This window comes from Dreissena polymorpha, chromosome 4 (assembly GCF_020536995.1).
Source record: "Dreissena polymorpha isolate Duluth1 chromosome 4, UMN_Dpol_1.0, whole genome shotgun sequence".
Classification (NCBI taxonomy): Eukaryota; Metazoa; Mollusca; class Bivalvia; order Myida; family Dreissenidae; genus Dreissena; species Dreissena polymorpha.
Genome location: NC_068358.1, coordinates 47,223,448 through 47,367,626, shown reverse-complemented (window position 1 = coordinate 47,367,626; position 144,179 = coordinate 47,223,448). Strand labels below are relative to the sequence as shown.

The 144,179-nt window shown below is 34.6% G+C and overlaps 5 protein-coding genes across 9 annotated transcripts; 4 read left to right on the top strand and 1 right to left on the bottom strand.

Annotated features, from left to right (window-relative positions):
- Positions 1-43,105: 43,105 nt before the first annotated feature.
- LOC127880244 (uncharacterized) lies at positions 43,106-54,866 on the bottom strand. Of its 3 annotated transcripts, XR_008049485.1 has the most exons (4): positions 54,753-54,866; positions 52,684-52,765; positions 47,489-52,267; positions 43,106-43,955 (listed from the first exon to the last, which is right to left on the bottom strand). XR_008049485.1 is itself a non-coding variant. In XM_052427554.1 (2 exons), the coding sequence occupies exons 1-2, from the start codon at positions 52,759-52,761 to the stop codon at positions 50,921-50,923; spliced, it is 1,425 nt and encodes a 474-aa protein (XP_052283514.1). In that variant the 5' UTR covers positions 52,762-53,869; the 3' UTR covers positions 47,205-50,920. The 3 variants fall into 3 exon arrangements, 1 of the variants encoding a protein (XP_052283514.1); XR_008049484.1 differs by lacking the exon at positions 54,753-54,866 and having other exon boundaries at positions 52,684-53,869; XM_052427554.1 differs by lacking the exons at positions 43,106-43,955; positions 54,753-54,866 and having other exon boundaries at positions 47,205-52,267; positions 52,684-53,869.
- Positions 54,867-85,567: 30,701 nt separating this feature from the next.
- Positions 85,568-87,974, top strand: LOC127879495 (uncharacterized). The gene is made up of 2 exons (XM_052426349.1): positions 85,568-85,706; positions 86,184-87,974. The coding sequence occupies exon 2, from the start codon at positions 86,458-86,460 to the stop codon at positions 87,115-87,117; it is 660 nt and encodes a 219-aa protein (XP_052282309.1). The 5' UTR covers positions 85,568-85,706; positions 86,184-86,457; the 3' UTR covers positions 87,118-87,974.
- Positions 87,975-90,356: 2,382 nt separating this feature from the next.
- LOC127878982 (heme-binding protein 2-like) lies at positions 90,357-108,523 on the top strand. 3 transcript variants are annotated; one of them, XM_052425565.1, is made up of 5 exons: positions 90,357-90,578; positions 105,242-105,399; positions 105,592-105,724; positions 106,558-106,738; positions 107,678-108,523. In XM_052425565.1, exons 1-5 carry the CDS (start codon positions 90,500-90,502, stop codon positions 107,850-107,852), a joined length of 726 nt encoding a protein of 241 aa, XP_052281525.1. In that variant the 5' UTR covers positions 90,357-90,499; the 3' UTR covers positions 107,853-108,523. The 3 variants fall into 3 exon arrangements, with proteins under 3 accessions (XP_052281525.1, XP_052281523.1, XP_052281524.1); XM_052425563.1 differs by lacking the exons at positions 105,242-105,399; positions 105,592-105,724; positions 106,558-106,738; positions 107,678-108,523 and adding exons at positions 91,135-91,292; positions 91,487-91,619; positions 93,400-93,580; positions 94,710-95,530 and having other exon boundaries at positions 90,391-90,578; XM_052425564.1 differs by lacking the exon at positions 90,357-90,578 and adding an exon at positions 104,458-104,674.
- Positions 108,524-113,927: 5,404 nt separating this feature from the next.
- LOC127878410 (stabilizer of axonemal microtubules 2-like) lies at positions 113,928-121,932 on the top strand. The gene is made up of 7 exons (XM_052424937.1): positions 113,928-113,932; positions 114,726-114,899; positions 116,058-116,200; positions 116,979-117,065; positions 117,286-117,969; positions 118,996-119,154; positions 121,889-121,932. The coding sequence occupies exons 1-7, from the start codon at positions 113,928-113,930 to the stop codon at positions 121,930-121,932; spliced, it is 1,296 nt and encodes a 431-aa protein (XP_052280897.1).
- Positions 121,933-124,421: 2,489 nt separating this feature from the next.
- On the top strand, positions 124,422-138,909 carry LOC127877557 (stabilizer of axonemal microtubules 2-like). Its single transcript, XM_052423528.1, has 6 exons — positions 124,422-124,586; positions 125,867-126,040; positions 130,697-130,809; positions 133,347-133,433; positions 133,645-134,328; positions 135,358-138,909. The coding sequence occupies exons 1-6, from the start codon at positions 124,546-124,548 to the stop codon at positions 135,666-135,668; spliced, it is 1,410 nt and encodes a 469-aa protein (XP_052279488.1). The 5' UTR covers positions 124,422-124,545; the 3' UTR covers positions 135,669-138,909.
- Positions 138,910-144,179: the final 5,270 nt, after the last annotated feature.

Here is a 144,179-nt window from a genome sequence, read left to right as displayed (position 1 = left end):
TGGAGGTGGACATATTGGTAGCTAGCTTTGGATAAATATTCTCAGCACATGATTTTTTTTCAATCTCCCCCTGTACTTCAAAACTAACCCTGCACAGTGGTTCTTAAGTATAATTTTGCTGAACCTCTATTTCTCGGGTTAGCATTCACAAGTATCAATAAGAAACATATTTTATCTATTCCAATTAGAATATATATGGTGGTTACAAGGTAGAAATCCGTCTTTTTTTGCGCTTTAAAACATAAAAATAATTGCGTGTGTCGAAATGGACGTTTACGTCTAGATATCCTACTTTCGGTTTTAAAAGCGTTACAGTTTGTAAAATAATAAATAACTTGCTTACTAGAGTTGCGACACCTTAAGGGTTTCGCGGGATGGAATGAGTGGGAACTAAAAAAATGTGGGTTCGAAAATTTTGGGTAAGAAAATGTGGGAACACAAATTTTGGGTACTCAGCAAATGTGGGTACGAAAATTTTGGTTACGAAAAAAAATGTGGGTACGAAAATTGTGGGTACAATGGGTCAATGTTAAGGTTTTAGCATGGCGTACGTCGGACGGCGAAAAGACACGACACGACACGATGAGCTGGCTATGACCTCAGGTATTCTCCGAAAACAGCCGAGCGCATATGCATAAGTCAGTGAGTAATACTCAACAAGACTATTGTCAAGCAAATTTGTCCCCTACCGGCTCCACCATTGTCAGATTTTTTTTTATTGTTTTTATTTATTGCCAGAGAAACCAGAATTTTTGACGTAGGAACAAAATGAAATCACGTGCATAATGTCCTTATTGCCATCTATCCATGTTTCAAGTTTCATGAAAAAATATTAAGAACTTTTAAAGTTATCGCATGATTCAGAAAAGTGTGACAGACTGACTGACTGACTGACTGACGGACACACAGAGCACAAACCATAAGTCCCCTCCGGTGAAACCGGTAGTGGACTAATAAAAACTAGGCACGGCGTATAAAATCAGAACCACTGGGCCGAATCTGCTGAAACTTGGCATTATTATAGATTATAGTCCAAACAAGCTACAGAATGAGCGTTTTTGGACCTGACAGCGTAAAACATTAACCAATAATGGACAGCACAAAATGGGTCATTTTGTACAAAAAATGTAAACTTTAAGTGGCATTTAATGACCTTTAGACATCAGAAAGTTGCAAATTTTTAATATTCTGCACACTTCGACTTGTTTTTTTTACAAATTTGGAAGCATTTATGCTTGGGATGTATATAAACCCTGTTATTCAGTGTCAAATTGGCCAAAAATCACAGTATAATCCCAAAAATGGCTAAGCAGCAATGCCCCTTTAACATTATTCCTTATATTTAATTGTATTGTTTAAAAAGATAACTGTGTATATTTAATCATAATGGCTCTGTATATCACAAATGATAGGCCACTGCTGGGGCTTGAACCCAGAACTCATCTCACATTGTAAGATGTGTTTTTCAATTAAACTACAATGACTGTATCTTGTGAAGTAGAGCCAACATACACCCAAATACCGGTAATTGAAAAAATCATTCTGTCCATATATTTGTACTGGTCGTTTCTGACACATGTCACATAACTGTTTACAACAAAAGATGTATACATATATATATATACATAAATAGGGGAAAAATTAACCGTCTATTTTTTAATTTTTGTTTCATATATACACATTTGCTAGCAATGATTTATAATTATATCATGTTGAAATCATTTATAGACAGAATATTACTGAAACTGCAATACACTATAAGATGGATAGATATAATGTTTCATTCCATCTAGTACAATGAACAAATGTTCTTCCGATGCCATTTTCACTAAGGTATCATATAGGTATTGAATCCTGATATACGACTTACGAAAAATGTATGTTGGTTAGCATGAAATATTCAACAAATCCTCATATTCAAGCTGGGTCATCACTTAGTGAAATAATTTGTGGACATATCGTAATAGAAAAATGCATTTCATGCCTCTAGATTGCTTTATTACAGGGTTCCCAGCTTTTTGTATGAACAAAATTCCCTGATTTTTCCCTGATGGAAAATAAAACGTCCAGGATCATAATGTCGACCTATTTCTTGTTTTAGACACCCTGAATAAATAGCAGTTGCAGACATAACTTATTTTTAAAGCTACATGTATACTACAAAGTCACCATAGCCACGCAGAGGAAATAATTTGCTGTTTTAATTGTATGGACTTCTCGAGACATGTTGGGAAAGTCTGCCCAAACAAATTTCCCTGATTTTTCCCTGATTTCAGGAACTTTTCCCAAATTCCCAGACTTTTCCCTGACTGGAAAAAGTGAAAGTCTTTTTCCAGGTTTTCCCTGATTTCCAGGTTGGCTGGGAACCATGTTAAACTATGATAAAATGTTCTTTAGATGCCATGTGTATTAATATATAGGTCGATTTTTCTGAGATATTAATATAAATGCCTTTGGGTATGTGGAGAATATTTAAAAAATCTGCAACTTGATATATGGTGCTAACACGGTAAAATTGTATGAGCCCAAATTATAATAGATGAATGCGTATTATGCTTCTCTGCTTATACTATGACGACATGTTCATACAATGCCATTTTTATTAATATACATGTATATGCCAAATTTAATGAAAAAGACTTGAAAATGTGTGTCGCAAGATACCAAGTAAGAAAAAAATCAGCATTTTTATGTAGGGTCTTCACACAGTAAAATTATTTGTGCCCAAAATAATAATAGATGAATGCATATTAGGCTTCAATGTTGCTTATACTATGACTACTGGTCCATACGATGCAAATTTTATAAATATCTATGCCAAATTTAATGAAATAGACTTGAAAATGTGTGTCGCTAGGTACCAAGTAAGAAAAAAATCATCATTTTTATCTAGGGTCTTCACACGGTTAAATTATTTGTGCACAAATAATAATAGATGAATGCATATTAGGCTTCAATGTTGCTTATACTAGGACTACTGGTTCATACGATGCCATTTTTATAAATATCTATGCCAAATTTAATGAAATAGACTTGAAAATGTGTGTCGCCAGGTACCAAATAAGAAAAAAATCAGCATTTTTATGTAGGATCTTTACACGGTAAAATTGTTTGTGCCCAAATAATAATACATGTAGATGAATGCATACTAGGCTTCAATGTTGCTTATACTATGACTACTGGTTCATACGATGCCATTTAAAAAAAATATCTATGCCAAATTTAATGAAAAAGGCTTGAAAATGTGTGTCGCCAGGTACCAAGTAAGAAAAAAATCAGCATTTTTATGTAGGGTCTTCACACAGTAAAATTATTTGTGCCCAAGTAATAATAGATGAATGCATATTAGGCTTCAATGTTGCTTATACTATGACTACTGGTTCATACGATGCCAATTTTATAAATATCTATGCCAAATTTAATGAAATAGACTTGAAAATGTGTGTCGCCAGGTACCAAGTAAGAAAAAAATCAGCATTTTTATGTAGGGTCTACACACAGTAAAATTATTTGTGCCCAAATAATAATAGATGAATGCATATGAGGCTTCAATGTTGGTTATACTATGACTAATGATTCATACGATACCATTTTTTTTAAATATCTATGCCAAATTTAATGAAATAGACTTGAAAATGTGTGTCGCCAGGTACAAAGTAAGAAAAAAATCAGCATTTTTATGTAGGGTCTTCACACGGTAAAATTATTTGTTCCCAAATACATGTAATAATAGATGAATGCATATTAGGCTTCAATGTTGCTTTTACTATGACGACATGTTCATACAATGCCATTTTTATTAATATTTATGCCAAATTTAATGAAATAGAATGGAAAATGTGTGTCGCCAGGTACCAAGTAAGAAAAAAATCAGCATTTTTATGTAGGGTCTTCACATGGTAAAATTATTTGTGCCCAAATAATAATAGATGAATGCATATTAGGCTTCATTGTTGCTTATACTATGACTACTGGTTCATACGATGCCATTTTTTAAAATATCTATGCAAAATCTAATGAAATAGACTTGAAAAAGTGTGTCGCCAGGTACCAAGTAAGAAAAAAATCAGCAGTTTTATGTAGGGTCTTCACACAGTAAAATTATTTGTGCCCAAATAATAATAGATGAATGCATATTAGGCTTCAATGTTGCTTATACTATGACTAATGGTTCATACAATACCATTTTTTTTAAATATCTATGCCAAATTTAATGAAATAGACTTGAAAATGTGTCGCCAGGTACCAAGTAAGAAAAAAATCAGCATTTTTATGTAGGGTCTTCACACAGTAAAATTATTTGTGCCCAAATAATAATAGATGAATGCATATTAGGCTTCAATGTTGCTTTTACTATGACGACATGTTCATACAATGCCATTTTTATTAATATATATGCCAAATTTAATGAAATAGAATTGAAAATGTGTGTCGCCAGGTACCAAGTAAGAAAAAAATCAGCATTTTTATGTAGGGTCTTCAAATGGTAAAATAATTTGTGCCAAAAATAATAATAGATGAATGCATATTAGGCTTCAATGTTGCTTATACTATGACTACTGGTTCAAACGATGCCATTTTTAAAAATATCTATGCCAAATTTAATGAAATAAGACTTGAAAATGTGTGTTGCCAGGTACCAAGTAAGAAAAAAATCCACATTTTTATGTAAGGTTTTCACACGGTAAAATTATTTGTGCCCAAATAATAATAGATGAATGCATATTAGGCTTCAATGTTTCTTATACTATGACTACTGGTTCATGCGATGCAATTTTTATATAATAATAAAATATTACAAATAATCCAACATGAGACAAAATGTCAAAATAAAGATTATTATAATAACATCTAATTTCTTTATAGCACAACTTGAACAAATTACAAATTAGACAGGCACACAATATCATTATAAAAAATATGAAAGTGATATGAAATGGCCGTAAACAACTTTAAATAAAAAATAATTACGAATTTCTTTAAACTGAAAACTTTTTTAAAATAGACTTTTTTTCTCCTCAATTATTAATAGTGATAGCTGTTTTTGCACAAATTATAGGAATTCGCGATGCAAATGGTCAATGTTTTAAAAAGCGTGCAACTTATTTTTTCACATTTCACAACAGTTAGCGACTAATGCTGATGTTGTTACGCTGAGTGGCATATGGTTGCTGATGTCGTTACTGAGACTCATATTTTCACAAATTTGAACAATGCTCAATTAATTATTTTCACAATGTTCAACAGTCACAACTCATTTGTTCACAATTTTGAAAAGTGTGCAATTTATTTTTCCATAATTGTCAAGATTGCGAGGCTCATTTTTTAAAATCTTTAACATTGCACGACTCATATTTCACAATTTTCAACATTGCGAGACACTTGTTTTCACAATTTTTAAAAGTTTGCTACTGATATTTTAGGAATTTTAAACAATGTGCGACATTTTTTTTCACAATGTTGAATAGTCACCACCAATTTTTCTCACTTTGATCATTGCGCGACTCCTTTTACCACAATATGAACAGTGTGCGCCTAATGTTTTCACAAAATGAGGCGGCAGAGGTTGCTGCACAAAGATAAAAAAGCCCACTGCCATAAATTTTATCCATAAATAGCAACATGGCTTATTGGAGCTAAACAACCCTTTCTACATGTACTTTCAAAAAGCACACAGACCAATGCCAGTAGGACTACTGGCACTGACCGTTGGTTCATCAGCATGAAAAATGGGTGTCAAAAATAGCACAAATAATGTAAAATGTGTAATATGCATGTATAACGATGAAACTTACCAACCACTCGACCAGGAAACATCTGTTGCTATGTCACTTAGTATGTGGGATTCGGGATGCTCTCCCACTGGTATCATATGCAGATCAGTGGTCACAAGAACGTACACAACATCATTAATGTCAGCAATATATATCTCCGACTTCAAACACACAGCTTGCAAAATCGCTGAATATTGCTCAAAAGCAGCTTCGTTACAAACTCCCAGCAACTCGAAATCCACAAGCAGTCTCGTTCCCCACCCACTTTGACTTCGCAGCGAAGGCATGTTTTTTGGGGGGAAACCGTTAACATCTCACAACTAAACGTATACTACGGAGATTGACAAGTTGAAAAATAAATTACTCTAATCACTTCCAATTTGCGCACTACGTTAAACTCCAGTTCTATTTTGTCTTTATTGTTTGAAATGTTACTCTACACATTCGCTTTGAAAATAGCGGTTGGCGTGTTGTATGAAGTACATGTACATGTCGAATGTGTTATTGTAAAAACTATTGGTATTGTGTGTTTATTGCAGAAATTGTATTTAAGTTTCGATTTCTAGCTTAAATTTATATATTTTGTTAAATAATTTGCGTTTAAATTTGATTGTGTGTTGCTTACTTGCGAACTATTTTTTATGTGTAAATATGCATAGACGCTAGTGGATATGTAATCAGGTTACCGTATTTACATCAATAAAATTTAACGGTTGTTTGTTTTTGTTTGTTTTGTTAATATTTTCTAAAACGTATGTTAAACGCAAAATGAAATTATTAATTATTTTGGGAATAAAATCGCAATATGTATTATTTAAAATCAAATTTGAATTGCCTAGCGCGTGAATTGTCTCCTGGGGGTGAATTGTGTTTGGGTTGCTATTAACGCTATTAACGCTTCCGGCGAGAACTCATTTTATAGCGATTGCGCAATAAAAAACACCACTTTTTCGTCATTTTATCAAAAACTGGACTTTTCCCAGACATGACGAATACGCCATCGTGTAGATCGCGTTCTGGTCCATATACAGGTCAAATTTCAGGCACAGTGTTGGGCCAGTTTTCATGGCCCACAAATCGCGGCTATACCCTGGAGCTTAACAAAACTTAGCCCCCTTTATCATTCGTTCGATTGAACGTCATCAATGATGACGTCCAATACATCACTCATTCCATACTAGGCTATAAAAATCCTACTTTCTGTTTTAAAAGCGGTATCGTTTAAAAAATCATAAATCGCTTGCTAAATAGGATATATATTTAATTGTTTCCATGCCTATTAGAATATATTTGGTGGTTACAAGGTAGAAATCCGTCTTTTATTTTTGCTTTAAATCTTCAAAATAATCGCGTTTGTCGAAATGGACGTATACGTATAGAAATCCTACTTTCGGTTTTAACAGCGGTACCGTTTGAAATATAATAAAATACTTGCTAAATAGGCTATAGATTTAATGACAATTTTGCAGACTTCCAAATTGCATCTATATATATTGATTAACATGTATTTCATTTCAAGGTTTGTGGCTTAAATGCTTTCACTGCAAGATCGTTTATGCAAAGTCATCCGGCTGTCTCGTGTGCATGTCGTGCTGATCTGTTAATCGCTAAATATTGGCGATTTGTGATATGTTTCTGTCAACTAATGTTGATTATAGTATTATTTTCAACAGCTTTTTTTTTGTTTTTTAATGGCATACTAAATTGAATATATCGTTGATGTTTTTATCTCATATGATATCAGACTCTTCGATTCTATGCGACAATATTCATCCGGTGCTGTAAAATACAAACACCGTTTCAATTTTGTTAATGAGGTTCATTGTTCAAACGATGTCAATAATATTTAAAATGTTTAAAAACACGCAATTGCATTGATATTGATGGAAGCAAATTAGGTAGACACAATAAAACAATCATAAAACGTTTAAAAACAAAACATCCTGTATCGTGACAATACACATTGGCCGCGTTTCATAAACAATTATTAAGTTTTTCGTAAGAATTCTGCGATTCTTACGTACGATCGTTCTTACGCCAATTCTTACGAACGTTTCATAAACACGTTCGAAAACTTAAGAATTCTTACGAATCTTACGAACGTTAAACCAGTCTACGTTCTTCTATTGAAGGTTTGAAAAGACGTTACACTATACTTTGGCGCCATCTGTCAGATTAAGTCTACGAAAGTCAATAAGCGTAATGATTACGCATCGTCATATTTTATTTTCGCTTTTTTAAGTTTCTTTGTTGATATTCAAATACACTAATATGATTATAGGTGCTACCTAATTTACGGGCAAAAGCTTTTTAAGTTTTTTTGATAACCATGTATTTCTAATAAATATATGGACATGATTGTGTTCAAAATATTATAATTGTTGCAATAATTAAGTAATGCATCTGTAGCGCGAGCCGCCGACTTCCTGAGCACGCCACCGAGCGCTGTGTGCACGACCTCAAACACAAGCACGATGTGCCTTCCGAAGTCCTCGGAAGGCAAACTATTTCTTTGAGTACACTTTAATTAATAATTTTTCCTCAGGCTGCCTGCCTTTTGATTTTGATCTCAAAATAATCGAGTCGCTACGCATATTAACAATGCGACCACAGAGGGAACCGATGCTATCCACAAACCCTCCGGCTTCCGTGAAGCTACTGGCTACCGCCTCCGTGCGGCTACTGGATTCCGCGAAGCCACTGGCTCTTCGTCACCCCAAGGCCTTAGGTGAAGCTTCCGTCACTGCCGTGTACGACGTCCGTATACTCCAAATCTCTGAAAACCCTCAACAAGAAACAGGAACTCTGCAGCCCGGGCAGCACCGTTAAAAGCTTGCAGCCAACGTAAATACCCAACTGCTCCAGAATACTGTTCATGCGAGTACTGTACCTTTCTCTTTAGATTTGATCCCGCTAGCATCCGCAAGAGAACTGTCCGTCTCCGTGAAGCTACTGGCTACCGCTTCCGTGAAGCTACTGGCTTCCGCGAAGCCACTGGCTCTTCGTCACCCCAAGGCCTTAGGTGAAGCTTCCGTCACTGCCTCGTACGACGTCCGTAGACTCCAACCCTCTGAAAACCCTCTAACCATACAACAGGAACTCTGAAGCCCGGGCAGCACCGTTCGAAGTCAACGTAAACACCCAAAATGCTTCAGAGCACTGTTTTTTTTTTTAGAGTAACGTCCCTTTTCTTCAGATGTTGACCCGCTCGCATACACAGGAGAACTCACCAACTTGCCTATTTGCAAGCCTTTTATATACTGGCGAACAGAGCGCCACCTAGCCAACGGAAAGACACGATCCGGAAACTACCGACGTTTCCGAATTCCATCCGCACTCTACGGAGATTACCGAGCAGCATATCTCCTTCACTTACACGGAAACAAGCCGAATATATACGCAGGATTTTACTAGAAACATTCCGTAAATACCAAATACTCTTTAAATGCTTAATACATTATTTTTAGCCATACAATTAACTTACTTTATGAATTACAAGTTACAATTTCATATTGTTTACGTGGCAAATTTAGAACCAAGGGAGGTAATTAAACTGTTGCAGTGAAGAAACGCAAAGCATCTATTTCGACATGAATCCTTTCGTTATACATCCAAAAATATCAATCTTAAAACGAGTTACATGTTCCTAGCTTAAAGATCTAGCATCTTATAATTTTTTTGTTTTCTACCCACAGGAATTTAAAACTGGTTCGGTGGCTGTGGTATAGTGGATGGGGTGTCTGCTAACTGGCTTAGTCACTGGGAGGTCTCTGTATTGATCCCTTAAGTGGGAGCATTCTTTAGATAACCCTAAAGACATACTATGGCGTACCATTTGGGTTGAAAGTCAAGAAGACCTACAAGGTAAAACGAGAAATGTACGTCGAAGTACAATAATTGTTAGTCGACATACAAATAAAAAATACACTTTGTACTTCGACATACATGTTTGTACTTCGACGTACACATTTTCTAAACAGCCAATCAAAACACTTGTCTCTTGAGCCGCTTTTCCTTCAGATTTATTCATAATAAATGTTTAAACTCTTTTTTTTAATTGAGGACAAAATGAATAAAAATATCAGAATGGCAAACAAAAAAACACATAGAAGTTTCAAGTATTTAATGCATTAAAATAGATTATATACAAATTTGAAGAAGATTCAATCGTTACCTTTTTAAAATTAAAATTATTCAGCATATTGTGAGTATTTATTGATCATGCGGGGCGGAGTATCACGACCGCCCAGCGCATTACTGTGTAGGAAATTCCCAACGGTAACCAAATAGTTACCAAACATTAACGGGATAAATAATGTATAATAACCTCCCCGTTGGTCGTATTTTGTGATAACCATAACTTGCATAAGTCAGAGGTTAATTCCGCCACGCCAGGTCAATAAATACGCACAATATCTATGAGTTAGCGGTCAATAGTCGCATAATTTGGTATAAATTATAATAATGTTTAATAAAATACGCACAATACCTATAAGTAAGCGGTCGATAGTCGTATAATTTGGTATAAATAATAATAGTAATAATGTTCAATGTCAAATATCTCTAAAAGCAACAGATGTAAGGTGTCTTCTGATTGGCTAACACTCAAGGGTCGGTGAAAATTGTACGTCGAAGTACATTTCTCGTTCTACCTAGTAGATCCTGTAGACTTTCGACGTCATGTCACGAAATATAGACACTAAGTACTGGTCCTACCCAGGAAACAGTTTGTTTCATCAAATGTCTCAATTCAACTTGACAGCTTGCTAAAGCAGTTGCATTTAGCATACAGAACACTGATTTAACATAATCAAAATCATGTGATGTGTAAAATCAATTTTGATTGACAAATTTGACAGGATTTTATTTAATCCAATAGGTTTTAGACTGTCAAAACACACACTACGTATTGAAAGCCATACCTGGAGCTTTCGTCTGTATACCACTGACTTCATCAGAAGAATTATTTCTACTGTTGGGAAACGTTAAAACCGCTAATTGTCTTCTTATTTATTATCTATGGATAATTATGTGTAACAGCATAACAACATACTTGTTTCGCAATTAAAATATTTAATAAATACAGGTATCTTGCAGGTTTCTAATTTTCTTTCGCAAACTATTGTTGAATAGTTTAAATTTTGTCGCCACTAAAAAACTAGCCATTTTGTAGCAATTCTTAAATCACATGTCTAAACTGCATACACTTAGCTCTATAATAACAATTTGAATGCAAATATTAGAATGCATCATGTTTTATCATCTATATTGTTTATGTCCCCGGTAGGGTGGCATATAGCAGTTGAACTGTCCGTCAGTCAGTGTGTCTGTCCGTCCGTCCGAAAAAAAACTTTAACATTGGCCATAACTTTTTAAATATTGAAGATAACACCTTGATATTTGGCATGCATGTGTATCTCATGGAGCTACACATTTTGAATGGTAGAATTTCAAGGTGAACATCATCCTTCAAGGTCTAGGGTCCAAAAAACAAAGTCAAGGGAAGTAATAAGCTTTAAATGGACATAGTTATCTGACCTGTCCACGTATATTTTTTTGCTAAATAAATCAAAGCGGCGCAGTAGGCGGCATTGTGTTTCTGACAAACACATTGTGGTAAAAGGTCAAGGTCATCCTTTACGGTCTACGGTAAAAAATACAGATTTAAGGGATAAGCTTTAAAAAGGGAGAAAATTATTCAATATTGAACATAGCCACTTTATATATTTGGCATGCATGTGTATCTCATGGAGCTGCACATTGTGAGTGGTGAATCTACAGTCACGGTAGTGGCTTTTAATTATTTGCTTCTAAAAATAGACATTTGTTACAGACAATTATTTTCAAGGGAGTAATTTATATAATTATAAATCTTATATTATATATTTCCTTACCAAGAATTGAAGTTCTTTTCACAGTTACTGTACAGATTTATTATTTTGATTATTTATAACTCAAATGATTGATTTGTCAAAGTTTTTTTTAAATGATATAATTATAATTTTTTTGATGTTCATTACATGCCTGTGGACTTAAGTCCATAGATACATGATCAACTCTGGCTATGATCTCTTTTAAACCACAACCCTTGGTTGTCAGTGATGTCTGACATGGTCATAATTGACTGTGAGACCCTCCCCACCCCCCACCCCCGGTTGGATTGGACAAAATTTAAGGGAAGTAATAACCTTTAAAGGGAGAGGATTTCTATACCTGCCAAATGATAAATAAAAATTTTATTTCAATGCGGCGCACTAGGGGGCATTGTGTTTCTGTCAAACGCATCTCTTGTTTATTTAAACATTCAAATAACACATAACACAGTTCATATATAAAAAGGTATGTGGTATTGTGTGGAGATACAAAACACTTCACATCATTTATTTGAACATAAAATAAAAGTTACAAAATAAGTAATACTAAAACACTGTCATCAACCTACAGTACAAGAATATTTACGTATATGAAATTACAAAGTGGTGATATTTTATTACCTTTTACAAAATTAACAATGCTGGTTTTGTACTTGCCATAAAACATTTATCATTGATTAACAAGTAACAACCAATTTATTAATTACACAATAGAACGGAAATCATATTAATTGCATAATGCATTTACTAGACAAGCTATTTGCTACTGTTTAGAATTACACTATCTTACTAAAAATGATCACAACAGGTACTTAGCGCTTTTTCATACTTGTAGTAAGTTTTGTATTACTAGTTTGACATTTATTGGCAGACACTTGCCGATATACAGACTAAATTTGCAAGGGAACTTTCATATTTTTTCAGCATAATTGCCTTCAAATTGTTAATTTAACAACCCTTTGACAGTGTTTGCACATCTGATCTTATTATACCATTGCTGATTTTTGTTTATAGATAGACAGATATAGACTTGTCAAAGTTCTATAAAAGTTCACACATGTTCAATACAAGTAAACCAACAGAACCAATAAAGATCATCACAGATAATAACTGTGTGTATAGCTTGGAAATTTTGATAGTTCAGGAATCCCTCCTTTGTTGATTTCTGTAAACCAAAACTGTCAGTTTTGCTGGATAGAATGGCTTGTGTGAAGCCCAGCTCCTGCCTTGGCAGAACAGCTTCTAAAAACGGAAAAACAACAAATATCTTAAAATTTGATCAATAATGCAGACAATTTATAAATCTCTTGTTTTTTGTTGATTTCGAATCTGGAAGATTTTTTACGTAAGATTGTGGTACGGAAGTCCAACGATATCGGATTTTGTGGTTTTAGGCCTAAACTTATTATAGTGATATGTAACCTTTCGGGATATCGAAAAAGTGCGAGCAGACGAGGTGTAAATACGTTAAAAAATAAAGCTAAAAGACTAAAAAATTAGATCGGAATATCTTTAAATTTTGTGAATAAATGTGTTTCTGATGAATAACAACGACAACTTACCAGAATATTGCTCATGATCACACGTAAAACTTCTTTCTGAGAGCGAAAGGAAAATGCGTCACAAATTCTGACAAATTAACAGTAGGTTGTCGTTATTGAAATACCGCGAGAATACTGGAAGAATAGAGATGCCAACTATAATGTTTAAAACAAATAATTTTTTAACAAGCGTTTGTGATTTGTCAGGATAATAATAACAATAAGATATCGAAAAGATCAAAGCATATAAATTCGACAGAAATCTGAGATTCGGCAATATATTTAAGACGAGTTATGTTCACGTGAATTGTGTTTGGTAAAGACTGTCACTATATGTAATGAACCAGTCTTCGGCTTATACCCACTGAAGATGAGTATTAAGGGGAGATAATTGAGTAATGACTTAATTCTGGAACGATTGCGAAAAAAACAAATAATGCGAGAATATTTAGTGCGATTCGCTACACAATTATGATGTGATTGATATAATTTTTCCTGAGGTATGTATGTACATGTGATTTAGCATATATCAAAGTGTTTTTGATTTGTTCAAGGTCATAAATAGCATCGCGAAAATATATGTCGCGTGGCATATTCTTTTGAGACGCATCCCTATGTGGTATTCTTATTTAATTTTATGTCTAAATTTCCATATGTATGAACGGTCAACGCCCTCTTCGCGGGCTTTTGCCCGTATTATTGGGGTTAAAATGGCATAGAGTAAAATGCTGAAAGTTGTTGTCAGCGTTCGATATATTTACCCGGATTTACAACGGAGCGTAGATTATATTATATAATCTAGATCGAGATGTAGAATATCTTCATTAAAGAGATGGTATTCCACATCTGGTAAGATTATGAATCTGCATGATATCGTGATAGATTTTTCGCAATTTTAAACATTGACATCTAATTTTTTATTTTGGAAGGTAAATGAATGTTAAAACTGGCTAAATTGTAATTTTCTTATAATTTTAAAATGAAATTCTATGGCATTTGAGTTGTAATACTATCTTTGTTTATATGTTAGATGGTAATATTAGTAAAGATATTTGTATGTGTTAGCTATTTTGTCAAAACTTTACATATCAATACATTTTGTATTGAATTAAATCAATAACAGCTGCTTTAAGTACATTAATGTTTACATTTGTGTTTATTATTTTACAGTCACTTCTGTTAAGATAACTAAGAAAAAATAAATAAACAAAACCTTCTTTAGATAGGCTGTTACTTACAATCCATTGGTCATTGTCGGCTCAGGTACAACTTAGATGTACCTGGGTACTTTTAAGTATACTTAAATGTACCCCGGGTACAAAAAGATGCTTACATGGACCCGGCCAATTTAGACTGTACCCGAGTTTTATTCCCGCCCAAAATCCGATATCGTAAAGCGTGCAAAAGAAAACAAAACAATATTCTCTTTGAACAAAACTTTCCTAAACATGCTTTTTTTGAGTACGAGTTTCGATAATATAGAGGCAATTTTACAGAATATTGTCATTAATATGAAGAAATGTAAAAGAAACAAGATATGTGTTTGTAAGAAACACTATGTCCCTTCTGCGCCGCTTTGAAGCTATATTTGACCTTGAAGGATGACCTTGACATTTCACCACTCAAAATGTGCAGCTCCATGAGATACACATGCATGCCAAATATGAAGTTGCTATCTTCAATATTGCATAAGTTATGGCAAAATGTTAAAGTTGGAGCAAACAAACACACAAACCAACCAACCAACAGACAGGGCAAAAACAATATGTCCCCCACTATAGTGGTGGGGGCCAAAAAAAAAAGCCGATAACGACCGATTTATTGTTAGATTTTGCGGGTACGTTTCAGTATATTTTTCGTACCCGGGGTACATTTAATTATACTGAAGGGTAGCCTCGGTACATTTAAGTAGTACCTAGCCAATCAGCGTTACTCACTTGTGTGTGTGTGTGTTGCAAAGTGGACACTACTATATTAAATTCAATAATAATTTAATTATGCTTTGTTAAGACATATTTTCTGATTTATAAAATATTTTGTAAAAAGTAAGATTTTTATATGATGTCTTATGTCAGGAAATTTTACTTAAATTCTGCAATAAAAGTGAAATTTTATCTATTTATTTTCTTTATAAAATCATGTATTCATCAAGTCAGCAACAGTCAATCTTGTTTTTTAATAACAGTGTTTTAATTATGGAAGTGTGATAGTAATGAACCTTTTTGTTTGTTTTTCAGTATAGAACAGATATCGGTATTTCACGAAGTGTACAAAGGCGATTTATTAACTACCTGCGCAGATACATCCTGGGTGAAACACGTTATATTGACTTACTTTGGCAACAGATTAGTCAACTGCATGTAATAACTTATGTTTTGTATATGCCGGTAGTGACTGTTATCATTATAAGAGTTCATGCCCATTTACAATACCGTACTTTGTAACTTCAATTTTGTTAATACATAGCCATCTGAACAATATAAAAGTACAAATAAAAACAATATGTATAGTTTGAATGTTTTGATACTTTTAATAGGAAGTTTTCATTAAGAATTTGCATGTGTAGGGTTTTCATTAAAGACAAAGATTTCATTACATATCTAAATTAATATAGTAACTGGTACATGCTCAAGTTTGGTGCATCCTGATGATTAACAGCCATAAGGGTTTCAATCATGACTGACAGTTTTGTTTCATTCCAAAATTGATTACATTACATTTTTGCGCTGGTACTTTTTATGTTCATTTTTTTATTTTAATAAATGTTGTTATGGAATCAATTAAGGGAGTTTCTGTGTCTCTTCTCTATGAGCTTGTTGGAGATTAAGAATACCATGTACTTTTTTAAATGAGAAAATCTGTAAATATTTATTCTAACAATAGAAATTAAAACCCAAAATATAAATGTAGAGAAAATGTTCATGTATCGAACAGCACCTATAATCGGACGTTTTGTTTTTGTTCTGTATGTACATGCGCATGACGTCAGATTGATAAACAAATGATCACACATGAAGTCCATGACCTACATGCCTACTTAGCTTGCAACAAATGCGCCAAAAACAGGTTAAAGGAATGCATTTATTGTTATTTACACGTTTTTATGTGTTTTTGCTATTACTTTTAAATGCATTTATCAAAACGTGCATTTAAACACCAAAAAGCATATTTCCGTTTGCAATTTTGATTGCAGCACACGCAAATTTTTTTGCCGAGGCCGGGTCACGTGATAGTCATGTGACTTTGTATATACTGGAGTAGTGTCGGGTAATAGGTCATGTTTACATCGGCCGCCATTTTGTTTTGTCTGCTAGAGGTGACAATAACTAGGGCATCATTGTTATGAATTCTTGAAGGATTTTTGCCCGAAAACTTTACAGATAAGTTATTCAATGATTGTACTGTTAGTCATTTGTTAAAACAAAATGTTTTTGTCATTTTAAGTGTTTCAATTTTAACGTAATTTAACGTAATTTCTAAGGTGTTCGATAACTGGTTCGTCCACCATACAGGCTGGAATTTCATTCCAACAGTAAAAACTGAAATGATTGAGCATTATTTTTTCTTTTTGTATTAACTTATATTTTTAAATAACAACACAATATAAACCTTAAATATAAGATTCGTATGGCTATGTCTTACTATGAGTAACCAAAATGTGCTAATAAGATTAATCAATGCCATAAAATATCGCATATTTTTTACTTCAAATAAGTGATGTATAAAATTGAGTGGACCCATTTAATGTTTGGTTCTGTTGTCATAGTAATCAAAATAATAATATCAATAAATAAGACCGCTATGCTCATATCTTTAGGGTTTCAATATTTAAAGGACGAGTTCACAGGTTGATTAATTTTGACTTATGACAGTAAAAGCCTTACATTGCTTGATTTTAACCACATAATAGAATTTTAGAAGTAAAAACAATAGAAAAATGTAATTCCCCATGGTGGTCCTTAACATAACATTTCATTTGTCTTTACCACTCAGCCATCCTGAATATTATATTAAACATTCATTTTATAATTCATATATCTGATCCATGTTATTTGACAGAATTTAATGGAAACAACAGCATAATTTAGATTTATTCAATCATAACTCTTTATAATTGTATTGATAACAAATGATGATAACTCATAAGAAAAACTGTATTTTCAGTTTGCGTCTATATTATTACTGACATTCTTCTCCTTGATTTACAGTTTTCTTTTATATTTTGTTTCTGTGACTAACATTTGGAAAATGGTCCTTTTGACAATCTGTGTACAATTCCCCTTGAAGTTTATTCTTAGTTTTGTAAATGGAATGCATATCACCATTATTATCTCAAATTGTGAAAAGCAATTCTGTGATTTTTATCTTTTTTTTATAAAATTGAATTCCTTTTTTTCAGGAAATATTCTTATGGGTTATAATGCATTACTAATTATCAGTACATGTAGTGTGTTCAAGTTTTTAATACATTTTCTTGCACACATAAATAAACAAGAGATGTGATTGTCAGAAACACAATGCCCCCTAATACGCTGCTTTTTTTTGGACCTTTAACCTTGAAGGATGACCTTGACATTGACCTTTCACCACTCAAAATGTGCAGCTCCATGAGATACACATGCATGCCAAATATCAAGTTGCTATGTTCAATATTTCAAAAGTTATTGCAAAACTTTACTATATTAAAGTTTTAAATTGTTTACCTTTAACCTTGAAGGATGACTTTGACCTTGACCTTTCAGCACTCAAAATGTGAAGCTCCATGAGATACACATGCATGCCAAATATCAAGTTGCTATGTTCAATATTTAAAAAGTTATTGCAAAACTTTACTATATTAAAGTTTTAAATTGTTTACCTTTAACCTTGAAGGATGACTTTGACCATGACCTTTCACCACTCAAAATGTGCAGCTCCATGAGATACACATGCATGCCGAATATAAAGTTGCTATGTTCAAGATTTCAAAAGTTGTTGCAAAACTTCACTGTATTAAAGTTTTAAATTGACCTTTAACTTTGAAGGATGACCTTGACCTTTCACCACTCAAAATGTGCAGCTCCATGAGATACACATTCATGCCAAATATTAAGTTGCTATGTTCAATATTTCAAAAGTTTTTGCAAAACTTTACTGTAAGGTTAAAGTTTTGGGACAGAATGACAGACTGAAAGAAAGAAAGAAAGACAGGCCAAAAACAATAGTCCCCCGCTCTATCGATCCGGGCGCATAAAAACATATGAACATATACTTTTGTGTGTTGTGTTGTACATTTGCTAGCATGGAAATCAAATTATATAAATAATTCCATTGTTTTCTTTCAACATTTTGCTACGGAAGTGCTTTGCATATGAACTCAAAATATTGAAATAAATGTACTTTTCAATTACATGGTATGTCATAAATTATAAACCAGTATAAATACACAAATCTAATATAGTTATTCAATACAGTGTATGTGTTTAAACATCAACTAATGAAAATTAAACTATTAAAGATTTGAACATAATTATTGAGATTCTCAAATTTATCTTTAAAAATAAGCAAAACATTGAAATGTTTTTTAATACCATGCACTGATTTCTGAGACCCATATAACAAAAATTTAATATTTGACTTATACCAAAAGTTTAAAAATATTAAATTTGATATTTGAAATTTCATTGTTTGCGGACATGAATATTGTAAAGGATAAATATAAGGAAACATACAGGAATAAATTGAATATGTGCCGCCTTTAGTTTTGTTCATAATTATGAAAATTTAGCAAGATGTGAAGAACTTTTCAATGAATTAAATTATATTTATTTATTTTCTGTGAAGATCCATATATACATTGTATTTGTTTGTTATTAGCAACTGAGCATTTCCAAAAATATTTCAGTCATGTTATGTTGTTTATAAAGCAATCTATGCAGGTTAGCTGAAAGTCTGTTTTTTAAGAGAACAAAGTATATTTAGTATTTTGTATACTAAAAAAAATTACAGAATATGGTAATTGCTTTTGGCAAAAATGATCTAAGTCAAAACCAATTTTCAACTAGATCATTGAAAATTATCACAGAAAAAATAAATATAGTTTGTTTCTGCATACATATCAACTAGCTATCATTGATAGTATCAACTTAAAATCTGTAGTTTTTTATTTGAAACATGATAATTTTTAAGCCTTTATAAATAAAGAAAAAACATGTATAGCTGTGATAATAATGTAGATCTCGAACTACAACCACTGAATAAAAGCTACTAAAGGCTATTTAGAGAACTTGTTCCATGTATTAAATACTTCTCAAACCATACTGTACTGCTATCATCTGTAAATTTAATTATCGAAAAAAGCTACCTTATTAAAAGTTATTTACAAACGGAAAGTTACATGTTGTACCTTTTGTTGTTCTTCTCCTGTTTTGAACATTCCATTTATTATAAATAAAATCACTGACGCATTGAACATAATCAAAGATAACCTTCCAGTTCATTCAATCCTAGAAGGAAACTTTTATATTCTTGCATTGTAGAGTCGTAATTAAATGCCACAATAAATATGTCCGTGTCTTCTGTATCAATTATCCATTTATTCCAGTTTGCTCCATACATTCCAGTTTGACATAGATCTAACTAACCTTTTCAGTTTTATATAAGAGTCGCTTTTGTAATCATCCTCTCTTCTGTATTTAGACAATGTCTATCCAGTACTACAACGCATGGTTAAAGTGGTAATTCAAAAAAAAACGTTACAATAAACTTTGTTTACATTTTACCTTGTTTTCTCATCGCGATTTTGCAAACAAGGGAAACAACTTTGCTCTCTATAAAGATAAATCATTAAAATGTAGAACAATTTACCGATTTTTTCATTTTTAAACGAAAAGCCAGGCTTCTTTTTAAGAAAAAAACGCATTTTAGATCTTTTTTTTAATTTGGTAAAATTTGTAAATACGTTCACTCGCTAAGGCGGCCATATTTGCGAACGCTACGACAGCCCTTGACCATTCGTAACTTTTACATTGGAACTTACGCATTCGTAGCAGGTGGTTGCGTAAGAATTATTTTATGAAACGCTTGGATTTTCTTAAGTATACTTACGTAAAAAACCGTGCGTACGAACGTTTATGAAACGGGGCCATACTCCTTAAAAAAATTAAAGTGTTCGGACTCGGACGTTCGATATTTAGAATAGTATGATGCGCATTATACCACTTTACAAATTGCCTTCCAATGTTCTGTTGGTACTAAATACGAATGCATTGAAAATCCTGATCACAGATCACTTTTTGCAATACTTGTTTTCGTATCGATGCTCGAAGTACATTATAAATAAATAAATAAATAAATAAATAAGGCTTATTAATAAATAAATTACTCTTCTTAACACCATGGAATTTACGCTTTTACAAAACACATACTCAAGTACCACTTTATGATTTGCTGTCGACAAATACCTTTTGAAAACATGTGAAATGTGAATGTAGTATACATAGCACTTAGTGATCATTAGTAAAGTATATTAAGGTAGTTTTTTATAACACACATTATATAACAGGTACATTTTGCGTGGTATCATAATTTTAATACACTGTCGGCGCATATAAAGAACGAAACGTTGAAAACTCAACCCTGAAATAGTTGATATTATCATAAAATAATGGTTATAAACAATGTTTACAATATTGGGAAGCGATTGGAAACCAGTTTGCATGATTTTATAAAAATAAATAGTTTGTTGGTTACTGCGGTAATAACCAATGGGTTGTAAATCCGATGGGAAAGAATTACACCACGAGGGCGATAACAGTTTAAGAATATTATTCTTTAGTTCGACAAAGCATGAAATTGACAACTTTCTATGGAATATGTTAAGTAAAGCATAAATCGCGCAGATAAAGATATGTGTTTGATTATCTCTCCTGCCAAACGATATTGAAAGGAGTGAAACATAGGAGATAACTTGGGCTCGATTGGTCATTGACGGCTCGGGTACTTCTTACATTTACCCCGGGTACTCTTAAGTATGCTTACATGTACCCCGGGTACGGTAAATATACTAAAACGTACTAAAATTTAACGCTAAATCGGTCGTTGTCGGCTTTTTTTTGTAATATAATTATATTCACATGTGTGTCTATTTTCTGTAAAATGGCCTGTATATTATCGAAACTCATACTCAAAAAGCATGTTAATGCAGTTTTTTTAAGAGAAGTTTGTTTAAGATTTTAAGATAAACAAAATCGTTTTACGGTAATCGGTACCGCGTTTGACGATATCGGATTTTGGGCGGGAATACAACTCGGGTACAGTCTGATATCGACCGGGTACGATAAAGTATATTTACCCGAGCCGACAATGACCAATCGAGTGTAACTGGGATATTGTTACCTCATAGTCATAATTTTGCGGTAAGAAAGTCTCTGGCTATTGCCGCAATGTAAGAAACGTGTATTCGTCTGGTGCAAACTAATGCAAGCGCAAGATAACATTGGACACACCAAACATGGTATTGCATGCGTTTGAACATTTAATCTTAATATATTTTATCTATATTAACATTAGTATAAACGTGGATATAGTTTCTCATGTTGATTCAATTATATTGGCATATAGGAGTTAAGCAGTATTGCTTATAATTTGTTTAACAATCACCATTAATTTAAATTAATCGCACTCAGGTTAACGTTCATATTAAACATTTGAATCTTAAAAAAACAACACATTTATAATCAAAGTTTCATATCACTTGTATGCACATATAACGGAATGTGTAAATTTTCAAAATTCTTACATAAACAATCTGTTCATTATACGGAAACACTCAAATACACTATATGTGTGCGTAATATCTTACCAGCACATGTTAAGATATCATCCAATATCTCATGAAAACGCCACATCAAGCCATGTCGATGCGCATGATCGCACCAGCTTACGATAAGTTTCCATTTAAGCCTGGGTAATTTTTTATTGATTCTAATAAAATAATCTCCAGTTCGATTCTCCTCGTATTGTACCAGATGAAAGGATCCGGGTGGGAGATAATGGCTTGTCGTATATTTGGCAGCCCCCGAATTATGTCCGTAAGTGTTGCGATCCATCTTCGATTCTGCGTATCGGTCACTCAAGTGGCTGCCATTAGGTTCCTCTCCGGAATCATATAGTATGGAAGTTGTTTTTTTGGACAGTGCAGTTCTTAGCTCCAGTAGCGATTCACGCATCCAGAAAAACAAGCTCTTCTTATGCAACATTGACTGTGGGTTTTTCTCAGCGAGCCATAAAACTACATTTTTTAACATGTAAGATGTTATCTCTTTATTTCGCGGTTAAAGTACATCTTTCCCAATCATTTTCAACAAAACATATAATTTAATTTGTGCGTCGTTAAGATTAATCATCAATTGTGACTCACCTGTGTTGAAGCAAATCCTCCATTTAATATTCTTATTCTCGCTTCCTGGCGACCCATCTCTGAAGTATGCTAGGACAATCACAGCGAAATGCTAATACTCGGTCAACGTGAGCGTCTCCAATAATGAGCGGCAGTGAGGGCCCCGCTCTTTCATTTGGAATGGGTTCTCTAAAAAAGTGTAAATCCTCTTTAATATTATTGAATCAAGGGTCACTACTAATAAGAATTTTCCCAAGTCCATTATTGCACATGGCAAACAAAAGTAGTCAAGGAAATCCCCGCTCGAGCAGCAGTAAGCAATGTCCTGGATAACATATCGTAGTATCCATTCTGAACACGGATGTGTTCTCTGAAATTGAGTCAACGTCACAACCGGCGTTTCTGTCTAACCTCATGACCATACCCAAGCATGGTTAACAAATTGCTCATTTCTACAGATTCATCTTCATCGCTTATCTGGAAAGAAAATCGTCTAACGTAAATTACGTATATATAGAGTATTCTTGAGTAATGCAAAATAATTTCAAATATCAACGTTGTAATTGTTATAAATTGAGCGTTATAAAGTTTGGACTCAGTAATCATACATATTCCAAATGTTGTTATTTTACTTGTTTTGCTAAATAATTTAGGATATTTTACAAAATATGTTTGAAACAAGAACACCTTAAACGATTTCATAAATGTTATTGTTTGTTTTACAAATTCTATAATATCGTTAATGTGGGAACATAATAGCCTCACACTGTATGTTTAAAAGATGACAATTACAAGTAACATGTTTAATTTAACTTTAGCAAATAATGAGCGTCGAAAAAAAACCTGAGTGAAATGGTTCTTGATGTCATGTCCCATTCATTAACGAAATTCTCACCCGAATGCGACTGCTTCTTGAGATGTTGCAACATGACGCACCTTCTGGCCCATGCGGCTGATAAGCGCCTTCTGCAATCTGTATAAAATAAATTGTATTCGCATGTTTGAATGAAGATTATTATTTGCCGTTAGATAAGTTTTCATTGATATTCTCAGTTTGCTGTATACGTGTTTCAAATTTATTTAAGATAATTTAATGGTCGAATGGTCAGTGCATACGTTTTATCTTTACGTTACACGCACCTGGTGATTGTTCAAAAACTATTGAAGCATTGCAATACTTTTCATTATTCGGCGAATTTTATAAACTGTTAACAAGTTGTTAACTTCGTCGAACCATTTAATTACCATTATCTTGAATCAGGTGAAATTAAGAGCTAGATATACCAGTACATCAATAATTAACAACCATCGATAAGAGAACAGTTTAATAATAACATCATATCATATCTGTTTATAACGCAAATGACCTGAAAGAAAACACAATGTGACCACCTCATGTAGCAATTTCATATTTCTATACATTCAGCAGTGGTATTAAAAAAGGAAATAGGAGTTATCTTATGTATTAAAAATTTTACACGTTATTTCCCTTTGAAAACCACTGATACGAATATACCAATGGTAGATATGCTTCCAAAACATGTAGTAGTTAAAGGTTTAACTGATTGTTTTTATGTTTTATCTTCAACAATAATACATTACAGATTGACAAATTACCATGAGCTATAAATATATAATTTTAAGACCAGGTCGGAAATAACTCTGAATGCAATTAGTGCAGGATGCTTTATCAACATGGTTAACCATTGTTTTAACGACATGCGAATTGCTAGCGATATCACAATTAAGGTAAAGTTCCAACCAACAACTTTAAGTTTGACAGTGGTATAAAATATGTTTGATAATATGTTTCCTAGTTGCTTAGTAATACGTGCTAACTCATCTGTGCGTCTTTTGAAATGATGTCAAAGTTTCCTGACAATAGTATGTCATTCATACAACAACACATACAACAAATAACATATTAATTAAAAGCACTATACTAACCTCCAATTCACCCATGTATTCTCCTCCTCCTCCTCCTCCTCCCCCTTCTTCTACTACTACTACTACTACTACTACTACTACTACTACTACTACTACTACTACTTCTACTATTTCTACTACTACTACTACTACTACTACTACTACTACTACTACTACTACTACTACTACTACTACTACTACTACTACTACTGCTACTACTACATATATTCAATTAAGCGTTATTGCAGAAAGGCTTGAACGTTTATTGCCCAAAAGTCAGTGTCCTAGAATCCTTAATAAGCGTGTTGCTATATTTTTTATTAAAACATGCTCTTTGAGAACAAAAGTAACTACCAAGCTAGAATAGTCCCATTCCAATCCTACGTATAAGTGCACGAGATCTTTCATCCAATTGTACATGTGTTTGTACTCTTGCCAGCGTTGCAGCAGACGAACGATAGTAAACAAAAAATAATTATTTTTCCGCTTTACCACTTACGTCTACAACAAGTCGAACAAATCAATGTCGTTTAAATTGATGTTGAACGACATCGATTTTAACTAGCTTCGTGAACACGAACTTTGTTATCGATGTCACTTGACAACGATTTTTATTGTCATGCAAAATTGATTTTCGATGTCAGTAAAAAGTTTTGTGAACACAGGGCCAGTACTTATAACCTCTAGATGCACAACACATACGCCAGTAATTACAACCTCTGACTTAACTTCACATGTAGTTGTACTCACTACGTCTACTTGAACTGCACAAACACCAGTACTTAAAACGTCTAACTTCACTTACATGTAACATACACCAGGACTTATAACGTCTACGCGAACTCCAAATACGCCCGTATTTAGAACGTCTGCGTGTCATCTATTTAAACCAGAACTTACAACGTCTACGTGAACTCCACATATAGCAGTACTTACAATTACAAAGCGAACTCCACATAACAAGTTCTTACAAGCTATACATTAACTGCACATACAGCAATTCTAACAACGTCTACGTGAACAACTTTTTCACCAGTACTTACAACTTCTACGTCACATGCACTTACACTACTACTTACGACGTCTCAGTCATTCGTGTTTTTTATGTACTTTTAAGTTATTTCATGTCGCCAATGACTTTGATGCTGAAATGTTCTAGATTTCTTATCAATATTATTGTTTTCATTTTGGGCGAACATAGATCATCAATAAAAAACATAAGTTTTATGGGAATTTGTCTTACTTATATTTCAACTTTGACCTATTACGTGTGAAAAAAACGTAAAAAATCGATGTCTCCAGTTGAGGTGGAGAAAAAACGTAATTAATTTTGCTTTAAGTAAAGCTGGCTTTCGCCAGATAAGAGGTTTATGCTTGAGAATGTACCTTACTTTTAATCATTTTGTAGCAGAACTATGATTTTCCATCGCTTTGGAAAATAATCGTGTGAATCTTCATGTCGCCGATTTTCATTTAACATCCGTTATAAATGTTTAAGGCTGTTTATAAGTGATACGAATTTAGGAAAACTTACGGATAAACACCATTTATATTTACTCCACCATCATGTTAAATGTTTTGAACTGACTTGTGTTGGTACAACTGACGATAGCGATGATATTAGTTTTGTTTTTCCCTGAATTCAATAGGGGATAAAAATGCGATTAACCTCTGTTACTAAGCTCCTGACAATCGCGGAGGCACTTGAGTCTAATGAAGATTAAAATCTTTCAACTTCTGGATCCTTCCTTTTTAATCAAACATAGTTTTGTCTTTTGGCTGCTTAAATGTTTGTCTGCCCAAACAAAAACTAACAAATTTTTTAACATTCATGATCTTTAACGTCCGTTATAAAATAGTGGTGTGTGGCCTATTGCGATTGTCACGGCTTGGTTATTCACATGTCACCGCGTTCAAAACAGAGAGTTGACACGCGCTAACAGTTGAATACATGAAGGCGTACTTTTGTCTGAAAATTTCATCATACTTTCCTCATCATACGAAGGTAAGTGTGTTCAGAAGACAAATTTGATACAAAAACTGCTATGCCATTTCCATATTGGATCACCTTGTGCATTTTGCAATCAATCTCATTTGACTTGTTGTAAACAAACACTTTACCACGTTGATGTTGATTTGATTACAATGCTGTCCACATTGTTCATTTTGTAACGGATGTAAGGGTTTTTTATGTTTAAATATTTCATGTTGCTTTATTTTTTATTTTCGTCTTTATAATAATTAATGATACTGTCTAAATTTCTGGTTTTCTTACTTGATTAAAACAGGTGTTTTTTGTTATAAATTAGTAAAAGTAGTATATGCTAGATTACAAAACATATGGTAACGGATGTTAAAAGAATTGTAACGGATGTTAAAAGTATGGAAACAGTATTTTAGGCATGACTGATATCTATCTAAAGAAAAATGTAATATTTTTAAGGCATACCCATATCTAAAGTAAACATTTTATCATAGTATGATATAATTTTATAAATTAACAAAAGGTATTAATATACACTTACATGTTTTAGTGATACCCATACAATATATATGTTAAATAATATAAATAAAATCAATAAAATACCATGCACTCACCTGATCATATATGTTCTTTGCAGAATGCCTCTCTCCCGTGCTGAAATACAAAGAAGGTACCGAGAAAGAAAGAAAAAGGAGTCGGGATCATTTCTCAAGAAAGACAGGGAGAGAAAAAGAAAAAACTATGTTCCAGTATCGATGTTGTCTGAACCCGAAGCAAAGAAAAGAAGGCAAGAAACGAATAAGAGAGTGAAGAAAAATTACAAAAAGAAGAAAAATGCTAATGTTGACAATACAGTTCACATGGAAAATGAACCAGTGACAAGACAATCCACATCTAAGAAAGGGACAAAACTTACAGTTAGTGTAAAATTTGAAAAGACAAGAAAGTCAAAAAAGGCTTCTAATCTGAATAAAATGAAATCACTGTACAAATCAATTTCTTCGCTAAAAGAAAGAAATGAAAAGCTGATACGCACCAAGAAGTCACTCCAAAAAAAGCTACAGAGAATCGAATATAGAGCTCAACAGGGAACCCAATCATTGAATGATGAATAAGGGATTAACACCGAGATCTAAAACAGACAAAGAAATGAGAAGCAATGGAGTGTCCCCACGACAGAAGAAAACCATAAGAAGAAAGCTTTTGTTTTTAAATGTGTTGCAGAATGAAATAAAAAGAAAAAGTATAAAGGTCACAGTAAGCACAATAGAGATTGTGAAGAAGTACTGGCAGATGAAATCATTGGGAAAGCTGCTACAAAAAGACCGAAGAACCCTGAATGTAAAGCCGAAGAAGATCATTCTCACAAGCGAGTTGAAAATGAAAGTACAGAGTTTTCTAGAACGAGAAGATAATTCTGTAACCATGCCAGGGAAAAAGGACACAGTAAGCAAAGACAAGAAACAGAAGAAGATGCTAACAGACTACTTACACAATTTGCATGCAAAGAGTTGCCTTGAAAACCCTGGAGTAAAGATTTCGAGATCAAGATTCTCTCATATGAGACCACAGCATGTACTTCCTGTGAACTTCTGCAACAGAAACACGTATTTGTGTTCTAAGCACCAGAACGTTGCGTTAAACTTGAAAACTATCTATGATGTAGCAGGCACCAAAAATCCGGATGACTTTATAGCAAAGTATTACGACACACAGATATTAGAAAAGCTAAATGAAATCAGCAAGGCAAACATTACCTACACAGAATGGAAGAAACAGGAAGAAAACGGAAAATTACGATGGAAGCAAGTTCAGACCAAAGTTATGAAGAATGACTTTGTTGCGATGATAACTAAAGAACCAGTATGCACAGATGAAAATTCTGAGAGATAACCTGGAAGATGGCAATACCCTTGTTTGGATGGATTTCGCTGAGAATTTCACCTGTGCATCTCTTGATGATGTACAATCGGCGTACTGGACTTGTGAGCAAGTGACGCTTCACACAACTGTTGCATACTTCCCTGAAACTCACAGTAAGACTCACAGAAGTATTGTAGGCATATCGGACTTGAATATTCATAATGCCACAATGGTTGAAGCTATGATCACGAAGCTCATTCCAATCCTGAAAAATGAGTATCCAGAACTGAAGTGTATACACTACCTCACGGACTCGCCGACCTCTCAGTATCGGAACAAAACAATATTCCAGTTTCTTAGAATGCACAAACAACTCTTTGATGTTGAAGCACGTTGGGGATATCTTGAAGCTGGGCACGGGAAAGGCCCTTGCGATGGGTTAGGGGCTAGTGTAAAGAGGTCGGCAGATATGGCAATCAAACAGGGTAAGTGGGTAATTCAGAATGCTAGGGACTTTTATGCTTGGACACAGGGTCTAAACGAAACCCTGACCAGTGTCACCTACTACTATGTAAGACAAGATGATTATGACAAGTCTTCAGATGAGGTAAAACATGCAGAGAAAGGATTAAAGGCAATAACAGGTACTTTCAAAGTTCATTATGTTGTCCCAATTAGCTTGAACAAGAAAGTTACCCGGGATTTGAGCTGTAATTGCAAGAGATGCTTAGAAGACCCGCTGACATCTGCATGCAAGGGATGGAACATTCATGATCTGAAAACTCATACAAAACCGCCTACCAGTAGTGACAGAGTAAATGTCAATGAAGATAACATTTTATCCATCCAACAAGATTCTAACAAAGATGAAACAGGAGTAGATATTAAGCTTGAGTTGGGTGAATTCTGTGCAGCTGTCTTCGAAGGCGAATGGTATATTGGTGCTCTTACAGAAGCTAAAGAAGATGGGTACAGAATAAATTTAATGCAGGAGGCTGGGACATTCGGAGATACATTCAGATGGCCTACAAACCGCGATGAAGTGTGGATTCCAAAGGCAAATGTTCTTACCAAAATCCTTAATCCTTATCCCTCTGGAAAAAGGCAACGCTTGTTTAAACTAGGGGATGAGATGATTGACATGATTGAACATATCTTTGAAAGATTAGAAAAGTGATGTGTTCTTGGTTTAAAAAGTGTTGTTAGTGTATTACACACTTTCTGAAAATAGTGCTAAAGCTTTAACAGACAAACTATAGTTTTATTAGCAATTGCCCTGTTTGCTTTTAACATCCGTTACATTTGTCATATCTGTTTCAATGATTTTATTTTGAAGTCTGTTGAGTATTCAATGAAGTTGACTTTTAAAATAATACAAAAAAAGCTAAATGTGGTCTGCATATTAAGAAAAATTGTCAGTTACTCAACTGTTCATCAGTGAAAGTTACTTATTGCTATTTTGAGCTTGCTGAAATGGAACTTTTCTTGAAAAAAACAACAACATGTATATTGATGTACAATAAAACATGTTTAAAATATCATTTAAATTTCTTACTAGTATTTGCTGTAAAGATTGAGCCAAGGGAAGTGTTGTTTCTGGTTAATTATGTTTAACATTCATAATGATTTGTTGTTGGTAACTTCCGTTACCACTTGTATGTGTTGTTTTTGAAGTCTGTTACTCTGCATACATGGTTTGATTCGTTTGCAAAACAGTATGATGACGTAAGATGATGTTATTCGTTCAACTGGTGACATTGTTACCGTTTTCAAATGTTGTTTTTAAGTTTATTGATAGTTTAAGATGTTAAATGTTCAGACGTTTGATTCAGAATATTAAAAGTTCTTTGAAAACCTTAGTTATTGTGTTATTATGGTGTAATTATTACTATTTGATACTAGTCTTACATGTTATAATATGTTTTAAATACATTTGATGCTCAAATTATTTATATTTGCACATTTGATTTAGATTAAGTTTATGACCATTCGAACATGAAAACTCATAACATCCGTTACAATTGCCCATCATCGCGTAATGGTCTCAAAAATGCTTATTTTTAATTAGTACTGCCCTTGGAATTTGTTCACGTCATTATGTCATTATGGATTTTTGTGACGTCATACGACCGACTTTCCCAGTTGTAATCTACATGCATAGGTCATTGGGTTTAGTACTGCCCTTGGAATTTGTTCACGTCATTATGTCATTATGGATTTTTGTGACGTCATACGACCGACTTTCCCAGTTGTAATCTACATGCATAGGTCATTGGGTTTATAACGTTCCATTTTACTTATATTTTCTCTCTGATAGGCGTTTCTTGTTTGATTTAATTATTTTTAATTTGTTTAGCAGTCACATAAACAACCAAGCTATGTAGTATGGAATTTTTACACCCATTATTGCTGCTTCTTCCTGTATTTGCGCGATGATTATCTGAGATATTAACTATATGATTCTATATTCTCAAATCTTTTCTATAAAGAAGGAATGTAGTTGACAATTGTTAATAGTTTTATTTGATCGTTCGTCAAAAAGTTGTAATTCTGTTACTCTTGTATCTTCAATGCAATTGAGTAATTAAATAGTAATTAAATTGAATGCGTTTTAATTCCCTTTTATTATTGTTTAATTTTAGTTACAATGCTATGACGTTAAATTTTATTTACACTTAAATGTATTATGAATATTGCTGGGCCAAGTGTGAGGTTGAGCGCTCTATAACCAGGTTTAAACCCCCAATGCTTTGCATTGACCGTTCCAAGGCGGTGACCCCAGTTTTATTCATATTTTGTGTTTATGTTGGTTTGTATTGTGCTGTATTGTGCTGTATTGTGCTGTTTTGTACTGTTTGGGCAATCGGTCACTTGCCTTAAATAAAGGACCAACTAATTGTTTTTAATGAAAATTCAATACTGCTCCAGCAGCTGGAGTTTCACTTCTTTATATTGCAACAAAGTTGTATATTAATATGTTATAAAATGTTCAAACTTAATATATTTACCTATTAATAAATGCCAATTAAGAGTTAACTTAGCAAGATATGTTTATCAAAACATCAAACAACAAACAAAGTTCTAAAATGTTCAATCTTTTCCAAAACTATGTCAAAGTTATGTGTACATTATGTCAAAAACAAGTGCCCATTCAGTAGAAGTTCTTACATAAGAATAAGCACTATATTGCCTTTAAAGATAAACATACAATTCACATCTTACAGTATTAGTATATTTCATTTCTGGTTATATTTAAAAAAGCACACCACATTTTAACCTCCGTTACGAGGATTTTTATGCATTATCTTTGGGCAGCTACATCTAAAGAACGCTCGACAGCTTAATATTCAAATTTGAAACTCGTGTTTGAAATAGTTCATTCTAACTCCTAGTAACGATTTTTAAGACATCCTACGACACTGATATTTTAGTGTTTGTTTGTCTCCTAAAGTACATAAAAAACAGGATTGACTGGTCTATATGAACTGCACATTTACATACACTAGTAAATATAACTTCTACTTTACAGCTTATATATCAGTATTTATAACCTCTACTTGAAATACACATATAGAAGTGCTAACTACTTCTACGTGAACTACACATACGCCATTACTTACATCTTCTACATGAACTGCACAAACAACAGTATTCATAACGTATACATGCACTTCATATACACGAGTGTTTATAACTTCTACTTAAACTATAAATTCACCAGTAATTTCAACATCTACATGGGCTGCATATTCACCAATAATAACACATTATACTTCGATAGCACAAACAACAATAGTAGTTACAAATTCTACATGCATTTCACAAACATTTAAACTTGAAACGTATAAGTAAACTGCACATAAACCAGTACTCACTAGACACTGATGGCTGTTAAGGCCGCTGTTACGTGGACTACGTTCATCATCCGACTTATCATGCCATGGACCACCTTTCGCAATCTGAACAATTACGTATGTTTAATTGATTACACTTAGCTAAATGGTGTATTTCTTTAGCAAATAATGACTAAAATTCGTACGAGCATACTGCATTGTCTTTATTTTTGGTTCACTTACTTTTTTTACGAACGGCACTTAATGGAATATAATTTTTTGTATCGATGTCCAATTACAATTATTAAATAAAACCTGTAAGTGTTCGTATGTAAAGGTAATATATACGTTTGCGAAAACATTGTGCTAAAGGACATCTCTCTTAACTGTACTAAATATACAACTCGTTATAATACATTTCAGTGCATGCTCATTTTGATACAAATACATATTACGCACTAGTCAAATACATATATACCCATGTTCAACTAGCCTAAAATATTCAATATCATTTAAGTGTGTAATTATTTGGATGGTGGAGCAGTCCGCTTCGTCTAATTACAGGTACTTACTTATTAACAAAATAGTGACGCAAAATGTGTGTTCGATAACATACTCAAATAACATGCAAACCAAAATCAGTATTGATCGCATACTTCAATTTGAACGTGCAACGTCAGAAAACAACACAAGCACGTGGTCGAAAAGAGTCAGAGAGCCATTAATGTATGTATTTAAGCAACTTTAAAAAAAAAGAATAATAGAGCTATTAAGTTTTTAGCACCCTTGAGTGCATCAATCATCGGCATCTTTCTTTTTCTTGCGCGTTGACCCCTCGTGATATTTAATGTACTAACGTACATGAAATTCGAATGATAACACAACAGCATTTCATGCGGCGAATTTTTGTCAATTTAACATGTTTTTTAAATTTAATGTGCCTGAACGTTATTACATTTAATATTGCTGTTTTCTTATCCGGTGTTTTTGGCGTATTATCCAAGTTCCCAACGCAAATGACACATTAAGTGATTGATATAATGTATACTAAAACAGTTGTATTTCTCGTGTCACATGAACATGCCCCTTACGTCAACTGAGTACTGTCCCCAATATGATTCACTGACATAGCAATTATAGGTTTGTGTGTGGCTTGGTGATTAATCAGCTAAATGCTCGTGTATGATAATAGTGTTTACTTTAAATATGTCAACTTACCTGGTGATATGCGTTGTGTCACGAGTTACACTTTTAATAAGAGTACATGTATATTCTCTGTATAGAGCATGAACACGAAACACTTATGAAAAATGCACGCCATATTGTAAAGAATTGATGACATCTGATGCATCTATATATGTTATGAAATGATATATAATTGTCCATATCCCAAACATTCTCATTACTCTATATAATTCAATTAACTTTCCATTTAAACACAAACAATAAACACATACGTGTGCACTCGCGGAAGGGCTATACTTATTATGTATTCTTATCTTAAATAAAGGTCGCCTTGAGAAGTTTGAAATTGAAATAATATCCACAAAAGTACAATAAATGCTAATAAGAACATATTCGAGGTGTTTTTATGCAAATGTTATATAGTCCTCTTGTAATTTACAACTGCTTTAACGTTTTAGCCAAGAAATATGCTTTTGTTGGTGGTGTGATCATAAATCGACTATACACAATATGCTTAAAAAAAGCTAAAACGTTCATGAATAAATAACGATAAAGATATTTCATGGAGTATTTGTGCCAGACCATAAGCGAAATAAGAGTTAACCCTTTTTAATATTTTTCGTTTGCACATTCCAAAACGCGATATTTTAAAAAGACATGAAGTTTATTGGGATATATCTGTAAGCCAGTGTACACAATAAAGTTGGGTCACCGTCTGAAATGGTTAAAACGAAGCATAGCGTACCTGTAACTACCCCAGAATAAATCACAGCACTCACACACCTTCATATACATTTAGCATCTACAATTAGAATTACAATTCAAAATAAAATGATTTAACACGAATAACAATTCAATTATTTGCAGTTGAATAACTAAAATGTTTTATATTCCCCATAACAATAGAACGGAAAATGAATCACATTCAGAAACTCTATCATCAAGTACGACTGCTTGCAAAGTATAAAAAAAATATGTGTCTGTGTTCCATTCGGCAAAAGCGTATGCTCAGTACGACACAATGAGTTTACAATCAAATCGTCACCGCGATACTTTGTAGTCAGATATTAATATCATTCACGACTTTTAAGGGTCTATCTACAGACTGAGTTCAAGTCTTAAAACTGTGACATATAATTCTGTCCAACATCGTAAACAGATGTGTATAAAAATTGTCGATTCATTTACCATATTCACGTCAATGAATTTAAAGCATGTTGGTTCATTTCACTACTAAACCTACGCCGAATTAGTGATACATTTACTATTATATTCAAACAAACATATATGCCATAATCAATACTATATTTACCTGAATTATAAAATATTGAATGACCTGCAGATATTCGCCTTAATGTAAATTTCTGGCGATTGCAAAAGTTAAAATGTTAAATTAACACCAAATATATGTATATGTGTATATATCTCGAACAGATCATCGGCCCGACTTCCTTTCCTTTTCATGCACTGACGGAACTCTAATACTCATTTTGACACTTCTCACAAGAGCCTATAACATATGATCCGAATTATTTACAACACCATACTCGTATTTATTATATACCTGTTTAATGCTTTTGACAAAATACAGGTATCAATCGTTGAAATAAAAAATCCCGTATTGCGCTACTCGCTGTTTCCAGTTCCGTATTACCATACTAGCCGGACTACTGCGACCCATTTAATGGCGTCACATTACGCGCACCGAAAATATAAATATTTAATATTACGAAATATATTACGTAGTACATCGTGTGACGTCATTTTTGTGACGAAACACAATGGTTTTATCTAAACTCTGGAATATAAGGACATGTCGGACTTTGTGTTTTTTAACAGTAACCTATTTGTTTAAAACATAGAACGAATTCAAAACGTATTTTGGAGTGTGTGTTTATCATGCATAAATGTATATTTCGATAGGAATACAATACAATAGTGTGGTTTAAACTAAGTTTCGATAAAGACATGGAAGATAGAAGTGGAAGTGCATATCGTTTCAACGGTTTTTGTTTTAAACATCGGATTAAATTTTCAAGTTGTCAACTTAATTGTTATAAACATTGGATTAACGATGGCATTAAGGTAAGCGTTTCGGAAACATGTGTTTTCCCGGTTCGAATGTTTACACGTTAATTTACATAAACTTTATTCATACGCGTCTTAAATAAACAATGGCGTACCGTTTTAGCCATTGTTTTGTCAGTTTTGTTAAAGTAAAAAATACAATTGTTAACTGTTTTCGTTAGTTGTTGTATATAATAAAAGGAATATTACGCTAGTCAATTGTTCCAAGAGTTTGTATCACTCTCGTGGTTTGTGCTATTTCGCATCACACTCGAGGCTCCGGCTCTCGTGTGATACGTCATCACACAAGCCACTCGAGTGATACAAACTCTTGACATAAGTTTTAATGTTTCACTCTTTCACTGGTGTTTTTTCGTCTGTTTTATCACCTATATAACTGTATATTATTAGTTGACATTAATTCAATTATTTTACTCCGTTACTGGTATATTTCCGATTGTAATATAAACTATATAACTGTATATTGTACATGTATTATGAAGTATTGTCCTATATAATCTATATGCGCATCAAAACTTTGCTTTTCAAGAACTCTGGAGCCATTATGCGCCTTGGAACGGACCTAGACCATAAAATCCAAAAATACAGATCATAACAATTAAATGAAAAACAAAGGAACAAGAGCTGTCTCCCTAGAAAGACATATGCCCCGAAAAACGCTATTTCGAAATCTAAACGCAGATTTCGAAACCTAAGCGCGGACCCTAATTTCAAGGTCAAGGTCAAAGGGGTCAAAGTTAAAGTGCGAATGGAAAGGCCTTGTTCATATACACATGCAAAGCAAATATGAAGGTTACATCTGAAGCGACAAAGAGGTTAAGAGCATTTTTCGAAACCTAAGCGCAAAAGTGTGACGGACAGACAGACAGACGGACGGACAGACGGAAATGCAATCACTATATGCCCACCTTCGGGGCATAACAAAAACGCTATAAATTCATTTCAGCTAAAAGCAAGTTAGCAGTCAACTGTACATAAGGGAAGCTCCAAGTAAAACAGTCGTCAACTCAACAGTAATTGACATCATGTGAAATGACCGAAATATGTCAGACAATTTAGCATATATTGTATTGTATTATTTAGGAAAAATTGACAGGAAAGAGAAAGTTGTTTGTTTTTTGTTTGTTTTTGCAAGTCATCGATAAAGACGACTTAATTAGCAACCGTAAAAATAACAAATCATACCTATCATGATTCTTGCAATAATTATATAATTATAATTATATAAGAATTACAATACACTATGTAAATATAAAAATCATTGTCATAGTTCCTTTGTCTTAATTTTTGGATCCCTAATAATAAAAATATAATTACGAACATATATGAGACAATTTGAATGTTGAAACTACAGAATTTAATGCAAATGTTTGTAAATTTAAGATGTTTCAATATTATTTTGTTTGGGCATCCCAATAAATGTATTTGTGTGATGAATAAATTGATACACAGTTAAATACGTATTGCCTAATGAACATGTAACATATGTCATCTAATTATGGTAAGCAGTGAACGGAGTTGGCCATGAAAAACCATAAGCTCGTTAATGTTTACAGTGTTTACATATGGCAACGGTCCTGGTTGTACACGTTTGTTCACAAGTGAAACATTTAGATAAGTTTAAATATGTATTCCCTTGATCGATTATTCCAACGAAATACAAATGTATACAATATCTTTATTGCAATTAATTGTTTTATTTCTGATGTAATTATTAATATAATAAAACGATTAGAAATATAATTATTTTTGGAAGAATATATTTTAACTTACACAAAAACACCTCAATATCCACATGCGCACGCGATATAGTTATTTTGTATTTATAATAAATTACACATGTCGTCATTAGAAGTTTGTAGTGGAACTTATGTCGATCTGTGTTTTGAATGTTCCTCATGATGTTAACACTTGCCGAAACGTGTCAGCCAGCAATACGCTTGTATCGATGTTCAGGTATAAAAGCGAGTATATACGATCTATATTTTCAAAACAGATCCTTAGAACAAAAAATTAATAGAATAACCGGCCAGGGTAAGTTGTTACCGATCATCAACAAAAATAGAGTTTTATTCAATTTTAAATATTGTTTTCGTTTCAATATTTGAAACTCATTTATTGACACAATACGTTTATACTGTTTGAATAGCTCAATCAGCATGTGAACATTAATGAATTTGATAAATTGATAAATTAACACAATGTTTAGTTCTGCAACAAATAGGAAGTAAACTTCTCGGCGTAAAAGCTTTTGTTATAAAGTTAAGTAAATTTAACAACATTTGATTTATTCCACCATTGAACGGTACAACAACACTATATTTAAGAATCCCCGTTCATAATCATGTGTTGTTGAATAACTGCGGATATGTAATATTGACATTAGATTCGTATCGTTAATCGAAAAAAAAACTTAAACTAAATTTAAATTGATGTATTATTATAAACCTGAAACTAAAGATTATTTAATCGTTTTAGGATGTATACTTGTGAATACAATTGAAAAACTTGCAATAATATCCCATATAAATACGTTCATTTCGATGCATACATTCATCGTATTGTATTTTCAAATATTAATCTAGTTTGAATAGTCTGTTGCGCATTTGACCATATTACTCTACCAATTGTAATTTACCGCGACCAACATTTCTTATTATTCTGGAGTCTGAAGGACGATTTGTGTTCATGGTAATACATTCCAACACTGATCCACAAGATATGAACTACAACATACACAATACTTCACAAGATAATTAAGACCAAAACACATACACTGACAGTATTATGAAAGTACAAATTTGTTTCATTGTACCACATAATAAATTCATGTTTAAGTTGCGAAAAGAAATATTTTCATTTTAAAGATGAGTATACATTAACCAATTTAAATTTAATGGGTAACGGTGATAGCTTTGCGTGAATTTTAATTGTTAGGTTCATTAAACATAGTGTACAGTGTAACATATATATATATATAGGAATGATTATAGCAAGAACGCGTATTTAACTACATTGAGATAAATTCCAATAAATATATTTGCTTAATTTGTTTTTTATTGTGTTCTGCAAATTAATTTTTAACAAATCGCATTCCCAAAGGCGTTGAAATAAATACGTTAAAATATAACTCGTTCTTGACGTTTGTACTACAAGATGGGGTGGGCGTAGGCAAATGATGAACTATAAAGAAGTAAAACTCCAGCTGCTGGAGCAGTATTGCATTCACATTATAAACAATTAGTTGGTCCTTTATTTAAGGCAAGTGACCATTTTCCACAACAGTACGAAACAGCACAATATGAAACAACATACACACATAATTGAAGAATAAATCTGGGGTCACCGTCTTGGAAGGGTAAATGCAAAGCATTGGGGGTTTAAACCGGTCTTAGAGCGCTGAACCGCACACTTGGCCCAGCAATATTCACGATACATATAAGTGTAAATAAAATTTAACCTCATAGCATTGTAACTCAAATTAAACAATAATGATGCAAAGCTTATTTTATAACAATAAAGAAGAATCATCGATAGACTCATAGAGATCTAGATTTCCAGAATAGAGTAAGAACATTTATTGGACAGTTTTACTTAAATAAGAATGTTTAATTAATATAATACTATTATTTATTAAACCATGTACATTTGTAGTAATTTAAATTAGTGCGAATACATTGTCACAAATTGCCCAGTCCACGGTATGTGTCAATTTCAGGTTTCATTTACATCGAACCGCTTACCATTGACGTTCGCGCCAAATAATGTCGCTTATGGCGAATTAAAAGCAACGGCGTTGAGATTCGGGTTAACAATGACGTAATTTTGCAACGTTTTGACGAACACTTTAGTCCTGAATGTGCATGCTTAGTGAGTTTTGTAAATAGATCATATGTCACTTTTACGGATTATCCTATCAGGGTGCTGTCTCTTAAGAGGTAAATCAATTCAAACGTGAGGCATTACATACTTATGTGTTGTCTTACGTTAGTTTGTGTTCTATTGTATAAACAATTTACAAATTAAAATACGGGAAACACGTATGTAAATAACAAACAACGCCGTCAGAATAAATCATATATTAGACATATTTCCAACAATATATACCTCGAATTGATCTTCAGACAAAAAGTATCTTTATTACCTGTTCAAGATGTATCCAGTCAGTGTCGTCCTGCTAGTTTAGGGGCGTACTTAAGGACCTCGTACATCACATGAACGTTACCAATGAATCACGTGATTAGGCTGATGCATACACTCGAATATATAACGATCTTGCACAGGTTGAATATATTTGAGAATCATGTATGACTGGCAGTAGAGCATAAAGAGTAGAGCATATAGAGATGATTTAACGTAGATAATACCTGTCTTTATCGCTTACCTATATCCAGCTATTACGATTAGAACATTAAAAAGATACGCTGCTGTAGATAACACAGAACTGCATAATTGGCCATATTTGCAGATTTGTTGTGAGAAAAAAAATCGTGTCCATCACTTTCGTTGCCCATTCCATCGTTTGCAATCAATGACCCTAAAAATCTTTTCGCCAACATGTATTATTTATATATGGCTATTATTTAGTAATTGCTAACACATTGTTCTTCCCACGAATAGTCATACAAAGCTGACATGCATCGCGAGTTTTGGCATATTTTACGAATGGTTTAACATGACCCGCATGTTTATTTCGCTGAAATCTTCATATGAATGTAGCCGCTTCTAAATTCACATAATACCTATTGTTCATGATTGACTACCCTCGTATATATTTCGTTGAAATCCGTGGATAATCGTTGTCGAATCTAATTCCATGATAGATATCATGCATTATCATATATCTGAAGGGTCTTGTATATATTCACAGGGTTTTGTATACTGTAAAGTGCAAAATACTAATTTTAAACGTTTTCTGCACCTCTAAAATAAACCAAACTTATTTGTATACGTGTAGCAATACACAAATTCGAGTAAAAAGATTGTGCTCAGTGTTTTTTCATGCTTTGTGGAGCCCTATTTCATACTCTATTAAATTCAGGTCATGTCTTAATTTAACAGTTGCAGCTTATACAGATTAATAAGATAAAGTTACCATTTAGCGATGTTATAGATGCCATTTATCAATTATGTTCAGATCACAAACTAGTGTCATATGTTGCAACATGTTGGCAGCATGATAACGTACATTTGAGTTCAATGAGTAGCCCACGTTTATTCCCGTCCATTAAAAACATACGTAAAATCACGTTGTGAAAGTATGGTTAACAGTATTTGAAGAAAGGGCCTCAGCACGGAAACAGCGTGGTTCTTTTAATATAAAATAATACGCTTGTAAAGTAATGGAACTGAACTTTTAAAAGTTATATTTCGATCCAAGGAAATGATAGATAACCTGAACTGCATCTTATATTGTCATGTTATTTTTTTTTCCTAACATATTACGATTTCCTGATTATGCAAAGTGCTCATTTATTTTGGAAAAAAAACAGGAATGCCACTATGAAAACAGATAACATAATTAATGGTTCAGTATTGAAGTTTTAAAACTGTAAAAAAAACGTCTGGTATCCTTGTTTCTTATATGATCGCCAATCCGCCTGCGATTAACAACGAAAATTCGCTCAAAGCGAAACGAGATAGCGATCACACACGTGACGTTCTAACTTAAACGTACCCGTGGTGAAGATATAGAATACTAGTTTAATAAATAGAGGTAATGGGGGTGAATAAGAGATAGACCGCTGCTGCGATAAATAGAAGTCATATGTTTGAATCCCGCACTAGCCATTTTTTTTTATTCCATATGTTGTTTTTTGTAAAGATATAGACCTTATTTGTAAGTTTCGGTAGATCAACGATCTTTATTCACGAGTGTTCAGAGAAACTATGTATTTTAATTATCACGAGTGAATTGAAATACATAATCTTCCGCAAACAAACATAATTTCTTTTTAGATATTTTTATCGTTTATTTACCATTTTAACGAGTAAACTGCAGAATTTCGCTGGTATTATGACGCCATGGCGTCACTAAAACAACGACATTTCACGGTTAAACAGTCAATATTATCGATAATTTTCACTGTTATTGTTCACTGTTTGAAACAGTGAATTATCGCTTTTTAACCACTGATATTTCCCTACAAACCACGGAAATTTGTAAAATAAAGACGCAGATTATCATATATCAGTGTTTGTACAAATAGACGAACAGCCCTTGCATGATTGACTTTGAATGTCGGGACGATGTCTGCACGAGCAAACACCCCAGGTAATTCCATTGTCAAGCCGACATCGGTCGATATGGGCTCGTTTGGCATCGAAATTCTTTGTTGGAAAGTGATGGCATAACAACAACGCATTACCACAAAATTGTCTCTGTCCAAATATTAAGTTGTTGTTTATATTGATAGAAGCTCATAACTTACAGTAAATTAATGTACCTAATTCTCCACACAACTTTTATTGAAATAAACAGCGTAATTGAAAAACAGTCGAACCTGTGACAATTTAGAAGAGGGGGATGGGGCGTACGCCGTTTTCTCTCACTCTAAAACCGCCTATGATAGTGTTACTTCGTTTAATGAGTTTGTATTTCACTATTGTTGTCGGACTTGACCGTAAGAATATTTATCAATTTCTGGAACGGCGCGTTTATAGAAATATGATTTATTGTTTGAGTTAATGAATTAGAAGATGCTTTATTCCATAATGCAATGTAATTAAACGTATGGGTACACTGAAAGTGTCTTCGGGGAATCAGCTTTGGACAGTCGAACTGAAAAGACATAGTTCAAATTTGAATTTAATTGTGTTGGACTTACTTTATCATTTAGGAATTGGTCAACTTAGAGATGAAAAAGCAAAATAGGCGTGATATTGTTTGTGTGCATGAATGAAAAGTGTTTCATGTAGATAACATTACATTTGGTAAATATGTATTTTTTTAATTATCATATCATTTTTAAGTTTGTCATGTTTGATGCAAACAGTAGACTGCCCAAATGCTTTGTGCAGTATACTGTTTAGATTCTTTTAAATATGATAGTTTTCGTATACGTTACACGAATTCATGACATTAACGTTTCCAAGATAATGTCTACAGCTAGCATTCCTTGAAATTAATTCGGGTATTTCCGGTAAACAGTAGCATGCAAATCATGGTAAAACAATGAAAAAAATATTATTTGCAATTTCAAATTATATATAAAAGGTCAAATTATAACTCTTATAGAACATATAGAAGGTACATGTTACGAATACTTCTAAAAAGATCGATACAATGCGAAGGAATGAGCTATTTTTACCGTCCGCTTCTTGATTTGTTTTTATATATATTATTATTTCTTTCCTGTGTTTATATTGCTTTCCGATTACAAACACGTCATGCTAATTATGTTAAATAAATACTTCGCAAGGGACAAATATTAATCGACATAGATGACCGATGTTACAACCTATTTGATTTATGTACATTTATAAATTATTTAAACTTCGTTTATGTGGAATCATGAGTTGTTTTTCATATTTTGTAATACTTTTCCTTGTCGCTTATTGTGTTTTTGTTTAAGTACTAAGCCTCCTTTAATATATACAACACTGATAAATGTCATGAAGATTTTGCAACATCTTATTCCATTAGTATGCACGCGTACAACTAATGTCACACCAATCAAAAGTTTAAAGAAAACAGTTTATAGCGTCATTCAAATGCTTGAGTTTGAACTTGCATTAATAAAACATGTATTCGTCAATTAAGAAGAAACACACAATTTATCACACCATTGGCTTAGTTCTCCACGCACCTTTTAAATGTCAATAATAACAGTTATCTGTGTTTACTACGGAACTGTTTTATATACAGGGCTGGAATACGCACTAGGCTAACAAGGCTGCAGCCTTGAGCCCCCGATTTTTAACGGCAAGGCCACTTTCCCTATGTTTGATCTTTCTGTATTACTCCATATCACGACTCTATCAGGATTGCACTTTCCCGATGTACATATATCCAATTGTAACCGTTTAGTTCGCTTTTATATACTATGCTATCAATTTTTGTTCTGTGTTGTATATACATTCAGATCCATTATTGTCTCTGTTAAATGTACAACTTGCCCGTAAGGTCATGACAACATCTGGATAGTTAAGTTCGGTTTGATTTGCTATGCTATCTGGAAGCGGTCCAAGACAGAACCATCACCCACATGAGTGAACTGCTAAAGTTAGATGGAGTTACTACAGACCACCTTTCCAAACGTTGCCATCGCTGTACGAATACGTAAACTTAACAATTCCAGTTAATAAATGTCAAGGGTGAGAGGTCATTTTCAACATTATATCGCGTGAAAAACTATCTGCGGAACACCATGAGTCAGGAAAGCTTGACAGCACTGCCAAACTGTCTATTGAATGTAAAGTCCTCCTAGAACTAGACTTCACACAGCTGATCGTTGACTTTGGCCAGCTTAACTGCCGTAGAAGATACGTATAGGCTGGAATGTCGTACCTGAAACATGTGCGCTAAGTTCAGTTAATAAATAGATAAACACTGTTTTAATTGTTTGGCTACATATAACATGTTACTGTCAACTGTGTATGTGTACACATGGATGTTTTCTAATTTTTGTAGTTGTAGTATCAAGGATTCTTTTCAATATACAGAAAGGGACTAGAGGAAAGGGGGTCCCTTTTATATAAACCGCAATTAATTCATTCACATGAACCGAATATACAATACAGTATTGCATTCCTGGTTACAACATTACATCATCTCGAAAAGGAAAATCATGTTGATGTGACACAACATTTAACACATTCGGTCTCTTGTTAAATTAACAACAGTGCAAAAAGTGTTTCAATTTGTATACCCACAAGTGGATATAACATTATCCTTAGATTCGCACCATGTAGAAGAGACATGTATATAGTCTTGATATCCGCTCAAAATCAGCTGTTTGGATTCTTTTAATACTCCGATATTATCAAGACAGAGCCATCACTGTAGGCCCAATTTATCCAGTACTCCATAAGCATTCAAATCGGGGAGTGCAGAACATCTCCCGATTAGCACATTATGCATACTTGTAGCACACAAAGCATTTATAAAACATAACTTTATTTGGGAATTATTGGGGTATTATTACACAATCGCAACATTCGGAATAGTTTGTGCAGTGCCGAATTGCATAAATTGTTACGTGTGTACTGAGAATATCGACAGATGCAATTAATCAAATAATAACATGATTTAGCTTACATTTCTTAATTTCATGAAACAAAAGTATTCTTGTAATATTTGCATTTAGTTACGTTCGTTATCCAAATAAGAAGGTGAGCACAATTAACAAACACAATTACAAATAATACATACTATAATGTTGGTATACATGATAAAGCAATTATAATCACACATTAGGATTTCCAAATTGTACATTTATTAATTATTAAATAGTTTATACATATTTTATATTACCGGCTTAACTTTAAGTCTGATTTATATGTTAACTACACTGGGAAATACTTATAGGCATTCTCATTTAAAGCATTGTTTTCACTTTAAATGACGCCACAATATTACCTCGAGACATTCATAATTACTTTATTGCACCGACCAAACGTTCTAAAACGACATCACAATGTGACCGTTGCCGAAGTAGTTCATATGTACGACACTAGTTGAATGACTTGCGAACTTTTAACATACTTTAATGACCGTGACCTAGTTGTTAGGAGGTTAGCGTACGGAGCATGAGTTTGAGCCCCAGACGGAGAACGTTCTAACATGGCCGGTTGCAGATCGAGCAGCCAGTTGACACGAAGGCGTACCGATTTCTTTCCTAACAAGCGCCCCACACTGAGAATATGAATTTAGAGTAAAGGTGCTAAACCATTTGCGTGGCTCATTAGTCAACATCGCCTGGCCCTTTATCGAGTAGGTGACATTAGCTGTCGGAAGAGTTTTTGACATGACAGTCGTGATAACACTCGACCTGTGTATCTAAATTTACCTTAGTCGATATAACACACGTCTGGGTTAGTAATTAAGCCTAATTGGGTAAGCACTCGACTTATTTAAGTTATAGTAGATAGTTTCGGGATAGTCTTCGACCAGTGTCAATCAAAAACTTTATCAGTTTAAGTCAGTAAAGATTTTTCAATATCTCGCCCTGTATAATTCAGGAGTCACTCGTTTTAAAATCTTTATTGCTTCACAATTTACTTAGATATAGTTATGTATCATATCGTTTGATAATGTTTCACTTTGGTTCGCGTTGTGTCATTTTTCTTAATTGGTAATTGTTTATTGTTCTACGCTCATTTATTTCCCTTCTAAGATAATCGGCGAGTACCATGTTATAATTAAGACTCTAATACATAGGTGCATTCAACGCACGCGGACTTCTGCAATTGATAAGACGCTCACTTTAAATGTACAAATACCGGACATTTCACATAGAGTACGCAAACAGTAAAATGTTGTTTGAAAACGAAGTTGTCTGTTCGTGATCATTCGTGTGACAGCGTCGATATAAATTTACGCAATAACACACCAAACAATTATATAGGAGTTGTTATTGTTATTGTTCAAATGGTATAAAACGTGTTTGGATGATTAAACATGCATACCGTATACATTTAAGTAGATACATCGAGCGAACTAAATGACGTAATGAGTGTGAACTCGAGTGAAAAATATATATCGAATTAAGCGAAAATGATTTTAACTGGTTACGAGCTCACATATAATTTGTTATCCTAAAGGGAAGTAAATCTGTTGACAATGTCTACACTTCTCCTCGCAGTTGTCTACCCTTATGATGATTTACTCGTGCAGCAAGTTCTTCCCCCAAATATTGAATTAAACTTATCAGATACAATCTAGTCGTACTTATTTGTGCATAAGTGCAATGAAACAAAAATAAAGTGTTGTCTTGTTATATTCAATGTATATTTTGAGCATTTTACAAGCTTTATTTATAAATTTTAAATACATAGTAGTTCCGTTTTTCAGATGTCTGGCGTAGGCATTATTATAAAAGATCAGTGTTAAATTCTCACATCGCCTTCGCAAGTGAAAATAAATGCGGGGATTTGAAGAGGATGTAAACGCTGCGCTAAGTTTTAACAGATAACGGATATGAAAAATAATTCGTGCGTTTTTTTTACAAATCGTCAAAGCACAGGAGGTTTTGATCTGTGCTTGCTTATTGTTAGTGTATTGTTATGGTAAACATGAACGATTTTATGAAAAAAAAGTCAAGCGTAGTATCGATCGCGGGTTTAATTGTACTGTTAATGGTTGGATAAAAATCATAAAATACTCCAGCGCTAGTCCGCAAGGGGGTTTGTTATTATAAATCAGGCTGATATTGTTTAAACATATATGACACTTCTCATCGGTGTTTCGGTAATTTCGTACAAATCTAATACTTTGAATAAAAATGTGTATGCTTTTAAATTTGAGGTATTTGACGGATTCTATTCAACTACATTTACAACTGCGAATACTCATGTCAGTTCGTCGGTCTATCGCTTGTTTATGTTGTACCATTGCCAGTAGCATTGATAACTTAATTATTTTACAGTTAAACAGGAAACTCGTCTAGATTGTTGACGTGCGTAATTATAATTAATATATTTATAAAAAATGTAATATATGGCTTTAATGTATTGCTGAACAAAACATAACATAGTGTGTTTTTTTACTAGAGCATATAAAGCTCATTAACAGATATATACAATACAATTACAGTAATCGTTTAACGTAGATACAAAACATACATCATTTCAGAGAAAGATCAAATCACATAAACAATAAATAAACATGTTTTGTGATAATGGCACATGAGTGAAGTACATACATAGTGACTAGATAATGTCAAACGTAGTTAAACAATTGCAATATTTAATACAATATTATGTAACTAATTTATTATGTTGAAATATATAATCATTTTAAACTACATATGTCCCATATATCCTATACACTGCTATTTTCTTAACACTATTTCATTATAGCTATTAAGAAGTTCAGTATACCTCACATTTGCGTTGATCTCTGACAATGGTATGGTGTATTTCCATTTCGATCGATAACTTAAGAGACGACAAACGTTTAGCTGTAATGTTCCTATGCGTTGAAATATCACAAATATCAATAGACGATGATCTTTCAAATACAGGATTTAGTCCCTTATATAAAATTATTGATGAAGACCATGTAACACTGACATTCCAATTAATGATACACTGGTATAGTGCTCTGTGTTTTTTATAACCGGTTTACATTCGTAACTCGAACAGTTTTCACAGATAGAGGAAAAAGCCATTCATCGGTAAAACCGGTGTGGTTAAGAATGTCCCGTACTTTGGATTTGTTTTGTAGTCAATTTCTTATCTCTGTAATCAAGTTACGCTTTTACGAGTAAATTATCCCTGGTTAACAGTATTTAGTTTAAAAAACCCATAATATATATGTTAGTACAAATTAAATCAACACTTTCGGCATATAGCGATACTGAAATGGTTAACATTTACTAGTCTTTTTCATAAGTTAAAGTTTTAAATTAATAATACTTATGCGTTTAATTTGTTTAACATGCTGTTTTTCAACAACAAAAAAATAACTCGTGAAAACAGATTAATTTTGTGTTTCCCCGAGTTATTTTTTTTTGGAAACGGAACAACAGAACTTGTGTTTTCCCGACTTCTTTTTTTTTTGAGCGGTGATCTCACCTTAGTGCCACCGTAATTTTGTCAGTCTGTCATTTCTGGGCATTTTAGAAGTTGAAATATTCAATAACACGAATTCTCCCATCGTCGAAACGGAAGGTGTACATTCACTGTCAGTATATTATTAAACCGTGGGAAAACGTGCTGACAACATTTTGTTATGCTGTAATGATGGTTAAAATAATGACCCATGATATTACATAACCTTTAAATACACTTGAGATCAGCCAGCATTTACACGGATAAAGCTTAAAGAGGGATGAATGCCTATGTATCCTTTAAATGGTCTATGGTAACATAACATGTGATTATTAATGTTCTTTATAAGACAACATTTCTAGAATAAAGGGATCAGTTTCGCAATAAATACGCATTCATTAAAGAATGAATATATACATGTGTGTATACTTTTCGACAATGTTAACAATTGCATACCCCTTATTTACGACCAGTGTTGCAAAATAAGACCATTAAATCATCATCTTGTCATATATATCATCCAGATCATCAACCTGACTTCCTTCCCAATACATCTTCTGATAGACCTCTCTCACTATCTCATCCTTACGTCTCTTAATCGCCTGCAGCATAGGATCCGATATCGCCGACTCATGTGCAACACAATTCTCAAACCTGCACTGGAAGTATCTATTCAAGTGCTTAAGGTGCAGCAGTTCAACCTCCACTTTCTTTTTACTGTACCACACAAGTGGCTCCGGGTGAGAGATTATAGCTTTCCTTATCTTCGGCAATGTTTTGTGCTGTTTTGTACTGTTTTGGCAATTGGTCACTTGCCTTAAATAAAGGACCAACTAATTGTATATAATAAGAATTCAATACTGCCCCAGCAGTCGGAGTTTCACTTCTTTATATTAATAATATCTTCTGACCCTCGTTCATCATATCTGTTATTGTTACTACCCAGGTATGTGTTTGCTCTTCATTCAGTCTGCAAGCTGCCATTATATTTCGTTCGGGTATCATACACTATGGCAGATGGATCTTTAATATGCGACACTGATATAAACAGTTTTCTAACAAAGTTTGTTGTCGACTTACATGTGGTCAGGATTATAGATACGAGCTCTCATATCAGTCGTGCTTCGCAATGCATACGCATATATACTTCTGACAGTGGGTTATGTGACAACAATCAACGATATAAAACATTATTTTCATAAACAAAAACATTGGCAAACAAGCAAAAACATGTACTAACAGATAAACAACAACATATTAAGGTATAATAGCTCATAAATAATCCAAAATATATTTATGAAATAATCGACGGGTAACCGTTGGTTATTGCGGTAATAACCAACGGTATGGAGTTCCGATGCGTAGGAATTAAACCATGAGGGCGTAGCCCGAGTGGTTTGACAACAAGAATCGGAACGACATACCGTTGGTTATTACCGCAATAAACAACGGTTATCCGTCGATTATTTCGATTCTAACACGATTTCATTAATAGGTTACACGCGATTTAAAGTTTATAAAGAAGAATTATATCAACCAAATGTCCTCCACTTTTCCGCGAAAACGTGACGTCACCACAACAAATAAAATCAAATGACGTCGTCTTCATTCATAAATAGTGCGCGGACAATCAAAGTGACGTCACTTTAAACAATCGTTGGTATATCGGGGTAATAACCAACAGTTTTCATTCTTTGTATATAGAAAACAAGTCACGTGCCGTGGTAGAATTAAATATATACGATATTTGTCACGTTAAATAAACTAAATTATACAAATACTCCTTTAAAAACAATGGAAGTGGTTGGGACTTGAAATTTGGAATAGTATGACGCGCATTATACCACTATATTTATTACCTTCCAATGTTCTGTTGGTACGAAATACTGATGTATTGAAAACCCTCATCACAGATCAATTATTGCAATAGTAATTTTCTTATCTATGCGCGAAGTACATCGTCAAAATATAAATGCAGCTTCTAGATGATACAAATAACTCCATCCACCGTGACATTCATGTTTTGATTGTTACAAAACACATACTTATGTACCTCATTAATATGTGAAATGTTAATGTAGTATTCATAGCATAAGTGAACATGAGTACAGTATATAAATATCATTATTAAAAACATGACTGATATCAAAGCTATATTTTACGTGGCATGATATTTTAATACGCTGTACATAGGCGCTTATGAAGAACAAAACGTTGAACGCTTAACCCTGAAATAGTTAATATTCTCATAAGATAATGATTATACACAATGTTTACAATTTTGAGAAGTGATTGGTAACAAGTTAACATGATTTTAAGAAAAATAAATAGTGTACGTCTAAGTGTTGGCGACTGCAATAATAACCAATTGTTTGTAAAACCGATGGATAGGAATTACACCACGAGGGCGATAACAGTTGTAATCTAATGCAAGCGCATGCGCACATTATACGCATCAAACACGTTATTGCATGCGTTTGAACAAAAAATCAAAAACTTGTTTACTCATAATTATATAAGAATTAATTAATGTGGATATACATGCAGTTTTTGATATTGATTATATTATATCGGCATATACGAAGTAAACAGTATTGCTTATCAATATTTTGACAATCGCCGGACATACGATTTAATACATCCTGCTCAGGTCAACGCACATACTTCAATTGAAAATCGTACACAACAATTTCTAATAAAAGTCTCCTATCATAAAAACAGGTATGTACATATAACGGAATGTGTATAGTTTTTAATGTTTTACATTAAAAATCTGCTAAATATATGGAAAAGCTCAAAAACACTATATGTGTCCATAATTTCTTTCCCGGATAAGTTTGTAAAAACTTCATTCACTATCACTACAAAACGCCACATCAGACTATTTCGAAGCAAATAATCGAACATGTTTACCAAGTAGTTTCCATTCGAGTATAGACCACTTTTTATTGATTCTAATAAAATAATCTCCAGTTCGATTCTTCTCGTATTGTACCAGATGAAAGGATCCGGGTGGGAGATAATGGCTTGTCGTATCAGCGGCAGCCTCCGAATTATCGCCGGACCTTCATCCAACATGTCCGTAAGTGTTGCGATCCATCTTCGATTCTGCGTATCGGTCACTCCAGTGGCTGCCATTAGGTTCCTCTCCGGAATCATATAGTATGGAAGTTGTTTTTTGGACAGTGCAGTTCTTAGCTCCAGTAGCGATTCACGAATCCAGAAAAACAAGCTCTTCTCATGAAACATTGACTGTGGGTTTTTCTCAGCGAGCCATAGAACTATATTTTTTAACATGTAAGATGTTATTTCCTTATGTCGTGGTTTCAGTACATCTTTCCCAATCATTTTCAACAACACATATAATTTAATTTGTGCGTCGTTCAGATTAATCATCAATTCTGCCTCACCTGTGTTGAAACAAATCCTCCACTCAATATGATTATTTTCGCTTCCTTTAAACCCAACAGGAGTTAGAAAAGCTCCCATTGATACGACCTTTTCCACAATATTAAATGGCGGCCAATGTCGAGATCGGGATGCCCATCTATGAAGTATGCTAGGACAATGACAGCGAAATGCATAAACAAGGTCAGCGTTAGAGTATCCAATAGTGAATGGCAGTGACGGCCCCGCTCTTTCATTTGGAAAGGGTCCTCTTAAAAAGTGTGAACTCATTTGAAGAATATTTACACAAGCGTCACTACTAAGAAGAATTTGCCCATGTCCATTATCGCACATTGCTAACAAAAGTAGTAATGGGAATCCTCGCTCGAGCAGCAGTAAGCAATGTCCTGGATAACATATCGTAGTATCCATTCTGCAAACTGATGTGTTCTCTGGAATTGAGTTTATGTCACAACCCGCTTCTATGCATTTTACAAAGTTGTTAACACATAAGATGTCCATATCACTTTCAAGATAACGAGAAATCCCCTCTGCCTTACTTCCGACTGTGATAAAATCACAGTTACCAAACCCCCACTGTGCAGTTTCTATTCTGTCTAAGTCCTTATAGCATTCCCGGCGTTTCTGTCTAAGCTCATGCCCATATCCCAGCATGTTTAAAACATTGCTCAGTTCCACAGATTCATCTTCATCGCTTATCTGAAAAGAAGAGCATACAACTTAAATTACGTGTAAATTGTGTATTCTTGAGTTATGAAAACTAACTTCAAATATCAGCGTTGTAATTGAAATAAATTGAAGGTAAACATGTTAAGGACTCAGTAATCATCCATATTCAAAATGTTGTTATTTTACTTTTTTGCTAAATAATATATGATAATTTACAAAATATAATTGAAACAAGAACACACTAAACGATTAAATATATTGTGTAATTCTATTTGTTGTTAAAAAAAAATATAATATATCGCATTTCGGAACATATAGCCTCACAGTGCCGGTTTTAACGATGACGACGACATTCACAAATAAACTGCTCATTTAACTTTCACAAAATAACGAGCGTCGATAAAGCCAAGTAAAATTATTATTTAATTCAATTATGCGATTCTCACCCGAGTGCGACTATTGCTAGAGGTGTTGCAACATGGCGCACTTTCTGACCCATGCGGCTGATTAGTGCCTTCTGCCATCTGTCTAAAAAAAGTGTATGTACATGTTTGAATAAAGATTATTGTTCGGTGTTCGATCAGTTTTATTTGATTTTCTCAGGGTACTGTAAACGTGTGAACGAATGGATTTAAGATAATTAAATGTTCGAATGTTCAATACATAAGCTCTATTTTTACGTTTCCCGCGCGTGGTGTAATGAAACATTACAATAAGGCAAATTGTAAAATACTTTCAAATACTAGTTGTTAAAACTTCACTGAACCATTTATTTTCAATTATCGTTAACAAGGTGGAATAAAGAGCTATATTTACCTGCACAACAATGATGAACATAACTCGATAAGAGAAGTGTTTAATAAACTAATATCATTAATGCATATCTGTTAATAACGCAAATCACCTGAAAACGCAAAAACAATGTTAGCACATCATGTTACTACTACTACTACTACTACTACTACTACTACTACTACTACTACTACTACTACTATTACTACTACCACTACTACTACTACTACTACTACTACTACTACTACTACTACTACTACTACTACTACTACTACTACTACTACTTCTACTACTACTACTACTACTACTACTACTACTACTACTTCTACTACTACTACTACTACTACTACTACTACTACTACTACTACTACTACTACTACTACTACTACTACAACTACTACTACGCAGTATTTTGTAGAGCGAGTACTCTTTTTGTATTTGTTAAGCTAGCTTGTTTTGGTTGCCTTATGTTTTCTTATTGCATGAGTAGACTAAAATACTAGTGTCGATCATCGAATAAATGCTCAATGGAATGATCATTTTGTTCATGTCTACACACCTGTAGAATATATCGCAATAAGTAACAGTATGATAAGGCGAAGACACTTTCTTTTAAAGTGTTGCATTCTTATGTTCACCAGTGCATCGATTTTAACAATAACTGTCTTCTCGCCAATATCTTGTTTAAATGTCAATATTTGCTGTAGTCACAACTATGCTTAACGTCGTATTGTAGCTAAGACTAATGAATGTAAATACATGTAGTTACATATGTATTCGATTGTTACAATATGTCTACCGTATGTCCAATTTTGAGTTTAATTTATCATTATTCTCAACACTATTGTCAAATAGAGTTATGCATTAACAAAGTAAATGTAAATATCAAGTTGATGAATAACAATACATGATTATCCTTTATATTGAAACATGTGTTGAGATAAACTGTGTTTAAATTAAAGGTAAAAGTCCATAAGTAAATAACTATGTCACAATGGCTTAATAATACAGAAGCACATGTTGAAATAAGTGTCTGGTTATATTGCAAATCCAATAACATAAATAAATAAATAAACATAATACATAAATGAATTTATATTTGTTATCTCATCAATACCATGCATGCAGTTATCAATACTAACTAATTGTACTATTTCGGACTGTTCTCAAATTCAGATGTGTTTGATTTTTTTAAATTCTATAAAAAGCAAAGAATAAACGCTTACAAATTTTATCTGTGTGTAATAAGTGCCTGTGCGTAGACTGAATCATCGAATGCGACAATGTGAACTTAAGCACCAGTCATCCTGTTATTCGAAGCCAATAACATTAAGACTTGCGCTTTGGAATGCCTATGCCGAGGCTTGTTTTACATTTAAACATTCGCTATCAAAGCAATGTTGTATATTCATTGGATATTATTTCAGGCTTATATACATTTGATTAACATGTGTGGTAGCGACACTTTCTTGCTTTGTATGAAAAAGTTTATGAGATCTAATCGCGCCTGACTCTGAAATGTTTGAGGACACTGGGTGTTTCAGCATGTCGACCTAACTAACTTGCCGAAAGTTGGGACGAATAGGAACTGTCTTCTTTCAGCTATGTCGGTTTTTTACATAAAAAAATATTTTAGTGTGGTAACGTGCTGTGTGGGTGGCTGGGGGAGGAGGGAAATTAATTCATGGAGGAACCACACCATTCATGTATTGTTGCCACTAACCAAACTGCCATGCTTCTGGAGAGGATATTTAGCCCGGGCGCCTTGAAGAGAAGCGCGTGTACGGACCACTGCGCTTACCGTACAGCCAATGCTGTTCCGCGAGATTAAGTTTCCTGCAAAAATATAAACTCGACTCGTACAACAACGATCACACATACTTGATAATGAGATTCTTGATAAGCTGATGCCATGCCCAATAGACGCGGTCTAGTGACTACAAAATTTATTTTACATAATAATAATAATAATAATAATAATAATACACTTAGATTACTAAATGGGTAATACATTGTAAATACCAGTATTAAGCTGCAATTACTTAACGGACGAAGCACGTCTTGTTAGTTTTAAATAAATTTCCAAGCGCTATACGCGAGCACAGATTCAATAATTATTTAATTGGCAAATTAAGTCATTCTGTTAAGATAGATCATTTTACATATACAAACATTACTAATTGCCCGTTATAAAATTAGTTACTGTACATAACGTGATGATACTAAGGTTTACATGTGAATGTTTTCAAGTCAGAACTGGGAGTACAAGAGTAAAACCTTGATCTCTATATAAGCTATGATAACATATGATATCTGTAGGTTTCGATAAGTGTACTTTAGATTGTAAGTAATAAAAAAAATTTATGTGTTATCTAATTATCATTCACAACGGAACGCATATAATACAATCCATTTAATCGTTTCTGGTGTTTTCATAACAAACCATCGCATAAAATGATCATGTTGCCAGATCATACTAAACAAACTATAGACGATGTTGGTGTCATACAAATCGCGAAACTCGTAGTTCAACGCGGTTTGGGAAAATAAAAGATATCATTCAACGGCAAAATAAAATGCGACTGTTCATTTAGCATATTAACTCGATGAGAAATCATTTCGGAGTGGCGTTGTTTGCAAGTACCGAAAAGGTGTACTGCAAATCCTATCTGTTTGCAGGAGTTTTCTTGCATGGCGCCTCACAGATTTATGATTGTATGCTCTTATGAGTATTTTTTAGATTTTGTCTTAGTTGCACAATTAAGCTTTCGATTTTTGCTTGAGTCTGCATGAAACCAAAAGTGCGCTCGTATGATAAAACCGCATTAATATATACGTGTAGTATAATACGACTACTAATACGTCTAAATAGAGACGTTATCAAAATGTACACTGCACCAAATATACACATAATGTTCTGAAATATGGTCAACATCAGTGCTGAAAAAGTGGACACAAATCCAATATTAAACATACAATTATGAGGAATTCGTCCAAAAATATATCGATCACGTTTAAATTACGAAAAATAAGTACGATGGTACAATACTTTGTGAAGTTATGTTAACTTATTAGAGCAGTATTACACATTATTATAAATCCATTAACTAATTTAACTTCATATCGTTTTATGTCATTACATTAACGATAAGCTTTCTCTTTAAAGCCACACACCTTGAAATGACGTACATGTTAATCAATACATATAGATGCGATTTGAAAGTGTGCAAAATTGTCATTAAATCTATAACCTAGTTAGAAAGTAATTTATTATTGTTTAAATTTTAAAACCGATAGTAGGATTTCTATACGTATACGTACATTTCGACTTCGACAAACGCGATTCTTTTTATTTCATTTCAAGGTGTGTGGCTTTAAATTGAACTGTTTTATATTCAAATAAATAAAAACCGTTTAAAAAAAGTAGCTTACCCGTACGAGGTATTTCCACTAAAACTATGATACCAAGTCTTCCCGATGTAATTAACTCTTTCAAACGTGGTGTTGAAGACGCGTCTGGTAGTTTAAAATTACAGTAAATATACACTACACAGGTTAAAGCGAATGTGTGTGTATCGATTCAAAACCGGTTGATTGAACATAAATGACACCCATCAAATAAAGACGGTTATACAATACAACTTATATAGGATAACGTTATTCAAAAAGTTTAACAAACGCTCGGTTTTGATCAATTCACTGTTTAATAAAGTTTGTCTCCCGCTGACATTCTTAAACATTGACGCGTTTATTTAATCGATGGGAATATATCTGGTTTCTTATTAAAGTGATACGAAAGCTAGGTACATCCATACTTCTGAATCGAAATTTATAATGAGACATTTCAAAGTAAATTGCATGGTATTTTCTATTTACTATAAATACATGCTACAGATTTTGCCAACAAGATCCATCACCATTGACAACGCTTTCTTCGTCATCACATATCTGATAGATACGAACGTTTTACGTTTGTATTCATGAAGTTGTATCTATGATCCGTATATCAGTAATGATCTCAATTTATTGATTGATTCACATTTTAGGTGATTAAGCATCCAATACACATGAGGATATATTTCAATTGCACCAGCAGGACAAACACCTTGTTATACATTGCGATATATGCCATTAAAACGCTTACCAAACCTTGTGACTATCAACAAATATACTGTGTAGACACACGTACACACATGCACAAAATTGTTATCACCACCTTGGACGGTCAATGCAAAATAGCTTGGGGTATAAACCTTTAAATGATCTCCATGTGTCGCAGGTTGCCCATAATGATTCATTTGACATGTACGGGAACATATAAATTAGCCCATAATATAAAGATAAACCTTAAATAGTAAAACAAGAGACAACATTTTAATGTAATTACCACGTTATTACTGAATGGCAATATACAGTTAAGATCATCGGATCAGTAACATGTGATGCACGATATAATGAAACCAAAACGAGTACCAACTTTATGTCGCCTCGAGTTAAAAGCTTTAGAGAATACCATTATTTAGTTTAAAATTCAGATTATCGTGGGGAAAATTCTGAGAGACTCCGAAATAATGCTGCAAAAGTCCAAATTCCAATTATGTGTTGAGTAAGTCCATCTTGAGCTTGATCATCATGGTACACGCTAACAAGTTTAAATTGTGTTTAATTGTTATACAAAATGTTAAAGAAAGTTTGAATTAAAGAATTTTCATTTGATAAAAAAAACTATATGTTTAATATGAAACGCATTTAAACTACATTGTACTAGCAATATTAGCTATATGACCTACCAAAACATATTGAAACAAGATATTTGAAATAAATAACACGCACTTAAGACATTGTCATGTTGACTTACATACTATTTGAACTAGTTTATACGACTTTGCAAATAAAATGCAACGCGCCAATTCATCATGCATTATTAATCATTTTTTTGTTTAAGTTTTTTTTTGCCGTTGTCGTTGTATGTATTCATAAACGTAAAATCAAACATATTTGTAAATGGCATGCATATTAAAAAAGTATGTCCTTACCATGTATGTATTCCTCTTTATCATGAGTGTCTTATTAAACTTCAACCTCATGCAAAGGTTTTCATACGTTGTAACTTTAAATTACTTTGTTTCACATTATAGATCAAATTTCTTCATGTACGAATAATAAATACAGATACGCGGGCCAATGCCGTGTATTCAAATAAAATTGAAACGAAACGGTTATCGTATGCTCGCCAATCTACAACGAGATCAAACGCATGACAATTTACTTCAGGTCAAGTTTAAGTAAGTGAATATGATTTAACATACTACAGTGATACCATTAAACAATTTGATAAATAACATGTAATAGTGATATTGATATAACTACAAATTGACATATATTTATTTCATTTAAATTATATTTTAACATGTTTGGTCCTATTTACAAACCAACACCGACACTACTATTCCAGTCACAAAAATAAGATCCCGTTCATGAAAACTGCATGGGATTTTTAAGCATCAAACAGGATACTGTGGAAATATAGAATCAGTATTGTACAAATATTATATTTTTCGACTAAATGCTTAAATATTGCATTTTATTCATAATTAAACTATGCAATATGTGCTTATCTGAAATCGTATTACATCGTGATGATCAGTGTCATTATGCATGTTTTTATTATGAATTTCTTCTGTATATTATGAAATATACTTTTATTATATGTTTTAAACTATTAATGTATACATCAAACTTACAAGTATGCGAATATGTTATTTCAGAGTAAATTCCAAGAAAGCCAACAATAGAAAGGTGGTGGCAACAATGACAATTGCCTTTAATAGACCATTTTCAAAATATTACCAATGTTGCTATTTTCAGATATAACGTTACGCGTCGAATTTCAGAACGAGGCTGAACGTGTAACTTTCTTTAGCGATGATTTTATATCTGTTAATTGTTATTGTTAGCATTTGGAATTTCATGAGTACTGGCACTGCTTACAATGACTTCAAATGTATGCATACAAACATGTGTTTATTTAATACATTTATAAGTAATTATAATATAATATAAAGAAGTGAAACTCCAGCTGCTGGAGCAGTATTGATTTCTTATTATATAAAATTAGTTGGTCCTTTATTTAAGGCAAGTGACCGATTGCCCAAACAGTACAAGACAGCACAAAACAGCACACTACAAAACAACATGAACACATATAAGAATAAAGCTGGGGTCACCGCCTTGGAACGGTCAATGCAAAGCATTGGGGGTTTAAACCGGTGTTAGAGCGCCCAACCTCACACTTGGCCCAGCAATATTCATGATACATTTAAGTGTAAATAAAATTTAACCTCATAGCATTGTAACTCAAATTAAACAATAATAAAAGGGAATTAAAACGCATTCTATTTAATTGTCATTTAATTACTCAATGGTAGGAAAGATACCAGAGCAGAAGAGTTTAAACTTTTTGAGGAACGATGAAATGAAATGAAACTACGAACAAGTGTCAACTTCATTCCTTTTTGATATAAAAAGATTTAAGAATATAGCGTCATGAAGTTAATATTTCAGATCATCATCGCACAAATACAGGAAGAAGCAGCAATAATGGGTGTTCAAGATCCATATTGCATTGCTTGGTTGTTTATGTGACTGCTAAAAAATAAATCAAACAACAAACGCCTGTCGGAGAGAAATTATAATAAAATTGAACGCTTTAAACCCAATGACCTATGCAAGTAGATTAAAACAGTGAAAGTAAATCGTATGAAGTAATATAGAAGCAATGACGTCACAAAAATCAATGCAGCCAGGAACAGACAAAAAGTATCGTATAACGTAATTGACAAGCGAAGATACGATGACGTAAACAAAATCCAGGGGGAGTACTGTAACATAAAAATAAAAATATTAAAGGGGTGGTACTTTAAAATTGAATTACCAATAAAACCAGCTTTGTTGATTAAATATTTAAGAATTAAACGTATACAATGGTAATTCCATTAATGATTCAAAATTTTAAGAGCAGAAAGATATATTAAATCGAAAACCAACATGCGCGTGTTTTAGCTCCACTGGCCAAAGGCCAGCGGGGCTTATGTCATGGTCCTGTGTCCGTCGTGCGTGCGTGCGTGCGTCTGCCGTCCGTGCGGGCGTTAACTTTTCCTTTAAACATCTTCTTACTCCTAAACTACTGGTCCAATTCTGATGAAATTTCTCAGTCCTGGGGTGAACCTCTTTCAAATTTGTTCAAATTATGCCCCTGGGGTCAAATTTGACCCTGCCCCGGGAGTCACAACATTGAAAATTTGCTTATATAAGGCCTATTTTGTGAAAAAATTTGAAAATCTTCTTGTCCATAACTGTATGGCATAGGACTACCAAATTTGGTATGTAGTGACATGTAATAGTTTTCTTCTTAGTTTGTTCAAATTATGCCCCTGGGGTCAAATTTGAAACTGCCCAGGGGGTCACAAAATTTAATATATGCTTATAAAGGGCTTATTTTGTGAAAACTTTAAAATTATTCTTGTCCATAACAATTGGGCCTAGGGCTACCAAATTTGGTATGTAGTGACATCTTATAGTTCTCTACCAAGTATGTTCAAATTATGCCCCTGGGGTCAAATTTGACCCTGCCCTGGGGGTCTCAAAATTGAACATACGCTTATATGGAGCCTATTTTGTGAAAAGTTTAAAAACTTCTTGTCCATAAACATTGGGCCTAAGGCTAACAAATTTGGTATGTAGTGACATCTTATAGTCCTCTTACAAGTTTGTTAAAAAATGCTCCTGGAGTCAAATTTGACCCTGCCCCGAGGGTCACAAAATTGAACATATGCTTATATAGGGCCTATTTTATGAAAACTTTAAAAACTTCTTGTCCATAACTGTATGGCATAGGGCTACCAAATTTGGTATGTAGTGACATGTAATAGTTTTCTTCTTAGTTTGTTCAAATTATGCCCCTGGGGTCAAATTTGAACCTGCCCCGGGGGTCACAATATTGAATATATGCTTATAAAGCGCTTATTTTGTGAAAACTTTACAAAAAAAATCTGCTTGTCCATATCCATTGGGCCTAGGGCTACCAAATTTGGTATGTAGTGACATCTTATAGTCCTCTACCAAGTTTGTTCAAATAATGCCCCTGGGGTCAAGTTTGACCCTGCCCCGAGGGTCACAAAATTGAACATATGCTTATATAAGGCTTATTTTGTGAAAACTTTAAAAACTTCTTGTCCATAACTGTATGGCATAGGTCTACCAAATTTGGTATGTGGTGACATGTAATAGTTCTCTTCTTAGTTTGTTCAAATTATGCCCCTGGAGTCAAAATTGAAACTGCCCCGGGGGTCACAAAATTGAATATATGCTTATAAAGGGCTTATTTTGTGAAAACTTTAAAATCTTCTTGTCCATTACCATTGAGCCTAGGGCTACCAAATTTGGTATGTAGTGACATCTTATAGTTCTCTACCAAGTTTGTTCAAATTATGCCCCTGGGGTCAAATTTGACCCTGCCCTGGGGGTTACAAAATTGAACATACACTTATATGGAGCCTATTTTGTGAAAAGTTTAAAAACTTCTTGTCCATAAACATTGGGCCTAGGGCTACCAAATTTGGTATGTAGTGACATCTTATAGTCCTCTAATAAGTTTGTTCAAATAATGATCCTGGAGTCAAATTTGACCCTGCCCCGAGGGTCACAAAATTGAACATATGCTTATGTAAGGCCTATTTTATGAAAACTTTAAAAACTTCTTGTCCATAACTGTATGGCATAGGACTACCAAATTTGGTATGTAGTGACATGTAATAGTTTTCTTCTTAGTTTGTTCAAATTATGCCCCTGGGGTCAAATTTGAAACTGCCCAGGGGGTCACAAAATTTAATATATGCTTATAAAGGGCTTATTTTGTGAAAACTTTAAAATTATTCTTGTCCATAACAATTGGGCCTAGGGCTACCAAATTTGGTATGTAGTGACATCTTATAGTTCTCTACCAAGTACAATGTATGTTCAAATTATGCCCCTGGGGTCAAATTTGACCCTGCCCTGGGGGTCTCAAAATTGAACATACGCTTATATGGAGCCTATTTTGTGAAAAGTTTAAAAACTTCTTGTCCATAAACATTGGGCCTAAGGCTAACAAATTTGGTATGTAGTGACATCTTATAGTCCTCTTACAAGTTTGTTAAAAAAATGCTCCTTGAGTCAAATTTGACCCTGCCCCGAGGGTCACAAAATTGAACATATGCTTATATAGGGCCTATTTTATGAAAACTTTAAAAACTTCTTGTCCATAACTGTATGGCATAGGGCTACCAAATTTGGTATGTAGTGACATGTAATAGTTTTCTTCTTAGTTTGTTCAAATTATGCCCCTGGGGTCAAATTTGAACCTGCCCCGGGGGTCACAATATTAAATATATGCTTATAAAGCGCTTATTTTGTAAAAACTTTAAAAAATATTCTTGTCCATAACCATTGGGCCTAGGGCAACCAAATTTTGTAGGAAGTGACATCTTATAGTCCTCTACCAAGTTTGTTCAAATTATGCCCCTAGGGTCAAGTTTGACCCTGCCCCGAGGGTCACAAAATTGAACATATGCTAATAAAAGGCCTATTGTGGGAAAAAATTAAAAATCTACTTGTCCATAACCGTATGGCATATGGCTACCAAATTTGGTATGTAGTGACATGTAATAGCCTATTTTTGTGAAAACTTTAAAAACTTCTTGTCCATAACCATCGGGCCTAGGACTATCAAATTTGGTATGCAGTGATATCTAATAGTCCTCTACAAAATTTGTTCAAATTTTATCCCTGGGTCAAATTTTACCCTGCCCCGGGGGGTCACAAAATTGAACATATGCTTATATAAGTCCTATTTTGTTAAAACTTCAAAAATAATCTTGTCCATAACAATCTTGCCTAGGGCTATCAAATTTGGTATGTATTGACATCTTATAGTCCTCTACGAAATGTGTTCAAATTTTACTCCTGGGGTCAAAATTGACCCTGCAACGGGGGTCACAAAATTGAACAAATGCTCATATTATGCCTATTTTGTGAAAACTTTAAAAACTTCTTGTCCATAACCATCCGGCCTAGGGCTATCAAATTTGGGATGTAGTGACATCTAATAGTCCTCTACCAAATTTGTTCAAATTGTATCCCTGGGGTCAAATTTGACCCTGCCCCGAGGGTCACAAAATTGAACATATGCTTATATAATGCCTATTCTGTGAAAATTTAAAAAAAAATCTTATCCATAACCATTAGGCCTAGGGCTACACAATTTAGTATGTAGTGACATTGTATAGTCCTCTACTTATATTGTAGAAATTTTGCCCCAAGGGTCAAATTTGACCCTGCCCTGGGGTTCACAAAATCGATTATATGCTTATATAGTGCCTATTTCGTGAAAACTTTAAAACCTTCTTGTCCTTAACAACAAGGCATAGGGCTGCCAAATTTGGTATGTAGTGACATCTAATAGTTCTCTACAAAATTTGTTCAAATTATGCCCCTTTGGTCAAATTTGACCCTGCCCGGGGGGTAACAAAACTGAACATACGCTCATATGTGGCCTATTTTGTGAAAACTTTAAACATCTTCGTGTCCATAACCATTGGGCCTATCGCTACCAAATTTGGTATGAAGTGACATCTAATTAACCTCTACCACAATTTTTTCAAATAATGCAATGTGGTCAACTATGACCCTGCCCCGGGGGGGAGGTCACAAAATTGAAAAAACGCTTATAAAGCGCCTATTTTGTGAAAACTTTAAAAATCTTCTTGTCGAAAATCATTCGGACTATGGCTACCAAATTTGGTATGCAGTAACATCTTGCTCATTTTGTGTAAACTTTTAAAATATTCTCCACTTAACTCTAGGACCTAGGGCTACCACATTTTGTATGTAGTGAGATATAGTAGTCCTCTACAAAGTTTGCTAAAATTATGTCCCTGGGGTAATATTTGGCCCTGCCCAGGGGGTCACAAATGTGTACATGTGCTTAAATAGGGCCTATATTTAAGTATTTGCACATGCCGATAATATTTTGTTCAGCCTTTTTTCAGCAGTGGAGCGATACAGGGCAATCATGGCCCTCTTGTTAAGTACATTAACATCATATCCTTTTGATAAAAATGAGTTTATTAAATTGAAAAGTTTAATATAAACATTTTCTTTAAGATATTTTAATTTGCGAACACGCTTCAAAACATCTCCATAAAATTATGGGTGGGAAATTCCATTAGTTAAATGCCATTTTAAAGAAACATTAAATTTAGAAATTAAATCACCATACTTTGAGTAAAATTTGGCGAATTTACTTCTAAGATTATGATACAAAATCCATGCTTTAGCAATTTCTTCGTTAATATACGATTACGATCATTTAAATATGTAATACATGAACATGCTCTGGCATAACGTACCAACTGCAAAATGTAAATACCATAGGATAGACCTTTACGGATGTTTCCATCTAGGAATGGAAAATTTCAAAGTTAAAGTCGTCCCGTTTGTCGTATAAACTAGTTTTAATCATATTAATATTAATATTAAGATGTAAGTCTAAATACGCAGCGTCTGTATTGGATTGACACGATCTATTTAAGACTAGTTCGTTCGGGTAGATGTTGTGAATATATTGTTCAAAGAATGGGTTATCTAAATTAAGTATGTCATCAATGTACCTACTAGTAAGGTTAAAACATTGACTTAAATCTAGTTGTTTGGTTTTAGATCATTCTAACATAAAATCGCTTTCATAACAATAAAAACAAGATGTGTTTGTTAAACACTATGTCCCCGTATATGACGTTTGACCTTGGAGGATGACCTTGACCTTGACCCTTCACCACTCAAAATGTGCAGCTCCATGAGATACACATGCATGTCAAATATAAAATTGCTAGCTTCAATATTGCAGAAGTGACATTACATGAGCAATTTTGACCCATATATTTGACCTTGAAGGATGACATTGACTTTGACCTTTCACCACTCAAAATGTGCAGCTCCATGAGATACACATGCATGCCAAATATCAAGTTGCTATCTTCAATATTGCAAAAGTACTCATCAAATGAGCGATTTTGCCACATATATTTGACCTCTGACCTTGAAGGATGACCTTGACCTTGACCTTTCACCCACTCAAAATGTGCAGCTCCATGAGATACAAATGCATACCAAATATCAAGTTGCTATCTTGAATATTGAAATATTGCAAAAGTGTACATTAAATGAGCGATTTTGACCCATATATTTGACCTTTGACCTTAAAGGATGACCTTGACCTTTCACCACTCAAAATGTGCAGCTCCATGAGCATGCCAAATATCAAGTTGCTATCTTAAATATTGATATATTGCAAAAGTGTACATTAAATTAGCGATTTAGACCCATATATTTGACCTTTGACCTTGAATGATGACCTTGACCTTAACCTTTAACCACTCAAAATGTGCAGCTCCATGAGATACATATGCATGCCAAATATCAAGTTGCTATCTTCAATATTGCAAAAGTTATTGCAAATGTTAAAGATGGCTCAAACCAACCAACAGACCTACCAACAGACCAACCAACAGACAGGGCAAAAACAATATGTCCCCCACTACTATAGTGGGGGACATAAAAAGATCAGCTATAAGTGGCGCACAATTAGTACCCATAGGAACGCCGATAATTTGTTTAAATATTTTACCATTAAATTCAACGAACAAGTTATCCAGAATTATGTAATTATCTAAAATGTCCAAATGATGTAATTATCTAATATCTGATGAGTAAAAAAAGTTTTTTTAGTGTTTAAAGCTAGATACGAACACTTCTCTCTAGCAAAAATTTGTTCAATCAAAGAAACAAATTTGGATTTTATTAAAGCGTGAGGAAGTGTTGTATATAGTGTAGAAAAATCAAAAGTGCTGACTTGTGACACCTTATATTTTTTATTTTCAATGTCATCAATTACTTCTTAGGAGTTTTGTATTGACCAAAATAGGTTAATATTACTATTTTCATAAACTTTATTACAATATTTAGCTATATGATATTTAATAGCACTCAACGCAGATTTAAGATACAATGATAAATGCTTGGTGGTACAAGACACTGAATTAGCGATAAAACGACTTTTATATGGCGTCTTATGTAATTTAGGTATCCAGTTAAGGGATGGCAATTTCTTGTCAGTAATATTAACTATTACATTTAATTGTTTTGCATTCGGCAATATGGTCGGCAATAATTTCATTAGGTTGCTTATTGTAATCACAATATGATGTAGTTTGTGAAAGTTCTTGTGAAATAGTTTGAACATAAAACACTCGTCATATTAGTATAACATTATTAGCAGCCTTATCTGTAGGAACTATGACGGATTTAGTTTTTTAAGTCTTTAAGCAATTCACTGAGATTTTGTTTATTAAATGTAGGTGAATGTGGTAAGGCCAAATGATTAGTATTATAAAAATGTATTTTATTCATGGCCATACTTAATACATTTGTTTTCCATTCATTGAGTGCAGTAATTTCAGCATTTTCCTTCCTGCACCATTTAGTGCAATAATCCTGTAAGGATTTTTCGATTTTCTTAATGCAGTGACACTCAACAGGAATAGGCAGTCTATACTTAGGGCCTCTGCGTAGTAAAATTCTTAGGTTTTTATTTTGAGTGAAATTAAGGTCCCTAGTAATAACATGTAAACTGGACAATATATATATTTTGAACTAAAACAGTCACATGATGTAGGACAATTTCGTATTACATGAATATATGTGGAAATATAATTATAATTAAAAACGATACTTCTAACAGGATTACTACATCTGTAGCAAATAAGTGGTGATTCAGTATTGCGGAAATAAAGGGGTATCAACCGACGTACATTTTCATCATTGAACATTTTTTGGAAGGTCAATTAAATCAAGACCTTTGTTACAAAACTCAATTTTGATACGATTTCTAGTTTTGTTATGCGCACTTTCAATAAAAGTTTAAGATAATAGTCAGTGAAAGATTCAATAATACAAGCACGTTCATACAGTGGGTCAGATTGAAGTAAAATAAGTTTACATGTTTAAGCATTAAACATTCTTAATAATTATTAACTACATAGATATTTAGTAATAATAGTGAATCCATATAAATTTTATTTCATCTTTTAAAAATACGAGTTACCCTCTACAATCAGAGTAATGGTGGACTGAAGACTCATCGTCGATGATTAAACAAACAAAGATATACACTATCTGTCTAATACAATACATAGCATTATATAACTATACTTTTCAAAGGTATGAGGTATGGGTGTGTTGATGTGTGATATTGTTTATGAACGATCGAACGTGTAAGAGGTGTGTTAAATAATCATAAGACAATGCACTATAAAAGGCGAAGTACATGAAACTATTTAAGTATAATGTTACTTGTGTTTTTTAACAGAATACATTTTGTTTACAGAATGACAATATTGAAGAAGTATGCAGACAAGTGAAAAAAACACGGACGTGGTGCAGACTAAACTGCCCGTGCATGCATATAAATAACTCTTTATACAGGATTATAAGTGACAAATATATATAATAAATCTCTAACCTTTGTATTTTTCGGAAACATTATTTAACCCCGTTGTGGTCAACGAGAATGCATGTTTTGATAATGTTGTTCCGAACACTAACGTACACTATATAGGACTACGCCCTACTAAATGACAGAGTTTTCTTTTACCACCGCCCGCTAAATACGCAAAATGTTTCACATTACATTTTTTTAAATATTTAAAACGCATAGCTATTAAGCGCTTTTATAGGTATTCGAACTTTTGTTCCCACGGACAATCGTTCTTTCCAGGTACCTATACAAACAATTGTGTTTGTTTGTTTGTTTTTATAGGGACCTGTTCTAACGCTATTTTTGACAAAGTAGACATTCGTTCCAACGTTGTTTTGACCACCAGGGGGCCGTTTCTTAGAACAACGTACGTTCAAAGAGCATACGTAAGTGCAAAACTTAAAGCTAGTAGCGTTTCTATAAACTTCGTAAAGTTACGTTTACCGTAAGTTTGCACGTAAAGTTACGGTTGCTCAAAGGCTCGCGTAACTCAGTTATTTTACGTAAATATGGCGGCGTATGCAACGATTTTTCGGAGAACCGCACGTTTGCATCGAATTTATAGGGAATACTAGTGCCAATAAATATTTTAGCCTACGAAATCTACGAGCGCAACATCATTGTAGTTAATTTAAAGGGATCTTTTCACGCTTTGGTAAATTGACAAAATTGAAAAAAGTTGTTTCAGATTCGCAAATTTTCGTTTTAGTTATGATATTTGTGAGGAAACAGTAATACTGAACATTTACCATGGTCTAATATAGCCATTATATGCATCTTTTGACGATTTTAAAACCTAAAAATTATAAAGCGTTGCAACGCGGAACGATTGAATAATTTGGAGAGTTCTGTTTTTGTCGTTAAATTTTGTGAAACTACGAAGATTGCTTATATAAGGTATAAAATACGTCAATGAAGTGTACTCGGCGGAATAGCTCAGTTGGCTAAAGCGTTTTTACTTCAGGACTCTGGCAGGACTCCAGGGGTCACTGGTTCGAAACCTGGTCCGGGCAATGTTCTTTACCATTTTTTAATTTTATTCTTGATTTTTTACTGGAGCTTTTACGATCCCATGTTTACATTTATCGATATAAAGCATTTAATGAATAAGTTAAAAAATGCCAAAATCTGTGAAAAGGCACCTTTAAACCTTATCTATATTTAGATCTTACTATATGGCAGGGCATGGGAAGATACTGTAACGGAAATCCTGCGTTGATTGTGCAGGATATATTGTGTACGATTGTTGATTGGAGTTTTGCTTAAAGAGGAATTTTTACATGTTCGAATCGATTGTTGTTATGATTTGTTCGATTTTCCTTTTGACAATTCATTCAACTTTCGTTTTGGACAAGGCTTTTACCCATCACAAGACAAGTTGAACTCAACGAATGTGACGTTTGCTGAGTGATAGAATTGATTCATTGTAAACATGGGTAAAAGTTTACTTTTCTGTAAAGAATTATGTATTAGCATTGTATAATCTACGTGTTTGTTAACAGTTGCATTGATATAATACTGCTGTGTCCATGAATGACAATTATACAGTAATCTGTGCTACTATTGATTGATATGCCAACATCGCTTCTAATACATGTGTATATGGTTGTCACTTTATTGTTGCTTGGCACATTTACAGTTTAAGCAGAAGGTCAGCGTCAAGATCCATTTCTTTGGAAAGAATATCATGCATTTTTCATTTTGTCAAAACTGCGTAAAATATACTTTACTGTAGAGACTGTTGGATACAACCAGTCGACAGATTCTCTCAGTCGAGTTAGATTGGTCTTTGACGGCTCTGATACTTATTTGGTTAGATTGGTCTTTGTCGGCTCTGATACTACTTAAAAGTTCCCCCTGGGTACTCTTTAGTATACTACAATATACCCTGGGTACAGAAAATATACTAAAACGACCCAGGAATACTTTGGCTAAATCTGCCGTTGTTGACTCTATTTTCAAATAAATTATTTTTATGTTTATATTCTGTGAAAGGGCCTCAGCGATGATATTAATTATTATCAAAACTCATACTCAAAAAAGCATACCGAGTTAGGTTTTGTTCAAAGAGGATTTTGTTTGGTATTCAGAAGTGCGTTTTATGACAGATTTCAGGCGGAATAAATCTCTGGTACAGTCTTAATATAGGCCAAGTGCATTTTAGTGCACATGTATTTAGTATTTTTCGTACCCAGGGTACATTGTAGTGTACTTAAGAGTGCCTCAGGTACTTTAAAGAAGTACCGGGCCAACAATGACCAGTCGAGCCCCAGTTGTTTAGGCGCTGCAATTATTATCTGGAAGTAAAGGTCAAGGCTCACACTTGGTTCAATTCATAGAAAACTATAAATCTTAACATAAATAAAAATATTTTGCAAACAACGTTTAACCTATCTGTTACTCACTAAAATCCGCTTTACACCAATCGACTGTAATTAAAATAGCACAGACACGTTTCTCCCGCGAACGCCGGTACGTCAGCATTATCAGACGATTGACTGTATAAGCGCCTTTCAGAAAGGTTCAATTTGCGGCTAGATAAGACTTGACGTAAAGCTGAAGCGCAATCGAACCACTCCAATAGCTTTTAAATGCTTATCACTGCGCAGACAAATTTAATTAAAAATAATATCATTTGTAAAAAAGAACAGCGATATCTCGAAAATATTTATTCATAATACTACATAAACGGAAACTATATATTTTATATAGTTATTTTAAAAGTAGCACTAAACTGAATTCTCGTCAAAGGTATCAAATTGTGCTTAAATCGTGTAATCTGCTATAATTTATTGAAACCCAACATCCAGAGTTCATATTCGTTCGAGCATTTTAAAGGCAGGAAATACAACCAGCGGTAGGAAAGGCATCTTTTATTATAAGTAGTAGTAGTCTAAAAAGTCTAATAAGTTTCTACTAGTAGTAGCTAATAAAACAGGTAGTAGTAGTAGTCTAAAAAGTCTAATAAGTTTCTACTAGTAGTAGCTAATAAAACAGGTAGTAGTAGTAGTCTAAAAAGTCTAATAAGTTTCCACTAGTAGTAGCTAATAAAACAGGATCGGGTGAATGATGAGGTAAACTTGAAGTAACATAGGTTTGAAAATACATGATAATTAGCCGATTTAGTATATTTAGCAGCCTTTTCAGCCTATTTTGAAAAAAAAATCCAAAAAGCATATGTACCAGTATTTTCCGCCTATTAAGCGAATTTAGCATGTTTAGTACATGTCTATTATAAAATGTATCCTATTTAACATATCAAGCTTATTAAGCAGCCTTCCAACAGTGTATTAAATAGGTTGAAACAAACATCCTATTTAGGCTATTTAGAAACCTATTTAGCCTATGCAGTCTATTTAGCCTTTCAGCAATCTTATTGAATATGTTGAACCATTAATCATGTTATTAAGTTTTAGCCTATTTAGCAAGTCATTTGAATTATTTACACAACGAGTTTGTATGCACCGTTAAGTCCCCCTTTCGAACAAACAAGAGTTATCCCAAGGAAGTGACATAGCGCACGCTGATCTACCGTCGGCTGCCTGTCGGGCTGACCTAGTTTCGGCCCAGGGTTTCAGTTAGGGTTGGCGTCAGAAGGACGTTCATCAAGCCTACTAAGCGTAGTATTAATACGATATGCAACTTTAAGAGCCCATTTAAGAAAAACAAGAGGAAGCTACCTAGTGGACGCTGATTTTCCGGCGGCTGCCTATCGTGATTACCTACTTTCGGCTCGAGGTTTTAATTATGGTCGGCATCAGAGGGACGTACACGAAGCCTTTTAAGCGTATCCTGCGATATATCGACGACGAGTGGGTATGCACCTTTAAGGACCCTCTTCGAAAAAACAAGAGTTATCCCCCGCAGCAACCTATTGCAAGCATATCTCCCGTCGGCTGCGTGTCGGGCTGACATAGTTTCGGCCCGAGGTTTTAATTAGGGTCGGCGTCAGGGACACGTTGATACAGCCTATTTAGCGTAGTATGCGATATATTGAAGACGAGTGGGTATGCACCTTTAAGGACCCCTTTCGGACAAACAATAGTTATCCCGCGGAATCGACCTAGTGCGCGCTGATCTCCCGTCGTTTGCCTGTCGGACTGACCTACTTTCGGCTCGGTAGTTTAATTAGGGTCGGAGTCAGAGGGACGTTTATGCAGCCTATTTATTGCATTATGCGCTTTATTCAAGGCGAGTGGGTATGCACTTTTAAGGGCCCCCTTCGAACACACAAGAGTTATCCCCCGGCAGAGACCTATTGCAAGCATACCCCCCGTCGGCTGGATGTCGGGCTGACCTAGTTTCGGCTCGGGTTTTTAAAAGTTCGGCGTCAGGGGAACGTAGGTACAGCCTATTTAGCGTACTATGCGATATATCGACGACGAGTATGTATCTTTAAGTGTCCCTTTCGGACAAACAAGAGTTTTCCCCCGGTAGCGACCTAGTGTAGGCAGATCTTCGGTCAGCTGCCTGTCGGGCTGATCTTATTTCGATCCGGGTTTTAATTAGGGTCGGTGTCAGGGGGACGTATACACAGCCTATTTAGCATATTATGCGCTATATCTACGGCGAGTGGGTATGCACCTTTAAAGGACCCTTTCGGACAAAAAAGAGTTATCCCCTGAAAGCGACCTAGTGCACGCTGATCTCCCGTCGGCTGCTTGTATGGCTGACATAGTTTATTCCCTGGATTTTAATGAGGGTCGGCGTAACGGGAGTGGGGCGTACGTACAGCCTATTAAGCATATTGTGCGCTATATCCACGGCGAGTGGGTGTGAACTTTTTAGAAACCCTCTCGGATAATAAAAAGTTTTCCCCCGGAAGCGACCTATTGCAGGCTGATCTCCCGTTGATCATTACAAACACCATCATCACCACCACAACCATCACTTTCACCACCACCTTCACCACCAACATTATCACCAACACCATAACCACCAACACCAGCAACATCATCATTTCCACAACCACTGCCACCATCGCCACCACCATCAACATCATTATGACTAACACCACCACCATCAGCATCACCATCACAACCACAGTCACCAAACCACCACAATCACCACCACCATCACCACCACCATCATCACCACCACCATCACAACCCTAACCACCACCACCATCACCACCATCACCTCCAGCACAACCACCACCGGCTAAATTGAAGAATCTTCGTGGCATCCGTAAACGTTACGCCATCCTTCTCCAGCAGTGGAACCGGATCGTGATAGAGTCCCATCTGACACGAACTAGTAACTGAAATGAAAATAAATTTAACACTTCTTTATTGAAAATATACACTTTATTATCATTTTAACCAACGGAAATATTAAATGGCGATAACAGATCAACAAAATAAACACGTATTAGCATAGATACGGGTAGGTAAATTAGAATACCGGTACGTCCATTTGCAAGAAAATGTCAGAGTTAACGTTAAACAGCTGCACTGAAAAAAGGGAAAAGATGATGTAAGATCTTAGTTACTGCCTTTAGTTAACCGTTTTGCTGTTGGAAAACAGAACGAAAACGCTATCGAGTAAACTTGATTTTAAGAGCTAAGGCGTTTTAACGCTGCTTACGCTAACTCGGACGACTCGGACTCGCTGTACCAGCACCGTCGACCCGCGTCAGTGTTTACGCTAGCGGGCAAAAAAAGTGTGTCCCTCGCAGTAAAACTGAGGAGCCTTGCCAGAGTTTGAGCAGACAGACACACAGACAGAGCGTCAACAACATTAAAACGTCTTAGCTCTAGAAATCAAGTCGAATGGACAGTGTTGTCTGTCTGCGTACCAACAGCAGTACTGCTTACCATAGGAACTCAACGACAATCGCACATCAAAATTATATCTTAAATCATACATGTCTAACGTCAATTTCAAAAGATATATTATCACATGTATCACTTATCTTTGTATTTACAGCAGTGGCAGGGATGACATTTCAACGATCCATACTTCGGTCTTTTTACTGTGACCTCCAGCAGTTGGTCATGGTGTATCCGATCCCGTCGCGAGTTACCGTCTGTATCAAAATAAACTGACAGCTGTTCGAAAAAAAGATATGTTAGAGATAGCACCCACTACGTATATTAAATACAGACAAAGGACATGTCGCCAATGTGTTTTGCCGATATCTATTGATTTAAGTTTTAAAGTTTTCCAAATCACAATGTGATTTAATTTTTCCAAATTAGTTGCAGCGCGACAACCTTTTATTTACGAAAAAAAATTGTCAGTTTTGAAAGTTCAAAAGGAGTGGATTCCGAAAAAGTATTCATACACATTTGGGCACACAAGTGCAATTTTTAAATGTCTATCGCTTTCATGTTAAAAACAACAAACATATAAATGTGTGTTTATGTTCTGCTTGATTCGGTAATATACTCGTTGTTTTCAATAGTTTTAGCGGTATTTAAGTCAAAAAAATGTTTTTTCGTTCTTTTTCGTTTTACGTGATACATGTGCATTTATTTTGTTCATTTTCCTCAACCAAACTTATAAACACTAATCACACTTTGAAGCACTGTCTCAATTGCAAAGCATACGCAAATAAGTAATAAGCAATAAACATTTATATTTACCTGATCAGTTGAACTGCAGATCCATTTATTTCAATATCCCAACAACCAATGATCAACCCGATCAAGTTTCACACCTTGATAAACCACCTGATCACATCTCAGAAAGGTGTAACGTGCCACTAGCTCAAAAAAAGTGGTGCAAAGATGGGCACTGTCAATTGTATTTAATAAAGCAATTATCAGCTTATTCACACAACTAAAGCATTGTGTCTAACTGATAATGAATGATTAAAAAAAGAATATTTTACACATTTTGTGATTTTAAGTCTGCATTAACTGTAGTCCTATGAGCTTACACTAGGCTTGAAAGCGTATGTAACGTATAATTATTAAAAAATCGCTGAATGATATTTGGATGGCACCAGTCAAAGTTTACTGAATCCTTTAAGCGTTAACACACGCCTAGTGATAAATATTTTTTAGTTTGACCCCACACTATCAGATCGTCGATGGTATTTTTTTTTACTTGATCGGACGTAGGTTTTATGCTGTTAAAACATCGTCCAATTTTGATTAAGGTCGTGGCGACAAATTATGCAACGAAAGGCGCCGAGCAATGTTCAATAAACTGATACCTGAAAAGCAAGAGTTAAGAAAACCCCACTAATCACCCCGGTTCAAACAACGCTGGTCCATTACATCAACCAATTAAACGAAGAAAACTTACTTTAAATAGTAACGATTCATACGGTGAGTGACTTAGAAAGGATTATAAATGGGTCAGCTTTATTTGTAACTGCAGATTAGTGGGTTTTTCCAAAAAGTTCCTTTTCCGGGATACATATATTATTGTCAAGGTATCGGACGGCAACCGGTACAGTCATCAAAAGGTTATTATTTTAAGGGCGGCGGCCTAAACTCGATTCATCTTTTAGTAAATTTCCTTTGCAATAATCCTGCATGCGCGACGACCCTCACAATCACATCGGTACATTTATACTGTTATAAAGATTGAACGGCATGCCCCATTAGTAGTTCATTACATGTATACATGTAAGCGTAAAATATACATAAATATACAAGTAAACGTGACATTGACATACCGGTCGCGATCCATTTTGGCACAACCCACTTATCAGACCCGCAGACAAGACGCATGCAAGAACGCACGACAAAAACATACGAGTCGCGTTCTGAGAAAACTGGGCTTAATGCATGTACGTTAAGTGTCGTCCCAGATAAGCCTGTGCAGTCCACACAGGCTAATCAGGGACGACACATTCCGCTTTAATGGTAATTTTAGTTTCAAAAAAATATCTGCTTTCCGAAAATCAAGTTTAGGCGGAAAGTGTCTTCCCTGATTAGCCTGTGCCGCACAAGCTAATCTGGGATGACACTTTACTCACATTCATTAAGCCCATTTTTCTCAGAACACGACTCAAACATTTGATGAAACTTTGTGAAGTCAGCTCGGACACCGTTAGGCTGACGTAAGGTAAGCTCACAATTAACGTACGTTTATTAATTTTAATAACGACTGTAGTGGATCTGCTAATGATGCGGTTGACATGCTGCACCGTACGTCAGTCGGTTGTTGTGAATGATGTAATTAACTGTAAACAAACCCGAATATACTACCAGAAAAGAAAACAAGAAATATCTTTAAAAAAAAAGATATTTGGCGTATATCCTGACTTTGAAATAAAGGTAGAAAATTGACGTTTCTAAGTATTAAATTAAAAACAAAGGTTTTAGTATTGCTGTGTTCTTTTTTCACTGAATAGTCGCATATCCACCGCATGAAATGTATGTTATGAAGTGCACGGATATTAAACCACAGATACAAACAAATTTTACTACGTGAGATCACATCGCATGGTTTATTATGAATTTATTTCTTTGTCATCGAACCATATGGTATGTTGATATTGAAGTAAGACGCGGTTTTCTTTCCACATATTCAAATAACACGGTTACATCCGCGTCATGCGAAAATAGGTCTTATGACATATTCGGAAAGCGTAGCTTAAGCCAAGCCTGCGCACTTACGCAGTCTGGTCAGGGGCTACGTTTTCCAATATAAAAAGCACGCAATGTATCTCGGTATCTCCATAGTAGCCTATGCAGTATGCATATTCTGACAAGACAACGCGGATGCACCGGCTGTGCTGGAGCCATTCTTGCAGCATATTGCATAAGACTCATTTTCGCATGACGCGGATCTTTAAAAAAAATCATTGCGTCTTGTTAAAGGAACATTAAACCACGATACATTCCGATAAATAATTGAAGTCACGCTGGTGTGGCTATATAATAAAACGATTTCCCTTTTATCATGGATTACTAATAGTTCGGTTGTTTTGTCTCACAATACAAGACACATGTCATTAATCGATAGGTTTTCACAATATAAAAGAACATGATACTACTTTTCATAATAAAATACTATTTAAACAAAAACATAAAATAAAATCCTTTCAGATCATGAAGGATTTTCTTGTGATGGCAGATATTGTATGTGAGAGCATGGAACGACAACTTCGTGGGGATTGTGCACCAGCATAAAGTAAACTGTAACGGGGAAACCCTTACATAAATTTTAATAAACAAAGATACAATTTTAAATGCATTTGAAACAATTAAAGGACATTACATGATAAACATAAATATGTATACATTGTAAAGTATTATGATTTTATGTGTCCAAAAAGCAAACCACGCACATTGTTTTACTCGGACGCTTTTTCCAGTATTGAATTTACGTATTTAAAACATATAATGCTGTACATGTATAGTGTCTTTTTAATACTGTAAAAGTACACACAAAACAATGAAGACTTAAAAACAGTGCACTGACACTATATGCGGAAGATGGGCGGCCATTTAATTTAAATCCATCAAATGCGCATGCGTCGAGTCTGTTTTCACTTCTGGTGCACGTGACGTTGGTCATCGAATAAGAGTCCATCAGCGTTTCGTCCTTTTCAGAACGCGCAGCGCCCTCTCGGAAACCGAGCTGCTTGCAAACGGATTCCGTTTCTACGCGACCCAATTTTTGAAGCAGACTGGTAGCCAGTTGTTTTTTCGATAGATTTTCAGACTACCAGACTGCCGGGACAGTTCCGTTTCGTCCTCTTCATTGCATTTCGTAAGCCGAATCATGTGATCTGTAAGAGGAAACATTCATATTATGTGTTAACTTTTTTTGCGAATAGTTTTTGTTAAACATGAAAAAACATTATAAAATTATTGTCATGGTATCGTACATAACTTAGTTCTTACCACACATAACTTACACCGAAATATCCCAATTTCCGGAAGATGTACGATGCTTCGATATGGTCAATATTCCGAGGAATGGTCCCCCATTCGCCTTTGTGGTAGATTTCGACGCGTCCCTCTTTGTCCGTGTTTCCGTCCACTAGAGGCAATGTACGGCTTTGAAAAGGGCAACGCATACGGTGTAACGGTCAAAACGGTCAAAGCAATGGCTTAATACGGTATATCAAACATGCGAAATACTATTTGATCCTACACAATTAAACAAAATCATTCCAAAATGAAAGTTATGAATGACGTTAATGAAATACATTAAACTAGGAAATTAGCGAAGTAATACAAGTATGTTTTTATCACACTTAACAGTGTATAGCGGACCAGACACGTCTATGGCACGTAATTTTTGGTGCTTTTGTTCTGATTTACAAAGAATCAGAGACGGGAAAATTGGATTACGCGAATGTTTTGATCGACTTTTAATTGGGTAGAAGCTTCTGCGCATCTGACATTTCTTAAACGTGTCCGTGTTATGCCGCGTTGCGGCCTTTCTTACTTGCTGCATGTTAAGCTCTGTACGAGAGACGCGCTCTGGGAAAACGGGGTTTAATGTATGTGCGTAAACTATCGTCCCAGATTAGCCTGTGCAGTCCGCACAGACTAATATGGGACGATACTTTCCGCCTGAATTTGATTTTCGCTAAGAAGAGACTTCCTTTAAACGGAAAATACCATAACAGCGGAAAGTGTCGTTCCTGATTTGCCTGATTTTATCTGGGACGACACATTGCGCACATTCATTAAGCCTCGTTTTCCCATAGCGCGGCTCAAATGTTTTGTATTTAGTCTGTGAGAACGGATTATTCTGGAGGCTGATATTCTGTTGGTGGCGGGTTTGAAGTACGCCACCACGACAACAAATAACGCGCAATACCGTTAGTGCGATCGTGGTTACACATTAAACTCCAGAGGGCGACAATGCGATAATGCGATAGTACGATGGCGACAATGCGATAGTACGATGGCGACAATGCCGATAGTACGATGGCGATAATGGGACAACGCGATAGTTCGATGGCGACAATGCGATAGTACGATGGCGACAATGCGACAACGCGATAGTACGATGGCGACAATGTGATAGTACGATGGCGACATTGTGACAACGCGATAGTACGATGGCGACAATGCGATAGTCATATCTTACTGTCGCCATCGTATCACCGCATTGTCGCCATCGTACTATCGCGTTATCGTACTGTCGTCATCGTATTATCGCATTGTCGCCATCGTACTATTACACTGTCGCGATCGTATTGTCGCACTGCTGTCATCGTATTATCGCACTATCGCATTGTCGCATTGTCGCCATCGTACAATCGCACAGTCGCCATCGTATTTTCGCACTGTCGTCATCGTATTATCGCCCTATCGCACTATATAACTGCGCAAAATCTTCATGTAAGACTTAGAGTGTTTCAATATAAAATATAAACATTATTTTACTAATTGCATAAGAAGATGGTTAATTAAAACTTATATGTTATGCTACATTTGTGTATTCCAGACATGAAAACACTATCAGTGTTCCGATTCCGAGTGTTACCATATTACACTGTGTTAATTGAAAGTTGCATAGTGGTACGTCATTGTTCGATTATAAATAACTTGTTTCTCTATACATATGATTGGATTTCGACGAAATAAATATATCAGGAATATATTATCGATTTACGATTACACTTTTGATGTTGCCATTTGTATTTATTAATATAATTAAATATGTTATGCTTATTTTTTTCATTTCAGAAAGAATTATATTGTGTAGCCATTTTTTTGTTAACTGATTTTAGCAAAAGATTTTAACCTGCATATATATAAATACAGTATATTTCCGTTCTAAGTAATTCTATAATTAAGAGTAACAAACAAATACACTTTGTGTTATGTTAATATCTAGTTTCAAAATCTACGAAAGTGATATTCTGACGTAATTCTCACACTTTTAAAGGGTAATCGTGGTCATTTGTGCCTAACTTATGATAATTTATTGTTTTAGCAAAGATTAAACAAGGAAAAACTGAAATATAATTTTTAATCAATTTGCTACAGGAAAACGACGTTCACTGTTTTTTTTATTATTTGGACTATAACCCTATGTTGCCATGGAACTTCGGATATACAGATAGAATACGAATAGCACTTTTTTGTTTTCAAAATTTGATTTAGTCGATGCTTTTTAAATGTCAAGACATTGATATACTTACTCAACTGCGAAGAACGAATCGATATGAAACTAAATATTTAAATCACGTACCGCTGCTGCAAGATGCCGCCATTTTTTACTTGTAGCTGAAAAGTTACTAGAACACCGTGCTTGCAGTTGAAAAAAATACTCCCACACCGGTCGACATGCGACACTTGCGCGATATTTGCTCGATATAGTGTTGAGTGTCATATCGTGCGTCGCGCGTCGTATCGTGCGTCGAGCGAATGTCGCGTGTCGACCTAGGGAATTTTAGGTCGACATACCACATTTGCGCGACATTTGCTCGATATAGTGTCGAGTGTCATATCGCATGTCGCGCGTCGTATCGTGTGTCGCTCAAATTGTCGCATGTCGACCTTAATTGTCGTGTGTCGACCTTCGAGCGTGACACTCGACAATTGAAGTCGACATGCGACAATTGAAGTCGACATGCAAAGTGACACGCGACATTCATCGCGACGCACGATATGACAGTCGACAATTCAGTCGACAGTCAAAATCTTCAGCATTTTTTTTCTAAAACCCAGCGCGATATGCGACACTCAAATCTTGATTGTCGCATGTCGACTTCAAATGTCGAGTGTCATGTCGTGCGTGGACCTCGAAGGTCGACAAGCGACAATCAACTTGGCCCTATCCGGACTCCGTACAGAAATGTGTCAGTAGAAAGTGTATATACTTCATTTCTAGATGATATTTACTAGCATATATAGATAAAAGGGTAATCTGTGAAAAAATCCCTTAAAGTACAAGCTAAGATTCTTTAGTTTTGGACTGCATTTAATTTACCCTTAAAGTAGTGTATTATGTGATTATAATGCTATTTTACATTTACATAATTTTATGTTAAGTCACATAGTTCACGTGCGCGCGCAATGCCATGTAAGTGACGGTTTAGTTGTTATGAAACTACAGGCTCCAAAACTTTGTATGCCATTAGCTGTTGATGTGTCAAACTACAGGCTCCAAAACTTTGTATGCCATTAGCTGTTGATGTGTCAAGTACAACAGACATAATTAAGATATGCTTACATCCGCAAAAATGATCACGAACTAGAGCACATGCCTTTAACACCATTCGTCAAAAAGTCAACATCTATGAATGTGACGAGTGCGCCAATGATATGTGTCGCGTTCTGAGAAAACTGGGCATAATGCGTGTGCGTAAAGTGTCGTCCCACAGGCTAATCAGGGACGACACTTTCCGCTTTTATGATATTTTTCGTTTGAAGGAAGTCTCTTCTACACGAAAATCCAGTTAAGGCGGAAAGTGTCGTCCCAGATTAGTCTGTGCGGACTGCACAGGCTAATCTGGGACGACACTTTACGCACATGCAATAAGCCCAGTTTTCTCAGAACGCATCTCATATATGAGTTTACAAAATTTATAAAAACATGACCTATTTTGCGCTGTTCGAGTCTGCGTGAATGCCATTGAAATGCTAAAACACGCATGACATGTATTTTATCGTCACACCAATGAGTTTCTGAAGCTATGCTGAACAGGACAACACTGTGAAGTAGAATATATACAGTAAAAACTAGAAAAAAAACTAAAATGTCAGACCTTCGTCTAAACGAGCATGTGTAAGTGATAGACATGTAGCTTCTACAGTTCTGTGTTTAAATGGGTACATTAAAAGCTTTAATCTATAACGGTTAAGTTAAAACTTAGTTTTTTTTTCAGTTGTTCGCGCTAGCGGACAACTAAATGCTAAGAGCAAGTTTTGAAAGACAGTCTGCTCTTAACTACGCTAAGAACGATAACCACCGCATCTGCCTGTTTATACTTCACCACTGGTACACTGCAGACAGCGAGTGTGAGTATGTTATCAATAGTGTTTAACAGCTTGTGCGACGACATTGGCCAGTTTAGACGTCCGTATTGGGTGGCATGACTATTCATTAACTAACACTGCCTAGAGTGAAAATTCTTGTAAATTTATAGTTTTGTGTAAATCTTGAGCATTTGTTATCCGCTTGACTTATCTGGTCTTATTTTTATCTCTCTGTCTTTATAGCTGCAATGAATTAACATCCATGTTTGTTAAATTGACTGCGAAACTACAATTATCTACGACATACGAAACGAAACATTTAAACATGTTGCTTGAATTAGCCATGCGAAAATGGGTCTTATGTCTAATGAGGTCAGCGTCTCTCCAGACAAACGCGCGAAATCACGCATTCTGACCAGGAGCTACGCCGTCCGCTATAAAGCAAGGTTGTGTGGTCTCATAAATGGACAGCGTTAAATTAACAATTGCCTTAGGTTTCGCAAGTTTTGCGTGGGTTTTCGGTGTCAAATGTGTGTGTATTTGTATTTTACTGAAAGATATTTTAAATGTTGGTGTGGTCTTATGCTGTGGTGGGGTTGGGTGGAGCCGGAATGCCCGAAGGTAACACCACCTGTCCCGTATGTTGACCACAAACCGAACTCACATGCATCCGGTGTTAAATGTGTGTGTGTATTTCGAACTTCATGGAGGCCATTCTGAGCCAGAGGCTACATTATGTGTGGAGCCGGAGTGTGCCCTAGTACTCCTACCTAATTAACTTACTAAACTCACGAAAGTTTGGACTGACTTTGGAGTTTAGCTGCAATTTACAGCTATTTCGTTGTAACTGAAAGATTTTTTGTTCAATGTTGATGTGGTCATTTGTTGTATGGGAAACTCAAGTACCCGGAGGAGAAACCGCACCTGTCCGACATGGCGACCACCAATCAAACTCACATGCTGCCGGGAAAGGGAATGGAACCCGGGTTTCTAGGTAAGAAGCGAGTGATCCAACCACTGCGTTAGCCGGACATCCGGTGTTGTATATGCGTACAGAATATTAGCACATGTTATTTGATTCGCTGACTAATTCGTTCCCTCGAGAAATTCTATTCTCTTTTGTATAATGCACCCCTACTTTATTTAATGCACTGCTCTTTTTCATTGCATTCTCTTTTATTCATTTGTACACTTCTCTTCTTCTATTTCGTTCCCGCGACTGAGTAAGTCATTCCCCCGAGTTAGTATGTCGTGGGAACGAGATAGAAAAAATAGTAGTGCATTTAAAAAAAGACGAGTGTATGTCGGCTACCGTATATAACCTCCACTTTCCACTACGACAGTTAAACATGTTATAGTTTATTGTGGGAGCTGATTTCTGCCATGTAATTATGGCGTGTTGGTGGGTTCAGATATCGCAAACACGTGAACACGCGAAAATGACAAAAATGGTGACAAATGTCATGCCTGTGGAATTAGCGCCCTTATAATCGTTCTGAAGGGTATATTTGTTGTTTTTTTGGTGTTGACGCTTGGGCGGGTTTAAAGGTCGCCAACACGACACGCGCCAGAAAGACGAAGATGCCCGCCATAACGACAACGAACGAAAATTTCATTATTGTCGTATTGGCTCCTTTTTGTCGTTATGGCAGGTATATTTGTTGTTCTTTCGCGTTGGCGAGTTTTAGACTTTCTTCAAGCTGCCTACGCTCAAAAGCTGTCATATTTATCTAATATTTAATCTAAATTAGTTTCTTGTTTCATGTGGTTTTGCGTTGTCTGGGTAGCCAGCGTAAATAAATCCTACCTCACTGTTTCACACTTACTGCGAAAAGTCACGGCCTCGACTTGCTTTCAAACAGTTGCCACATGCAAGTCGGCCTGATATACGTTTAAGGGTCAAAAGACTCAATAACGCGCATTACAGTTCATATATCGTTTAATCATTCTTCATCATTCAACATCAATTCAAACAACGTTTGCGTTTACGATTACGATTAAGATTGCGGTTATCTGAAATAAACAATATTATACAAAAAAATAACAAAAGGAAAAGAAACACATACCATGCTTGATCTTGACACATGTAAATGAACAATTAATATCAATTACGCATTCTGAAAATAAACTTAACTTCCATTCATACAAAATAAGGTTTACTTATAAATATGAATACACCTCTAGGAGACTTCAACAAAATGACCAATAATCCATAAAAAAAAAGTACATTGTAACTTATTTGTAAAATAAGCTCAATACAATACTGAAAACAAGACACACACACACACAAATACAAATTAAATTTACTGAACAATGCCAAGTTCCCCAAAAACGTACACAAATTCAAACAATACGACCCACCTGTTTCAGTGCCTTTTCCAAACTGATGCTTTGGGCGATTTCTAAAAGAACGTTCAGCAAAAATTTACATACATTAATTAATATTCATAATGGTAAACCAATAAAAATATAGAATATAGCCATATCAACCGGTCTAAATATATATATTATCAAATTTGGAGTTCCGGAAATGCAATGACCATATTCGGAGTGTCGAAACTTCAAAGAATTGATAAGTATTAGATGTGACATAACAATTAAAGTATATGGGTGGTCGACCCTCCCAGTCCCGCAACACTGTTATTGTTTAATCATCATTCTGCTATTTTGAACAATGGTGCTAGTCTGCAACACTCACTGGTACGGTGACCACACACTCAACACGCATGCTCCAGACGATCACATTGATCTGTTCACCGGAGAACATATGAGTCGCGTTCTGATAAAACTGGGCATAATGCATGTGAGTAAAGTATCGTCCCAGATTAGCCTGTGCAGTACGCACAGGCTTATCAGGGACGACACTTTCCGCTTTTCTGACATTTTTCGTTTAAATGAAGTATATTCTTAGCAAAAATCCAGTTTAGGCGGAGAGTGTCGACCCTGATTAGCCTGTGCGGACGGCACAGGCTAATCTGGGACGACACTTTACGCACATGCATTATGCCCAGTTTTCTCAGAACGCGACTCATATGTTTAGTGTGAGTTTATGGGATTGCTTTGTGACGTTTTCAACAGCATTTCAGTAATTTAATTGCGGTCGGTTAACCAACCCACACTTTTCCTGGGCAGTCTGGTTTACTACAACTATTCGCACATACTTTGCAACTGCACTACTTGCATAAGAGTTTGGAATGGGGATAATGGCCGGTAAAAGGATTTAAAGTAGACGTAGACATAATCGTCACACGAGTAATGTGCCGGTCCGGCAATTGAACCCGCGATCTCCGGATTCGTGGTCCAGCGCTCTACATACGTTCCTGTAGAAAGATAATCTAAAAAACGAAAGTGCCCACGCATTTCTTTTCAACTGCTAATGTATTTAATTTACAATACATGCTTATTATGTATTGATTCATACGTTGATGTTAATTCATGACATTTAGGTAAATACTCTTTGACGGACATGCGTATTAAAAAGTACAACGTTATGAAGCTTTGAGGGGAGATAAGCACAGTTTCAACGGTTGATAATTTTATTAAACAGTTTTAATTTTAATGAATCCTCCCTCCTGTACTTTCTCTTATATATGTAGAAACATAAACACAAACTTAACAACAATACATTGCTAAATAACAAGTTATTAAAATTTTGGGATTCCCCTTCTATTATAAAAATACAAAGGTAATATAAGTAGTTAAAGAAGTGGCAGAACTATGAGCGTTTTAATCATGTGAAATGTGCATTACTAGAAGAAAAGTACTATTTCCCTGTACATTTTGTATTGTTCACATTATAAACAGTGAATATAATACATTTTTTTTTAAATTAATAACACAAAGAAGCGTTCCTATCAAAATTCTTAACTGCTTGCACATTCGACTGGATAAAACAATCAAGTTTTGTGTTTGTTTCCTGTGAACAATTAACACATCATGTGTACTTGAGCGTTACTTTCCGTTTCCGTTGATCACTTCCTGAGAACGGATATCGAGGGTCGCCCAAACTGTAACTATAAAATTATCATATGACACTGATAATTGCGTGTTTTGCCAATTTCAATTATCTATTGAATACTAGCATATTAACTACTGAACGGCCCATTCTTGTTCAGTTGAAAGTAAACCGTTTATGAAATATTTTCCGTATCAAATATGCAAAAAATTTAAGATGGATACGAGTTTAACATTAATGGTAAGGGAATATGTAATACTATTTATTTGAGTAGTTGCGTTACTATTATTTTGCTCTTTTACAATGTGTTGATGGAGCATTTGTTCAACTCGTTTAAATAAATGAATTTGTTCGTATTGAATATAGGTCTCCAATCTCAACGTTTTTTTGGCATAATTTTATAAATAATGTAATGTTATGAAATAAATAAGTCAACGCCTGTCAGCAATAAATAGTATCATTGATCTAATATTTTGTATTAATATGGGAGGATACGTTGATGCTTATGCTGACAAATGATGATGGTGATCAGTATAATCATCGTCGTTAACAGCATATTATAATATATAGCAATTACATAGTTCTCACTGTTGCTGTTGCTGCTATTGTTGTCGTCATTAATACACATAAAAGCATCATTAAATAATATTTTATTCAGATTCTTAACATACACAAAATACAACTGCTAGTATTGATTTATTACAACGTTAATTTCAGCAAAACACGTGCCATTCTACTCGGGGTAAAAAATGGCAGAAAGAACGAATGACCGGAAAAGAAGTTGGGGCATACAAGATTGGGAGAACGTCTGGCGAAGGGTGGTACCTCAATAGTGTATGCCGCATTGTGTGACAAAACTGCTGTCACTTGTAAATTCACAGACGGAAAGTTCTGCCCGGCACTCATTAAAGAATACGAAATACTTCGGGAGTTGGAACACAAAAACATTGTGAAGGTCTTTGATAGCATATCCTGCAACCGGGTGGTTGCTATGGCGATGGAACACGTGTCACGTGACGATCTCCATGACTACATATCTCACAACTGGCCCGTGCACACTGATACGCGCCGCAGATACGCCGGAGACATCCTGTCAGCCGTCAGCTATATCCACGATATGGGAATCGCTCACTGTGACCTTAAATTGGAGAACATGCTTATTGACTCTAATGGCACGCTGAAAATCATTGACTTCGGATCGTCTCTTAGGGTTGCCCAAGCCACCTACGAAGATTTCGCTTACATCGCGACTACTCCGGAATACCTTCCACCGGAAATCGTCTGCGCAACCGCCGGTGAGGGTTACGACATCCGGGCAATCGACGAATGGAGCGTCGGTGTTGTTCTGTTCATTCTGCTAACCGGAAGGTTCCCGTTTGGCGAGGTAGATCCCCATAGGATCGCCAAATATATACAAAAGATCCGCGGCGCCAAGTCGCTCCAGTTACGACAGAGCGAAGAGATGTATTTGTACTTTGAAAAGGACTATCTCGAGGCGACGCGGGGTCTCCTCTGCTTCGACCCCGAAGCTCGCTTTCCCGTGAGCAAGGCTCTCCAAATTGGTTTCACGAAAAATTCCAGCGCTTTCAGTTTGGAGGACATTGAGAATGAAATCGACAAGGAATTCGGATCCATTTTTGACGACTTGTAGATGCGCGAAAATACGAAGACAGAAAAAATAATAAATACAAGCAGTGGGTGGAGTTCGTTGTGGTCAATCTGCAAGTTTGATGTACTTCATGTGATATTAAATTCTATGGTGCCTGATGGATGTTTAATCAGATATAAAATAATTTATGTTACTTGTATATTTATATATAAACCTTTTGGAAAGTTTTAATATTTCGTTATATGACATGCCTGTCTTTTTGTGTTTCTAGTCGTGCGAAGTATTTTTTTAATTATTATTTGAATGTTAACGAAACATTAAACGCAATATGTTTTACATCACGTAAATATTTGAATGCGGTGCATGTGTTGCTTTTGAAATGTGACTCAAGGCTACATCATGATCAGACATTGTTTTGATAGCGTTACTGAAATGTATATGTGCCGCGTTATGGGAAAACTAGGCATAATGCATGTGCGCTAAGTGTCGTCCCAGATTAGCCTGTGCAGTCCACACAGGCTAATCAGGGACGACACTTTCCGCTTTTATTGTAATTTTTGTTTAAAGGAATGTCCCATTCTTTTCGAAAATCTTGTTGAGATGGAAAGTGTCATCCCTGATTAGCCTGTGCGAACTGCACTGGCTAATCTGGGACGACACTTTACGCACATCCATTATGACCAGTTTTCTCAGAGCACGACTCATAAACATAACGCTTATGTGGTATTTGTTATATTGTTGTAATGGGTCAAACTTTGTAAATCTAAATATTTTTAAGTACATGGTAAAAAAACGACAAAATTCAACTTGTTTGAAATGTCGGTGTTACGTTTGTTGATGAACCCATACCGCTTAAATATATATTGCAAATGTTATAACGTAAATATATTTTAAGTAAACGATGTATTTGCTTATCATTACTCGAGTTTATTACGTACTTTTTTAAGTCATCGGCTCACTAGATTATTCAGATAACGCATATGAGTGACTAATTAATAATTGCGGAAATGACAACATCAACGGCATTTCACTTAGTAATACTATGATAACAACAAAGCCATGCCAAAGTTGCTTATATTGCACATGGCAAACAGAACTAAAATCATTACAGAATTTCAAATACTAGTTCGCGATATAATGCTACGCTGAGTTGCTTACATATCGTTAACATAAGATTCTGCCTAAAATTCGCTTTACGTTCATTCTTCTTCGCGATAATTATACGACTTATATATGACACCGTCAGTCATTTTAACCCATTTATGCCTAATGGAATCTCACATCCTTCTAAATTGGATCAATGTATCTCCAAAATTAGGGATGTCTAGTATATTTATTTCCATATTTAGAATATGTCTTACAAAAATTCCTCATCATGCGGCGTCTAATCAGGGTCTGCGCTGTTTGCCAAGGCCTTTTTTCTAGACGCTAGGCATAAATGGGTTAACACAGTTTGTTTATATAGTCATAGGAAGCACTATAACAACGAATGCAAACTTGTAAACTAAAAATGTTAGTAAACAACAATTGCAAACATGAACATACATCTCCTTATCCCTTTGTCTACACATGGTTCGTTGGAGATTTGTTTTTGATAAGAAATGTCTTTACATATAAGCCGTGCTCTGTTAAAACGGGGTTTAATGCATGTGCGTAAAGTGTCGTCCCAGATAAGCCTGTGCAGTCCTCACATGCTAATCAGGGACAACACTTTCCGCCTAAACTGGATCTTTGCTTAGAAGAAAGTATCATAAACACGGAAATTGTCGTCCCTGATTAGTCTGTGAAGACTGCTCAGGCTAATCTGGGACGACACTTCACGCACATGCATTTAACCCCCTTTTCATAGAGAACGGCTCATATATATACAGCCTGCCTAATATGCGTTAACAAGGCTCGTGTACGAGGTTCTAGAGATTTAACAAGACGTTAAAGCCACACAACTTATTTGGCATAGTAAATTTAAGTATAAACAAGAAACATATTTTATATATGCCAATTAGAATATATATCTGGTGGTTAAAAGGTAGAAATCCGTCTTTTTGCGCTTTAAAACTTAAAAATAATGAAATTCGTTTGTCGAAATGGACATGTACGTCTAGAAGTCCTACTTTCGGTTTTAAAAGCGGTACCGTTTGAAAAATAATAAATTACTTTCTAACTAGGCTATAGATTTAATTTTATCTATGCCAATTAGAATATATCTGGTGGTTACAAGGTAGAAATCCGTTTTTTTGCGCTTTAAAACTTTAAAATAATCGCGTTTGTCGAAATGGACGTATACGTATAGAAATCCTACTTTCGGTTTTAAAAGCGTTACCGTTTGAAAAATAATAAATAACTTGCTTACTAGGCTATAGATTTAATGACAATTTTGCACACTTTTCAAATTGCATCTTTATGTATTGATTAACATGTATTTCATTTCAAGATCAGAGGCAAAGCGTGTGGCTTTAATATAATTATAAACAATTACCGAGTTAAATCATTTGCTTGAAAACCTGCAAGTAGCAGAATTCAATTCGCCTACGTTTGCAATCCTCACACCGAACCATCGTTACTTTTTTGTCTTGGACTTCCAGTCACAAGATGCAATACCATTATTTCAAACGAAAAGTGATTGAACCGCATGCGTTTTACATAATTATACATTTTAGGCCTTAATTAATAAATTTCCCCACTGACAGGTCATTACGTAATGGAGTAGCGTTCAATATGATAACGATAGAGGTCATGTGTATTTAGAGATAAAAACACATTTAAAGGGATCTTTTCACGGTTTGGTGAATTGACAAAATTGAAAAAAGTTGTTTCAGATTTGCAAATTTTCGTTTTAGTTATGATATTTGTGAGGAAACAGTATTACTGAACATTTACATGGTCCAATATAGCCATTATATGTATCTTTTGACGATTTGAAAACCTAAAAAATATAAAGCGTTGCAACGCGAAACGATTGAATAATTTGGAGAGTTTTGTTGTTGTCGTTTAAATTTACGAAACTACGAAGAATGCTTATATACTGTATACAATTCTTTCTGTGTGTATACACGGCGGAATAGCCGAGTGGGCTTTGCGTTTTTACTTCAGACTAGCTCCAGGATTCCGGGGGTCACTGGTTCAAGCCCTGGAACCGGCTACCATTCTTTCCTTTTTTAAATTTTATTCTTGATTTTTTTACTGGAGCTTTAAAGATCTCATGTTTAAATTTATCAATATAAAGCATTTAATGACAAACTTCAAAATATGCCAAAATCTGTGAAAAGGCTCCTTTAAAATTCAACTGGCATGTTGAAAAACGTGATGGTTATGTATGGGAAGGATATAACACGCGGGGCCATTTCGTAACCCACTGATAACTATTCCGTTACGTAAATAAATATCACGGGGACAAACACGTTCCCTAACGTGTCATCGGCTATATATGACCCCAGCAGCTTTGTGGAGTCTAACAAATTCCGACGGAACGTTAAATCTAACATTCTTACGAGTCATAAATCAAGGTAAGACATTTTAATTGTTTAAGAATCTCACTTTCAGCCTAGTTATCTTTTATGTAGGTAGGTTTTAATACTACATGTATACTGAAACGAAACATTGCATAATTGTTAAATGCAATAAATAGTAATAAATTGTAAAACACATTTTCACGCTGCCATTTTCTTTGAGATGAGTTTATCGAATGCAAAACATTATGCTTAAGTATTGTATTAAATTTTATTCACCATTGTCCAATAAAATATATAATACAAAAACAAGACATGTATTTTGCGTTCTGTTTTCAACTTAATATTTATTATTGTGCCTATATATTACATTCAAATACTATTGTTTTAAAGTAGTGTTTCCTTGGGTTCTTTAGTACGATCATCCACTTGAAACGTAAACACCCAATATATCTGCTCCTTAAACGTGTATTTTATATTGAATATCGTAATTCCCAGGTGGCGAGTAATCGGTTTCAAAAAGTATCCTTCTGTTAATAATTAAGAGTAAATGTAAAACAATCCAACAAATCCTAAAGTTTGCACATACCTCAGTATTTTATATTATTTCTAGTAAACCCAATCATGCTTGCCCTTGGAGCATTTTTCGCTGTTATCGGGGTAGCGCAATCAGCCGGAGGAATCCTGTTAGATGCATCCATTCCTCGTGTTACTCCGTGGTTTTGTCACGACCAAGGGTGCCCCAGATATACCGTGAAGTCTTCGAACGACGTAAGTAATATATACCGTGATTACCCCCCCCCCTTTTTGCGTTGTTAGTGGTAACGCAATTCAAGTTGTTTAATAGTATACATGTCATTATATCAAAGTTTTGTCTCTAAAGACTTTGCATTGTAAATATGACCTAATTATTTATTTATTTGTTTATTAACGTATACAAAATTTGCTGAAAATGTGTGTTTCAGAAATTTGAAATTCGCAACTACGAGCCGTCTGTCTGGGTGGCCACAAATTTGACAGTCATGACATACACGAGAGCTGAAAGCACCATGATGTTTTACAAACTGTTTGGTTACATTGCAGGCAACAATTCATTACGTAAGTGTTCTTAAATGCCGGAATTAAAATGCAATCATATATATCAGTTATTTTCTTTACACTGCACATAAAAAATAGCGTTACATTAAGAATTAAAAGTTAAAAACTACATGCACCAGCATTACTGGTGTGTGCATTTTTCATCATGTGTTTTAACTAAGATGGAAGAACCATGCGTATTAGGGGTATTCCACTAGGACCCGATTCCCCACGATTTGTCCCGATTTCCAATATTTTGAGGTCGGGGACATTCGTAACTCAATCGGCGAAGGTCCTAACTCATTCGTAGCTAGTCGCGGGCGAGTCGTGAGCTCCCAAAAATCGCGGACAGTTTTTAAACGTGTTTAAAATTTGTCCAAGACCTCCAAGACTGAATTTAATCGCAGTTGACTCGTAACGGTGTCGTAGTGCGTTCTTGGGCGTCGTTATGGAATCTTAGGTAATTCGTGACTCAATCGGGGCATCGGTGATCACGTGATCTGTCTACGAATCATTAACGACTTTGTCAAGACTCTCAAGAGTTCACCCCGATTGAGTTGCGAGCCCGCTAAGATTATCGCGATTTAGTTACGAAACAGTTACGATTTTGTAAAGATGGATAAAGAAATAATATATTTCCATCATGTTTTGTTGTCGGATAACCCACAGTAACGAGTATAGATGCGTAGGAATTAAATCACGAATGCGGAGCACGAGTGATTTGATAACACGAATCTATACTCCTTACTGTGGGTTTTTCGACAACAAGCCATCATAGAAAAATATTATTTCTATTCTTACACGATTCTGATTGATTTGCTTCAAGCTTTTGGACGTGAACTATATTTTTCAATTCTCCGCCCTTCTTAGTACAAAGTTCCCTATTTAGTGACGTCATTGAATTGTACAAACATAAAAAATTTGACGTCGTTTTCATTCATAAATATTTTGCAAATTACATCACTTTCATTGAGAAATACACTCATATAAACTAAATGACGTCACATGTGTTAATTCTTCTGAAAAGCTGTTATGCTTTATATGTTTTCTTAATTACGTTTCTTAACAAACAAATTCTTAGCAGGCGTGGTCATGCCACTTATCACCAAATATACAATTTGTTGTTTCATTACATTTATATACGTGCTACATTTTTTACATTTCTTTAAGAGCGGGATTTAAGCACGTGCATTTTACTGCAATATTTTCTTTATTTATTCGGAACTATTTTCGAAACATTAAGCTTCGCCCATAATTTATTGCAGAATAACCCACACTTTATTTCCTTCTTTGTCTATAGAAAACAAGTCGCGTGCCGTGTTAGAATCAATATCAGTAGATATTGGCGCCGAATTCATGGGTGCGTTCGGTGAGGTCCTAGCTTAGTCGTGACCGATCTGCATCGTTCGTAGTACAGTCGCAGTAGATTCTTACACATCGTAGTGAAGTCGCGACCCTATTCGCAAGACTTCAACCGAGCCCAACGATTCGTCGTAACTCAATTGTACCACTGTCGTAACTGAATCGCAGACTGTCATGAGTCTTCCCGATTCAATAAAAGTGAGAAATCGTAGCGAATCGTGGGCTTGTTTTCGTAGTGAAATAGGGTCATATAATAAGCATAAGCACACGTGTATGCTAGAATTTAGAATTATATATACATTTTAAATTGTATATGAAAACACGATTTTCATGTACATCTTGATAAAATAAACGTGTGTATTTGAAAATAGAAGTGTTAAGCCGTTTAAACCAAATAAATGTCACACAACTTATATTTTAATAGTTCAATCGTTTGCAGATATGAAAATCGCAATGACGGCACCAGTTCTTACGGAAGTGTATCACGGTCAAGGTCCGGACTGTGAAAGCAACTTCACTATGCGCTTTATGGTGCCCTTTGAACTTCAAGCCAACCCACCCGCCCCCTTGGACCCGACGGTGTTCATTGATAGACAGCCCGCCATAACAATGGCAGTCAGGTAGGAGGTGATTGATTGGACATCAATTGTAGCGTACTTAATAATCATATGTGAATGCATGCGTGTTTTTTATGTGGATCAGGCTTTGTCCGCTCCATTTTGGAATTACGCCACACTGAAATTTTGGGAATTTCGCGTCGTGAAAACCCCCATTTTGGGAAACAAATTATTCGCAAAATTTGCTCAATTGGGAAAAATTATCGCATGTAAATAGTGTTTCTTATATTTCAAAGAAGCCGTTAACTGGTAAATAATGACTATTTTGATTATTAAAATTTTACAAAGTATTATGAACATGTGAGATAAGTGCAGGTTTTTTAATCTGAATTTGGGGAAAAGGCCTGGCCTTTTTTGAGGTGAAAAAAATCGTGCGAAGCGCCGGATTTTGAGGAAAATATGGAAAGTCTTAAATAATCATTAACATATTTTACAGTTTTTAAAACAAATTCAAGAAATAAATTATTATTATTATTTTTTTTTTGGAATTGGGATTTTTTTTTTTTCAATTGGGAAAAAACCAACCAGATTTGCATTGGGAATGGGGTCGAATTTCGGACCCATGGCATAGGGCGGAAAAAGCCTGTGAATGCATTCGTGGTTTATATTTTAGATGAGTAAAAATGGACATCTATTTAAAATGCCTAAAACAATATAAAAAAACAAAATGAAATAAAACAATTGCTCACAAAAGCATGAAATATATATAATTATATATTATGCCAATACAATAATATGCTTAAGAGGATCGTTATCTGTCGAATCTGATTGCACCGTCGTTTGTTAATTTCACAAACAATGGATATAATCTCAGTAACTGAACAATTTAGTCATCCCATTCGAACACAAACTCTCCACATAAATAACATAATAAACACGATAACAATAATGAAAAGATCACATAGAGTACATGATTGCTTACAAATGTGAATAGTTAAGTTTCATCTGACAAAGTTGTACGAAAACACAATTATAGTGAAAACGCATCAATTAATCTGACTGCAATCAAAAACAAAAATGAAAGAGTACGACTTTATCTCTTTGCTTGTCGGTGAATGCTCATGAAATAACTTGTAAGTCAATTGCTGTTATCAAAAATGCTATTGAGGTAATGTTTTATGTATACTCACAGGCAATACGGCGGCTTCAGCACAGACGAATTGAAAATGGAAAATCTCGTAGAACTCACGGAGGCACTTGACAATGCGACTATACCTTATCTTGGCAACATGTTCTTTACCGCGGGATACGATGGCCCGTACGCCTTCAAGAACCGACACAACGAAATCTGGGTTGTACCAATGTGAACGGGAAATATTTTGAGGCGCATATGAAGGGAGTATGTGTGTGACATATTTAGAGCATCGGCTTGCTGTATAGAGCGCTGCAAAATATTACGTGCCAGTGGAACTTATTTGCGTTAAGTTAGTAAAACAACGAAACTTACCTTTGACAGTCGTTTAACATACGCAACATTTTATCTGGTTGTTTTATTTACGACCGGACGATAACGTAAATATAAATATCTATATGAACGTCTGTTCAAAATATATCAGCCAAGGGAGACTACTGATACACTGTTTTGTTTTCAAGTTGTTTGTAACATTTAATTCATGCGACGTGTCATTTGATTCCATCGAGATTTAGGTTCGAAAAAGACTAAAAAACAATGTATCTTTAATATAAAGTTGAGATCTGCTTTCATTTATATGTGTTCCTCAGATGTGTTTGCACAATCACAAATACGTTATCGGTGGCTAACGGTCGGGATTTTTTGTTACATTTACTTCTTTTGAAAATGTTCTATGCTTGTACTGGTGTTTTGCATTAAACTGGAAGTAATTGAATCGTTTTGCTATTTACAATTCTTGTTGAAGCATTTTCATCTCGTTACATACTGTGTATATTTATGTAAATAGCTGCAAATATTGTTAAATAAATGAATATTTTTAATCTTGCGATTGTAGTTATTTATAGACATACATGTATTTGAAAACGTTCTTAAAGGAATCTTTTCACGCTTTGGTAAATTGACAAAATTGAAAAAAGTTGTTTCAGATTCGTAAGTTTTCGTTTTAGTTATGATATTTGTGAGGAAACAGTAATACTGAACATTAACCATGCTCTAATTTAGCCATTATATGCATCTTTTGACGATTTTAAAACCTAAAAATTATAAAGCGTTGCAACGCGAAACGATTGAATAATTTGGAGAGTTCTGTTTTTGTCGTTAAATTTTGTGAAACTACGAAGATTGCTTATATAAGGTATAAAATACGTCAAGACTGTGTACTCGGCGGAATAGGTCAGTAGGCTAAAGCGTTTTTACTTCAGGACTCTGGCAGGACTCCAGGGGTCACTGGTTCGAAACCTGCTCCGGGCAATGTTCTTTTCCTTTTTATAATTTTTTTCTTGATTTTTTACTGGAGCTTTTATGATCCAATGTTTACATTTATCAATATAGAGCATTTAATGAATAAGTTTAAAAAATGCCAAAATCTGTGAAAAGGCACCTTTAAATGAACAGTATAATAATCGCTCGAGATTTTGTTCGATGTCCATGTAAATGTGTTAATCGATTACCGGTACAGTCTATTGTCTAGATTACAAGATAACTAATAAAAGACTTGTCCGCGCGTTTAAGTGATATAATGCGCATCTAACTGTATATGCTATGTATATGCTATGTTTATAGGTGTCTATCGCAACCGTTGTTTATTTTTGGTGTTTTCACATCACATACACTTATATTTGTTAATGCAGCATCATCATACTTAAACAAAATCCCGGAAAGAGAAAAATAATGCATTTGCCATTTGAATATCAACCGTACTTTCGATTTGACAACTGACGACAGAAATGATTCGATGTAGAATGTGAATCTAAATTAAGTTTTAGTGCAGATTCGTTCATTCGACACACGAACACTAACTCCGATCCTAAAAAAAGACAGTCCCGCTCGGTTTAGAGGACTGTACAGTCATGTAAAATATCGAATATAATATATATTTTAATAAACAACTGGTGGCAAGATGAGTTGCAGATAATTGGTCAGTTACCACATTTTAACTAACTCTTTTGACCTGTTAATTCTTTTCAGCTCAATTCAACATGTATTGTAATCCATAGCGACACATCAATGCTTTTTTTTAAATATTAAAATATAAAAGTTAACTTGAAATTCCGATATAAAATTGGGGATTTTGTAAAAAAAATGACAATAATTAATTTTAATGACCAATTTTATTAGCAAATAAAAAAACAATAATTTACTAACAGTCGTTGATGCAGCTCTAAGTAATACTGACCCTGAATTCCACCGGATAAAAGCTTAATGATTTTCTTTAATTGATTACTGATTGATCTTCGTTGATCAGTTAAATTAATAATCAGCAATAATAAAAGCATAGCTCCCGATACACCTGATTTTATTAAATGATTCTCCAGCCTAGTCTACCTTCATCCTATAACACACAATTTTTGGAATAAATATCTATTTTTCAGACTAGAAAGCATTTGATATGTACATGACACTTTTTTCGTCCATAGTGTTAGCTATGACTATGACGTTTACTTTAGGCAACCTTAGCACTAGTAGGCCTAAGTAAGTAAGTAAGTAACCTTAGCCCTAGTAGCCAGCGCCTTTTAAGATACTGTGCTGTTGTTGTTTTTTACTTAACTGAATAGTTAATGGTTATTTTCCTTAAAAAATCTAAAGAAAATGTGTGAAGTGTACATAACATCCCCGACAATGTTTTACTTATCTTGCGTGACAATCTTTAAATGGTGTCATACAATAGGGTACAATTGTCCCTATGGGCAGAAACCATGCACGGCTCCACCCCAGGAAACCAGATACCTTGCGGGTCGTGTAATACCATAGGGGACAGTGCTGTGCATTTTGGCATGAACTTACATAGAGTAAGTAAATTGGCAAAAAATAAATTTTTCAAAGTCCAGTTTGAAACAACTGTGTATTAACATTGATAACAAAGTATTGGCCTACAGGTAGAAAAAATCCTAACAAATTTTCTTTAAAAAAATGAGCGAAGTGTGGCTCTCTGAAGTAGAGGATCGGGCAAAACGGGCCATGTTCAGGAATTTAGGGGAGAAAAAAACTGCTTTAATTTGCAAGCAACTACCATTATTAAAGGATTTATACAAACTTTCACATGTCTGCCATAACCTCTCAGCAGGGTTTTTCCAGAAAAATATTTATTGTGGAGAAATTTGCGTTATTTCCAAATTTGGAGTTGTTATGTATATATACACTACAGTAGTGGGGGACATTTTGTTTTTGCCCTGTCTGTTGGTTGGTTGGTCTGTTGGTTGGTTTTAGCCATATTTAACATTTGCAATAACTTTTGCAATATTGAAGATGGAGCTGCACATTTTTAGTGGTGAAAGGTCAAGGTCATCCTTCAAGGTCAGAGGTCAAATATATGTGACCCAAATCGCTTATTTTATGAATACTTTTGCAATATTGAAGATAGCAACTTGATATTTGGCATGCATGTGTATCTCATGGAGCTGCACATTTTGAGTGGTGAAAGGTCACGGTCATCCTTCAAGGTCAAATATATGGGTCAAAATTGCTCATGTAATGTCACTTCTGCAATATTGAAGCTAGCAATTTTATATTTGAAATGCATGTGTATCTCATGGAGCTGCACATTTTGATTGGTGAAGGGTCAAGGTCATCCTTCAAGGTCAGACGTCATATAGGGGGACATTGTGTTTCACAAACACATCTTGTTTAATTAATGATTTCTAGTTAAATGATGCCAGTGATTTTATGATGCTGTTTTGAATATTTTATCATTGTTTTAATAAATTTGTTGAGTCATTTGTCCCTTTTATTTATTTTATCATGATTGAAAACAACTTTCTTTGATCATTGATATCAATATTTTAGTAACAGACTTACCACAAAGAAGCAAGTAAGAAACCATACATTGAGAAGTGAATGACGTTTTTGTGTGGGTTTTTTTGGGGGGCAAAATTATCAAACTAGATATCAATTATATGCAACACTTACAGAGATTGATGAAAATCAGATCAATACTGATTGCATTAGAGTCTGGACAACATGTTGAATGTTAACAATACACCAAGTAATACTTTGACATACTTTTTAAGCATATATAACCTTCATTCGAATTTGACCTATATAAACTAGCTGCAATTCCTAAATAAGATTGGGGAAGATCGGATGAATATTATTCGAATTAGAGCCGAACAACATGCCGAATGCTGAAAATGCATTAAGTGACCATATTACCAAGTATCTGACACTACATGACCCATCTTCCAAATTGACCTATATATCATCCAAATTCAACTTCTGACAAAGATTGGTTAAGATCAGATGAATACTGTTTAACATAACATGTTCCTTTTTTCCAAACGGGCATATAGAAATCAAATAAAACAACAAATAATAAAGTTAATGATCTATTTATTGGCTGCTACTATACTACCTCCAAAACCAGTACCAACAAGAATACGTCTCAGACATAACATCCAACAACATGAGTGCATTATGTAGAATGCGTATAAACATGTGGTGAACAAAAATAAGAAGTCCATGCTTAATTTATGATTGGTTTTCTTTTTATTATTTATTTTAATAAAATGGTAGTCTATATTTTCCTTCTCAAGTACAGCCAAATTTAAAGCTGTCAAAATTCAATGATGTTTACTTGTAAAATTCAACAAATGTCAATAAATAATTCAAAAATAGTCTGATTGTAAATCCTTTACAATATGCACAGCAGATATTAATGATAATCTAATTTGTAAAAGTTAGGTGGTGCATACAAGAATGTGAAACCAACCCACGAATGGACTTAATAATTAAAGTGCACATCAATGAAAAATGCCCCATGGTTTAAAATAACAAGAGTAATTGACAAAAGACAAATAGAAAAATTCTTAATAGTAACATTAAATACAGGTACAATCAAGACAAAAAACTTTGAAGAAACATTCTATATGATTAACAGCAATATTTTAGAAATATAAAAGTGAACACTGAATACATTTACAATTATAGTGTAACAATAAAAAATAACTTTCAACTGATACCAATAGAAGCAGAAATCTACATCAAAGCTACCGCCTTACACTAATGCAGTGATGTCCATAAGGCAATTTAAACAATTCGCTAAATTAAACATGACAGCATCTTGAGTGGCTATAGTGAACATTAATTTTAAATGTGCATTATCATAATTTAGCTTTGATTTATTAATTTTACCTTGAGTCAAGGTCATTCAAAATTCAAGGTCATATTCAACTAAGTGAAAAAAGGGCAATTATTCTTACAAAATGCTTGATACAGTTGTCTGCTTATGTTTACAGGTTGGGGTCATGTTGGTAAAAAAGTATGCAAAATATGAAAGCAATATGTCAAGGGACATAGAAAATATTTGAAGTGGTACGCAAACTTTAACATTCCAACGCTCAAGCAGATGCAAACACCAGGGTGAGTAGGATAGGCTATAGCTCAACTACATGTATATATATTTCATATATAATAGTTGAGCTAAAAAGTCAAACTAAAACAAACAAGAAATATCTTTAAAAAAGATATACGGCGTTGATTGTGGTCGATGTTTATGAACGATCAAAAGTTATCTCTATGAGATAAAAAGTAGCGGATGCCTTTTTTCTGCGCAGTTCTTAGCTACATCATAAGCAAATCAATTACGGGGTGTTGCGCCAGATTTCGTGGCTTATTTTGCTTTATGTGATATTATTACTCAGATATCTATATTTACAGAATAGAAAAACACAAGAAACATGAAAATAAACGAGTGCATATAGGTCAGCCGGCAATACTCGAATCTTATTTAATTGCATAATTATAGTATAGTGAATTATTGTGCTCATGCTTAATAACTGGTCTAAATGGATAAATATTTCTAATTAATTTTATCAAAATTGGTCCTTATCATGCAAATGTTGAAAACATATTAAAAATCGATGATTGACATACCACAATAATATCGCCGAATATCTGTATTTAGTATCTTTCTGATCAAAACAGACTTCAAGTGCACAAAGTTTACGAGACGGCGTTTATATAAAGATTTCTGCAACTGACCGCAAACTGACCTTGATACCTTGCGGATTGGAATGCAATGCATTTAAGTTAGGTAACAATTCTGCTGCTGAAACGACGGCTTGTTAACGCCAACTGTACACGACCAAGGCAACAGCTGTGCCTAAAATATTGATATATCGACAAAGCGACTAAACGAACTATTTACTCCATCAGACAAAAATAGCATAGATTCCAATTTTTTCCTTCAATGAAAAGATCGCAACCCCTTCTGCGAACTCCGGTGATGAACTGTATATACCCCCGGTAAACTCTGACTTTCACAAATTGACCCGAAACCTCGCGGGTTGAAATGCAATGCAAGTAAGTACTAAATATGAGAATATAGCCTTTAGTATAAACGCTTTTGCGCTGGTAATTCTCTGAAAATAAAAGGTGAACGCACAAACTGTATTTATGTCGAAAATTGATTGTAAAACTGTTCTATCTATTGAGCCTTTTCATTAGAGATAAAATTGTTTCATGCAGTAAAACAGTGTTACAAAGACGCGGATATGTTTCCAATGTTCTGGTGTTATACTCAAATCAGCCAATGGAATAAATGAAGTGTATTCATTCGTACCTAGCCGCGGGAAATTTTATTTGAATATTATTGGACACTTACAAAGGTCAAGTCAGGGTGAAAAGCTGGCTTAATACAGCTTACGCCGAAAAATGTTGTGATTTCAGTCGATAAAATGTTCTGACCAAGATGTATGCTAATTGGGCTATAAATGTGGCTTCTAGAGCTTTAACAAGCTTTTTTCTTCAATTTGATCTGGTGACCTAGTTTTTGACCCGAAGTCACCCAGTTTCAAACTTGACCGAGAGTTCACTCATACAAATCTTCTGACCAAGATTTATGGTTATTGAAAATAAATGTGGCTTCTAGACGGTTAACATTCGTGTAATGTGCATTGTTTATAATCCATGCATATACTTTTGACATTTAAGAATGTAAAACAAGCCATACAAATATCGCACAATTCATAAATAATCTGCAATATTTGCTTTCCGAGTTAATTCACGTTAGGCATATAGCCGTGTAAAGTATAAGATGGTAAAATAGCACCACACTGGAATTCGGAACGTCCCATTTTGTACACGGGTATTATCCACTTTTTTATCTGTTGTGTTATGGAATGTTTTCCATTCTTTGTGTATTTATATATTAAATTATTTTCTTGTACAATAAAGGCATTTACCATAGACAAATAAAAATTGTGCAAGTTTAAACATAATTATGTTTGTATGCAAATGCAACCGAGTTTACCAACGGCTATTATTTGACAAACTGCTCCGATTCATTTTAACAGCAGTAATGTAGAGTACATGACGTAGCGTGTGACGAAGAAGAAAGTTTATTGAGTTCGTACACCCATTTGAATATATAGTGATAGGATGGCATAAGGGTCTTGATTTAACTATGCTAAAATATTTATTAAAGACCCTAGATGCAAAATCGTCAATTATTGAGTTAAATGGATTATTAGATGGATTTTAAAGGATAATTAAAGGTAAGATACTAGTTCGAACCTGTTTTGCTTTTTGTTTGTACTTTTCAGTCTTTTTGTCGTTTCCTGTTCTCGGGGAAATGATTTTAACATGGGCGCCATTGATGCATCGGATCACACACGGCATACCCATATCATTATAAAAAACACGTTCTGCGCGTCCTTAAATTCGTCGTCCGAAGTCGGAAAACGTATTGCCCTGTTCATTAAGTCAAATAAAGTGTCAGTCGCTGCAATTGTCTGTTTACTCGTCGAAATTGTCAAGGTCGTCGATGGTGTACATGAAGATCTATGTTGACATCGACATCATTTTGTCAGGAGGCAATCGCCGCCATATTGGATTTTGATAATTTTCTTTCGAAAATATTTTTTTTTTTAGTAAAGTAAAATCTTCTTTTCGCGGTCGTAATGTGTCACAATTCGCATACTGCGTAAAATTGAATCGAGGCATATGGTGATATTTTTACTTGTTTTACAGTTTGTGTGTGAATTTTTTTAAGACTATTTTTCGTACCAGAACAAATACATTTATATCACAACGCATGGTTACATTCGTTAGATTTTAAGCGCTTTTAAGACTGAATTAAAATTATTGTTAAGGTTATTAGATCTGTTTATGTTAAATGTCACGTTGAAAAAAAATCAAATGGGATAAATAGAATACTAGGATTAGCGTTGAATACAGAGAGGTTTATGTTGCTCGGCTCGAACACCGAAAGCGCTCGCCAAGGCTCGCGCTCCCGGCGTTCTAAGCCTCGCAACATAAACTGCTCTGTATTCAACGCTAACCTAGTATTCTCTATATCATTACTTGAGTTTATTACGTACTTTTACAAGTCACCGGCTCATTATAACGCATATGAGTGACTAATTCATAATTGCGGAAATGACAAAATCAACGGCATTTTACTTAGTAATACTATGATAACAACAAAGCCATGCCAAAGTTGCTTACATTGTGCATTGCAAACAAGTAAGTAAACACATTACATGATTTCACATACTATTTAACGCTATAATGCTACGCTGAGCTGGTTTACATAGTTCCGGCCTAAATGTAACATTCGTTTTTCGCTCAGTCTTCTACGCGATAATTATACGACTTGTATATGATACCGCCAGTCATTTTAACAAAGTTTGTTTATTTCATCATATGAAGTACTTAAACAACAAAAACAAACTTTTAAACTAAAAATGTTAGCCAACAACAATTGCAAACATGAACATACATCTTCTTATCCATTTGTCTACACATGGTTCGTTGGTGACTTGTTTGTCACGAGTCTTTACATATGTGCGTAAAGTGTCGTCCCAGATTAGCCTGTGCTGTCCGCACAAGCTAATCAGGGACAACAATTTCTGCCTAAACTGGATATTTGCTTAGAAGATATTTTCTTTAAACAGAAAGTATCAAACAAGCGGAATGCACAGGCTAATATGGGACGACACTTCACGCACATGCATTAAACCCCCTTTTCATAGAGAACGGCTCATATACATACAGCCTGCCTGATATGCGATAACAAGGCTCGTGTACGAGGTTCTAGAGATTTAACAAGACGTTAAAGTGGCCTTTTTACACTGACCCCTGGAATCCTGGAATAAAAAGTCTGCCATTTAGACCACTCGACCATCCGTGCTCATGATATAAAAGATGTATTTTATACTTGATATAAGCAATCCTAGTAGTTTCACAAAATATAACGACAACAACAGAACTCTCAAAATTATTAAATCGTTTCGCGTTGGAACGCTTTATAATTTTCAGGTTTTTAAATCGTCAAAATATGCATATAGTGGCTATTTTAGAGCATGGTAAATGTTCAATATTACTATTTCCTCACAAAAATCATAACTAAAACGAAAATTTGCGAATCCGAAACTTTTTTTTAAATTTTGTCAATTTACCAAAACGTGAAAAGGCCCCTTTAATATGATGATAAACAATTACCGAGTTAGATCATTTGCTTGAACACCTGCAAGTACATGTTGCCTACGTTTACAGTCCTCTCACCGAACCATCGTTACTTCGTTGCCTTGGACTTCCAGTCACAAGATGCAATGCCATTATTTCAAACGAAAAGTGAAGATCATCGAACCCCATGCGTTTATATATTATTATACATTTTAGGCCTTAATTATTAAATGTCCCCAGTGACAGGTCTTGACCTCATGGAGTAGCGTTCAATAACATTGCGATAGAGGTCATGTGTATTTAGAGATAAAAACAAAATAAATTTCAACTGGCATGTTGAACAACGTGAGGGTTTTATGTGGGCCTGATAGAAAATGCGTAGCTTGCAACGATATTTCCGTTTCGTAACCCACTGATAGCCATTCCGTTACGTAAATGAATATCACGAGGACGATCACGTTCCCTAAAGTATCATCGGCTATATATGACCCCAGCAGCTTTGAGGAATCTAACAACTCCCGACGGAACGTTAAATCTAACATTCTTACGAGTCATAAATCAAGGTAAGACATTTTAATTGTTTAAGAATCTCTCTTTCAGCCTAGTTAACTTTTATGTAAGTACGTTTTAATACTGCATGTATACTTAAACGAAACATGGCATGATTGTTAAGTGCAATAAATAGTAATAAACTGTTTAATCGTAAAACACATTTTCACGCTGCCATTTTCTTTGAGATGAGTTAATCGAATGCAATCAAACACTACGCTTAAGTTTTGTGTTCTCCATTGTTCAATGGCCGATAAGATATATGATACCAAAACAAAACATGTCTATTGCGTTAACTGTTTTTAACTTAATATTTATTATTGTGACTATATATTACATTCAAATACTATTGTTAAAAACTAATGATTCCTTGGGTTCTTTAGTTACGATAACCCACTTGAAAAGTAAACGCCCAATATATCTGCTTCTTAATCTTGTAATTTATATTGAATATCGTAATTCCCATGTGGCGATTAATCGGTTTCAAAAAGTATACTTCTGTTAATAATTAAGAGTAAATGTAAAACAATCCAACAAATACTAAAGATTGAACATACCTCAGTAGTTTATATTATTTCTAGAAAACCCAATCATGCTTGCCCTTGGAACCTTTCTCGCTGTTATCGGGGTAGCACAATCAGCCGGAGGAATCCTGCTAGATGCATCCATTCCTCGTGTTGCTCCGTGGTTTTGTCACGACCTCGAGTGCCCCAGATATAACGTGAAGTCTTCGAACGACGTAAGTAATATATACCGTAATTAACTCACACATTTTTGCGGTGTTAGTGGTAACGCAATTCAAGTTGTTCAATATTGTAGACGTCATTATTTCAAAGTTTTGTCTCTAAAGACTTTGCATTGTGAATATGACCTGATTATTTATTTATTTATTTATTAACGTTTAAAAATTTGCTGAAAATGTGTGTTTCAGAAATTTGAAATTCGCAACTACGAGCCGTCTGTCTGGGTGGCCACAAATTTGACAGCAATGACATACACGAGAGCTGAAAACACCATGATGTTTTTCAAACTGTTCGGCTACATTGCAGGCAACAATTCATTACGTAAGTGTTCTTAAATTCCTTAATAAAAATGCAATCATATTTATCAGTTATTTTCTTTACACTGGACATAAAAAATAGCGTTACATTAAGAACAAGACTATTGCCAAGCAATATATGTCCCCTACCGGCTCCACCATTGTCAGAAATTCCACTATTGTCAGATTTGTTTTATGTGTTGCCATAGCAACCATAATTTTTGACGTAATAACAAAATGAAATGACGTGCATAATATCCATATTGCCAGCTATCCATGTTTAAAGTTTCATGAAAAAAATATGAAGAACTTATAAAGTTATCGCAGGATCCACACAACTACCATTTTCAGCAGTATTTCTAGTCTATTTGCTGCCATAGCAACTAAAATTTTCGACGTAAGAACAAACTGAAATAACGTGCATAATCTCCATATTGCCATCTATCCATGTTTCAAGTTTCATGAACAAATATGAAGAACTTTTAAAGTTATCGCATGATCCAGAAAAGTGTCACAGACAGACTGACTGACAGACTGACAGACTGAGCGCATACCATAAGTCCTCTCCGGTGAAACCGGTAGGGGACAATTAAAATTTAAAACTACATGCACCAGCATTACTGGTGTATGCATTTGGCATCATGTGTTTTAACTAAGTAGGTAGGAACCATGCGTATATCAAGCAAAAGCGCACGGGTATACTTGAATTTTGTATACATTTTAAACTGCATATGAAAATACGATTTTCATATAGATCTTGATTAAATAAACGTGTATATATAACGGTAGACGTGTTAAGACGTTAAAACCTAAAAAAATGTCATTCAGCTTGTATTTTAATAGCTTAATCATTTGCAGATATGAAAATCGCAATGACGGCACCAGTTCTTACGGAAGTGTATCACGGTCAAGGTCCGGACTGTGAAAGCAACTTCACTATGCGCTTTATGGTCCCCTTTGCCCTTCAAGCCAACCCACCCGCCCCCTTGGACCCTACGGTTTTCATTGATAGACAGCCCGCCATAACAGTGGCAGTCAGGTAGGAGGTGATTGATTGGACATCAATTATAGCGTACTTAATTATCATGCGTGTTTTTTATGTGAATGCATGCGTTGTTTATATTTGAGATTAGTGGAAATGGACAACTATTCAAAATGCCTTCAACAAGAGAAAATACAGTCTAAAAATTAAAATAATTGCACATACAAACATGAAATATACATAATTATATATTATGTCAATACATTAATATGCCTTAGAGGATCGTTATCCGTCGAATCTGATTGCGCCGTCGTTTGTTAATTTCGCAAGCAATGGATAATGATCTCTGTAACTGGACAATTTGATCATCACATTCGTACACAAACTCTCTACAATAGCATGATAAACACGATAACAATGTTGAAAAGATCACCTAAGAGTATATGATTGCTTACACATGTGAATAAAGCCACACAACTTATTTGGCATAGTACATTTAAGTATAAATAAGAAACATATTTTATCTATGCCAATTAGAATATATCTAGTGGTTACAAGGTAGAAATCCGTCTTTTTTGCGCTTAACAACTTAAAAATAATCGTGTTTGTCGAAATGGACGTATACGTATATAAATCCTACTTTCGGTTTTAAAAGCGGTACCGTTTGAAAAATAATAAATTACTTGCTAACTAGGCTATAGATTTAATGACAATTTTGCACACTTTCAAATTGCATCTATATGTATTGATTAACATGTATTTCATTTCAAGGTCAGAGTTTTAATTATTCACAGTGTGTGGCTTTTCATCTGGACAAACTGTTAGGAAACACAATTATAGTGAAAACGCATCATTTAATCTGACTGCAATGTAAACCAAAAATGAAAGAGTGCGACTTTGTCTTTTTGCTTGTCGGTAAATGGTCTTGAAATAACTTGCGAGTCAATTGCTGCTATAAACATGTTATTGAGTTAATGTTTTTATGTATACTCACAGGCAATACGGCGGCTTCAGCACAGATGAATTGAAAATGGAAAATCTCGTAGAACTAACGGAGGCACTTGACAATGCGACTATACCTTATGTTGGCAACATGTTCCTTACCGCGGGATACGATGGCCCGTACTCTTTCAAGAACCGACACAACGAAATCTGGGTTGTACCAATGTGAACGGAAAATATTTTGAGGCGCTTATATGTGCCTCAAAATATATATGAAGGGAATATGTGTGTGACATATTTAGAACATCGGCTTGCTCTATAGAGCTGAAAAATATTACGTGCCAATGGAACTTATTTGCGTTAAGTTAGTAAAACAACGAAACGTACTTTTAACAAACATTCGTTTAACATACGCAATATTTTATCTGCTTGTATTATTTACGGCGAGATAATAACGTAAATATAGATATATAATTGAACGACTGCTCAAAATATATCAGCCAAGGGAGACTACAGATACACTTTATTGTTTTCAAGTTGTTTGTAACATTTATTTCATGGGACATGTCATTTGACTGCATCGAATTTTGGGTTCGACAAAGATTTGAAAACAATGTCTCTTTCATACAAAGTTGAGATCTGCTTTCATTTATATGTGTTCCTCAGATGTGTTTGCATAATCACAAATACGTTAACGGTGGTCAACGGTCGTGATATTGTGTTACATGTACTTCTTTTGAGAATGGTCGATGCTTGTACTGATGTTTTGCATTCAACTGTATTAAGTAATTGAATCGTGTTACTTTACACAATTATCTTTGTAGCATTTTCGTCTCGTTACATTATGTGTATATTTATGTAAATAGTTGCAAACATTGTTAAATAAATGAATGTTTTTAATCTTGCGATTATAGTTATTTATATACATATTTGTAAACATTCTTAAATGAGCTGTTTAAAAATCGATCGAGCTTTAAATCAATGTTCATGTTTAGTCGTTTGTAGATTACAGTCTATTAACTAGATTACACGATAACTAATAAAAGGCTTGTCCGCGCGTTTACCGTCCACGCTTTGCAAGATATATGCGTCGTGTTCTGAGAAAACTGGGCATAATGCATGTCCGTAAAGCGTCGTCCCAGATTAGCCCGTGCAGTCCGCACAGGCTAATCGGGGACGACACTTTCCGCCTAAATTTGACTTTTGCTAAAAAGAGATTTCATTTACACAAAAAAAGTCATAAACGCGGATTTTAAAATTTTATTAATGATTGTTTTTCCTGGAGCTTTTTAGATCCAATGTTTACATTTATCAATATAAAGCATTTAATTACACACTTCAAAACATGCCAAAATCTGTGAAAAGGCTCCTTTAATGGTGTCATACAATAAGGCACAATTAACCCAATAGGCGGAAAACATACACAGCTCAGCCTTCAATCTTATATAAAATGGAAACGAGTCTTTTTGGAATGTAATTGAGAAAGCTTTTGATTGACTTAAACCCTAAAATGAATCATGAACCCCATGTATTGGTTCTTGGTCCGGGAAACGTACTCGAGAGCGTTTCAGTAAGCCTGAGGCTTTCGATGCAATCGGGCTCAAATAAATAGGTTTAAACTAAAATGAATAAAAGGTATTCCTTGATGTTAAAAAGAAGCCAAAAACTGATGTTATTATTCTGAGGACTTATATGCATGTAGACCATTAAACAAGGTCCAAACTGATTATATGCAAGTGATCTTCACTATTTCAGTTTTGTGGAGCAAACTGAACACCAGATTCGAAGGAGATAGAAATGAAGTGCTTGTATATTATTTATATTTCACGTAATCTGTGTTGCATTTATCAGTATTACTTATGAAATCTAGAATGCCTTCTTGATTGGACTCGTTTACTCTGCCGTTTGCAAAAACACAAGCCTGGTAAATCAAACAAATTAATATATACATTAATGTTGTCGTTGAATGTATGATTTGGATATAGTGTTCCTATCACGTAACAAAAAATGTCAATACACGCTTATAAAGTCTTACATATAAAAATAAATTCAAGTGTTACGTTCAATAACGTGACGATTATGTATGGATGTGAAAGACGTTATTCAGCAGAACATAAACATCGTTTCATAACCAACTGATAACTCTAAATTACATAAACGTTTAGTGTATGTTTACTTAATGTGACAAGCACAGTCCAAAAATGAGTTCACATTCACAGCTATCACAGCGATAAAAGACTCCAACAATATAACTAGTTTCAATTGTGGGTTAAATACATTTTTACTCGTCAATTTTACAACAAACTCTCTGCTAAGTTATTAACATTTTTTATTAAATGGCTGTTTAAATATACAATTCAGATATCGGGATGAACATTTGCAATTTGTCATTAGTGTATTTCGCTTCAAAGGGTATATCGGAAACGTTAACTATAATAAAGTTTAATAGATATATTTCTACGTAGCTATGTAAGATTGGTTTTGACTTAAATTTCTTGCGATAATTGTAAATTGTAATTGTAATTGTAAAAACAAGAATTGTATCAATGCTTTTCCTCATATTTTAGTTCATTGTAAATCGTCGTACTCGCATTACAATGAATTTTTTTAGCGAAATGCTTTCCATGCACAAATGTGAGGATAGAATAACATAACGAGTTTCTTTAATTGAAAACGTGTTTCCAGTAATCCAATATGATTTTTTAGAGAGAACCAGTATATATAATTGAGCACCTCAAATATTAATCACAGTTAGATATCTGCATTGTATACCGCGACGTCACTGAATAACTTAACTTTACTGCTACTTAACAAGCGATTTATGTTGACACAATACCATGTGACTATTAATTGAGAAACAGCACAACAACTGCGATAAGAGTATTGTGTTGTTTTTTTGTTTCCTCCCTTGACGCGCACCTGTATATGGACGAGTCTATAAAACAGGGAAGTTTGCATTGTTTAAACATTGCCTTTAATTGATATAAAATTTATTTTCTATCAACAATTGCAAATATCATTTACATTTATCAAATATTACCTACAACTGCATTAAACATGTTGCCATTTTAGCGTAATAACCATTTAAATATATCGTGTTTCGAGTCTTCACCCCTATCAACAACAACTTCCAGTCTTCTGTTTGGGTGAATAAAAAATAACAACACGGTGTTAAAGCGGGACAGTTTCCTCTCCCATATTTAAAATCCCAAAGGCGGGTTTTTGTTTTTGAACGGAGGAATAGTCAAAGACAGAAAAACAATAATGCCCAGGTTAGTTGTTTAAATTAAACTTGTAAGTTGTTAGCATTGTTAAGCTATGTAACCAAGTACTTGATAGTTCTTTATCAAATACCCGGCGCATTAACGTTTTGGTTAGCCTCTTTCATCGATTGAACATGTATCAAAATTGAAAAAAGACTAAATCTCTTCATATACATTATTTTATACTGATTATTGAGTCTGATAAGGGGTCCTTTCCACTATCCAGTAACGCACCTTGTTATGTGCACCAATGCAATAACCACCACGGAAATGGCACTAAACCGCTTTACCACCGTGAACAAGTGCTTGACAACGCATTTTGTTTTCCCTACCATTCGGTATAATGTGCTGTCGGCGTATCATCAATTGAATTAAGACATAAACAACATTAAAGCAGATTAAAGCTGTTATCAAGTGTTATGCCATATAAGCGTTGTATATTTTAATCGAACAGAACAGAACGATACTTTATTTCTCCCAGGTATACATCGAAACAACATAGGGAACATATAATGTACATAATGACAAATAATGTTTCTGTTCAAGTTTTGTACATTTTCGCATGTTTGGGGGGGGGGGGGGGGTGGTCATACAATCAGTTGCATCACTTTTAACAGATATAATGATTTTTTTGTGCAATATCGTAAAGGTTAAGATTAACATAGGTCTAGTATTATTATATCATCATCATCATCATCACCACCACCACCATCATCATCATCATCATCATCATCATCATCATCATCAACTACAACAACAACATCATCATAATAATGATGAAAATAACAATATATAATAATATATCATATAGATCTATTAGTGAGGGTCTTGTTTCAGAACTATAGGACAGGGATTTTTTAATTGTTATTTATTCATATGATATGTTAATATTTACAGAAAATTGCAATGAAAAATCTAATAATATCCATATTAACAATTTTGAGTGTTTCTCATGCCACGTCCGAAATGCAATTTGCTGTTGCCATTTAATACCACCTGTGTCTTTTGTGTACAGTAATGTAAATTTAATACTACACAATTTTGATTTTTTCGTACCAATCATCAAACGATTGAGAATGTTCACCCAACTTGGTGATCTTATTTGAACGGGCGATTTAAACTCACGAATAGGTCAAAGATCGGATCTGGTAAATCATTTGCAGCTCGACCGCTAACATGCCTGAGCGTGATTTGCTTTTGACATTTTACCGCAACAATTATCGGCGGATAGTCAGGCGAATACGTTCGACCTTGAACTTCTTGCGCTTCGTAAAGTAAATACATGTAGTGTTTTATCGCTAATAGGCGTTAAGAACCACGGTTTAATACGTGTTTACTTTTGTAGAAGCACTCTATATGTGCAAGCAATATTGACTATGAGATCGTTAATTACAATATGTACACGCGTTAAATAAAAGCACTGTGAATGTACTTGTTTGAACGAATTTTCTAATCACTGCCCGATGAAATTTAAATAAGTTTGTGATTAACGTTTATCAACAAATCAAGGGCACGTCTTTATAATGATATATTGGAAACAAAATAATATAGATTTGTTAAATCATCCTTTAGAAAGATACTTTTTCGATGTCATCACAAATTAATTGTTATCAGACCGTGTTAATTTTGATAACTGTATTGCTGTTAAAATTTAATGTGTGAAGGAATCAATATGGTTTTATGAAAGTAAAATAATTTATAAACGTTATCATTGTAACACGTTAAAAATATATCTTAAGATTACAAAAATAAATATTGCCGCACTTAACGAGAGACGAACCGCGTACATTTAAAAGTTGAGCAAAAATAAGCCAAAACCTTTTGGAGATATATTAATTAAAAAAAAGAAAATTGTTCGAAACAGATATGATTTCAACATGTTTCAATGCTTAAATTATAGTAGTACATTTAAAGCTAATGACACCTATTACTTGAATGTGTTGCCTGTTATTAAAACGCTCGATTTTGCATTTTCTGTAGAAGAAGTAAGAAACACAATGTCTAGCATGAAGCGTCATAAAAGATGATACTTGTCAGAAATATAGCCGATTTCTTTATTAATTCTAATTAGTGTATCGCAACATACCTTAATACAATTTTGAATAACACTTCCGATCGTGATATTTATCAGATTATTGGTATGAAGGTGCAATAATGCAAATAAAAAAGGTGACAATAAAGATCCTTACAATTTTAGAGAAATCACACTTCAAATATCATTTCAACTATGGCTTATTTGTCTACAAAACAGAATCAACTGCTGGCGTGAGAGCAAAACATAAATGTAATCCTTTTCAAATCGGTTTTAGAGACAAACGAGGTATAGCCGATTGTTTTATCTTGCACAGAATTATACAAAATGTTCTTTTACATAAACTTAAGTTATAATGTACTTTTATTGATTATGAAAAGGCTTTTGATACCGTAATACACGACGCATTATGGATACAAATTAATTGAGTCAGGTCTCAGTTGCAAAACGATAACAATTATAAAAGTATATTTGCAAATGTTAAGTCCTGTATAAAATAACCCCTGAAATAACAGAATGATGTCCCTCTTGGTGTTAAAAAGGGGGACCCCTGTCGCCGCTACGTTTTATATTGTTTGTAAATGACATTAAAGATTGTATTAATGTTCAAATTTGACAAATTACGATTTGCATCTATTTTCTGCTGCTAGTTGATGATTATACTGATTAATTTACTTCTAACCCAGTACGCCTTCAGAACCAACTATACAACGTAAACCTTTCTCTTCTAAATGGGGTCTTAAAATAAATGTAAATAAAACGAAAATGTGTATATTTGACAAACGAAAAAGCAGGTACAACTACTCGTGGTCAATAAATAATGAGTGCTTTGAAAATGTCGACTGTTCTGTGTATCTGGATGAAAAAATCCTCTGCACAGGACATATGTCTAATACTGTAAAAAATATGTAATGAACACATAACATCATCATCTTGTATCTATTTTGGACGTGTCAAATAAAATGTCATAACCAAGCTAGCTCTTTGCGATTCATTAGTAACACCAATAATGCCGTATGGTTATGAAGTCTGTGACATTTATGACGACTCTGTTATTGATAAATTACAATACACATTTTGCAAACATATTCTTGTGTAAAACATTATAATTCTAACTATGCTGTTCTTAGTAAATTGGATGGATTCTCACTAGCCATTTTCTGCAAACTTAGAGCATAGCGCTATTGTATGAAAATAGTAAATAACCACAATTCATTATTATACCAAGTGTTTTATGGAACATATAAATATTCTAGCAAAATTTCACAAGTCCGAAATATAATCTGTGTTGCCATGTTCTAATACCAACTAAAGACAACCTTGGCTTTGCCTATATGCTTTATACAACAAATTTCACGTGCAAAATTGCAAATAAGCACATAACCGCCATCTAAGTTTTGCTTATTTTTAACTGATGTTGTTAATATAAAAGAAAGATATATAAGGTCTTATTTTGCCATTAAAAATGGTATTATCACATGTACCCTACATACAGGATCCCTACTAATAGTCTCTCGCCTAAGTTGTTTATGTTATTAACTTTTCCATATATATGTTTTGAATGTATTCCATATTTGTATTTAATGCTGAAAGAAACTGAAATCTATGTATAATTTTCATCATATGCAGATTTCAAAAAAGTTTGTTCCGTCACTGATTTATTTTGAATGGTTGTAAGTATAATTGTTACGGTGGTAGTGTAACTAGAGTGGCTAGTGAAGATGTGTTTGTACAAATTAATCAGTGAACTATTGGTACATCTATGTATCAGCATTCCTGCTTTTACATCTTTTGCTGACATTTTCAGGCGTTCCAAATCTGTCGACAACCCAACAAACCATCTGTCACAAGGCGAAGGCCCATTCCGACTCACAGAGTACAAACATGTGAACAAGCCCCATCCACTTGGCATAAGGAAGAATTTCAAGCCTAACCAGCAGCCCATTCATGGTGGAGAATTTCAGGACAAAACTACACAGAGGTGTGTTGTTATAAGCACTATGTTATGAAACTTTAGTGGAGTTGTTAAGCTGCATGCTGTGTTTTGGTCCATTTCCTGTGGAGAGCCAGTATGTGGAGAGCCAGTACTTGAATCGAAACATAAAGGTCAACTGTTGGGCTTTTTGTGAAGGCAATTGCTTGAGAAGTATTTGTGCAGTCATAATGAAACTTAATGCATGTGTTAGTAAGTGAAGAAAGAATGTGTGTTTTTTGCTTAAATTTCCTGATAGTATATTAATTATACCCAGTGAGGCAACACACCAGGCTTGTAAGTGACATGTTGGTCAGTAAATCTCGGTCGAACAAATCTGATTTCTTCTTTGAGCAGTGTATGAAGTCTTTCACATCAGTCATTAAATGTCCATCTTATACAGTACACCTGTGTCGATTATTGGGCCTCATAATCTCATTTACTGTAATCGTCCTAATAGACATACCACGGCACGTTCATTTTGCTGGGGGTGAACGGCAATTAGGGATAACACTTTTGCTAACATAAATTACCAAAAACATATAATTATACCGTGTTCATGTAAAATTATAATAGGGAACCGTTACACATTTTGTTGACACTATCTTTTCCTCAAGAATATTAGGAAGAAGTGAAAATTGTTTGGAAACGAGAGGGATCCTTCCTTCCACAACTTGCTAAAGGTTATTTGAAGAATCACTGTAAACAATCAAAACATTCCCGACACGCTAAACATTATAAAAACTAAATTAAAAACTGCAGATCCCTATTTTTGCATTCTTTCATTGCAATCCGACGCTCATAACTAAATCCAGTTTAGCAACTTTTTAGCAACATGTTGTAGGTCAAGTATAAAGAATAATTTTGAAACTGCGATATTGTATAACATGATATGAATCTTTATTGTTGGGCATTACATTGACAGCGTGTGGTTGCGTCATTTGTTATCTAAGAACACATTGTTAGTGAAGGTTTGTTTTCAATTTTTAACATCCTTCGTGCGCGCATATAAAGATACCAGATTTTGCTTGCTGTTAAACATTAAGTGTGCTATCGATCTAGTACATTTTGAATTAAAGCAAGATTATAAAAGTGAGCAGCAGTTGTATTGATCGTGAGAAGTTACAAAGAGAGTTTCAACAAGTACGATCATTTGCCTCCAATCAGTAACCATGGAAAAAATGAAACTAATTACAGGACGGACTACCATGCCCACCCCCTGGAGCGTCCGTTCGTGCACAAGCCTGACCAGTATGTCAAGCCACAAGGGGACATGGATAATATGACCTCATACAAACAGGAATATGTTGGTAAGTAAAACTTCCTAAGCAATGTTTATATCATGGCGAAAAAGCGTACTTGGAGATACTGTCACGCACAAATGTGCTATTAAATAAAGATTGATGTTGAACTTATTCTAAATTATTTCATTTTATTTACCGTCACTTTTGTTCAAAATGAAAATGACGTCGCATCAACATGCACTTTACAAGTTGAAGTCATCGTACTACTAAAGTTATATTAATAAAAGATTAATAATCTGGTCCTTGTTATTTTTATTTTCTTGAATTCTTTTGTTTGGTTGGGATTGTATGGTTTGTGTATAATAAGTTGTTGACTTAATGGTTGTACTGTTATAATGTTTACAGTGGTGTTACGTTCTTTATCCCTATCTCTATGTACCTCATTTCAAGTCGTTATCTCGCCTTTTTTTAAATATCAGAAAGGTTTGAATTTGTTGATGACTATTTGTAATTTAAGTTTAAAAAATTTGTCATTTCTACATTCTTTATTTATTTCTTGTCAGATTATTTAATGAGTTGATTATTCATATTCGTTGTTTTGAACACTATGTAGGTGGTTTCAATATCACTCTTTTCAAAGCAAGTGTAAACCATTAATTAATTCATCTATTTATTTGACTGATATTAAGTTTAAAAAACACAAAGCCATAAACATAAGATTGAAATCACATACATTTTGTAAATACTTCGAATATGACCTTATTAAAAGTAATCAAAAGTGCTTTGTAACGATAAATTAGTACATATGTACACATGAATAGTGTTGTTTTTATTTATTTCAAAGAAAAACATGCACCACCAGCAAAAGCAATAAGGAACGATGGCCAGAGAATGATACCAGCGAAATTTGAAGGAGAACCGACATACAGAAGTATGTCAATACATAATAATTTCAAGTGTAATTCTGAATCAACTTTTACCAGTTATAAATGTTGTGCTGCTACGCAACCTTTAATACACGTGACCATTTCGAAAAGATTATTGATTTAAAAGATAATTTAAATTTTGATAGATTAGACCTTTTTGATGAATTCATAGATCATGAGGATGTATTTGATAATTATTATTGAAGTGACATATTTCTACTTCAGGTGATTACAAGAAATGGGATGGTTCCAGGCCACAGCCGTATGGAATGCAGACTGCATGGGAACCGCCAAAGTCTAAGTTCGAGGGGCAAACAACATTCCAGACAGACTACCGAAGCAAAGAGCTCGCCCCACGACAAAGTTTCAAGCCTACGGACGCCGCAAAAATGTCCGACACGCCTTTTGAGGACCGCACCAGTCACAGAGATGCTTATATTCAGCATGCCATGCCTGCAAGGTACCAGAGGGAGAGGGAGCAATACCGCCCAACTGAAGCACAGTTTAATGGCCTGAGCACCTTCAGGAGGGACTACAAGGGCGCTTTAGGCGAGCCGACCGCCAGCTTTAAGCCCGCGGGTCAGGCATTCCAATCGGAGGCCCTGTTTGAAGACTCCACCACCAACAGACACGACTTCAAGAAGTGGCCGATGGAGCGACCCTTCGTTCACACCCACGAACCTTACAAGAAGCCTGCTGGTGAAATGGAGATGAGTACGACCCACAAGTCAACATACAAGGCGATGCCAATAGACCGTGTCGTTGCTAGGAGACCTGTCTCTGCACCACAGTCCAGTGCACCACTTGATGGCACTACCAACTACAACTCTGACTACAAAAAGTGGAATGGAGAACGGGCACAGATGCCCAGACAGCCCGACTATGTTCCCAACAATGCTCCTTTCGAAGGTATAGCAAAACATGTACAGAATTTAATCAAAATGGTATGCTCTGCTTAAAAAAATAATTGAAACAGCAAACAGGCTTATTTTCAGTCTTTTCATTGAATAAAAAAAAAATAATTATGAAAAAGTATGTTTTCTTTACAAAATGTATGTTTACATATATCATTTGAATAAATACCAATAATTTTAAAGAGTGCTATATGGCGCTCAGGTTAAAAAGGTTCTTTCATTGTTTCCTAATCAGATATATTGGCTATCTGAAGATAAAAAGTAATTAAAAGTTCCATTTGTGTGGTTTTGATTGAAGTTTATAGGAATCATATAACAGCTGTTTGTAATGAAACATTATCTTCTTTTAAAGCTAGTAAGCAAATTTTGAATCAACTCAACAACAATACAGTCAAAGAATGCAAAGTTTTATGAGTTGTTTACAATAAATTTAAGATGATATCTTTGTTAAGATAAATATATTAGATATATTGATTAATGTTGCAATATGATAGGTATTTGTTTACAATATGGCATGTGAGTGGGTGTAAATCGAAGTTACTGAGGTCCTTCCGCGTCTGATGCAGAATCATGCGTGGGGTGTTAGTGTTTCCCAGAACTCCTTCCTAATTGAAAACTGCAATTGCCAGGTATTAAGTTGTCTCTGAACGATTTAAAAATAAGCCGGTGTACGCGGAAGAAATCCCACATGCCTGGTATGGTGACCACCAATCAAACTCACATGCTTTCGGGAATGGTGATTGAATCAGGGTTACCTGGGTCAGAAGTATGTGAACAAATCACTGCGCTTACCGGACAGCCGTCGGCATTGTGGCTAGGATTGTTGAGTTATTGCTTTTATAGGTATAACTTTATAATGACCAGACTACAAAGCGCTTCTTCGGCTATTCACTTGAAGCGGGGATGAAGATGTTCGATCAAACTTTACTGGCACTTATTGTAATTCAACTAAGCCAATTATGCCCATAGAAAACAGTTTTTCAATACTCTTAAATCATGTAAGACTTATTTCTTCTTTCAGGCAATTCGACCTACACAGGTCACTATGTCCCACACAAGGTGCAGCCGGCGCACTCATTCCGCCCAGACAACAATGGTTTCCGTAGCGACGCTCAGTTTGATGACCACACCATGTACCGCCAGGACTACACCGCGAAACCATTGGAGGAAAATGTGTTAAGTATCCACGGACATCGTGCCGTCGACCCGCGGTCCCTTAATTCACGTTCGGCGCATATTTATAAGTTGTGAAGACTTTTCGAGTAAGTCAGCGCAAAATGCGTTTGACTTGTCTATTTCAGTCGTGCAACAAACGCAATTTAGCCGCATGGTGATCGCGTAGACGTCGTATGTCGTCCGCACAGACACTATCCGCGTTTTAAAGGTCTCTTGTGGGGGGGGGGGGGGGGGGGGGCTTTGGTTAAAGCAATATTTGTTTGACGTATGATTTTTTTTAAGCGACGATGCCCTTGTGACGCAAGATAGACGCATCAACTAAAGTGCGTGCGCTTTCGATCGAGGAAACGACGCATTACGACGTACGTCGTAAGCAAAATTCTCGGCGCAAGCTATACATACGGGTGACGCACTTTTCAAGTTTTATTAACGGTCTTGGCCTAACTTGACATGAGGGATTATTAGTTACACTGTTAGTAACGCTCGACTGGTCATTGTCGGCTCGGGTACTACTTACATGTAAGTATACTTAAGAGTACCCGGGGTACATGTAAGTTGTACCCGAACCGACAATGACCAATCGAGCGTTAGTAACTGATGGTGTATGGGATATACACCCTCGGTAATTTCATACCATACGAGATCGAAGCTCCCATATACCATAAGTTACTAATTGTGTAACGATTATATCTCAACCGACTACTCGATTACTCGGGGTGTATGGAAATTACTCGGGGTGTATTAAAAATACACTATGGGAACGTGATCGCTCTAAGCCAAACGGATTAGGCCATTTTTGTAGGAGGTTAAATATAACAATAAACATCTCACAAACAATCAACTTAGACAACTAGATAAATCACAAGTTACCGGTACATAGTATGTACAAAATACTGGCTTCACACATCTTATTACGATGTAAATGCTATGGAGCGAATGACGATTGCATTTTTTTGGCATAGCTGTCTTACATTATTTTTGATTCATATTTCTTGCGCTAAAATAGTGAAGTTTTTCCTCAAGGTGACAATATACTAAAAGATTTCCTACACAAATTCAATGTGAAAGCAATAACTTTAACTAAAAATAAAGTCAAACTTTTGCGCATAGACATCCCCATAACCATACCTTTTCTTAAAGAGCATTCCAAGACGCAATGATTTAAACAATAAAAAAGGGGGGTCATACGTTATGCAAGAAAGAACTCGACGCGAATCAGCGGTCACTGTTTTATGGCCATCTATTTACCGGCTTCGTACCAGTTGAGAAGGGTTTCCCGCCATCTGTCAAAGTCTCATGTAGTCTCCAACCTTCAAGCAAAAGAGTGAATTTCTGTTAAACATCAATGTTTTCCCTACCACTTGCACAAAGAATCATTCTAAAATAAAGCCATGGCAAGTGCCCCTACAGAGAATTGTGTCTTCCTATAAATGATGTTCATGTTTTTAGAGAGTATAGCATTGCACTCCAAAATATTTTAGTATATTGTAACCTCAAAGATATTTCCGGATACTTTTTAGTTGAGGTTATATTACACTAAATCATTGTGTATCCCTCCGATGTCCATTCGAAAGTAGTGCCTATTTCTAAAGAGGTCCTTTTCTCTTCGGGTTAAAAGGCAATAAAGCGATCGCACCCATGCTTTTTGTGATTATTCCCTGCATCCTGTGTGTGTCAGCAACATTTTGGCGCCTTTCATAGGGGATCACGTTAAAAGATAAATGTTTGGGTTGCGTTTATTGAAGTACGGGGCTTTTGTCGAAATTTCACTTCTGAAACTCTGTTTCCGCGGAAGCTTGCCATTGGGCGAATTACACTTTCTAAGAAGTTGAGAGACCATAGATTTTTTATCACATTTATTGAAAGAGGACAGAACTATCTTAACAATGGTATCGGTCTTGCAAATTTTGATATATAAGAAATACAAGAAGTAGCTTTGAACGTTGACAGTTTCTGTTATTTCTTTGAAAACATAAATGTTTCCATGCACACAGTTCGAGAAAAGATTAACATAACGAGTGTCCTTAGCTGAAAATGTGTGTTCCAGTTATTCAAAATGAATTTTAGAGAGAACGTACGTGTGTATATATAATTGAGCATTTCAATGATTGCGTATAGTGTAACCTAGAAATCAGCATCGTATGCCTTGACGTCACTATACCGGTCGGCCTAGTGGATAAGGCGTCCGCCTCGGGATCGGGAGGACGAAGGTTCGAGCCACATGGGGAGCGTTTGTCGAAGGATGGATGTTTGTCATGGGGCTTGTCCCGATAAGGCCGGTTCGTTAGCGAGCTAGTTAAACATGAATGGTTACCGACTTCTATCCGCCTGGCGCCTGGCATAGTGATAGGAGTTGGGAGGTACATGGTATACACGCAAAAGGTGTCTTATAAGCCAAATTGGCTGGCCCTTTCAATAGGGGTGACACTATAATAAAAAAGACCTTACCTTTACCTTTACCTATATTTAACTTCGTAACAAGTGTACACAGTAATAAACAGTAAACACCACGACGTCATAACATAACTGTAACTTAATGGCCCCGAGAACAAGTGTATATACAGTTAAAAACACGGCGACGTCACTATCTTACTTAATATTTATTGAGAAGCGATACATGTTGTCACACTGCAAAGTTACTATTTGTTGAGATCGACACTTGTGGATGCAATGATATATTGTTAAAAGTATCATGTGTCACAACTGCGATAAGACTTATCAATATTGTTTTGTTTTAGTTTTCTCCCTTGACGAGCACCTGTTTGTGGACGAGTCTACATAATATAGACCATTATCATCATTTAATAGTTTCCTACTATTCACATTAAGATAATTTTCGATCGAAAATTGAAATTCTGTATTATATAAAAGATATGTTACAAACAACTGGATTACAATTCTTTCATTTAAGGATAATAACCATTTAAAAATGTCGTGTTTCGACTTGTCACCCCTACCAACAATAACTTCCGGTCTGCCGTTTCGGTTGATAAAAATAACAACACGGTGTAAAAGCGTTCAGGATCCTCCACCATATGTATGGTAACAAAAACGGGATTTTTGTATGAACAGGGGCGTAAACAAAGAAAGACAACCATCAATTATGCCTAGGTTAGTTGTTTTTGTTCATGTGTACGCTGTTCGCAGTGTTAATTCATTCAACTACGGACTCGAGAGCGTTTATATAAGCCTAAGGCTTTCGACGCAATCGAGCTAAAATAAATAGGAGGTTTTTGTGTGACGTCACAAGAGGGGTTTTCCGTTACTAAAAATAGATTGGCCGTCAACTTCTCGATCGCGGCCTATTATATTGTATCAGAGTAAAGGTCGTCGGAAGACTTAATACTTACAATTTCTCAAAACAAAACTATAAATACCGTATTCTTTTTTAAGTAAGACTTATATAAATGATATTTCAAAAATTATAAAACATAAAATAATTTGAATATTATTATAAGTGGTGTGGATGCGATTGTGTTATTTTTCATCAGAGATTGAAATTTAGTGTAAGGGGTGTATTGAATCAGTCATAAAACAAAGCCCTTAAATAGCTCAATACATTTCAATCTTGAAATGTTGTTTTAATTTTCTTTTACATTAAATGAATTTTCGTTTCGTTTACATTGAATGAAAATATTAATAATTTAAGCATTCCAATTGAAAAAAAACACCTGCATATTTTGCAAATTGAACTGTCTTTGCATGTACATGTATATTGAAAACTCGTCTCTAGTGATAATGAGCGATACAAATCTTGCATTTTATGATACCTTAAATCTACACATTTAATTTATATTACGCAAGTATTTTATATCCGTATATAATGACCAAACGCGATTGCTTGTTTTCATGATGATGTTTCGAACACTGCTGCAGTAACGCACGATCTTTACACATTATAGCAGAGTTTACATTTGCAGGTACCCGTTAAATACGTCAATTGTGTAGCAGTAAATTTGTAAAATATTCTAAATGTATAGTTATTAAACACTTTATTGTTATGTTTAAACTGGCTAATATATATACTTAATAGTTCCTAGCTGTTAATCCATTTCGGACAAATGTATATTTTTTAAATATGTTCAAATATTTTATTAAAGCAACTGTTAAGTTTTTGACTTAATATGCTTAGAGATGACATGGAGGTATCATAAGTTGTGTTTTATGACCAGACACATGTGGTTTATGCAGAGACCAAAGAGTCATACAAGTATAGGTCCCTGGGTATATAACACACTGTTTTCTGAGTAATTGTCTGGACATTATATACGATCACATCGAGATAATCGGTTTGTGATAAACAAAGGGGCAATTAAACACTGGGTTAAAAATGCTGAAACAAAGAGTGTCAAAACTGGTGTGAACAATAAAATAAAAGCATTTACATTTATCAAGAGGATTATGTTAATCTGTAACCAGGTAAGTTTTTACAGACAAATCGGTTCAAATCAGTTTCTATATGTTGATTACATAAATTAATCAATTTGTTGTTTGTTTTCGTCCTTATTTGTGTTCGTTCATTGGATTAAATTTAATCTGAAAGAATTTCAAGTTCTGAGTATTTTTTGTTCTTCAAAAGGGTCGCGAATATGATTGTAACCTAATCACGATGCGGTGTCTTCACATGCAAACAATTGCAGAATGGCCGCAGTTTTGACGGCCAAAATTTGAGCATGCGCAAACGTGACGTCATTATCGGAATCCCCAAAACCTCTATAGGTTTAAACTAACTACGTGTTTGAAAGCCATGTATTAGATACCGGGCTAATACCCATTTGCCGTTTTGGTTTGCCTTTTTATCACTGGAAAATGGACCAAAATTCAGAAAATCAGTAGTACCATGTTTACAATATTGTGGATTTTTATTTTTAAACGTGTTGTTTATCAATGCAGATACAGACACATCCGACATGTTTAATGGCTTTTGATGATTTTATAGACTAAAATAATTATATATTACTTTGTATTAGCATCAAATTATCTTCAATATGTTACATTCCTCATGCTGAAAGAATGCACAAATATATTTAAGCCGCACACAAGCCATTATTTTATTTTGGCTAAATTCATTTTTTATATATTATATAATACTGATTAACTAGTCTGATTAGTAGTTGCAATAATTAAACTCCCAGAGCCGCCATAGCAAAAATTATCAAAGGTTCTGGGAGTCCGTTTATATGGACTAGTCCGATTAGGTACCTTTTCCGTTATCCACACTGAGGTATATAAATGCAATATAAACCACGGAGAAGGAAATGTACCGCTTTACCACCGTGAACTAGTGCTTGACAACGCTTGTTGTTTTCTCTACCTACTTTCTATATTGTGCTGTAGGCTTATCATCAATTGAACTAAGACATAAACAACCTCATTAAAGCAGTTATCAATTGTTATGGCATCTAAGCGTTGTATATGTGAGATTTGCACTTGTGGGTAAGTTATTTCAATTGTTTTATAATCGGACAAGATTGATTACACGTCCTGAAACTAAAGGTTCGTTGTGTATGAAACCTGATACTTTCGAGTTGGCATTTAAGTTTTTGCTTTATTACCTTTAAATGCATAAAACGTGTTATCATTCTAGTTAAAACTTATGTAAATAATAGTCTGATTTTCCTTACATAAATCCTAATCGTTGCGCATACTACTGCACCTGTTTACTAAGTGGCACTACATTTACTCAGTCTCTCAGATTAGAAGCACAGCTTAGGCCATATGTCATGTTCTCACAAGTTTTTCAAATGAGTTTATCTCTGTTTTTATCTTTTATTGTTTGTTTTGGTATGCATGCTGTTTAAAACTGCCTCATATAATAGTAGTTCAATGTTACCCGTGATCATTTAAATGGGTTTTTATGATTAATAAATTCAAGAAATACATCTTCAAACCACAACTGAGCAGTTTCTTTGACTCATTAGTATTTCTCTTGTCTGTGTAATAGTACACATTTGATATTTATAATAAGATATACATAACGAGTGAAGCACAACATTAAATCAATCCAGTGAGCATTCATCCTGTAATCAAATCTCAGGTACACCAAATACACCTTTTTTGCTTTTCCTTTTCATTTGAAAACACCATGCCCAATCAGACTAACTTTATTTTCGCCTTTAAATCCATGAATGATATTGTAAAGTTTAATATTTATTATTCTATTTGTTTTGATAATGGCTGTTGTATCAAGTGTTAAACTACAGGATGCAACAGTCAAATATTGCTATCCCGCATGCATTGTAATTCAGCCACATCCTTTTGGTAATTGTAGCATTCATAAAATAAATAATCATAATACCGCTATATAAGTTCTGCTCAATGTGAACACATTTTATAAACATATAAATAGACATAAAAATGAGATCTTATTATGCCATTTAAAGCGGCATAGTCGTATGTAACCAACTATATATAATTCATCCTTACTTATATGCTCTGACCACAGTTGGTCATTTAAAGAATGCTCACAGACACAGTTATTTTGTATTGATTCAATCTTTGTCTTTAATGCTTATTTAAACTGACCTCTGTATAAAATCTGTTTAAGTTTTTATTTTAGATTTTAACAAGATTGTAAAGTCACTTATTTATATTCACTGCTTGTAAGTGTAATAAAAACTGCTTTCTGTGTGCCTTGTACAGAGGGATCAATACATTGTTGTTATATACTTTCATGTCACCATTTGTGCTTTAACAACTTTTGCTGAAACTTCCAGGCGTCACAAATGTCCCCACAACCCAACAAACCATCTGTCACAAGGCGAAGGCCCGTGCAGACTCACAGAGTACAAAAATGTGTACAAGCCCCATCCTCTTGGCATGAGAGAGAACTTCAAGCCTAACCAGCAGCCCATTCATGGTGGAGAATTTCAGGACAAAACTACACAGAGGTTTGTTGTTACCGGTATTAGAAATTAGCTATCAAACTTAAGTGAAAATTGTGTGAAGTTTTTAGCTGTATTTTTTTGTCGAATTACTGGGGAGAGCCAGTAATAGAAACATAAAGGGTTATTGTAGCTCAATTGGTTGTTGTTGGCATAGTAACTGTTTAAAAGTACCCTGGTTACTCTATAAGTATACTACAATCACCGCAAGGTACGGATATTAGGCTATAAAAAAGGCACCCGGCCATACTTCGGGGTACTTTTTGGTACATTTATATTTTCTTTGCCTGGGTATTTTGTAGTACCAGTCTACTAAAGAGTGCATGAGCTTACAATTTCTAATCCGGTTACATATTTTTGTTGAACCATCTAAATAACAAGGCCATTTATATAACAAGTAAAACCAAGACTATAATTGTTTTACTGTGTAACAGTACATTCTTAAATGTTTCCCACGGTGTTAAAATCGCTTAACAATGTAAACGCTGTACATGTAAGTAGCACGAAGCATTCACATTTTCGTAAAAGATAATATCACTGAGAAGAGACAATTTCAGAAACAAAAAGATATACCTCATGGCAAGTTTTCAGTTTCTTTGAAAAATCACTTTGAACAATAACAGCTATAATAAGTAAAAATTCCAAAAAATGAGTTTTCATTAAAGTAGCATCTTCTGACATGCTAAAAATTAAAAGAACTAAATGTGTCGTGTTCTGTGTAAGCTGGTCATAATGCATGTGCGTAAAGTGTCGTCCCAGATTAGCCTGTGCAGTCCGCACAGGCTGATCAGGGACGACACTCTCCGCTTAAATGGTATTTTCCGTTTAAAGACAGTCCCTTTGTACCGAAAATCTAGTTTAAGCGGAAGGTGTCATCCTAGATTAGCCTGTGCGGACTGCACAGGCTAATCTGGGACGACACTTTACGCACATGCATTATGCCCAGTTTTCTCAGAACACAACTCAAATCATAATCTGCAGATCCCTTTTATGACGACCTATCATTGTAATGTGACTTTCATAACTTAATCAAGTTTGGTCCACATTTTTGCAGCTTCATTGTATATCATATTCACACATACCCAACTTTCCAAACTTCAAAGATGAATGGTGCTCAGACTGCTGAATAGACTCCGTCCAAATGAAGGTGATTGGTGCATAAAATAACTGTACATGTCACAGATCAATATTGACCTATCTCAAAAACTGGACCAAGTGTAGATAGAGCATGCACTTTTTTATGTGAGAAAAATGAAATATTATGTAAAAATGATTTGTTTTATCTAAAAGTAAAGATTTCAGTGTACTCTACCCTGCAAAGTTTTTACACTGTAATCAAATATTAAGGTCTACACTTATTTGCTGACATTTCCAAATATAAAATGCCAAACATAAGAGTAATGCAGTCACAGAGATGGATTATTAATTAAATAATTTTGGGTAGGTAAACAATGGATGCAAAATGAGCCATAGGCGTTCATTTTGATGTTTCACTGGAATCGCAACCATGTGTCACAGAAATTTTTGGGATGCGCTTTAATAAGGGCATGTGTGTCAAATGAATATATATTCATTAGTGATAGCAGGTTATCAACTCTACTATTTAGATGGTTGTATGTTGCACAAATGCAAGAAATTAGTTTGAATGTCATGACTGTTCTGATCTAGTCCATAAATATTTGATTTTTTTTTCGAAAAATCTGCTATTATTTTATGAGCTTCACTATTAAATTTTGATTGTCAGTTTAGCCCGGCGGTTGGTACATATGGTACATATATATACATAATCTCAATTCGGTGAGTGTAGTTCAATACCACACTAAGCGCATGTGAGATTGTTTTTTCTCGAAGTCACCTCACAGGATGGTGGGGTTTCCTAGGCATGACGACATGACCTCATCAAAGCGCTGAAGGCACTGTAGGTGTTCGCTGTTGTATAAGTTTAGACGCAACTCAGTTTAAAAAATTATGTTATAGCTTTTTATTTGGCAAGTTTTTAATGAACACAACCCATTCAAATTTATAAAGAGTGTGTCTTAAAGCACATGTCCAGATGTGTTTTTTTAAATAATTAATACAAAATATAATTTAAGCTTCATTTTGGGAAAACAGGGCTTAATGCATATGCATTTATTGTCATCCCAGTACCAGAGACTCTCATTAAACGAAAAACATTATAAAATCAGAAAGTGTCGTCCTTGATTAGCTTGTGCGCATTGCACAGGCTAATCATTGTGCACAGGCCAATCTTATTTGACATGCATTAAGTCCCGTTTTCCCTGAAAGCAGTCAATATGTACAGATTTCAATGATAAACACTAGACTGGCCAATGTCGTTGTACCAGCTGTTAAACACTATCAGTCATATACACCAGGGACCACTGCATGTGGTGGTTATCTTTCCTAGCAGACGATTATAGCTTTTGTCGTCTGCAACAGGCATTGGTTGTCTTTCCATAGCGTAGTTAAGCAGTTGAGCGCATACTGATTTGCAAAATATGCTCTGTAACATTAATGTGAGCGTTAAAAATCATAGACTATCATAGATTACCATAATAGTGATAAGCTCCTTTTATCATTAGGATAATCAAGCAACTTGTCGAGTTTCACTGTTGATCGCCTGCTTAGTGTAACCCTGATTGTCTAAGAAATAAAAACTGCAAATTTTAAATAGACATAGCTAATGTACAGCTGATTTGTGGCAGCTTTTTCCCTCGAGCATACATGCATAGCCTTGTGTGACCACTTTGTTTTGTCAAGTGGCATGCATATTAAATCAAGTGCTTTCATTGGGAAAAGCTTCAGAATTTTAAGATCAGGAATACTGATGCCTATATTCACTAAATTTATTTATCAACATATATGTAGCTTTAGTATAAAGAATATTCTTGTAGCTGATTTTGTATACGAGCTGAATTGTTGGGCACTCATAATAACTTGCCATTGACCACCTGTGATTACATCATTTGTTATATAACAACAATGTGTTTAAGTGAGATACTTTAGCTACAATCTTAGACTGTATAAAGCAACTTTGATTATGTTTTCTTTGATGTATGTCCATTCTTTATTCTTTGTGTCAGTATTATGTTGATACATTGGGGCCCTTATATGATCTTGAAAAAGCTTCACAGGATTGATAAAATAATCACAAGAATAATCATCCATTTTTTCATTACAGTTCATTTGAGACAATCTTTGTGAGTTTGGTTAATATTTTAACAATACTTTATAGGTATGACAAAGTGATTCATATTTATCTCAAGTTACAGTAATAATTGACGTTTCTTATGCCAGTCTCGAAATCAGTGTCGTAGAAACCAATTTTTTCAATCGACAAGAATCATCAAATAATTACCTCTAGCTCTTCTCAAGGCGCATTTATATTCTTTTTTAAAAAGCAGATTGTGATAGTATATCTTAATTGTATTCATTTCACCTTCTATTTATGTAACAGATGTTATGGTTACTGTTACTGGTATTTAGTGGTTTTCTTGATTAGGTCTTAAGAGCATATAAGCCTTAATGTATACCCTGTTTATACTCATTACAAAATGCTATATAATGTTTTACTGTGTTTTTTCACACATTAAGTTTATTTGTGTCCTTTGTTAATACTGTTCGTTTATTAATTTGAAAAATTAACTTCTGTCATCGATTAGGTGCCAGACAAAGACAACCTCTCAATGTTCTGCATTGTATTGTCTGACATGAATGAGCATTGGAGGTTCAGTTGCACAAATATATAGTATAATGTGACATTACAAATGATGCTGCAAATGATTAAGTTAAATATGGCTTTCTCAGTTACGTTTGTTCTGATTTGTCTGATGGTTTAAATATATTTAAATGATTAACCTAGATAAGGATAGAAAAATAAGCTATACAAGTTATCTTAGATTGACCTACAACGTATTATCCATTTAATCATTAAAAATGGTTAAAAATGCTCTAGGCTTAAACATTTGTGCAAAGTGTTATAGTCTTACAAATATTGAGATTCCAAAAGTAATTAAGAACTGTTCAAATCTCTTAGATTATAGATTTAAGCTTTATGGATTTTTGTTATCGACCTGTGTTTAGAGGCTATTTTTTTCAATGAATAGCTGGGCTGAACAATTATAAAGAAGCTTTAAAAAATCCTATTGTACTGGTCTGGCAAATATATAATTAGTAAAGGAGATTTCCGATTTATAGTCAATACTTCATAAGAAATATCAGAGGACCTGTTTGCTTGCGCCTAAACGAATGGATTTTTATGTGTCCTTAAATAAGTTGAAATTCTCATTTTGAAGAAACAATGTTAGGGATACTTATTCACTTCTTCTGTTTTGGAATATTTTAATGTTAACACTTTAAACTTATCTTCTGCAAAGAAAACTTTCAAGTTGATGGAGACTTGACCACAGATAAACAGATAAACTTTAGCAGACAGTTTGTTTTCAAATTTAAGCATTGTTTGTGAGTGCACATAAAGATACCAGACTTTGCTTGATTTGAAAGATTAAGGTCGCTATACATCTGATCAAGTTTGAATTTGAGCAAAATTATTAAAGTGAACTACAGTAGATATCTTGATCGTCAGAAGTCAAAAATGAGTTTCAACAAGTATGATCTGTTGCCTCCAATCAGTAACCATGGAAACATTGAAACTAATTACAGGACGGACTACCATGCCCACCCTCTGGAGCGTCCGTTCGTGCACAAGCATGACCAGTATGTCAAGCCACAAGGGGACATGGAGAATATGACCTCATACAAACAGGAATATGTTGGTGAGTAAAACTTCATTAATAATGTTTAGATCTTTGCGAAAAAGAGTACTAACAACTCAGTGAACTATCTATAGAAATAGAACTTTTTGTCTCAAAAAGGGACGTTGGGGATTGTGAATATATGGGATAATGTCATCACTTATAAACTGCAAACACACAAATGTAATTTGTTGAACTGATCTTAAATAACTTCATTTTAAAATTCACTTGTACTCAATATTATTTTGTTTATGAGAAAATTTAGTCGAAGCAACATACATGTATGATGGCACTTCAAAAGTTGAAGTAATATTGTGCTTTGACTACTCAAATAATATTCATAAAGTATAAAATCATCTGGACCCTGTAATTCTGTAATTTAATTGCATATTTGATCAGATATTTTTTTCTTAAACTCCTTTTTTTGGTTATGGGTGGGGGGAATTTATGGTTTTGGTTTAAGAGTTTGTGGGCTTTATAGTTACACTTATAATGTTTACAGTGTTGTCCAATTCATAATACCTGCCTCTATAATTTGCATTTCATTTTCCAAAATCCTAATCTCGCCTTTGTTCAAAAAGGTCTAGTAAGGTTTGAAGTTGTTGATGAATATTTGTATATCCCGCACTTTATAAAAGAGTGATAAGATAAAAGTATTTAGTTGTAAATAGCCCTACAAGTATTGCATATCACTGTAAATATTTCATATGAAGAGAACTATAATATCTGCACAGCTGATAACACACACAGCAGTTTAGTGACACAAAAAATTGATATCCGTTCTACTTGTATTGTTATGCGGCTGCTGCTGCTGATGTGATGATGATGATAATGATGATGATGATGATGATGATGATGATGATGATGATGATGATGATGATGATGATGATGATGATGATGATGATGATTGACTCTTTAATTTTTCAGCACTTTAATGAAGAGGTCATTTAATCCTGAGTATAAAAATATTATAAATAGTTCATAATTATATTTGTCCTAAATCTGAACCAATTATTAGAATTAACATTAACTTTAAAATCAATAATCATAAGAGCAATGATGTACATAGGCCGAAAGCCCCAAAAAGGGTGCAAATAAATCATGAACAGATATTTTACATGCATTCAGATTTTTTCCCATAGACAGAATCAATAGTGATTTCTTTTTCCTGAGTCTGATAAATGCCTTATATTTACTGCTTTTGAATCTCAGGTTTATACCAGTATTGATCTTTGGTCTAAAATCTACCAGTAATTGTCATTATGAACATAGTTTTGGTAATTTATAGGCTTGCTTTATGTTAAGTTGTGAAGCAATATTTGTATAGTGGAATTTTAGGCTTAAATAATCATTAACACTGTTCATTTATAACACTTGACAAATCTTTCATTAAACTTATTTCATCATAGTTTACTCAAACTATGGTAACACCATTATTAGTTTTTCTGAATAAATCTATTATTGTGTTGATATTTATTCATTTTTTTGATGAACTCTAAAGTAAAATTGAAAACTTATCGAGTTAATATTCAACATTATAAAAAATCATAGATCTGACAATAAGTGTTTAATAAATTAATAGTTTGAATTGTTTAAATACAAATACTTTCTTATGTCTTTCTAATATAATTAGCATAAAAAAAGAAATAAACAATGTTTGTATAATTCAAATTAATATTTACATATGGGGGCTTGCAATGGCTGCTTGCATGCTAAAATAAAGGAATATTTGTTGACTTTAATGGTTGTAGTGAATGTTTATTTGGTATCTATGCAAGCCTAGTTACTGAGAGTAAATCACGTATTGAATATTGGCTTTCAGTCTTAATGGGTAAGGGGAAATACCATTTGAAGTAAACTGAGTGCTCTGTATTATGTATCATTTGTGACTTGGGTTGATCAATTTAATCTTATTTTGAATGTATTGATTTACTGTGGCGATAGGGTTAAGTTATGGTTACATTGAAGTGTTACGATGACTGGCATTACAATCAAGTGCTATGACTAAAAGAAAAATATGTACCTTGTACTAATTCAAAATCTTGCTAAAATGTTAAATTATATTGCTAACTATTTATAGCTATTTTTTATGCAGATAGCATTGTTAAAAAACCATCAAAACGTAACCTCAAAAAGATAAGAAAGCTATATACATGTATATCAGTAATAAACTTGCGGTTTCAGCTTTTGATAAAAATGATAAAAAAAATTTTCATGTATGTTTTCACTTGAAGACATGTATCAATAATTTGCGTTTTTACATTTTGCCATTTCTTCATTCCTTACTACTGATTTGATTTTTAAATAAGTTAATTTTGTTATTTGTGTAGTTTTTTTTACAGTTTTACGGTATGCAAATGGATACTTAAACTTTCTGTTCATTATTTTGAGCAAGTGTTTACCATTATTAATTTATTTGACTGATATAATTTTGAAAATTAAAACAACAATATAAAACATGAGCGAGAAATCTTAATCCTTTTTATAATTAGACCCTATTAATGTTTATCAATAAATCCGTACATGTTCATGATGTTGTTTTCATATTTTTTTCACAGAGAAACATGCGCCACCAGCAAAAGCAATAAGGAACGATGGGCAGAGAATGATTCCAGCAAAATTTGAAGGAGAACCGACATACAGAAGTATGTTAATACATAATAATGTGTAATTCCAAACAAGTTCTATTTTAAGCAATTATAACTGATGTGCTGCTGGTCACCTTTGCATGTTACCATTTTGAACAAATATTTGATTTTTTTTAATTGATTGTTTTGATGAAACTTTTTAAATAAATGCAGTGTTCATATAGATTTATTTAAGAAATATTACTTAAGCGACATAATTCTACTTCAGGCGACTACAAGAAATGGGATGGTTCCAGGCCACAGCCCTATGGAATGCAGGCTGCCTGGGAACCACCGAAGTCTAAGTTCGAGGGGCAGACAACATTCCAGACAGACTACCGAAGCAAAGAGCTCGCCCCACGACAAAGCTTCAAGCCTTCAGATGCCGCAAAAATGTCTGACACGCCTTTTGAGGACCGTACCAGTCACAGAGACGCTTATATTCAGCATGCCATGCCTGCAAGGTACCAGAGGGAGAGGGAGCAATACCGCCCAACTGAAGCACAGTTTGATGGCCTGAGCACCTTCAGGAGGGACTACAAGGGCGCTTTGGGTGAGCACACTGCCAGCTTTAAGCCCGCGGGTCAGGCGTTCCAGTCTGAAGCCCCGTTTGAAGACTCCACCACCAATAGACATGACTTCAAGAAGTGGCCAATGGAGCGACCCTTTGTTCACGCCCACGAACCCTACCAGAAGCCTGCTGGTGAAATGGAGATGAGTACGACCCATAAGTCCACCTACAGGGAGATGCCCATAGACCGCGTGGTTGCTAGGAGACCAGCCTCTGTCAAGCAGTCCAGTGCACCATTTGATGGAACTACCAACTACAACTCTGACTACAGAAAGTGGAATGGAGAACGGGCACAGGCGCCCAGGCAGCCTGACTACATTCCAAACAATGCTCCGTTCGAAGGTACAGCAAAACATCTTTCGAAAATAATCAAAATGTTATGCTTTGCTTAAAAAAGATGAAATAAAACTGTGAATAGGCTTATTGTCCCCTACCGGTTTCACCGGAGGGGACTTATGGTTTGCGCTCTGTGTGTCCGTATGTCTGTCAGTCTGTGAATCTGTCACACTTTTCTGGATCCTGCGATAACTTAAAAAGTTCTTAATATTTTTTCATGACACTTCAAACATGGATAGATGGCAATAAGGACATTATGCACGTCATTTCATTTTGTTCTTACGTCAAAAATTCTGGTTGCTAGTATGGCAACAAATATTAAAAAAAAAAATATATATATTTCTGACAATTGTGGAGCCGTTAGGGGACATATATTGCTTGGCAATAGTCTTGTTTTTCAATTTTTTTATTGAATTTAAACAAAAAACTATGGTAGGATTCCTTAAAATAATATATGATTTATGAAACTTTTTGTATAAATGCCAATAATTTTACGGATTTAAATATGTAGCTCAGGTGAACATTATCTTTCATTGTTTTCTAATCAGATATATTGACTTTCTGAAGAAACAAAATAAGCGTACCAGGTATGGCTTTTTAATTGAAACTTTTATGAATAATATTTAATCTGGTTATAAAGTAAAACATCTTCGCCTATAGCTAGTGTTCAGTGTTTTTACTAACATGCAATCAAAGTTTTATGAGTTTTGTGACAATTAAGTTAAAACGAAATCTTTGTTAGGATAAATCTATTAGGAATTATCTTTTTTATTAAAAGGAACTACTCAATTATAGTTTAATTTATTGATATGCATTTGTTAACAACACAACTATGAATGTTGAGCAATAGCTTATATTAGTAAAACATTCTGCTGATCGGATAACTTCCTTAATTGGCTTGCAGTGGGGTTGAAGATTTCATTTTCCATCAAAGTTTATTGGCACTTTTTGTGTATTGCAAACTAAGAAAATTATGCCCATACAAAACAATTGTTTAAGCCTTTTCAACAAAGTAAAACTTGTTTCTCCTTTCAGGCAATTCGACCTACAAAGGTCACTATGTCCCACACCAGATGCAGCCGGTCCACTCATTCCGCCCAGACAACAATGGGTTCCGCAGCGACGCCCAGTTTGATGACCACACCATGTACCGCCAGGACTACACCGCGAAACCTATTGAGGTCTGTGAGGCTGCTGTTATAGACAAGCCGACCTCACGGTTCCGCTTCGCTGAGCTCGATAATCGCGGCCACAGGCAGTACGCTCCCATTCAGACGACGATAACCCCTCTGCAACCCCGAAGCCCCATGCAATCCCAGCAAAGGCTAGCTTTGGGAGTGGCATAAGCAAGACTCTTACATGAAGGTTTTATCAATTAGGTCTATTTTTGTGATAGCATCATAGTAAATGCAGTTACTGAGGGTCGAATGGAAGGAAGACTTATTGGTAAGAATAATTGATTTCTTAAATTACATGTTTTGGTAAAATTTTTGCAGTTTGATACCATTTAAAGTGCCAAAGTGTGCGTAAATTGCATACAACAATTTCGCTTTCATTACAATGTGTATGTTTTCTAGTGAAAGATTGAATATCAAGTACCCAAGTGTATCTTTACTGCAATGCCTTTCAACATTTTGCAATCTTTCGATACTAAGGTATTGCTCTTAAACTTCTGATATTTTGATACATTCCCAAAATTTTTACGTAGTTTTTATATTGACATGCCATGGTGTACTTATCAATTATCCGTCCATATTGCACATAACTGCTGAGCAAATAACTGGTACTCATTCTTTGAGTACAAAAATATAATGTGCTTTATTTTATATTTATAGTTCACCAGTAGTTTGCTTTTTTCAGATATGCTTATAAATGCTTATTATTGTATTGTATTTAAAAAAAAACCAGCCAAATACAGTGCTAAATGCCAATTACTGTAACCAAACTGTTTTCTTTCCATTAATTGTTATTGTATTTTGTCTTTTTTATGTTAGGGTCCCTCATCCTTAATTACGTTACAATAATCATTCAGCATTATTTTTGACCAATGTCCAGAATCAAGTGAATGCCCATGGATTAATGTGATATCTTTTTGTTTGCGATAGACACAAATTGTAAGTCCATGAAGGTGTTTAATGAATATGTTTTATGCTTCATATTTTAAAATCATGTTAACTGATGTATTATAAAATCATAAACTGCATATATTTTACAGTTACACATCAGGTGTTTGGGGGGTGGGGCATTCATTTGTATGTCTATATGTATGACACCAATCATGGGACCCATCCTAAGGGTTGGTTGTTCTGTTTTAATTGATTTTTTATTTATTTATTAGTGGATTGTTTTTATTTTTTGAAGTTTAATGGTTTGTGAGGTGAAAAATTGTAATTGTCTATTTTTGCATAAACTAACGGTTTTGCTGTACAGTTTGAAAACCTGGGAGCTGTGGTCAAGTGGTGGGACACTGGCCTAGGAATCAGTAGGTCCGAGCTGTGGTCAAGTGGTGGGACACTGGCCTAGGAATCAGTAGGTCCCAGAGCTGTGGTCAAGTGGTGGGACACTGGCCTAGGAATCAGTAGGTCCAGAGCTGTGGTCAAGTGGTGGGACACTGGCCTAGGAATCAGTAGGTCCCAGAGCTGTGGTCAAGTGGTGGGACACTGGCCTAGGAATCAGTAGGTCCCAGATTGTAATCCCAATGAGACCAATTGCATTTCTGACCACACAAATAATCCCATCACACTTTCCCCACACTGCAATGTGTGACTTTGGCAAATTTAACCATATGGTTTACATAATAAGGCAACATTATTATTTTTATTTTTTATTTTCTTTCTTAAAACACAATAAATTTTTAATCAGAATGATTTTAGATGTAGGATTATTGTTTTGTTTGTTATATTTAGATTTATTTTTGTCTACTGTTTTTGTTATATGAAATTTTAACATGGAATAAATCCTGTTACTCTCTTGAGCCAAATCTGTGATACAAAACTAAACAGCACATAGTTTATTTAGCTAGTCTGAATCTTTTTGTTAACCCTTTGCATGCTGGGAAATGTTTAGTCTGCTAAAATGTCGTCTGCTGAATTTCTAAAATTAGTATTTTCTTTGATTTTTTTTCAAAGAATACTATCAGAATAGCAAACAGTTTGGATCCAGATGAGACGCCACATTCTGTGGCGTCTCATCTGGATCCAAACTGTTTGCAAAGGCCTTTAAAATTCGGTTCTCGCCCTGAAAGGGTTAAGGATTTTATACATGTATGAATGTTTGCATACCATTAATCTTGACTTTACTAATAAATGTTATAAATGCACTGCAGCACAGCAACTAAGCTTCCACAAAAAATATTTTCTTCTTTGGTAGAAAATGTATTAGTTTCCTCTAATTTTCAGAAGCAATTCTAATAAAACTGTAGGGTGACAATGTGCTTTAGTGGCAATGTCTAATTCACTAGTAGTGCATAGGGATTTTATGAATGGTAATGTATCAGCCATAGTCACGCTTATAAGTAACCCATTTCTCACGCTTTTATCTGTACATAATCTATGATTCATAGAAGAAACAGGGCACAATACTGCAGGCATCATTAGTTGTGATTTTTTCTGTTTTTCTTGTAAACTCAAATATCTCTAGAATGCACAGTTTCTTTTTGTTGCTTTAATATAGCATTAAACTTTGGAGTGCTTACTGGTTTTATATTTCAATCGAAATAAAATTATTTGTTTTACAAAATAAGCTTTCAAAAAAGTTATCATACTTTTTTAAAAGATTTGATAAACAGTTCTTAAATGCACATTTACTTTCTGATTTTTATTTAAACTGGCAAGAAAGAACAATTCTGTACTAAATTTATCACTGTTTTTTTTTAAAAGGTGCCATATTTGCTTAATACTTAAAATTGTTCCAATTTCTTGCAGTTCTTGTTATAAAAAAAAATACTTCAGAATTTTTCTGACATTACAAATTTGAAAATACCAGGTAAATAATGCATTCTGAGTTGATACAATATGTGACAAATACTATGTGAACCTTAAACATGAAAGTAAGCTTAACACTTTGCATGCAAGGAAATTTGTCGTATGCTAAAATGTCGTCTGCTGAATTTCTAAAATTAGCATTTTCTTCGATTTTTTTTCAAAGGAAACTAACAGAATAGCAAACAGTTGTGATCCTGATGAGACGCCACGTTCTGTGGCGTCTCATCTGGATCCAAACTGTTTGCTTAGGCTTTCAAAATTCGGTTCCAGCACTGAAAGAGTTAGGTCATATGTACAACATTGCTTGAACCAATGTGATAAGTGTGGTACATGTATTGTCAACGTAATCAGTGATGTATGTTTAATTTATTTACAGAACATTAAGAATAATTTAAAATGCTGTTTTGTATTGATTTTGTGTTATTTTTGTGGATTTTTAAAGAGTTTTATATCAATTATATATTTGTTAGGACAGATTATTTGTAAAGAAACGATTTATTATGTTAATAGATAATGCATGTTTTATAGTCCCTGTATAGCCTTTATATGCCTTTTATGTCTGATTTTCTGTCTTTGTAGATAAAATAAAGGAGTATTTATTCAATTGACTTATTTGTGTTTCTTTATTTTGGATATCGTTGGCAACATAAAAAGAGATAAATAACATTCCTAACGTATTTAATCAGTATTCATTGGCAATGAAGTATGTTCTGAGACAAAGACTGAGTTTAGAATTTTCAGTATTTTTGCTTGCTTTGAGCCTTTGAAACCTACACATGTTATTAGACATTATAAAATAGGTAAAATAATTGTTACACATTGAACTATTCTTGCCAATGCATTGTCTGTCAGTGTATTTTTCTCGTTTTAAGGTGTCCATCCAACAACTATATTATATCTGTATTCACTACAGGTATTCCATAAAACTTCACAAATGTCTAAACGTTTTTCCTGTGATGCCATTTACTAAATCTAAGGTCCGTAACTCTGACCTGCAATTTTAGTCTTTTGTATGCATTTATTCCTATTAAATTATCTTTGGAAATTAGTTGAGGGCTTGGAATGCTGTTGCATAAGAAATTCATGTCGAATTTTGTGTTCATCATTTACACGCCTGTGTATCAACGCTACTAATTCTTATTTAATTTAATGATTCTATAAGTAATTTTGTCGATAACTCTGTCTTCCAATTATACAGTTGTGTGCCCCTGTTAATATAATGTTATGGTTTTTGTGCAGCAGCTCCATAGAAAAATTCATGCTCATTTACAAATAGCTTGTAAAATGGTATCACTTGATATGCAAATGGATTAAATCTGACATGAAACATTGACTTTATGGAGCCACATAAATATCAATAAATCTGTTGTTGCTTAAGCTAAGACATATTGTATGTCTTAAGTATATAATGGGGCATTATTATTAGCTCAATTATCTTTGCCTCTAATGTTGTTTCAGATAAGTTTAAATGCATTAAATTGTACAAAATTGAAATAAATTATGCAAATGTATGGGATACATGTCCTGATAACAAAAAAATCTATATCAGTATTCAAACATTCATCATGAACAATGCAGACTTGTCCCTACATTACATCCATTGGACATTTTGTAACACACATGCAATATTCGTTTATGGCATTCAATGCAAATAATTCTGACATACAATCCGTCTCTCACAGGAACATACAATATGTCCCTCACACTAACAAACAATATATTTTACATACTAGCAAAGAATACATTTTCTCACAGTTACGTCCGCTACATTTTCACATTAACATAAGAGACAGCTTTAACTTTTTTAGTATTCCTCTCTCACCAACATAAAATATGCAATACATTTTTCACATCAGCATACAATCTTTCACACTACCCAACACAATGCCTCCTCATTCATAAACATACATTATAATGCATATGTCTCACACAATTTCTCACACAATCATACAATACAGTTATCACGCTAAAATACAATACATATATCACACTAACATAAATAAATATATAATGCAGCTCGCAAACTAACATACAATACATCTCTCACACTAACATACATTACATATTTCACACTTACATACAATACATCTCTCGTATTAAAATACAATACATCTCTCACACTAATATACAATACAGCTCTCACACTAACATACAATACACTAACATAACATACAGCTCTCACACTAACATACAATACATCTCTCACACTAACATAGAATACATCTCTCGCATAAACATAGAATACAGCTCGCAAACTAACATACAATACATCTCTCACACTAACATACAATACGTTGCTCACACTAACATACAATACATTAAAAAATCACTTAAATAGGCCCTAAGTACTATCCCTACCACATATAGAGCGTGAAGCGCGACACGTATTACTTACTATCCAGGTGGTATGGGCCCTTTAGCATTATCCGACCATTACATAGTTATCTTCCTTAGAATTTGAGAATTTTGAAATCGTTGTTCGAAGTCCAAAATTTTCATCCGATTGTTCCCAAACTTGCACAGGTTTTTTTATAAATGAGGACCCAACCCAAGCTCTATATGAGCATTATCGGACCATAAGTCCAGAATTATGTCTCTTTGAATTTAAAAATAAAACTGAAAAACTGCTTGGTTAGGTGATTATGTCAACATTTTTCATCAGATTCTTTCCAAACTTACAGTGTCTTCATATCAATGAGCATTTTACCTCATTTAAAATGAGAAACATCGGGACAATAAGTCCAGAATTTTTTTCTATTAAATTTGACAAAATAAACAATTTCCACTTGTTTTAAATATTTCACAACTTTCGTCTGAATCTTTCTAAACTTGTTAAGTGTTTTTGATATCAGTATTATTCGAACCCTATTGAAAATGATGAATATCGGAGCAATAAATCTATTGTGATATTTTACTGAATTTCAAAGTATTGTGAAATGCAGCTTCTTCATGCATTTTTTTTTCAAACTTTTACAGTGTTTTCATATCAATGAGTACTCAACCCCTATCATAAATGAGCAACGTAAGAATAAGTTCAGAATCATCTCCCCTTGAAGTTGAGAAAAATATGAACTTACGCTTACAAGATGAAGCAGATTTTTTAAAACCTACACAGTTCTGTTCCATTAATGAAAACTGCACACGGATGCCAGTAAACAAAAGGAGACCAATGTAAATTAAATGAACTATGAAATATTTGGGTGTTACAACACAAAATAATAGATAATGGTTATTTGGGGGTTATAACATAACATCATGAATAATGGTTATTTGGGGGTTATAACACAAAATTATAGATAATGGTTACACCAGTATCTTTTTCTATTTTGTTTAAAATAATCGGCCAATATATTAATATTTACAGTAGAAAAAAAAATCGTTCCGTGTAACTTCATTGAGTGCCTTTTACACTGAAATTCCCGACGCCCTTTGATGCTTTGCACCAATACTTATCTTGTACAATATTTAAGATTCAGTACGGTTCTCATAAATTTGGCATACTAAATAGGTCACACGACTTACACCCTAAAGACATTTTATACATAACATATAATCTTGCTATCCTAATAAATCCAACGGCTTTAACATTCATGGATTGGTGGAATTAACACAACAAGCGCGGCTTTCATTACTATCACACAACACAATCATCCTATCACACATAAAATTCGACCCCATGCCACATATAAATAACCAGACCATCTCCCATTTTTACATACAATAAGAATCTTACATTTAGCCTACCATGCGGCTGTTATGTTTAAACTAGACATCAGCTATTGTATACAGTCAACACTTAAAGGGAAACATTTGTATTGTTCATGTTTTTTTCCATGGGACTATTTACCATCGGAATTTCGTAAATAATCGTCAAATAATTAATGAACTGCGTCATGCAAAAAAGGTATTATGCCATATGTCGTTAGAGTAGCTCCGAAGTCTATTCAGGAGCTACCCTGACCGCTATAAAGTCACGCACGGTTTCGAGGACTAATTTGCCCGCTCAGCAAGCTGTAGCGTTCGCGTCGCGTACGGGGCGAGAGTCTCCAGCACAAGAAAGTTTTAAGACTTCATCTACCTGCTGGATTTGCCTTATATCAAGTTATATATCAATGGAAGTCGTCTATGATAATCCAGCGAGTACCGCAATCGCTCAAGACGTTTGTACTCTATCGCTGGTTACTGAAACTTTGAGTGATACGTTAATAAGCATTCTCTTCGAAGTCCATTGTCGGAAAGCGGGTCTTTAGGTCATAATATACTAAATAGTTTCCCTATATAATTCAATGTTAAAGCGACATCTTTGAGCAAAAATAAATGCAACATTTTGCACATAGAGACCCCCATAACCATACCTTTTCTTAAAGTCCATTCTAAGCGGAGTCGATTTGTGCAATAAAAAAGATATGTCATCTTCGAACCAAGAAAGAACTTGTCAAAAGTCAAAATCGACTGTTTTTGCAACTTTTTTCCGGCCGTTTTCTAGTGGAATTTTCAGTGCAATGTTTTACTATAGTCTTTAAGTTTTTCATATGTCAGGGATTTAGTAGTGAGCACCTATTCACGCCCTACTACTTTCTCCAAAAGATAAAGCCAGAACAATAGTTTAAAGTGTACAACATGCCTTCGAATCAACTATGATATTTTTTTTAGATAGTACAGCCCTACATGAAACGGTTATTTAGTATACTGTAACCTTAAGAAGAAAGTACGCAACGGTAGTAGCAGCAGCAGATGACGGACAAATATATGCGAATATGTATTTGCATGTACGTCCCGATGAAACCGCGCACGGACGCAGTCGAGAAGTGTCAACGCGTCATTGTTGAATGATTAAACGCAAGCCTGTAAAAATGATTTAAACAAAACAACACTAAATAATGTATTTCAGAGTAAAATCTTTAGCCGTTAGGCAAATTTGAAGTAAGCGTTTAAAATCAAAGTTTACGGCCAGATTGCGTGGCTAGGATCATGAAATCTTACAGCAAGATTTGAACAAACTAGAAACCTGGGCCAACACATGGGACATGAGATTCAACGCCAAAAATTGATTTATCCTAACCATCAACCAGTAACCTCCCAAATTCTACCAGCTTGATAACCACATCCTTCAACAAGTCCCAGAAAACCCATACCTCGAAGCAACTATTTCAGAAGACCTAAATTGGAGCTCACATAGAAATAATTAAGATCGCCGAAAAAACAAAATCCACACTTGGCTTTCTTAGAGGCAACCTGAAACACTGCCCGAAATCCTGTCGTAAATCAGCATACTTCGCCTTTGTAAGATCTTCTCTTGAATATAGCTCAATTGTCTGGGATCAACAACTGATAAAAGACGTAGGCAAAGTTGAGAAGGTCCAAAAACAATCGGCGAGATTCATTACCGGCGACTATACCACCCAAACACCTGGCTTCGTGACAAATATGCTGAAACGTATGAAGATCCCAACCCTCCTGGAAAGAAGAAAGGCCAATAGACTGATTTTCTTCTATAAGGTGGTTGAGTGGCTGGTACCAGCCCAGCCTAGCCAAGACTTCCTTACCCCAGTCCGGCAATATAAACGTAGAATTACCTCTAAGACTTTCTCAGACTTTAAAGCAGATAGCATTGTAGAAAATTACTCTATCAAAAACTCTAAGTGTTTTATACCAATCAAGTGCAAACCCCCACTATATAATAACTCTTTTTTCCCTAAGACAATAATGGAGTGGAATAATCTGGAATGAAGTGTAGTGCGCGCAGACACAGTTGGCAGTTTCAGATCTACTGTAATACAGTGGGACTAACCAACCCTCTCTACCTTGCGCCGACGCTGAAATGCCCTGCGATGTACCCATCCAGATTCAGAATGAGATCCAGATTGAATCTAT

Coding starts and splice junctions, on each gene's coding strand:
- LOC127878410 (XM_052424937.1), top strand. Junction 117,066..117,285: donor AGGAGAACCGACATACAGAA/GTATGTCAATAC, acceptor TTTCTACTTCAG/GTGATTACAAGAAATGGGAT. Junction 119,155..121,888: donor ATTGGAGGAAAATGTGTTAA/GTATCCACGGAC, acceptor GTTTTGTTTTAG/TTTTCTCCCTTGACGAGCAC.
- LOC127879495 (XM_052426349.1), top strand. CDS start 86,458: ATGGCGATGGAACACGTGTCACGTGACGATCTCCATGACTACATATCT.
- LOC127877557 (XM_052423528.1), top strand. CDS start 124,546: ATGGCATCTAAGCGTTGTATATGTGAGATTTGCACTTGTGG. Junction 133,434..133,644: donor AGGAGAACCGACATACAGAA/GTATGTTAATAC, acceptor ATTCTACTTCAG/GCGACTACAAGAAATGGGAT. Junction 134,329..135,357: donor AAACAATGCTCCGTTCGAAG/GTACAGCAAAAC, acceptor TTCTCCTTTCAG/GCAATTCGACCTACAAAGGT.
- LOC127878982 (XM_052425565.1), top strand. CDS start 90,500: ATGACCCCAGCAGCTTTGTGGAGTCTAACAAATTCCGACGGAACGTTA. Junction 90,579..105,241: donor CTTACGAGTCATAAATCAAG/GTAAGACATTTT, acceptor TATTATTTCTAG/AAAACCCAATCATGCTTGCC. Junction 105,400..105,591: donor ACGTGAAGTCTTCGAACGAC/GTAAGTAATATA, acceptor TGTGTGTTTCAG/AAATTTGAAATTCGCAACTA.
- LOC127880244 (XM_052427554.1), bottom strand. CDS start 52,761: ATGGCAGAAGGCACTAATCAGCCGCATGGGTCAGAAAGTGCGCCATGT. Junction 52,268..52,683: donor CTAGCAATAGTCGCACTCGG/GTGAGAATCGCA, acceptor TCTTCTTTTCAG/ATAAGCGATGAAGATGAATC.